The 129,790-nt window shown below is 44.2% G+C and overlaps 1 protein-coding gene and 2 long non-coding RNA genes across 3 annotated transcripts; 1 reads left to right on the forward strand and 2 right to left on the reverse strand.

The window, feature by feature from the left end:
* Positions 1–50,995: 50,995 nt before the first annotated feature.
* On the reverse strand, positions 50,996–57,671 carry LOC125767793 (uncharacterized). Its single transcript, XR_007418828.1, has 3 exons — positions 57,339–57,671; positions 53,118–54,812; positions 50,996–53,029 (listed from the first exon to the last, which is right to left on the reverse strand). It is a non-coding gene; the product is annotated as an uncharacterized LOC125767793 (long non-coding RNA).
* A 1,583-nt stretch (positions 57,672–59,254) lies between these two features.
* LOC125769459 (uncharacterized) lies at positions 59,255–118,058 on the forward strand. Its single transcript, XM_049438194.1, has 9 exons — positions 59,255–59,526; positions 59,582–59,655; positions 59,747–59,879; positions 116,070–116,138; positions 116,214–116,321; positions 116,393–116,485; positions 116,552–116,644; positions 116,746–116,907; positions 117,970–118,058. The coding sequence occupies exons 3-9, from the start codon at positions 59,855–59,857 to the stop codon at positions 118,056–118,058; spliced, it is 639 nt and encodes a 212-aa protein (XP_049294151.1). The 5' UTR covers positions 59,255–59,526; positions 59,582–59,655; positions 59,747–59,854.
* Positions 101,158–101,561, reverse strand: LOC125767794 (uncharacterized). The gene is made up of 3 exons (XR_007418829.1): positions 101,545–101,561; positions 101,380–101,477; positions 101,158–101,309 (listed from the first exon to the last, which is right to left on the reverse strand). It is a non-coding gene; the product is annotated as an uncharacterized LOC125767794 (long non-coding RNA).
* Positions 118,059–129,790: the final 11,732 nt, after the last annotated feature.

A 129,790-nucleotide genomic window follows, 5' to 3' on the forward strand; every position in this document is an offset into this window, starting at 1 on the left:
ACATCATGGTTTTTTAGTCGGTAAAAATCCGGGTGGGGTCGCCCACCCAAAAAAAAAAAGCCAGTAATCCCAGTAAAAGCCACACGCTTCCGTGCGAGCTCCTGCGAAGAGTGAATATTTTGTGTGAAAAATAAAGTTTTGCCGTATAAAAACACTCGAAATCGTTAAATAAGTGATTGCTTAGCATCAAATATTGTCTAGTAATAAAGGACATTCATTCTGTGGTCGGACGGACTTCGAGCGTCAATATTGGAGGTCGAGCGACGGTGGGTCGCTCCCTTCAGCTGAAATGGAAGGGGTCAAGACGCTGCGAGGGCGAACCATTTCAGTAGATGAGCGACCAGTTGCAGCAAACCTGCCCAAAGTTTTGACGTCCATTCCAGAGAAGAAGGAGCTGAAGGTAGTGGCGACAAAGATGCCGGGCCCAGCACACCTAACAAGCGCCGCATCAGCTGAGAAGCGTCGCATTTCCTCAGTTGCGAAGGAGGATAATGAGGCACTCACCTCACTAATAAAAAGGCTGGAGGAGCAGATCGCACTTCTTCGGGAACAGCTTGCAGACCAAGTCGAGCATTTCCGCAAAGAGCTCGAGCGTCAGAGGGAGGAGGCGCGCTATCGTGAAGCGCTTGCACGAGAAGATGCTGCGTTACAACGTGAGCAGCTGAAGAAAGAACGGGAGATGATTTCTCTGCTCCTCATGGAGAAGTTTTCAGGTGTAGCTCCCGAGCAGCAGCAGCTCCAGGGAACAACGTCAGCGGTGACCAATTCAGCTCCGGGGCAGGAAGGAGGCACGTGGGCTGAAGTGGTGTGGCGAAAACCAGCATCGTAGCAACGGCAGAATCAACAGCAGTCGAGCCAGCAGGGCCTGTCCCAAATTCGGGCTGAAGAACCATGGACCATAGTTCTGTTGTCAGTGTATGTAGCCATACCGCACTGATATGGGTATGGATCCGAAGCCTCTCGAAGGATAATATAGGCACTCCATACCCTACTCCGACTCAATACGTCCTCGTCGTACAGAATGGTAACATATCTCTCCAAATATCTGAGCTTGGGTATACGGGGAAACCCAACCCCTTGGGAAGATGGGGTATATGGCTAAATTGAGCGGAGGGGGACAGCCAGCGTCTGTTCTCCATGTTAGGGGCGGCTGGATGTCCCTTCTGTCCTGGCACCCTACGGGACTTTAAACAGCTAGGATGCGTAGGCCCTCCGACGAGACAGGGGGTTGGGGGAGAGGCCTTGCAAGCCACCCCCAATACCAACGCAACGAAAGACAACCAAGAAATTTCGAATCGGACTAACAGATACAGACCCACGCACCGAAACAAGGACAACGATTGGAAACTCGGGACATGGAACTGCAGATCCCTCACAGCACCCGGAAGTACCCGCATTCTTTCGGACGAGGTGAGGGCCCGCGGCTTCGGCATAGTAGCACTTCAGGAGGTGCGCTGGAAAGGAGTTATGGAGCGCCCCTACCGCAGTGATTGCATGATCTACGAGAGCGGTGGTGAAAAGCATGAACTCGGTACAGCGTTCCTGGTCATAGGTGCGATGCGAAAGAGGATAATCGGTTGGTGGCCGATCAACGAACGGATTTCCAAGTTGAGGGTTCGTGGAAGGTTCTTCAACCTGAGCATTATTAACGTGCATAGTCCGCACCTTGGAAGCACCGATGACGATAAGGAGTTATTTTATACGCAGCTGGAGAGGGAGTACGACCGGTGCCCACAACACGACGTCAAGATCGTCATCGGAGACTTTAACGCTCAGGTCGGACGGGAGGAGGCATACAAACCCATGATAGGTAGTTTCAGCGCCCACCAGCTGACAAACGACAATGGGCTTCGCCTAATAAACTTCGCCTCCTCCAAGCACATGACCATTCGCAGCACCTTCTTCCAGCACGCACCACGCTTCAGCTACACCTGGAGATCACCACAGCAGACATATTCCCAGATTGACCACGTTCTCATCGATGGAAGGCACTTCTCGGATATTATCGACGTACGTACGTACAGGGGAGCAAACGTCGACTCAGACCATTTCCTGGTTATGGTTAAGTTACGCCAGAAACTGTGCGCAGCCAATAAGCTGCGCTATCAGCCCACCCCAAGGCTCGACATAGATCGGTTGCGGCAAGCTGATGTGGCGAGGGACTTCGCGACCACGCTAGGGGAAGCGTTGCCGGAGGACACCACCTTCGAGGCGATGTCCCTCAATGACCATTGGCGTACAATGGAACAAGCCATCAGCAGCACGGCCGATCGAACTATTGCCCGCGTAACACGTAACCGGAGGAAGGAATGGTTTGATGATGAGTGCAGGCGAGCACTATCCGAGAAGAACGCAGCGCGTACTCGCATGCTCCAGCGCGAGACCAGGCAGAACGTGGAAGACTACAGACGACTGAGAAGGCAGCAGACCCGACTCTTCCAGGACAAGAAGCGCAGCTTCGAAGAGTCGGATGAGCAACTGATGCAGCAGCTATCCCAGTCGGGGGAAACTCGTAAGTTCTACAGGATGCTGAATGCGGCACGAGACGGTTTTACTCCCATAACCGCTATGTGCCGCAACGAGGAGGGAGATATCCTGTCGGACGAGCGAGAGGTGATCGACAGGTGGAAGTACTACCTGAACGGAGCAGATGCAGGAGAGACCTCTGCAGGAAGTAGAGGAGAGCAGTATTGCGACAGCCAGCAGGATGACGAAGTGCCCCCGCCATCCTTGGACGAAGTCATCAGTGCCATCAAACAGCTGAAACGTAACAAGTCAGCTGGCAGCGATGAGCTGGTGGCAGAGTTGTTCAAGATGGGCCCGGAGAGGCTTGCCGCGCTTATGCATCGGCTGATCGTAAGGATTTGGGACCAGGAAGAACTACCGGACGAGTGGAAGCTGGGTGTCATACACCCAGTGTACAAAAAGGGCGACAGACTGGACTGTGCTAACTTCCGAGCCATCACAGTCCTGAATGCTGCCTACAAGATCCTGTCCCGAATACTCTTCTGCAGACTTGCGCCCCTTGCCACAGATTTCGTCGGAAGCTACCAAGCTGGATTTGTTGGAGGCAAATCGACCACCGACCAAATCTTTACTCTACGGCAGATCCTCCAGAAGTGCCGAGAGCATCAGATCCCCACGCACCACCTGTTCATTGACTTTAAGGCGGCCTACGATACCATAGATCGGACCGAACTATGGAACACCATGCAGCAGTACGGATTCCCTGGGAAGCTGGTACGGCTGTTGAAGGCCACGATGGATGGGGTGCAGTGCAAGGTGAGAGTATCGAACATGCTGTCGGAATCGTTCGAATCTCACCGGGGTCTGAGGCAAGGGGACGGACTCTCCTGTTTGCTGTTTAACATCGCTCTGGAAGGTGTCATGCGAAGCGCGGGCTTCGACATCCGGGGCACGATTTTCACCCGTTCTCTCCAATTTCTCGACTTCGCGGATGACATCGACATCATCGGACGGACATCTGCGGCGGTGTGCGACGCGTACACCCGACTGAAACGCGAGGCCGACAGAATTGGATTGAGGATCAATGCGACGAAGACAAAGTACCTGCTTGCCGGGGGCTCTGACCGTGATAGAGCCCGACTCGGGAGCAGAGTATCAGTTGACGGCGACGATCTCGAGGTGGTAGAGGAGTTCTGCTACCTTGGTACGATCGTAACTTCGGACAACAACATGAGCAGCGAAATCCGAAGGCGCATTGTTCAGGGAAATCGTGCCTACTACGGGCTCCACAAACTCCTGCGATCCAGAAGGCTCCAGCAACACACGAAATGCACGATATATCGCACACTGATACGTCCGGTAGTCCTCTACGGGTACGAGTCCTGGACTCTGCTAACGGAGGATGCCAATGCACTCGCTATTTTCGAACGGCGGGTGCTAAGGACTATCTTTGGCGGTGTGTGCGAGCAGGGCGTGTGGAGAAGGAGAATGAACCACGAGCTAGCTGAGCTGTTTGGCGGTGCAGATATCCTGACGGTGGTCAAAGCCGGAAGGATAAGATGGCTGGGGCACGTGATGAGGATGCCGGACTCATGCCCCACCAGGAAGGTGCTCGTCAACGATCCGTTCGGCACGAGGCGGAGAGGAGCACAGCGAGCTCGTTGGCTGGATCAGGTGGAGTCAAACCTGTCGGAGATCGGATGCAGCCGTGGGTGGAGGACTGCAGCACTGGACCGAGTTTCCTGGAAACGGATTGGCGACCAGGCCATGTCTACGCGACGTGCTCGACCATTAGCAGGCCAGAAAAGAAAAGAAGAAGAAGAACCATGGACGGAGGTAGTTCGCCGCAAATCGATGGCAAAATCCTATCAGCCAAACGAGTGGCAACGAAAGGGTCATCTCCTGCAGCGGCAACAACAGCAGCAACGACAGGCAGAGCAGCCCAAGAAATCTCGGTGACGCAACCGCCCGGATGTAGTTGAGGTGGCCCCGGCTGAGGGGGTAACGTGGACGGAAATCTACGCGCAGCTCCGTCAGGCACCAGAGCTGGAGGACGTGAAGCAAGCCATCGGCATTGGTCGGCGCACGGCCAAGCAGCATCTTTGGATGGTAGTGGCACGCGACACTAATAGTGCCGAGATCGCCTCGCGCATTCAAGAGGTTATCGGCGAAGCTGGAGCAGCGCGTATGATCACGCAGATGGCCGAGGTAATCGTCACCAACGTACATCCATTGGCGAGCGAGAAGGAGGTACAGCAGGCAATCGAGAAGACCACTGGGGTTGCCAACTCTGTTGCATCTGTCCAACTCTGGGAGGTTGGAGATGGAACGAAGCGAGCTCGAGTCCGCCTGCCACTGAAGCAGGCAAAATCGGTGATCGGTCAGCGGGTCATCGTTAGGTACACCATGTGTGGTGTAAAGGAGGCTCCAGCACCGAATGTCGGGCGTCTGCGCTGCTATCGTTGTTTGGAACGTGGCCATCTCTCTCGCGATTGTCGGAACGCGGAGGATCGCTCCAACACTTGCATCCGTTGCGGCGTCAACGGTCATCAGGCGTCGGCGTGCGAGGCTGACGTTAAATGTGTTGTCTGCTCCGGTCCTCACCGGATTGGCAGCCGTGAATGTGGGCAGGCAACACATCGAAGATGGTGAGCATCCTGCAAATCAATATCGGAAGAGGGAGGTCCGCGCAGGATCTCATGCTGCAGGCTGCTAAGGAAGAGGGAGCAGCGGTTCTTATGGTCTCAGAATTGTTGCACCTCCCCTCGAACAATGGCAATTGGGTAGCAGATTCTTCAGCGAGCGTGGCGATTGTGGCAACGGGCTCCTACCCAATTCAACGGATTTGGAACACCAATGTGCCTGGAATAGTTGCTGCAGACATTAAAAAAGAGACCGAGAAAGACGCTCATGGAATTCGAGGACTTCTTGAGAGCAATCGAAGTTGAGGTTCGCTCCCACCCGCATGTTGTCCTTGCAGGGGACTTCAATGCATGGCATGTTGAGTGGGGGAGTTCGAGAACCAAAAGGAAGGGCGAGGAACTGCTCGACATGGTGGATCAGCTCGGACTAACGGTGCTGAACAGCGGCAATACTTCTACTATCGTCGGGAATGGAGCTGCTACTGAAAGCGTGATCGATGTGTCCTTTGCAAGTCCGTCGATAGTTCGAGAGGGCTCTTGGAAGGTACTGAGACGCTATTCCGCCAGCGATCACCGTTATGTGCGGTTTGAGATAGTACCACCCTTCGTGTCCTGTAGAGCCCAGCAGCATCATCAGCTAGGGGGACAGCAGCAACAACATCAGCAGCAGGACCAGCAGGCGCAGCAACATCAGCATGAACATCAGCAACAACATCATCGGCGACAGAAGCTGCGTTGGCGTAGAGTTGGAAGAAGATGGAAGACACACCAGTTCGATGCAGACATCATCAAAACAGCACTAGAGGCGACTCGGTTTGCAGAACGGGCGATTTCCCCTCATGGGCTGGAGCAAGCTCTAGCAAAAGCCTGTGACGTAACCATGCAGCGGGTCAGCTCCACGACACCGTTGCATCAAGTGCGTCCGCAGGCATACTGGTGGACCAGGGAGATCGAGCAAATACGTGTCCAGTGTAAGCGAGCACACGACCTGGTCCTCTCTCTCGTGGATCCAGATGAGAGGACAGCCGCAGCGGCTGTGCACATGAGATGGCGGAAGGCGCTTGCAGGGGCCATTCGAGACAGCAAGGAGCGCTGCTTCGCGGAATTGATTCAGGAGGTGGAAGAGAACATCTTCGGAACGGGTTAACAGGTGGTAATGATGCGGCTTAGGGGCTCCCGCACTCCACCAGAGACAGACCCGGCCACCTTGAAACGCATGGTAGATGACCTGTTCCCACAGCACGAGTCTATCGAGTGGGCAGAGCCCGAAGTGAGCGAAGGGGACCAAGTCCGCCCAGTGTCAGAGCAGGAGCTGGTCGATATTGTATCGAGACTCGCAAACAAGAAGGCACCAGGCTTGGATGGCGTTCCAAACACGGCAATGAAAGTAGCAGTTAAAGATCAACCGGATATGTTTAGGAGCGTATACCAAGGCTGTTTTGACACCGGGGTGTTTCCGACCATCTGGAAGAAGCAGCGGCTTGTACTTCTTCGTAAACCAGGCAAGCCACCCGGGGAATCTTCATCCATGCGCCCCTGGGGATGCTGCCCGCGCCGGGGAAGGTACGAGAGAGGCTAATTCTGGATCGCCTCAACGAACATCTAGAAGATCCTGAAAGGCCCCGACTTTCCCCTAAACAGTACGGCTTTCGCAAAGCGAGGTCCACGGTCCAAGCGGTCCAAAGGGTTGTCGAAGCAGGCCGGCTGGCAATGTCTTTTGGCAGGACGAACGGCCGAGATCGGCGGAGCTTGATGGTGGTCTCACTTGACGTGAGAAATGCCTTTAATACGGCTAGTTGGACTGAGATAGCTGCGGCACTGCGCGAGAAAGAGGTTCCTGCATCCCTACAACGACTGCGGCAGAGCTGGATGACGGACAGGTGGCTTGCTTATGACACCAGCGACGGGCCGGTCACGCGACGTTTGTCGGCTGGCGTTCGACAGGGGTCCATCTTGGGCCCCACGCTGTGGAACGTCATGTACGACAGCGTACTGGCCGTCGAGCTGCCTGAGGGGGTGGAGACCATCGCTTATGCTGATGACCTCGTGCTACTCGTTCCTGGCACCACCCCCGAGAGGCATCCCAATTGGCGGAGGAGGCGATTGCAGCTATACAACGATGGATGGAGTCGAGGTGTCTCGAGCTGGCTCTAGCGAAGACAGAGGTCACATTGATCTCTAGTCTGAAGCGAGGCTACGCGGACATCTCAGTCGAGGTCGGAGACGTCGTTATAACATCGAAGCCTGTGATCCGGTACCTGGGGGTCCAATTGCACGACCATCTCTCGTGGAAGCCTCATGTAGAGAGCGTGACCACCAAAGCTCTCCGTGTGGCTCGTGCAGTCACCCTGCTAATGAGGAACCACAGCGGGCCCCAGTGCGGAAAGCGGCGTCTTTTATCGGCAGTCGTGGATTCCATCCTCCGCTATGCCGCCCCGGTGTGGCATGAGGGCACTGAGAAGCGCGAGTGTAGGCGGATGCTGCAGAGGGTGCAGCGAATGACGGCGCAGCGGACGGCTTGCGCCTTTAGAACAGTCAGCTACAATGCAGCGGTCGTAATTGCTGGCATCATTCCTATATGCCTCCTCGTGAAGGAAGACGCCCGATGCTACTCGCGAATCCAGGAAGAGGACGGAGTTCTGTCGAAGAGACAAATACGGGTCGAGGAGCGAGCGCGCACTTTGACCGACTGGCAGGACGAGTGGACCAGCGACACCGAGCAGGAGAACGCAAGCAGCTGCCGGCGTGGCAGACGTGCCGGCGTGGCAGACGAGGAAGCACGGAGTCGTGGACTTCCACTTGACACAGGTGCTCTCCGGGCACGGCTTTTTCCGGGAGTATCTCTGTGTCATGGGGTTCACTTCGTCCCCCGACTGCCCGTGCTGCGTAGGAGCACCTGAGTCGGCTGAACACGTGTTCTTTGAGTGAGGGCAGCCCACATACTGTGTCCCCGGACAATATACTGTCCAGACTGCTGTCTGGACAGGATGAGTGGGATAGAATTGCCGAGGCAGCCAAAGCAATAACATCAGTGCTACAAGACGGATGGAACGCGGAGAGGGCCGGACAGGCATTTGTAGTCTGACTGACTGAGCACGAATGGACGGTTCGTGAAAGATACGATCGTCGTAATGCGGCCCGGCGAGCGCTCACCGCCCAAAGGCAGGAGGAACGCAGGCAGGGCCGTTCCCCATCGCCACCACCATCGCCTGAGACCGAGAGAAGAAGGGCTTCGGTCAGGGAACGCGTTCGCCTGTATAGGGAGAGGAGAAGTTCGGGTACGAACCCTAGGAGTTCGATGGGTAATGCAAACACCAGCGGGGCATTACCAGATCTAGGTAGAGTGGGACCGAGCACAAGAGGGGATCGGACCATGGAGGGGGTGCTTTCCTCAGATGAGGAAGCTGCAATCACGCAGATGAACACTTCAGGGCGTTAAATTTCACTCGGTCTGCTGCAAGAGACCTGATTAGGAAGAGTAGGAGCATTTGGGGAAATAAGTCTTTAACATATTAAAAGCCTCATCTCAGGGGAAAGCAAATCGAGCTTTTTAGAAAGGCGCCTATAAGGGGAAAAAAACAAAGAGAGGAAGTAAAACGTTGAACTTTAAAACGAATAACTAAATTGGAAGATAGGGCAGAAGGCCATTGAAACAGCTACCGAAACACCCATCGGGAAAATTAGTAGTTGGGGGAGAATGGATGGAATAAAACACAAAAATTGTAAATGTAAACAAATGTTTTGTGAATAAAAATCATCCTGATTTGTTAAAAAAAGCCAGTTATCCCAGTTACGTCATAGGTGTGTTCGGAGGAATTGCTCGGGTGGAAAATCTACATCGAATTCCACCTTCAGCCGGGTAATTTTCCGCAACCAGGGGCCGCACCAGCCGGAAACGCCTAACTAAGTGTTGCGCAACATAGCGTCATGTTGCGCCCTGAGCGAGGTGCCTGGAGACAGCGGTGATTGCAATAATCGATACGCAAGCAAAACACCTAGCGTGCGAATTGTCGACTTGCAATTCGGTGTTCATTGGCAACTTGATCGGTCTGCGGCTATCGTGAGAACGAGTCGATCGATGCGTCCATCGATCAGCTCGCAGGTCAACGTTTAGAGCAACCGCGTTCAAGGTTGCTTACACCATCGTTAGACGCAGCTCGTCGTGAGGATCGTGGAAATCACCACCCCGTCCACTTTCCACCCATCCCCGCCCACCAGAAGCCGGAAAACAGGTTGTGGGAACAATTTTCCCGCATTTTCCCGGGTTTGGAGCAGAGCTACGTCAGAGGTGTGTTGGGAGGAATTGCTCGGGTGGAAAATCTCCATCGAATTCCACCTTCAGGCGGGTAATTTTCCGCAACCAGGGGCCGCACCAGCCGGAAAAGCTTTTTTGAGAGTCAAGAATTTTCCGGCCAAATCTTCAAAGTGCGATATCTCGGTCAATCCTCGGCTAGAGGCACGTCCGAGGTATCGGTGGATAGGTCTCGGAGAGGACCATCGGATCGTCACCTCCCCGCCCCTCCCATACCCACCTCCTCAGGAAGGAAAAACCACCCCACACGTAGTTGGTCATTGGTGCTGGGTATCATTGGAAAGGTCTGGAGGAGGGGCGTTGAGTCGTCGCTATTCCGCCCACCTCCCACCCACCTCCTCGAACCACCCACCATCGGATAAAGGCAAGTAAGTCGATTTTTATTAGGGTCTGCTTGGCACCTGGGGAAGCCAAGCACCATGGACGGTGCAAGATCTTTGCGGTCTAGGACGTTGTCGACGGACGAGAGGGCGGCGCCGACGGCTCGTCCTCCGTTGCAAGCCGCGAGTGCTGCTTACGAGGTCGTCGATGCCGGTCGTTAAGGAGACGACCTCCACGGGTTCTGCAGCGCAGCGGGACGAAGAGATGCGCGAGCTTCGTCGCGCCAATGAGGAACTGCGGGCCATGCTGGTCAAGCTGCAGGAGGAGCTGTCCCTCTTCCGGGTGCAGATGGCGTCAGCGGAAGCGAATGCTCGTCGCGATGCGGAGGTGGCACTTTCGGCGGCTGTACGTCGGGAGGAGATAGCGGCGGCGGAAATCGCAGCGCTTCGAGAGGCGCTACGGCTCGATCGCGAGACGCACGAACGCGATCGTGAGGCTCATCGGCGCGAGCGTGACGCGCTAAACGAGCTGATTCTGCAGGTGGTGGGAGGCCAGCAGCAGCTGGGCGAGCAGATGCGCGCCCCAGTGGCTTATTCGCCGACCCCAATGCCACGGCGTCGGATGGAGTAGCAGCAGAGCGAGCTGCAGCGTGCGCAGCAGCAGCGGCAGCAGGACGTGGCGGCGGCAACGGTCGGGCCGTCTCATGTTCAGGAAGGCGGCTCTTGGGCCGAGGTGGTGCGCCGGAAGCCGGCCCGCCAGCCAGCGGCACAGCAGCAGCAGCAACAGTCGCAGCGGGAGGGCCAACACTATCGGCCTCCTGAGATGCGATCGCAGCGTGGTCAGCAGCAGCAGGCAGCACGAGCACAGCAACAACACCAGCAGCATCGGCAGCCACAGCGACAGGCGGTCGCTTGCCAGTCAACGCAGCAGCCGCAACGCCAGCAGGAACAGCGGCCACAACAACGACCAGGAGGTCAACAGCGGCGTCAACGGCTGGACGCGATTGAGGTGACCGCTGGAGAGGGGCAAACCTGGACGGAAATGTACCAGTTAGTCCGGGAAGCACCAGAACTCCAGGAGTATGCGAATGTCCTGGGAGTGGGCCGACGCACTTCGCGCAATCGGCTGGTTATGGACATCCCAGCGAGCGCCAACACACCGGAGGTGTATCAGCGTGTGAAAGACGTCTGCGCAAAGGCAGCCATACCGGCAGTTGCCCGCTTGGTCACGCAGAAGACGGAAGTCCGCATCAATGAGCTGGACCCTTTAGCGAAGCCGTTGGACGTGGCGACGGCTCTAGGCGAGCTGACAGAGGAGCTAGTGGAGGAAGCAGACGTTCGACTCTGGGAGGCGTGGAACTGGACGAAGTCGGCATGTGTCCGGCTGTCCACGAAAGCAGCGGAGAAGGCAACGGGGAAGTTTGTGAAGGTGAAGTACACCTCGTGCGAAATTCGTTGTGGCTTTCGTGCCGTCGGCTGCACCGGGCGATGTTATCGTTGCCTGGAGTTCGGGCACGTGCGAGCAGCATGTCGGAGCCAGGTCGATCGTTCGACAGCATGCATCCGCTGCGGGAAGCCGGACCATCTGGCGAAGGACTGCGATGAGGAGATCAGCTGTGCGGTTTGCAAGGGGCCGCACCAGATCGGGCACCCAACGTGCCCCAACAAATAAAGGTCCTCCAGATCAACCTCGGGCAGAGCCGGTCTGCACGGGACATCATGCTGCAGACGGCTAGGGAGCTTAACGTGCAGGTGGTGATTGCTTGCGAACTCTACAGGCCGCCGAGGGACAACCCGAGATGGGCTGTAGATGAAGTTCAGAGTGTAGCGGTGATAGCCACAGGAGCTTACCCTATTCAGCGCCTAGGGGGAAGCGCAGTTCCTGGACTGGTAGTGGCCACCATTGCTGGCATTACATTCGCCAGCTGCTACATATCGCCCAGCTGCGGAAGGGCGGAGTTCACGACCTATATGGAGGCGGTGGAGATGTCGTTGGTTGAGCGCGACACATCAGTTCTGGCCGGCGACTTTAACGCGTGGAGTCAAGAGTGGGGCAGCGAGCGCACCTCATGGAGAGGCCATGAACTCAAGAGCGCAGTCGACCACCTGGGACTTCAGATCCTCAACTGTGGTGATGAGCCCACCTTCCGGGGAAATGGAGTCGCGCGACCAAGCGTTGTGGACGTCACCTTCGCCAGTCCGCTCGTCGTACGTCCGGACTCGTGGGGGGTGAGAGCCGTCGATTCTCCGGCAGCAACCACAACTACGTCGAGTTCGCAGTGAGTGTTCCGGTTCGCAGCAGTAGCAGACAGCAGCAACATCAGCAGTCGCGACGCAGCAAGCCACCCATTAGCGCAGGGACAGCGATGCACGCCGGAGTCAGGTGGAAGACAGCCCAATTCGACCGGGGATGCTTCAACACCGCACTTTCCCTCGGCGAATTCGAGCTGGTGGACACTCCCGAAGGCCTGATCGAAGGACTGTCCAGGGCGTGCAATGGTGTAATGGGGAGAGTGCGTGGGGCCACATTCCAGCAAAAGTCCCGAATGTACTGGTGGACACCGGAAATAGAGCGACTCCGGGAAGAGTGCGAGGCAGCAGATGAACAGCTTCGGGTGTCTCCGCAGGCGGATCGTGTTTGTGCTGCAGCACATCTTCTCGATATGCGCAGGTTGCTGGAACGCGAGATCAAGAGCAGCAAGGAGCGCAGCATGCAGGAGTTGATCGACGGTGTGGACAACGATGTGTTTGGTCTTGGGTACAAGATAGTAATGGCTAGGCTGCGGGGTCGCGCGCCACCAGAAACCGACCGAACCGTCCGCGAACCCATCGTCGAAGCGCTGTTTCCGACGCATCCTCCGTTCGAGTGGCCGACAATTGAGCTTGGGGATGATGCAGGGAGACCTGTCTCGCGCGAAGAAGTCTTGGCCATTGCGAACCGAATGGCACCATCGAAGGCACCGGGACTTGACGGGATTCCTAACGCGGCGGCGAAGGCCGCGATCAAAGAGCATCCGGACGTGTTTGTTCGGGTGTTCAACGATTTGTTGCAGCGTGGAGAGTTCCCGAAGTCGTGGAAGGTCGCGAGATTGGTGCTGATCGCGAAGCCAGGGAAGCAGCCGGGCGATCCTTCGGCATATCGGCCATTACTGATGCTGGGAGCGGTACCCAAGGGGTTCGAGAGGCTTATCCTCGAAAGGCTGAACGAACACTTGGAGGAAAGCGACGCACCACGACTGTCTTCGGACCAATGCGGATTTCACAGGGGCAGATCGACAATACAGGCGATACAGCGCGTGATCGAGCGGGGCCAGTACGCGAGGACGTTTCATCGCACCAACGGGCGCGATCCTCGATGTCTGATGGTGGCAGCGTTAGACGTTAGGAACGCGTTCAACTCGGCCAGTTGGAAGGCGATAGCGGCTGCCCTGCAAGAGTTGCGAGTCCCTCCGGCCCTTCAGAGAATCCTGCGCAGCTACTTCTCTGATAGGGAGCTGGTGTACGAGACCAGCGAGGGACCTGTGCGACGGGAGGTCACGGCGGGCGTGCCACAGGGGTCGATCCTTGGACCGACCCTGTGGAACGCCATGTATGACGGCGTTCTGCGGTTGGCGTTGCCGGACGGAGCGGAGGCAGTTGGTTTTGCCGACGACCTCGTCGTTTTGGCCAGCGGAACAACACCACAGGCCGCGGCACAACTGGCGGAAGAGGCCATCGCTATGATCAGCTCGTGGATGGCAGAACACCACCTGGAGCTCGCTCCTGCCAAGACCGAGCTGGTCATGATGTCAACCATGAGAAGGGCCAATACGCAGGTACCGGTAACCATCGAGGGGTTGCAGAGGATGCCGACGCGTACCAGAAAGTACCTTGGGGTCATGCTGGAGGACCACCTTTCGTGGAAGCCACACGTCGATTACGCTACGTCGAAAGCGCTCCGTGTGGCACAGGGCATCACTCAGTTGATGCACAACCACAGTGGCCCCAAGGATGCTAAGCGGCGTCTTCTCGCGTCTGTAGTAGACTCCACGCTACGTTACGGAGCCCCGATTTGGCACGAGGCCGTGGAGTTGCGCGAATGATGGAGGAAGCTGAACAGAGTGCAGGGATTGTACGCGAGACCAGTTGCGCGCACGTTCATTTCGGTCCGGAATGAGGTGGCCATGGTGTTGGCAGGCACAATCCCGATTTGCCTGCAAGTAAAGGAGGATGCCAGATGCTACCAGCGTCATCGGGCCACGAGCACGAGTCTCCGTCAGCTGCATCAAGAGGAGCGAAGCAACACTATGACGCAGTGGCAATCAGAGTGGAATGCGCTGGAACCCACCAGCCGATACACCAGATGGGCGCATCGAGTCATCCCGGACATCGCTACGCGGAAGGGCCGACGGCTTGGGGAGGTGACATTTCATCTCGCCCAACTACTATCGGGCCACGGTTTCTTCCACGACTACCTCAACACGCAGCACCTATCACCATCTGCGGACTGCGTGAGATGTCCGAGAGTGCCGGAGACAGCCGAGCACGCTTTCTTCGACTGTCCGAGGTTTGCGGACGACCGGAGGGAGCTGCTATCTGAGAGCGACGTCGCAGCTGTGACTCCTGACAACCTAGTGGAGTTCATGCTCAGCAGCCGGGAGAGATGGAGCGACATCTGTGAGATGACGTGGCACTTCAACAGGAGTGGTACGTTGAACGGGCCACCAGGGCCAGCGACGAGATGGTCGCAGCATCGCAACGCCTTGATTCCGCTCATGAACGAGTCGTGGCCGAGCGCAACGAGAGGCGAAACGAGGCGCGCAGACGCCTCACCATCGAGAGAAGGGCGGCGCGTGGCGAACCACCTCCACCAACACATCCTGATGTGCGGCTTCTGCTGATGAAGCGGAACGACCAGCGCCGCTTCAAGGCGAGAGGAAGGTTGGAGAACGCCGAGCAGCCGGACTGCCGCGACTATTTGTGGGCACTGTTCGGGGTTGCGGCGTTCGAGGATGGCGAGGAGACGGGCGGTCCCTCTACTGCTGGGACAGCTGCGGATGCGGATGGTGCCGAATAGTGAGTGCGATTTATCTTTTGTGGGGTCGCTGGCGCTAAGCCCAAAAAATAAATTCGAGCGACGCGAACTAGCTGTGCAGGTTTAGATAGGGAGCAATGTTACCGGCTAAGTGCCACAAAAAATAATATCAGAGCAACAAGGGAGCGAAGATAGGGGGTGTCTCAGCAATCGCTCGCGGGCCTCCTGAGACACCTGGCAGGTTGCATTGAAATTGTTATTGTAAGAGTCTTTGCTACAATAAAGCAACCATTGCTAAAAATAAGCCACTTATCCCAGTGCGGAAAATATTTTACTCCGAACAGCTTTGACGTGCGCGTGTGTGCTTGCCGGCTTAAGAACCACTTCGATCGAATATGGCAAACGCACAAGATAATTTAGAGTGCGATTTGGGCCGGTTGAATATTGAGGACTTTTTTAAAGTCTGTCTTTTACCCGGAGCGCCGGAAGACGTGATATCATTGATATTGATACCGTTGCGGATCAATCTGATACCGAATGTATGAGGAGCATTTTGCAGACGCTGGTAGAAAAATTGGATTCCTTTTCCACACTGAAACAGTTTGTTTGGTTGATCCGAACGACGATTTCAGTGCAACTAACATCGGTGGGATCCAGTCGATTTATTCCGTCTCTGAGGAAGTTGTATACGGCTATAAGAATCAAGGATGCAACCACCTTTAAAAGTACGCCGATTGTGATTGAGACCGTGGCGCAAAGCTTCAGAGACGTCATTATTATGACCAAAAGCAATCCGATCAGTATTGTCTACCGGCTTCAGGTGGTACCCATTCACCTACTTTACTACTCCGCGGTGGCGATTGTTTTCGTTAGCATCGAGAGTCTACTGTATCCCGATAAACCAATCGCGAAGTACGAATTGCAAGGCATGGGTCACTTATTGATTCATTTGTTTGCATTTGATCTGTTGCAAAAGCAACAAAAGAGCGAAATCATCCATCAGCTATTGCTATATCTGCACATGTATCAGATTTTGGTTATCCAACGACAGGTGAATAAAACCATTAACGCACTGGGAGAGGAGCATGGATGTCACGCTGAACATATGCACATGAAGCATGAGCACCTTACCTTGTTCCGGAAGTGGTTAAATACTGTTAATGCAATTGAGTGCGACCAGACTGTGAAAGATTTCTTGAATGACCATCTGATTCCTATGGCCGAAAACGCCGAATTGTGCAGTCTTGCAATGTAGTTTCCGACCAGGGGTAGCAAGAAAAAGCGGAAGTCGTGAAGCAATTTATACAATCAAAAACATTTATTGAATTTAATTGAAGTGAGTTGCATAATTGCTCGGGAGTAGCATAACATTTTTCAGTATGATTATTGTCCTTAATGTTTGAATGATATTTTTGAGATTATGTTTGAAAGCAAGGGAAGGGCGTGAAAATAAAGAAAAAGGAAGAAAGAGACAGAGAGCGATGTAGTAAGATAGGTAGAGAGCGAGAGCGGGTGAGGGTAATGAGGGAGGGGAATAGAGAGATATAGATGGTGAGCACGAGAGAGAGAGGGAGGAAGTGAGAGATAGAGAGAGATAGAGAGAGAGAGAGAGAGAGAGAGAGAGAGAGAGAGAGAGAGAGAGAGAGAGAGAGAGAGAGAGAGAGAGAGAGAGAGAGAGGACGAGAAGGATTTCATTATAAAACCCAATGACGAATTTCATTATAAAAGCGGTTTATCGAAAATCGCACTACTAATATGATATGATTGTTCACAACAATCAATATTAAAAAGAATCGTAAATACACACATACACACACAATTGAGAGGAAGTGGTACGCATTTAAATGAACGAAAAGATCCGTTTCCGTACTAGGGAACCATCGCATTAGATGTGGTGGATGGGTAAAACAAAAAAAAACACCTAAAATGATATGTATTTCGGCTTACCGAATGGTGGAAGGCGACGACATCCTTTTCCAGCTCACGTACCGAGGAAGGAATGTTTTTGTGAAAACTGGTCCGGGGGTGGTCCGGCCAAGGAACTTCTGACACCGATGCCGGTACGGTATGTGAGCCAAATACGAAATTAACACACCGCCGACCGGAAAATTTTGGTGAGCGAAACACGCAAAAGTGTTATTGGATTTCTCCTCCCTCACCAGCAACGATTGAGCGTAGGGAAGCAACGCGACAGCGGGTCGCTAGATGGCGTGAGCGGAACCGGTCCATTGAAATACCCCGTGAACTCTTCAGGGAGAGGCTGCAAGCAGAAGAGCAACAAGCGACCGTTGCCGACAGCAATAATGATTGGACATCGGCCGAATTGGCAGCAGCCAGCGAGGCTGAGCTTTCTGGGCGTTAATCTTGCCACCCTTTAGTAGGACGTGGTTAAAATATGGGGCATAGGTTTTCTAACGCGATGTTTCGATCGTAATAATTAAAAAGTGTATATAGTGCCGATACGGGCAGCATCTGAGTTCACAGTAGAGTAAGAAGCCTAAATGAAAGGCTTTAGGCCTCCAAGATGAAGATCCCTCGCGGGCGTAGAACTTGGTTGGCCATAGGCGAGGAAATTGTTATTGTTAGGCCTCTGTAACTTGACGTAATAAATTCTGAATTTCACAAAAAAAGCCAGTTATCCCAGTAACCATTTTTAGACACAGATTCATCTGGAAATCGCTTCTCTGACAAGTAGTTAATCCCCACTATGAATCGTAAAACTATCAACCGCCCACGCACGATCCGTGCGAAAGAACCTGTTGCATCCGCAGACGACATTCCGATACCTACAACATCACGGAAATCTGTCGGTCTTGCCAGATCGCTCGGGAAGCCGATCGCCCGCGAGGATATTCCTACTCAAGCAGTAGCGTTCCAACCGAAGGCCGTCTCTGTAGCTGCTAGCTCAGAGAAGAACGACCCTCTTATGAAATCTTCTATCTTGATAGAAGGGGTAACGTCCGGTGCTCTAACCAAGAGACTCGGAAAGTTTTCGAACGATTACAGTGGCTTTGTCCAACTGGTACGATCTTCGTACGAAGCATCTGTATCCAAAGACGCGAAGTTCGGAAAGAACATATCCGAAGCCCAGTACTACTACTACTGTGTAGTTTTACTATGGCGACGTCTTGTAGCTGTGAGCTGTTCGCACAGTAGTGAACACCGCGAATTACGCGACTTCCTCTACATGCGTATCACCGACTTAGCGGTACCCGACGACATCAATGACTATTTACTAGGCATTGGTGATGTCACCGACTAATAGTGTACCGTGGACGCTCAAGCTAGGTGTAGCATTGGACACTACACAAATAAATGGTCTCACTGGTCATTACGGCAAAGTTAGCGCCGAAAATCACATCTACTATGAGACCATACCCTCGCCGTTTGTTGCGCAGGCGTGGATTGTCAACGAGTACGCGTACTCTGTGGCACCAAGAACAGCTCCCTCACCTACGGCTTGGGACCTTCCCGCTGAATTGCGCCCTTCAGCTGGTGAAGAAGGAGTCCTCGGACTTCCAAATCGTAATCTCCTTGGTCCTTCCAAGAAGATGACGGAAGGACAACAGAAATTATGTTGTAACAATGACGTCTACGCAACGGTTCACAACCGCGTAGTTACATATGTTGTCCCTGGCGTGGAAAACAACTGTGGTTTTCCCCTTGCTGTCGGATTGGTCCAGGCCATATCCTCTGCTCTGTTCTTTGGACGAGCAGGTCCAGTAGGACTAGAGTCTACTAGCCAGTTATCCCAGTTAACCATTTTGTTTGCCAACTCGGTTTAATTGGTTTAAGACTAGTAAGTCGTAAAGTTCCAATCAACATGTCCAATCGCAATAAGCCTAGACCACGCCAGGTGCGCCAGGAGAAACCTATCTCCGCAGTTGCACAGGAAGCCGCGGATCCACCAGCCTTACCATCAACTAGTGCTAGAAGGATGCCCGTTGGCTTAGCCAGATCAGCTGGCAAAATGATTGATCGCAACGATCAACCCGCGCTTAACAGCGCATTTGCACCTAAAGGTCCATTTAGTGATCGAGTGAAAGTGAACGAAGTGAATTTTGTTTTTTGAACATATTTCACAAAATAATTGTCCAAATATTATGTGTTATACACCAAAAGATAGGAAATTAAATTCCCCAAATGTTGGCATTTTTAAAGTGACTCAAATATTGAATTTAATATGTTTCCTTGTTATTCCCCGCTCACCATTAAATTTCACCGTGAAATCACCGTGGAAATCTCCATGGAGCGAATAGCGGTCAAATGATTGATGCGGTTCACAATTACCGGTTTGCTGCGGCGAATAATTTGAATAGAACCGTTTCACTTTCAGAATAGTCAGGGAATTCTGATATGGATTTCACCGTGAAAAATATTATTCAAAAATTCTCACAGGCGAGTATTTAAATAAATTGATGGGGGTTGTTATTTTTAAAATGAATAATTAATTCAACAATAATTGATAAATATTCTTTTGTTTTTATTTTACTGTCCCATAATGAAAATATTATATGAATTTTTTCATTCAATTTGTTTAACGTACTTTATTCGTTGCGCGGCTAATGTTGCAACACAGTTTTAAAAAGTCTGTATTTTCCATCAATTGTATCACCAACGATTTAAATAAACTTTTGCTATGTTTACGTTGTTTGTGTTAACTGAATGATTTCGCTTGATTTGAAATGTCAATTTCCATCTGCCAGAAATTCACAGAGCGATGTCACGTTTACTTTCACTCGATCACTAAATGGACCTTTAAGTGCTAAATTTGGCTCCTTATTTGGTCATATGCTTTCGCGCGCCCTGATTCGTTTTAATCCCTGCCGCCCAAGCACTGTCCGTTGACCCTTTACCCCTATCTTCGGTTCGCGATGTTTTCCGATTATCGATTAAGCAAGATCGATCATCGGTTGATCGATCTTTCGCTTCTGTCATCTTTGACATGTTGATGTCGTGTCAACAATGTCCTTGAAGCCTTGATTCCACGGCATCTCAGGAGATCGTGCGTACATTCGAATGATGTCTAGACTTAGGTCTAATCTATTCGCATTGGGCGCACATCTTCAGCGTAAAGAACAGGTCAACTCCAAAGTATGTGGCTGCGGTCTCGGATACCTATGGTCTTGTGTGGAGTACGAGGCTGCCCGACCCGCTATATTGGACGCAGTCCGGGGCATTGGAAAGTTGCCGAACATTCCGATTCGGGACCTGCTGGGGGACGGTGACGAGGCTTACCTAAGAGCCATCTTTGGTTTTTGTCGTGCGAACGGACTATTAGTGTGATCCCCTTTCCTCCCCTCCCTCAACTCCTACTGTTGGATTGTCTTATATGTATGTGTTGTACCTCGCTTGTATAAATGATGATGTATGAATGGATGAATGAAAGTAAGTATGAATGAGTACGATGTGTGAAGGGTTGGATACTACATGGAAGAAGTTGCACCGACCGATGCCATGGTCAAACAAATCAACGAAAAGGAAGAAGGAGGCTACGAACGAAAAACCCAGAACGATTAAGACCCCCGGAACGATCTGGATCTTGCACATGGACTACGGTACCATTAGCAACGAAACACCCGGACCGCGATAAGACCTTCGCTACGAACACGACCATGAATTGGATGACGGAATAAGACGCAACAATGCAACAACACAACCGAGCACCCGGGATAAGGTGCCCTTTCACGGCTCGGAGGAAGAAAAGCCTCCCATTTAAGGTGAAAGGTGTTAATTTTTATTTGTAAGTTAGGATTAATCAATACGGCCAGGCCGTTCTATCTGAACTAAAAAAAACATGCTTATTGCGTAGTATATGTATAGATTTTAGAGGCATTAGAGGTACATGGTATATAACCAATCCATCAAGACTCAACGCAATAGGCGTTACAACAATGCTACAAGAAGGGCGTACAGAATTAGGGATGAATTTAAAAATATGTTCATGAGAAATTTTGAAAACATCGAATAAAACAAGGTAACAATTAATTCAGTTTTTTTTCTAACAATTATCACTAAAACACTACTACACCATCTTCTGTAAAAATAAATCATTCTTATACTCATCTATTCTTCTGATTCTAATACTCGTCTCGTAATACTTATTCTAGTAAAAAATATTCTAATTCTATCTCGACTAAAACCATGCAAGGTGATTTCCATGGTTCATCATATGGATTCAGGTGATGCGTAGTGTTGGGTCAAGAGTGAAAGAGGTACCTCAATCGCTCCGCTCATCTTATTGTGCGCGCTCCCGCATAGCCCACGGGAAAAAGAGATAGCTCCGTACGAAGCGCTACACACAGGAGCGATTGTGCGATGCACGAAATTTTGCACCACAAGAAACACCACAATTGAATTTATTTCGTTTTGCACGAAATAATATTCCAATCCAATACTCAATTAGGAATATGTTGCGCTTTTAAAACATTTCCATAAATGCGTTAAAATGGGTTTTTTATCCAATTGTGTTGTTCCTTGTGGTGCGAAACTTCGCTCCTGGTAGCGCATAGCACAATCGCTCCTGTGTGCAGCGCTTCGTGTGGAGTTACCTCAAGCGCACCGCACACTTTAGAGAGCGAGAGCGGTGCGCTCCGCTCTTGCAAAAGAGCTACTTGACCCAACACTAGCGATGCGGCGCTCAACGTTTTATGGTCAAATCTCTTTACTGTCAATTAGAACTACATTTTTCTCAATATTTTGTACCACAATATAAGTATTATAACTCATGTGATCACAGACAAACTCGACCTGAAGCAGCAATAAATAACGGCCACCCAGATTTAAATTGATCCCATGCTAACCGTATTAGCGAGTAACCGAGGAGTTTAAGGTTGCTATCTTTTTGCTTCTGGGTTTTGCTTCTTTTAAAAAAAATAAATTATTAAAAGTAACTTACTATTGGCCTCCAGCGCTCCCGTCACTTGCTTCCATACCCTAGCGACAAAAATGACCACAAATTCATCCGAACTAAATATAAAAATACGCAGACCCTCTAAAAATGACTGCGCTGTCCCAAAAATTCACAATAAGAGCACAAACCTTCATTCAAGAACACGAAAATGTTCATCGTCTGCTCGGCCGGTCATTTGCTCCTACTCTTGCCTCCTCTTGCTTGGCTGTTCGTACCAACAAGCGTCCGTCGTGAATTTTGCACCCTGCATTGCTTCTTATCTCAAGCTGCGGGGCCACGACAGTTGAGACTTTCCCTCAAACTTCCTCAGTCACTCAAATCCCTCAAAAAGCGTCTCAAAACCAGTGTTCCCGTGGCCGTTTGAGGTTTTCCTCAAATTTAGTCACACAAACAATCACTCATGCTGCCTCTCTTTTCGTCAGCGACAACAAACAGTGTTTGACAAATGCTATGTAATTCATGTAATTGTAATCTTTGTTCGAAGGTGTTTTTTGATCAATTCAATGGAAAATATGGTCAATAAAATGTTATTTTAAGAAAAAGAAAGTATTTAAACATTTTATCAATCAAAAGAAAGAGATACAAGGATACTCTTTCGCTTAAAAAGTTTATTTTTTAAATTAAAACGTATACATAAATTGTGTTACGCACTGTGCAACAAATGAACAATTTGCCGTCGAAAAACCAAAAAAAAAAATTAAACACACAAATATGGTGTTAAATTATAATGAATGTTAATTTTAGTTCTTCAGTAGGTATTTGCATTAACAATGGCACACGAAAAGTGTACTTTCATTGGAAAAAAACCGCAAACAAAAAAATGTTTTGTTTACATTCTGAACAGCTGAGGCATCGGAACTGTCAAAACGATTCCTCAAAAAAAGTCTCAAAAAGTTTTTGAGGTTTTTGTAGATCGGCCAGGTTTTCCTCAAAACGCAAATCCCTCAAAATCACTCATGAGTTCCTGAGGTTTTGAGTTCTGAGGGAATCCTCAACTGTCGTGGCCCCGCAGCTTCACACTCCTCTGACCCTTATGCATTGCACACAAACAATGACCCTTTAAATTCTCTTGATTGTACTTGCCTCTTTGTCAAAACTGTTCTGAACTGAACGTGAAAGAGCATCGTCATAGTTGCGGTGGTTCTATTGATATGATTATTTTTTGCATGTTTCAAAACCTATTGCCGTTCGATCATTGCAAAGTATGTCGTCTTCACCACGGATTGCATTTCCTTTCCAACGCGTGGACGTTATGGTGGTTTTTAGCTGCGGATACTCCACAGCGGACCCTCCCTCCTTCGGCAGATCTGGAACGGAATTTTCTTCTTCAGGGTGGATTTTTTTCTTGTGCCGGTCCAACCCGGTTGAGTACACGAATTTACGCTTGCAGTAATCGCAACTAAATTTTTTTCGCTTCAACGCTTTTGCATTCTTACTTTTCTGACCGGGCTGTTGCAGAACATTTTCCCATTGTTGAGTATTTTGCGCGAGAGTTTGTGTCAAGACATCAATTCCAATTTTTTTCTTCTTTTCAACCATCGTGCACTGCCGGTTTGCTAGCAAAATCATATATGAAGAATGGTTTGAAAAAAAAATCGGTCGGAAATATGAATCCTTAGAATTAATGATTAAAGAATTAAATGATTTCTTACCTTTGTTTTTTTGTGGCGTTACAATTTACAAGTGCGCTTTTCTGTGACTAAGCATGCTGGGCTTTGCAGACACGACTGACACTTGTAACTCGTACGCTACGAATGATTTTGGATTGGCCAAGTTTAGTGTCAGCAAAGCAGGGGGGAAAACACTTTGGTCACTACGATTGTCAGGTTGCCATAGACACGTGTCGAGTCTGTTCTCGCGCCTCGCTTTACCTGGTTTGATTGTTGTTTAGAATGAGCGAGAAACCATGAAAGTTGATTTGGCTAGTTGGTATTTGGTACATGTTTCGATATGAAGCATCAATCGTTTACAATTTAAAGTTGAAAATTTGTAAACATCTGTTCAACACAAGACAAACAGGCACCGGCATATGAAAAGGAAGACTCGGTTGGGAACCACTGTACGCCTACTACGATTGTTTGGTTTCTCTTGATTCTGACCGTGCAAATAGACGTAGAGAGACATTTCTCGCAGCGACATTTCTCGTCAATAGCCTTAATTATCATACACAAATTGTAAACACAAGTTATCAAAAACGGAAGATTTGTATTATGACAATCAAGTTTGTGATCTGTTGGAAAAATCAAATTTAAGGAAACGAAAGTTTACAAACAAGCAGGCTAGATTTGCATCCTGATGCACAAACGGAAAGCCGAAACTCTCAAACAACTTTTCGTCAGCTTTTTCTCACGGAAAGGTGCCAATTTCGGAGCGCGTGGCATATTTTTGTTGCATTTTAGTACGTAAACTATTGGAATAAGCAAGTTTTTTTTGTAAAACCATTAATTTATGAATATTTTTTCATGTTTTCGCTCATAATATTGCATATGTTTAGGAACAACAAGGAGCCTAGCATATCCATTTGACCTCTGAAGTATCTTCCACAATTTCAAAACACTTGGCAAACGCAACGGAGATAGAAAAAAAACACGGCATTGATCATGTTAATTTTTTTTTGCACAAATATTTCGCATACTTAACACGCGCTTGGATGGTAAGTGGCAAAGGGTCAAAATTTCTTCGAAGGAGTCGTATTTTTTGTGCCAGATCTTCCGTTGTATCACTCACGTAGCAGGAGAAAATCATTTTAATGTTTTAATCAATTACTTAATACACAATCTTTTCTCAAGCTAACACTAATGGGAGTTGAAAACGGTTTTTTGTTTAGATTTTGAGTAGTTTCACACATCCATGGTTGCTTTGATACAGCTTTAACGAAAGAAAAAATTTGACGAATCTGGTCTTGTCACAAGAATGGTTTCATAATACAAATCTATTTTCCGTTTGTCTTGGCTCAGTTGACTTGAGACATTTCCGTTTGTGTATGAAAATCGATGTGAATATTCGATGAAATGCGATGAAAAGTCCATGTATAAAAAACATAGAATTAGACATAGAAACACATAGAATTATATCATCACAGTAGCCAAAGAAATGTCTCGCCCAACGATTTTCCTTTGTTTGCAAAATTGAGCTACTTTTGAGAAATGTCGCGGCGAGAAATGTCTCTCAACGTCTATTTGCACGGTTACATGAAAAATGTAATATTTCCTGACTGGTTTACAGTCATTTATGGTTGTGGTTTGTGGTGCAATGTTTACGATATTTTGTCTGCATAACATGAACGATATTTTGCATCGAATTCTATGATTTATTTCGAATTATAGATCCAGGACTTTTGATATATTGACCAAAGCAACTTTTTAAACCGTGGAAATAGATTGGACATGATTGTTTTCATGTAATGAAGAAATTTGTTACGCTGCTATATTTTCACCAACAATATCAAAGTTTTGAATTGTTATTGAAATTCAATAAAAACAATCATCAGCAGCACCTCTACAAAACAAAATAGATGACACATGATTTTAAAAGATTGATCGAAGATCACGAATTCATTGAAGGTGAAGGAGCTCTGAATGCGCAAGACAAAATATGCTGTGGTTAAGTCGTTTTATCACAGAGAATGACAAAATGGGCCAGTTAACCAGAACCTAAATAAATTGTTAGACGTGCATCGAAAGTATAACATTATTGGAAATGAAAATATTAAGCTAAGTTTACAGAAACAATTAAAACAAAATTTAGAGCCATCTTGCCTCTAATGTTAACACTGTATTTTTGGAAAAACCATTATGCATCATATGGTTTGACAAATGTTTGTCCATTTGATATTGATTGATTGAAAAAAGATAATTTTATATGTTTTCGAATGGCGAGGGCGCATGTCTAGAATTGCATTCGATTAATACAAAAAGACGGGAATGTTCCGCTTTGCTCATGAAAAATACGTCTTCCCTCTTGTTTGCACCAAAAAGCTAAGAGTACTAAAAAGTGTACAGTCGTGTTCACTCCTAGATCATGGTTGTGGAAATGTTTCCTACCACCACTATTTCATACAACGTTCTTCGCGCGTGTACGTACACCCAATTTCCGTAGTCGTGATCGTAGTGGCAGGACATTTAGTATAGGGAAACGTGTCTTGAGTTCAAATCACATCTTTGCACATAAGTTTTCATTCTCCAATTCCATCCATGGGCGAGCAAGAAAAAGAGATTCTCTCTCACAACAGTTCTCGAGGTTAAATTTAGGCAAAAATAATTCCCCCTCCGCTCCGCTTTGCAACAGATGCATGCAAAGTCTGCCGCGCACAGGACATAAAGGATAAGTAAGAGAGAGTTATAAATAGAATATATGGCTGAGCCAATCACAACACGCGATTAGGAGGGGAAGCTTGCTTAGAGCTACCCAGATAACAAAATTTATGCTTTCGGTTCACGGCAGGTTACGATTCATTTTAGTACGGCTCTTGTTCACTTTTGCAAAATGTCGAGGGACCACGACACGTCGACCCTCGCCTCGACCCTGGCACGACCTTTTTCAAAATGAATATTTCGGATGAATTTGTGGTCATTTTTGTCGCTAGGGTACTTTCTCAACAAATGGTTGGTTGGTGTAGTTTGGATCCGTAGGACACCACAGCTATTGTTGAAAACTGATTTAAAAAAATCAGAAGAAGCAGAAGAAAAATACGCAACGAATTCCTGCTGCAACTGGTTCGGCAGTAGTGATTTTTATTTTTGACGTTATTTTTTCCTTGCCCAACATCCCTTCCCCTCCCCACACCACCCCACTACTGAACAATACTTGTCAGTTGTTTTTGACAACCAAGATGCACGATTGAATGATGTGCCTACGACATGTTTTACGAGGTTTATAGAAAAAAACAAATGGATTTGTATAACGATAGATGTATGATCATGTTTTACAGGATTTGACAGAGCACATTCATACAGCTCCATTCGTTTGTATTTGAGTTCGTCGTATACGACAAATCCCAGAACAGCGCCTAAATGGTTCGAAGAAACGGAACCGGCCAAAAAAGGCGATCTAGTATTAATTGTAGATGAAAAAATAAAGAACAAGTGGTTGCGAGGGGCGAGGCGGGTTGGGGCGCCCCGGTGGTGCATGTGAAAAACGGCGCACGTCCACACGGCAGGGACCGGGTTCAAATCCCATCCGGACCGTCTCCCCGTAGCATGGACTGACTATCCTGCTACGTGGTAAAATAAGTCTTGATACGGCCAGGCCGTTCTAACCGAGCAAAAAAAAACAAAAGTGGTTGCGAGGGAAGGTGGTGGATTTTGGCCAAGGATTTAGTGTTCGTATCACCCAGCACACACTCAAAACACCTGTTGGAACAATAAACGTAAGAATACTTGTTGCGTCCGGCAACGAGCCCTTTCTTTCCTTAGCCGTAGACCCCGTACAAAAAGAATCAGTTTTTATAATACAAATTACAAATCTATATTAAAAAATTATTGTTGCTACTTGCACTGTTTCTGGTGAAAAAAAAAGAGAACTCGCGCCCTTTCTTAAGCTGCGGGGCCACGACAGTTGAGGATTCCCTCAGAACTCAAAACCTCAGGAACTCATCAGTGATTTTGAGGGATTTGCGTTTTGAGGAAAACCTGGCCGATCAACAAAAACCTCAAAAACTTTTTGAGACTTTTTTTGAGGAATCGTTTTGACAGTTCCGATGCCTCAGCCGTTCAGAATGTAAACAAGACATATTTTTGTTTACGTTTTTTTTTTCAATGAAAGTACACTTTTCTTGTGCCATTGTTAATGCAAATACCTAGTGAAGAATTAAAATTAACATTAATTATAATTTAACACCGTTGTTGACAATATGTCAAGCGCTCATGTCCAGCGACGGACCAGGGTGCGGCTGAGCGGTTTGACAGCGCGGAAGAAGCAGTAGAAAAAGAAGAGCGAACGGGAACGGAGCTAAGGAAAAAGCACTAAAAAATTTATCATCATTCACACTTCGACATAGACACGGAAATTGAATAAAAGAAAGTGTAGAACATCCTGATTAAGTTTTTTGCATTTAAACCCTTTAGAATCAGTAAAATCATAAATCAGTTAACGCGTAAATTGTTAACATTATAAATTTTTTATTGTGAATCGTTCGCTATCGAGTGAAAAGTTCTGCTTACGTGCGCAAGTGAGAAGTACGATCTCAGGATTAGCGGGAAAGTGAACAACCCGACCGAGCGATGAGCCGTTGGGAAGAACAATAGCCTTCTAAGAATGTGATGAAAAGTTTCGACCGAGCGATGAGCCGTCGAATGGGAAAGCGTTCTTACCGTGGAAATAGACGTAGAGAGACATTTCGCGCGCGACATTTCTCAAAAGTAGCTCAATTCTGCAAACAAAGCAAATCGCTCGGCGAGACATTTCTGTGGCTACTTCGATGGAATATTTCTATGTGTTTCTATGGAAATGACGTTTCGATGCTGTTTTTTATATATGGACTTTTCATCGCATTTCATCGAATATTGACGAGAAATGTCGCGCGAGAAATGTCGCTCTAGGTCTATTTGCACGGTTAGAGAAGAAAGGATATTGTCTGGTCCGAGTGCTGAACCGTCCAGAGTGTTCGAAGCGTTCCTGAAGAATCGAAAAAGCGTATGTTCCTGAAAATATACACGTGTAACCGTGCGTGAACGCAAAAAGACATATTGTGCTTCACGATCAAAGAAGTTTGAGAATTGTTTCTGGTCCGAGTGATGAACCGTCCAGAACATTCGGAGCGTTCACAAGCATCCTGAACGTGCGCGATCGTGTTTAAACGTGTTTCCTTGCAAACCTTTGTACTTCATTTGAGGACCGTTCTGAGAACGTAGTGAGAGTGAGACCGAGCGATGAGCCGTCGAATTGTCGAGCGTTCTGAGAATTTTAGTAACATTGTTTGATCCGAGTGCTGAACCATCCAGAGAGTTTCGAGCGTTCCTGAAGGAAAAGGCGCGTTTTGTGAGACACACACTAACACCAGTTTGAGTTGAAAACGCCATCTTGTGTTTTAAGAAAGAACAATAATCAAACGTGCGACGCGTGGTTTGGTTTTACGTGCGTTCGAGAATAGAGTGAGTTTTCGTTCGAACTGGAAACAAGGTTACTCCAAAAATGTCTAAACGAGTGACCCGGAGCACGACGAGTGCTAACATCGCTCCGAAAGACAAAGCTGTTCCTCCTTCAAAAGAAAGGGAACCAGAAGAAGTGAAATCCGTGATGACGAACGCGTCATCGAACAAAATGGCGTTGGCCATGAAAAAACTCCAGGAAGAACAAGAAATTCTGGAAGAAGTTATGCAACGGAAAGCGGAGTTGAAAATGCAAGCCCTCCAACGCAAGTACGAACTTCTTGAAGCAATGACCGATCCTGATCCTGATTTGGCTTCCAGTGAGCATTTCAGCCGACTCGACGATAGAGTGCACCATTGGGTTAACGAAACAGGATTAACCCTCTTGAACGCCGGCGAGAAACAAAATGAGCCATCTTGCGAAAAGAAGATGGCGTCACCCATAGCTGCACATGATCAGCATCAAACTATTAATGTTGACCACAAAAAGGAATTTGAGATTACTCGTTCCCAGGCGGCTGCGCGTAAGGTTGTTTCTGTAGACCTGCCAAAATTCGACGGAAGTTCCGAATCTTGGCCGCTCTTCATAGCTACAGTGAGAAACACGACAAGAATGTGTGGTTATTCCGATGAGGAAAATATGGTTCGCTTGCAAAAGGCTCTCAAAGGCAAGGCTTATGACGCAGTCAAGCCTATGATGATGAACCCAGAGAATTTCGAAGAAGCCTTAAGCACGCTTAAAATGTTGTTCGGCCAACCGGAGCGTGTTATTCATCAGTTGTTGGAAAAAATATCAGCACTTCCAAAAATCCGTGAACATCGATTCGACCAAATCATCGACTTTGCGGTTGCTGTAAAAAACTACAAAGCTACTGTGGAAGCATGCGGTCTGGAAGAGTACATGTACAACGTCACCCTGCTGCACCAGCTTGTGTTGAAGCTGCCACCTAACCTCCAATCCAACTGGGCCGAATACAAGGGTAGTTCGGCTACATCGAATCTATCGGTGTTCAGCACGTGGCTGTATGCGAGGGCAAGCGCCTTGAGTACAATCGTCATGCCTGGACCAAGTATTCAACCGCCAAGTGAAAACGCCCGCCAGAGGAACAGTCATCTCCATACTCATCACAGCAATAATAGTAGCGTGGGTATACAAGCTGCCAGATCAAAGTTTTCTTGTTTTCTTTGTAGCAACCAATGCGAGTCTCTAGCGAAATGTGAGAAATTCCGACAACTGCCCGTTCGTGAACGCTGGTCGACGGTTCGGAACGCAAGGGTGTGTAGGATCTGCCTGGGAAAACACAAAAGACCTTGCGTAGCAGCACGATGTGGAAGGAATGGTTGTAGCTATAATCATCACATCCTTCTTCACGACGATGATTTTCGAGCTGGATTACGTTTGCGAGAAGGGCAACCAACATCACCGACAGTCGTCAACAACGAAATGGGCTGTAATAACCATCAAGCACTAACGACATCCACGATCATGCGATATGTTCCAGTCGTGCTATCTGGTCCTAGGGGCGAGTTACAGACCTTCGCGTTTCTAGATGAGGGATCGGATGTAACACTCATTGTCAAGGCAGTAGCCGACCAACTGGGTTTAATTGGTACTCATTTACCTTTATATTTACGTTGGACTGGAGATACTAAGAGGGAAGAGTTGGACTCTCGCGTTGTTGATTTGGTCATAAGAGGGATTCCTAACAGGAAGAGTTTCTCTCTTAGCGGAGTTCGTACAGTGACACACCTTGAACTACCACAACAGAGTGTAGACATGTCGGAGCTATCTCATAATTATGGACACTTGCGAGGTTTGCCTCTAATGTCTTACCGCAACGCTAAACCACCAATTCTTCTGGGTATATGCCATGCTCATTTGGGCCTACCATTGAAGACAAGAGAAGGAAAGCCATACCATCCGGTTGCTACTAAAACTCGATTGGGTTGGTGTGTAGGAGGCTGTTTGGGAAATGAAAAGAACCAGACCGTATACTCTGCCAACGTACATTTATGCCAAGACCATTGCGACGAAGAGGTTCATAACGCGATGAAGAGATATTTCGCTATTGACAGTCATGGAATATCACAACCAGGAAAAGAGATCATGTCTAAAGAGAATGAGAGAGCTTTATCTATGTTGGAGAAACAAACCATTTTCAACGGTGAGCGATATGAGACTGGACTTTTGTGGCGCTTCGAGGTGAATATCCTCCCTAATAACAAAGAAATGGCCTGGCAACGTCATCGAAGTATGCAAAGTAAAATGAACAAAGATCCGCTCTTGAAAGATATGTTACAGAAAAAAATCATATCATACATCGAAAAGGATTATGTTCGCAAGCTTTCGGCCAAAGAAGAAAATGATGTTAAGTGGCTTTTACCAGTATTTCCTGTGCAGAACGTGAATAAGCCAGGAAAGATTAGAATAGTATGGGATGCTGCTGCAAAGTTTAAGGGTCAGTCTCTTAATTCCGTTCTTCTTAAAGGACCCGATCTCATGTGCTCTCTCTGGGGAATTTTGTTAAGATTCAGATTACATCCGATTGGACTTACAGGAGACATATGCGAAATGTTTCACCAAATTCGCATACGGGAAGAAGACCAGCTACATCAATGTTTCCTATGGCCTGGGACAGATGGAGAAACAGTCACCTACGCCATGAAAGTGATGACCTTTGGCGCTTGCTGTTCACCTAGTACGGCGCAATATGTAAAAAATGTCAACGCAGCCAGATTCAAGGACCAATATCCCAGTGCTTATAACGCGATAACACAGTCTCACTATGTGGATGATCTCTTGGTAAGCGTTAAAACATCTGAAGAGGCCATTAAACTTGCCACCGAAGTGAGGGAAATCCATGGCGATGGTGGATTTCGGATTCGAAACTGGTTGAGCAATTCCAAACAAGTGCTGAAAGCGCTCGAAGCCGAGGATACTGAGAAGAAAGATATGAGCCCTTCGGATGATGATTCTCCACAAAAGGTATTGGGAATGTACTGGAATACAACGACGGATTATTTCACGTACAAAATAAATTATAACAATTTCCCACAACAGATGATGAAGGGGGATAGACGACCCACAAAACGAGAATTGCTTCGCGTACTAATGTCGATATACGACCCCATAGGCCTGATATCTCATTTTTTGATGTATTTGAAAGCCCTGCTACAGGATATTTGGAAATCAGGAGTAGCCTGGGACGATGCCATCGGGGATACAGAATTTGAGAATTGGTTACTATGGCTGAAGGTTCTTCCGCAAATAGAGAACGTGCAAATTCCTCGATGATATAGCTTGGACTTTCCTCTTCACCAAGCAGACGACATACAACTGCATACGTTTGTGGACGCTGGAGCTACTGGAATGGCTGCCATTGTTTTTCTGAGGATAAAAATGGACGAAGTTGTCAACTGCGCCATCGTTGCATCGAAGACAAAAGTCGCGCCCTTGAAGCTTGTTTCAGTACCACGTTTAGAACTGCAAGCGGCGCTGATGGGAACCCGCCTTGCGAAAGCAACTCTAGAAGAACTGAAGATCGAGGTCGCTAAGAAAGTTTATTGGACTGATTCAAGGGACGTCCTATGTTGGCTTAAGTCAGACCATAGAAGATACAGCCAATTTGTTGGTTTCCGAGTCACAGAGATTCAAGAATCAACAGAACTCAACGAGTGGCGATATGTGCCCAGCAAGATGAACGTTGCGGATGACGCGACTAAGAGGAAGAAAGTGCCAGATCTCTCTGACTGTAGTAGGTGGTTCAATGGCCCGCCATTTTTGTATGAAGCGGAAAAAGAGTGGCCACAATATAACGTCACTAAAGAGCCCACAGAAGAAGAAAAGCTGCATGTACATACTCATCATTCAGTGAAAACTCCAATATTCAGCCTACATGAATTTTCCAGCTGGTCCCGGCTTCTCCGCATTGTGGCTTGGGTCAAAAGATACATAGATAATGTGCGAAGGAAGGCTAAAAAAGAAGGTATCAGACAAGGGCCACTCTCGAGCGATGAACTCCAGGCAGCCGAATGGTATATCCTACGTAGCGCTCAACAAGAGTGTTTTCCTGCGGAGTACAGTATCCTGTTATCGGGAAAGTCGCTTCCGAAGAGCAGCAAGCTCTATACACTGATCCCGGAACTAGACGATCACGGAGTGATGCGAATGCGGACACGCATTGCTGCATGTCAATATGCAACTGAAGACGCTAAGCGACCCATCATAATGTCGCGCCATCATCGTGCCACAGAATTAATAGTAGCCACTTACCATTCCAAATATCACCATCATAACCATGAAACAGTAATCAACGAGGTGCGACAGAGATATCAAATATTTGGATTGAGAGCTTGCTACAACGCAGTTCGTCGAAAGTGTCAACGGTGTAAGCTGGATAAAGCAATTCCTCATCCACCACCAATGGCAGATCTTCCCCCATGCCGACTCGAAGCCTTTTCACGCCCTTTCACCCACACGGGGATAGACTTCTTTGGTCCTATAGAAGTCACATTTGGAAGACGGTGTGAGAAGCGTTGGGTTATGCTAGCGACATGTTTAACAGTACGTGCTATCCACTTAGAGGTCGTCCACTCCCTATCTACAACGTCCTGCATACTTGCAATACGCAATTTCATTGCTCGACGTGGACAACCTCGAACCTTCTATAGCGACCGTGGAACCAACTTTGTTGGAGCGAAGAGAGAGTTGGAAAGCATCAAAGCAAAAATCGACAGCGACATTATAATGCGAGAGTTTACAACTAACGACACGGAGTGGGTGTTAAATCCCCCGCTTAGTCCACACATGGGTGGAAGCTGGGAGAGACAAGTAAGAACTGTGAAGAAAAATTTACTGGCTGTTACGTCTCTGAAAAAACTCTCCGATGAGACTTTGCTCAACTTTCTTATTGAAGTTGAGCAAACCGTAAATGCTCATCCTCTTACTCATGTCCCAGTGGACGACGACTCAGCCCCAGCTTTGACGCCGAACCACTTCCTCCTGGGATCCTCTAATGGTATCAAGCCTCTTTCTAGATTGAACGAAACCGGGTCGGCGTTGAAACAAAATTGGCAAACAACACAGATCTTGGCCAATCTGTTTTGGAAGAGGTGGGTCAGCGATTACCTACCGGAAATCACTCGGCGATCGAAATGGTTCCAGGAGGTAAAACCAATAGAAGTTGGAGATATTGTGCTCATCGTGGACGACAAACTACCCCGCAACTGTTGGCCGAAAGGAAGGGTTGTAGACACCACACCAGGTCGCGACGGACGTGGTTCCTGTACTGGGGGGGAGTGTTGACAATATGTCAAGCGCTCATGTCCAGCGACGGACCAGGGTGCGGCTGAGCGGTTTGACAGCGCGGAAGAAGCAGTAGAAAAAGAAGAGCGAACGGGAACGGAGCTAAGGAAAAAGCACTAAAAAATTTATCATCATTCACACTTCGACATAGACACGGAAATTGAATAAAAGAAAGTGTAGAACATCCTGATTAAGTTTTTTGCATTTAAACCCTTTAGAATCAGTAAAATCATAAATCAGTTAACGCGTAAATTGTTAACAACCGTATTTGTGTGTTTATTTATTTTTTGTTTTTTGCGACGGTAAATTGTTCATTTGTTGCACAGTGTGTGACACAATTTATGTATACGTTTTAATTTAAAAACTAAACTTTTTATGTGAAAGACTATCCTTGAATCTCGTTCGTTTGATTGATAAAATGTTTAAATACTTTCGTTTCCTTAAAACAACTTTTTATTGACCATATTTTCCATTGAATTGGAATATTGGAGTAAAAAAAAACTCCTTCGAACAAAGATTACAATTACATGAAATATGTAGCTGTTGGAGTTACTTGGGTAGAAATGAACTTAATCTTGAAATAATGAACATTAATAATGAATTTTATAGAACTAGTTGTAATGAATTACTAAAACAGTTGAATACACGCTAGCAAGCAGAACACACGCATTCTTCTAAAGCAATTACGATATCACAACCGGTAGATTCTCTACATTTTGGTCCTTCGAACCGGATTTGTGTTTCGTAATTCAATTAATTTGTGCAAATAATTAGGGCACTACGTGACCTTAGTTAAGTCCTTTGTGCAAGTTAACGTATATTGTGCTAAGCTTACGGCTTACAAAAAGCGCAATCGTCGTCGCCCCGCTATCAAGGGCACGCACATAGAGTATCCTACTCTATCGTACAATAGAAGTTCCATCTAATGGTCGTGTTCGTGCAATCGAATAACTAGTGTGCCGTTCGAATCGTGTTAGTGTACGCTGGTGGTGTGAATTGTGTTGCTACAACACAGGCTCCTACGGACAATCTCCGCATCGTTCGCGTCATCTACCGCCATCGCATAAGTGGACGTTTACCGCATCATCAGGTTTCGGTCGACAACCTCATCACCGGACGCGCCAATTCGGATAGCATCCTCTCATCGTCATTACGCATATTGGCAGAAAGGTGCTTACCACTACAATCGTGCCAAGTAAACCGCGTCGTTTTGTGCTTAGTACGCTACACTCGGAGTTGCGTACAAGTTTTGCATACAACATAGCTTTCAGTGCTCTCCTACTGCGAAATAATTCACTATGGACAAAAAAATCAAAAGTGTACTTTTAAAGAAACGACAATCTGAGGCGTATATTGCACGGTTAGAGCAATTTATGTTAAATTATGATGAAAGCAATGCCGATGAGCTTTCTACGTGTTTGGAACAGTTGGAGTCACATCATCAAAACTTCCTAAATGCCATTGGTAAATTAGAAGAGTTAGACGACAAGGACGATACTGTTACTGCGTGTATCAACGATAGGTGTGACATGGATGAACTCTATAGAAAGTTACGTGGTTTCTTTCTTAAGCACAAGCCAATGGAAAATCATACAGTGAACAATTCATTACTGCTTTCGAGTACAGCAGCGTTAAACAGCTCGAGCTCAGTGAATATTCGTCTCCCTAAAATAGAGCTACCAACGTTCGACGGTGATGATACGAAGTGGCTGACGTTTAGAGATCGATTCGTTGCTATGATCGATTCATCAGCCGAAATCCCGACGATAATGAAGTTGCAGTATTTGCTCGCCTCCCTGAAAGGTGATGCTGCTCTACCGTTTGAGCATACATCGCTGACTGCCGACAACTATGCAGTAACGTGGACCATGTTACTGAAGCGGTACGACAACAAACGTATGTTGTGTCGCGAGTATTATCGGAGACTCCATTTCCTTCCATCGGTGGAGGGAAACAACGTGGATGAGCTGACTTCACTCGTGGATGAATTCACCAGACACGTTAACGGACTGAGGAAACTGGAACAACCCGTGGATGATTGGGACGTGCCGCTGACAAATATCCTCTTTCTGAAGCTGGACTCCGAATCACTATTGGCTTGGGAACGACACTCTTCTACGTCGCTTCAAGATAAGTATTCGGATTTAATCAGCTTTTTACAGGAAAGAATTCGGATCCTGCGATCAACACTCAACCTGGCTAAGAACAAGGAGTTAGGCTCGATCACGGTGGCCGGGAAAAATCATAAGTCGAGTGCCGCGGTCAAGGGACCCGCATCATCGCCATCCTATCATCGTTCGGCGTCCCATGCTGCAACCGCACTCCGTGAGAAGCCAATGCATCAAACATCCTGTTTATTGGGTTGCTCGGACCGACACCCACTGCGCATGTGTCCGGTATTTGACCGGAAGTTGGTCAAGGATCGGCGAGACATCGTTTTGAAGCGGCGATTGTGTTTCAACTGCCTATCAGCGGACCATCAGGCTCATGCGTGCAATTCCAAATATTCGTGCCGGTTTTGCAACGAGCGTCACCATACTCTACTGCATGTAGCATCGTCCGTTTCTGCTCCATCATCGCCTACGTCATCAAATTCTCCGGCAAAAATCACCATGTCGGCGCAGTCAGCTGAGAGTCAGGAACAAGACACGGTCTTGTTAGAGACCGCAATCATAAATATTGTAGACGACCATGGCCAGCAAATCAAAGCACGAGCGCTGTTAGATTCCGGATCAACCTCAAACTTCATCACGGAATCGTTGGCTAAGCGTCTGCAAACGCCGCAGAAAAAGGTCAACATCGTCATAAGCGGTATCGGACAAGCAGTACAGGAAGTCAAAAATTCTATCGTGGCTACTATAGAATCTAAAAGACAAGAATTCAGTACTAAAATGGAATTCTTTATTTTAAGGGCACCTACATCAGATATTCCTTCGGCTCCAATTGATGTTTCTTCATGGCAGGTTCCTGACGTCACACTGGCTGATCCAAATTACCACACTCCAGGCCAAATCGATGTGGTAATTGGTGGGGAAGCCTTCTGGGAACTGCATACAGGCCGCAAACGAGCGCTTGGACCAGGCAAACCGTGGCTTATGGAAACACCGTTTGGCTGGGTGGTAGCCGGAAATGCAACGTATATGAATCCACATGCTAAAACGTTTGGTTCGTCAAGTGCAGCTATCACAACAGATGCAGTCGAATCAATGTTACAACGTTTTTGGGAGCAAGAAACTGTTGCCGAAGGACCCGCCCTCTCAGTACAAGAAAATTACTTTGAAGAATACTACGCATCCACAGTGGATCGAGATCAATCAGGCAGATACGTGGTCAGACTACCCCGAAATACAACTAATGGTGCAATCCTGGGTACTTCACGCGAAATTGCGGATCGTCGCTTATTGAGTGTAGAACGACGGTTAAGAACCAATGCTACGATGGCAAAGGCTTACAATGAGTTCATGGACGAGTATGAGAAACTAGGCCATATGAAGAAGCTTACCGAACCGGTAGATGATACTATTCCTCAGTGCTACATACCGCATCATGCTGTAGTCAAGGAGTCGAGTACCACTACCAAGGTTAGGCTAATGTCTGATGCGTCATGCAAAACATCATCAGGACACTCTCTGAACGATACACTGCTAGTTGGTCCGATTTTGCAATTAATAAGTGCGAAATCCAAGGTCGTATCTATGACAAATACACATTCGATAGCAAGACTGGAACTCTGTGCCGCAAAACTAGCCACACAACTCTACAAGAAGATAATCAAGGCAACGAGATTCAACATCAAGGTGTATTTCTGGACTGATTCTACCACGGTATTGTGTTGGTTGAAATCCCTGCCGAGTCGCTGGAAACCGTTCGTGGCGAACCGAGTTGCACAGATTCAACGAGATACAGATGGCATGTGTTGGAGGCACGTTCCTGGAAAGGACAACCCTGCAGACGACATCTCGCGTGGTGTAACAGCAGCTGATCTGCTCAATCGACAACGATGGTGGCGTGGGCCACCTTGGTTAATACAAGTTGAAAGCGAATGGCCATCGCAAGTTCCTCAAAAGGATGAAGGTGAATTAGTAGACGAAGAGCGAAAGGTTTCACCAGCATTCACCTGTACATCCACCACACGAGACTTCTCCAACAGACTGTTTGCCAAATATTCAAGCTATCACAAACTTCGCCGAGTGGTAGCATACTTCTTCAAATATGTTCACTGTTTGAAAACCAAAGCATATTCATCACAGCATACACAAAGATACGTCGCCAAAGATAAGTCAGAAGCAGCTATTCCTGATATCACCGTAACCTCCATCACAACTGAAGAACTTCGTCTAGCGGAAATCGCACTATGTAAACTGACGCAGCAGGATATGCTCAGCGGAGACATCAAGGATTTAAGGGCTGTACGACAAGTATCTCCGACGTCAAAGCTGAAGTGGTTGAAACCGTATTTGGACGAGACAGGGGTGCTTCGGATTGGTGGCCGGCTTGGAAACATGACAGCGTCAACGTACTCCAAACATCCAATTGTCCTGACTGCTTCTCATCCCTTGGCAGTTCTCTTAGCAACAGCATATCATCTACGATTATTGCATGCTGGACCTCAACTCTTGTTAGCAACGCTCCGACAAAAGTTTTGGATAATTGGAGGAAGAAACCTAGTAAAATCAATCTACCATCGCTGTCTGCAATGCTTCAAGACCAAACCGACACTGATTCAACAAAGTGTTGCTGATCTGCCAGAGTCAAGAGTAACACCAACCAGAGCGTTTTCGGTTTGTGGCGTAGATTATTGCGGGCCATTATTCATTAAGTCAAGCGTTCGGAATCGTAGTCCAAGCAAGGCATACATTGCTATTTTTGTATGTTTTTCAACCCGATCCTTACACATCGAATTGGTAAGCGACTTAACAACCACGGCCTTTTTATCCGCACTTCGTCGCTTCGTGGCACGCAGAGGAATGGTAAAGGAGTTGATTTCCGACAACGCCACAACGTTTAAAGGTGCAGCAAATGAGCTGCATCGTGTCTACAAAGTGCTGAAGCAGAATGAGGAAGAACGTAAGGCTATCTTTTATTGGTGTGCAGAAAACGGAATGGTATGGCGTTTTATACCACCTCGGGCTCCTCACTTCGGAGGACTCTGGGAAGCTGCTGTCAAGTCAGCGAAGCATCATCTACTGCGAATCATCGGAACAACCAGCATTATTACCTGAGCCACTACAATCAGAGATCAGTTAATTTAAAAGAATTTCATTCTTTTGGTGGCCGGAATGTTGGAGTTACTTGGGTAGAAATGAACTTAATCTTGAAATAATGAACTTTAATATTGAATTTTATAGAACTAGTTGTAATGAATTACTAAAACAGTTGAATACACGCTAGCAAGCAGAACACAAGCATTCTTCTAAAGCAATTACGATATCACAACCGGTAAATTTTCTACAAATTTGTCAAATACTGTTTGTTGTCGCTGACGAAAAGAGAGGCAGCATGAGTGATTGTTTGTGTGACAGAATTTGAGGAAAACCTCAAACGGCCACGGGAACATTGGTTTTGAGACGCTTTTTGAGGGAATTGAGTGATTGAGGAAGTTTGAGGGAAAGTCTCAACTGTCGTGGCCCCGCAGCTTTACGCACTTTTATGCTCTTTTTTCATTCAACCGATCACGGTCGTTACTCTTTGCCGAAGTTCGCTCGTTCATTTCCCATTTGGCAGAAAGATGGAGCTCATAACACTATCGATTAACTTATCTATAAGCTTACGACTAGGCGAATTACCATGCTGGAAAGGTAACTCAAATTCGATTGGTTTTAGCATGCCGCCTCTGTTACTCCTACACGAAAAAAATGCTCTTGCTCTCTCTTCTAGTCCTTTGCCTTTGAAACGAGCCGTCTTCTATAAGACCCTATAACCAGTAAGGAAGAGAAAAACATCTAGCCGGCGTCGTTGGTGCATCGAAGCTACGTTGGAAAATCACAGCGCAAAGATGGAAAGCAGCTATGTTTAGTGGTATAATTAGTTAAAAAGTTATAATATTAAGCAAAGTGGAGTGAAAAAGGCATACAAATGTATTTAATGAGAAAAATAAACATAGTAAAATTTGTTTATCATTGTCACACAAGTATCGTGTCCATCACTATCACTATTCTGAAAGAAATCATAGAAAAGAGATGGCAATGCAAGTGAGCGAGAGCGCCTGTCAATCACTCAAAAGAGGCTGAAACGTTGACTGCCTTTCAGCCTTGTTTCAGCCTCGCGGGTAACTCAGTTTTGTATGGAATATTGCTCGCAGGGCAGTCGATACTTTTTGCCGAAGCGACCCGATCGCGCGTCGATGAATCTGATGCGACCCGATCGTGGGCCGACTAATCCGAAGCGAGCCAATCGCGTGCGCGGATGATCCTGAGTAGAGATGTGCACACTGAGTAAGAGTGAGTGTGTGAGTTTAATCCTGCAAAGGAGTTTATGGTTTCAACTCAGCATAAGAAGTTTTTATGACTCTTTTACTCACTCCTTGACGTTTTACTCACTCACTCTCTCTGCCGACTAATGACTCACTCCTTGCCGTTTTACTCATTCACTCTCTCTCTGCCGGCTAATGATTCATTCTTTTGCGTTTCTACTCACACAATACGAGTGAGTCGATATTCTTTTTGGATTTAAATCACTCTACTGCAGTGATTAAAATGCAATTTCGCATGAAGCTACTTTGTTTGAATATCATTATTCGAAATTTTGTATTACACGGCTGGCTGTAAATTGTTTGGCGTAAAGCATATTTAAAAGTAAACAAAACTTATGTTCCAATTTATGAAATATAATTTATTTTTGGTTTTCTTGGTATCTTACACTATCATAATACAGTTCCACAGACATTTTTTTCTTTTTCTATCGCGGGTATACTCGGCCTTACTAAAACAATTCTACATTTTGAATTAATTTGAAATTAAGTCATAATTTAATTTTAATCATAATTAGTCGGCAAAGAGAGAGTGAGTGAGTAAAAACGCCAAGGATTAATCAACACATTAGCTTAGAATAATATTTTTATGACTCTCAAACGAGTGAATAAATGTTTCAAATCCTTATAACCACTCTTTCACTCTGTTTTAACTCTTTGAAAAGAGTGAGTATTCTCATCTCTAATCCTGAGCGACCCGATCGTGTGCCATTTTTTCTCGCATTGTTTCTTTCGACAGTCACGTACTCAAAAATTTATACTTAAAATATTTTTTTTACTGAACAATATTTTTTCACAATATTGACAAGTGTTGTTAATTCCAATTTTAATTATTTTTAACTACTATAAATTAGTAAATTAATCACATTTATCACTTTTAAAGAAAAAAAACCTTAAAACACATATGTGATGAAATCATGGCTGTAGATGATCAACCTTCCTGCACTGTTCACTGTTGCATATGCCGCTGACGATGCTTTTATAATAGACCCTTGATTGGTCTTCTGAAATCATTGAAATCGAAACACAAGAACATAATGAGCAGCGAATATATGTATATGTGCTGCATATTTTCCATCGATTAATTCATCGATTGGATTAATCGGCAAAAAGTATCGACTAATTCGCCTAGTCGTAAGCTTATCGATAAGTTAATCGATAGTTTTATAAGCTCCGTGAGTGTCTTTCTGGCAGATGGGGATTCTGCATGTATGAATGTAGTGGTGTAATGGTCTTGCGAAATTTTATTAATTAATTAATTAGTATTGGAACAGACGAGGCGCGATCGCGAGTCATGACGTCATAGGCGACGTTCACATGATGGCTCATGAGACGTCCAAAAAAGCTGAAGTCATACAAAATTTTTAAAAAAATATTCCTGCCCTGGACGCGTCCACAAATCACGAGGAGAAAGAGGATTCGGGAATTATACCTGGGATCTTCGCGAAGTGAAAAAGGATTTGGAAATTATACCTGCGATCCGCATTAGAATACCACGTACGCTGCATTCGGGGTAGCAATCGGTTAAGCGTTAATTGTTTTGCTTAATCGTGCAGTAAGCATAGAGGGTTTGTTTCGGTTTTCTACGAAGTTACTTGTGGACGTGGCCAGGGCGTGGGCGTCACGTGTGAGTTCGGCCATAGCGCACGACAATCATCGGTCGCTTCGGATTCATCAGCGCACGCGATTGGCTCGCTTCGGATTAATCGGCCCACGATTGGGTCGCATCGGATTCATCGACGCGCGGTCGGGTCGTTTCGGCAAAAAATATCGACTAACTCGCTTAGTCAGCCAGCAAGGAAGTTGTCGAGAAAATACGGATGATCGAAGAAGAATGTGCTGAAAATCTTACAGGTGCACAGACGGCATGGCGGTTTATTCCACCGGGATCGCCGCACATGGGCAGTTCATGGGAACGGATGGTCAGGACTGCGAAGGAAACTCTTGCAGTGCTGCAGGAAGGAACAAGATTGACGGACGAAATAGTACTGACATCGATCCTCGAGGCAGAAGACCTGGTGAACTCGCGTCCACTAACGTATGTTGCGGACGAATCGTCAGACGCGTTGTGCCCAAATAACTTCTTGAGAGGAGTATCACCGAATAAACCGCATTTAGTTCCCCCTCCCCCACATCCAGCAGAAGCACTACGTGACAACTATCGACGATTTTAGCTATACGCGGAACATTTGTGGCAGAGAATATTTGTGTGGTTAGAGAATATGTACCATCTTTAAATAGTAGAGCGGATTTGGTTTGAAGAATCAAACCCGTTGAAGAAGGGAGAAATCGTCTTCGCAGTTGAAAGAAAAAATAGGAAATTATGGACAAGAGGGATAGTAGAGGAAATAATTTTATCCAAGGATGGAAGGTACGCCAAGCCATGATAAGAACAGCTATTGGGATATTCAAAAGGGCAACATGTAATTTAGCGGTCGTAGAAATGAAGTAACACTAGGTGGTAAAACCACACCAGGATGACGGGTGGGGGTGTTGGGAACAACCGCACTTCGACCCGACATGATAAACAAAATACTTAGACAGGATAATGCGTGCGCTGATCAAGACAACGAAAGGAACACTAGCTTTCTATACATACGAATAAAATTGATTAATTAAAAAAATTGTAAACCGGCCACGAGTCTACTCAACAATTATCGTCGGTGATTTCAATATCAAATGGTTGAATGTTGAAAAGTCCGCCAAACTGAAAAGTATGATGGATTCAGTAAATAATATAGTCTGACAACTGACGATAAACTGTGTACTTTGATCACGCTCTTCAAAAATCTCCGTATTGTCCGTGTTATTCTGTCTATTTAGAAAGTCTTTCTGTTTGATTGTGACCATAAGCAGTTTTCCCGTGTTCCTGTTGTCTATTTCCCGGAGATACACCGTGTTTACTATAGCATTTTCGTTTATTGTTTTCGAGTCCTTCGATCTCCTGAATAGCATCTAAAATGGAGGATTTGTGTTATGCTTGTTCTGAACTTTTGGGATCCTCGGAAGGTGCTATTGTTTGTTCCTTCTGCGAGGGCTCTTACCACCTGGAGTGCACTAGATTACCCGAAACAGTAATCCATGAAGTGAAACGCGCGCCTTCTCTACATTGGAGCTGAATTGGGTGTACGAGCGCAATTATCAATCCACGTAGTAAAGCGATCAAGGGAGCAGGCATGCAGGTTGGTTTTCAGGCTGCCCTTACTGCTGCAGTTGAGGCTATGAAGGCCACATTGCTTACACCAGTAGTTAACAAGATCTGCAACGAATTTGTCGGACTTGCAACGGCTCATCTAGCTACCAGCCAGCATCCCAACGAGTCACAACATGATACACTACCGAATGGCAAAAGGCGCAGATTGTTTCGTGAAGTCGCATCAACAGACGCCATGTTTGTTGACAACGCTCCTGTACCTGTCGTTATCATCAACACTACAAACTCCCGTCGTAAGGACTACCCTGCACTATCATCAATATAATGGGAACCGGCAATACCTCGGCAATGCTACCCATAGTGTCAAAACTACCAAGAGCAGATTATACAGGGTGTTCGAGATAAATTTGACACCTGGCCTTTGGGTTAATATCTCAGGGTTGAGTTGACGTATCGAAATGATTGATATGTCATTCGATTGCTAAAAGTTGTGCGAACAAGTGTAAAAAATGTCTAGCTCCGTAAATATGTGGAACCCGCCCGAAACTAATACTAATGCCGAAATTCGGAAGGCGGCGATGTGTTCGCTGAACACCGTAAAAACAATAAGCGTACAGCTCGAGGAGTGTGGTGAAGACGTGGATAGTGTTATTGTTCGCAAACAGCATAGCAGGCGGTCGGATTGTGTGCGGACCGACGCGTTCCTGGCCGGATTGCAGCAGCGGGCGACGGCCGATCCCGGCGTCGGCATCCGAGCCCTGGCGCGAGACGTTGGCGTGGCCCCGAACACCGTCAAGGTGGCGTTAAATGAGGACCTGCGGTACGCGTCGTACAAGCGACGTAGGGGACAGTTCATAACAGCAAAAACGCGCGAAAAGCGGCTTGCCAACGCTAAGCGCTTGCTGAGCTGACTGAAGCACCCGGCGCAGCCAGGCACGTTGTGGTTCTTCTCTGACGACGATTTCTAGAAGTTTATGCGTGTCGCGCACACGAAAGTGTCTTTCGGAGCAGCAGCTTAAGACAGGCACAGTACACGCCGACTTAAGCACAATAATAAAACGCACCAACTGGATCTTGGATCTATGCAACAGTGAGCCCGGATCTTAGTTACGCGCAAGTGACACAATGGGGTAACAGTGGGCGTGAAAAAACATCCAGCAAAGATCACCATATATAGCAACTCGGACAGAAAATACAGCAGATCAGCATCACACCGGCAGCCGAGCCGGTACCGGTTGTGTCGGGAGCAGAAACTAAGCAGCAGCAGTCGAAGCAGCCGGAATCGGTGAACGTTAAGTATGATGATAGCCACTACCCACCGGCAATCTTGGAAGCAGCGTTGGAATTAGCGGCAAATAAGCACATCATTACTTTATTCGATTGAATTTATACTCTAAAATTGCTGACCGTCGTCGATCAGCATATTCTTCTTAGCCTATGTTTTTTTCTTCAAATTATTAAACCAGCGTGCATCGCTGGCGCGTTGCACAACGTAGCTAGTCAGCATTTATTATATACCAAGCAACGCTTTGTTTTAGGCCTAAATTGTCGTCAGCGACAATGCGTGTTGCGTTATGTGAATGCGTTCTTATCAAAAAACCTCACCGTGAACCGCCATTGGGTAACCGCACATTGACTGCACTAAAAAGAGCGAAACGTGCGGCTTATCGCAATTTCAGGGCTGTTACAGAAGTCTCTATTTTAAAACCGCGAAATCCGCGCCAACCCATTTGAAATTCGAGCCAGATTTTCAAATCCGCGCCAATACGAAAGTAACTCATAGAATTATTGAATCAAGGTATTGATAATGAAAAAAAACGTACTCAGTATTATAGAATAAAATGTATAGTTTTATTTTTACCCGATGTTGGAACATTTGAAACAAAATGTAGTTAATTAACCCTCTATGATGATTAATTGAATAACCGCTTTGCCTATGATGCAACAAATTGTTAAGTCTACACCTTGTATTTCCCAGGGAGACAATGCCCCAACGACCTGTCACAAGCAGGAGAAAAGAAGGATAAAAACAAGAAGTTTGGAAAAAAAAAATGCATAAAAGTCGCAGACAACGCCTGCGGAGACAAAGAAATATCTTTTTTTTTGCCACCTGCGAGCCACGTCTGTTAATCGGTGTTCGGCAAAAAAAAAGTCTTATTAGTTAGCAAATTTCCGAAAAACGAAATTTTCTAACACTGCCAATTTCTAGAATCCACAAAGTTAATAAATAAAATATTTGGTAAAAGTTCATCTTACGTACTATGCAAAACTAATAGTTATTCCATATTCTGTGCCTGGCACTACCAATATGCTGGAATTTCATGAAGTCTGATTCAATAGCTTAGTTCAATGTTAAAAACAATGTTTAACAAAAAAAATACTCAGTGAAAAGATTGCTACACACTATAATCATAGAATTAAAAATTCGTAAATTCGTTTCATCCTGCTGCTTCTCCGTACGAATGAAATTCTTCAATCCACCAAACTACCAACAAATCCGCACGCTTTCTCGTTTTATTTGTTTGATATCATATGTGGATATCATATGAAAAGTTGGCCAGAGCGAGAAGTATGACACACTCAACCATATTGGAAAATTTCAGTGCGAAACTTTTTTGTAAGTGGCAGAGATGAAAATAGGTGTTCAAAATATTTAATCATTTTTTGCATCGTATGTCCTACAAACAAAATGAGTATGCTTTCCCATTACGTCCACTACATTCAGAATTGATAAAATGGGCAATTTTTCGATTTTGATTATGAGGAGATTTGCTCCGAAGTAAAAATAATGACGATTTTAGACGTTATTTTGTTATTCATTTGGCTAGTTTGGGTATGGTACACATGTATTGCGTTTCAACTCATGTGTATCAAACGTTTCGTTTCAACTCGTTTTTGTTTCAACTCATTTTCCTTTCAACTCATTTTTGTTTCAACTCATTTTTGTTTCAACTCATTTTTGTTTCAACTCATTTTTGTTTCAACTCATTTTTGTTTCGACTCATTTTCGTTTCAACTCACGTATTCACTCTTTTAGCAACTCGACTCACCACGGCTACATGCTTACACTCATGAGTTAGTTAAATGACCGAACCTTAACTCGCACGTTTATGCCGGATTTTTTATGACTCCGAAATGAGTCGTTAAACGAGCTGACTCCTAATAACGACTCCTTCACTCTGAGTTGACGCACTGAAAAGAGTCGTTATTCTCATCTCTAGTCCTGACCTGCGTTCTTCTGTATGTTTATATGTTCCCTCCCGTTCCCGTGGAAACCCGGCACACTCTCTATTGTCATAACGATCCACTTCTCTCCTGTTTTAGGTGGTTTAACCACTTTTCTGATCATTTTGATTTTAACTCTTCCCAATTTTAATGTATCCTCTCTCTACTATCAGACACTTTAACCTCTTTTCTTTGTTCCCGCATTGATTTACAATAGTCCTGCTTCATATATTTTGTAAATGGTGTTAGTATTAGTTTTAGTTATATTACAAACATGTTAAACCTTTACGGCGGATATTTGTGGTAATAACATGAATTATGAATTTTGAATTATTCCTGATAATTTTGCAAACTTGTCCAGCTCGACTTATAAAATTTGCCACGAGGGCGCAGTCATCTGAGCCAGTGGGCTAGAGTTCAGCTTCCGCAGTTCTCTGCCATGCAGCCATCGTAGGCTTTGCCATTTGGTTTTTACTATCATAATTATTGTTTATGTTTCCTGTCATTCCAGATACCTGTCTACTGGCTTGTCCTACAGAGCTTTGGCTCAAAGTTTCAAGATATCAAATCAAACTGTTGGTTTTATCATGTACAACACTTGTGAAGTTCTTTGGGCTACGCTGCAACCAATTCATATGACTTTTCCAACATCCGACCACCTTTTGAAAGCATCTGAAGAATTCGAACGGCAGTATGGCTTCCCTAACGTAATTGGACCTATAGACTCCAAACACAATTCGAGCAAAATGCCCAAAACTATCGGGGTCTCAATATTATAAATACAAAAAATATTTCTCAATACATCTTCAGGCAATTGTCGACGCTAAAGGGAGATACATTGCCGTAGATATTGGGGATCATGGTAGACGAAGCGATAACAGCGTATTTATGAATAGCAACACATGCCAGAACATAGAGAACCATATTTTAAAATTTCCGCCAACCAGACCAATCGAAGGATGCTCTATGCACTAAAGGAGTATTTAATGAGGCATTATCCTGCCAACAATGGCGAGGCAGAAGAAGTATATAATCAACACCATAACAGAATTCGAAAAATTGTCGAATGTACTTTCGGCATAACAGTTTGCAAGTGGAGGTATTTGTAAACTTAATTACAACAGGAACCGAAGAACTTGAATATAATAGTGAAAACAATATGCTTATTGCATAATACAGGGCATTCGGGATAATTTTGACAGTTACATTTTTGTTTGTAACTCGTGATCGCGTTGGCCTAGGAAAACAAGCAATATGTCATTCGACAGCTAAAAGTGTAGCATCCCGTGATAAAAAAATGCCAAAAAAGAGTAAATTGTGGAAGCAGATCACATGCATCATGATGATCCGCGCCGGACGCGACAACCGCGACATCATGCAGTGCGTGCAGTGTTCGCTGAACACGGTGAAGGCGATCCGGAGTGAGCTGGGAGAAAACAGCGTCGACGACGAAGCGGTGGCAGCACGAAAACCACATTCTCACCGGCGGGATTGCGTGCGGACCGACGCTTTCCTGGCTGACCTCCAGGCGCGCGTGATGGAAAATCCGGGGATCGGAATTCGGCCGTTGGCCCATCTTACGTGCCAACGGCCGAATTCCGATCCCCGGATTTTCCATCACGCACCATCCACGATGAAAATGGCCCTGAATGACGACCTCCGGTACTTCTCTTACAAGCGCCGAAGAGGTCAGTTGTTGACAGAGAACAGCCACGAGCGTCGGTTGGGGAACGCCAAGAAGCTGCTCAACTTCCTAAAGCATCCCGTGGAGCCTGGCTGTCTCCGCGCCGAATGTGTGGCCTCCCAGCTTCCCGGATCTTAATCCAATGGATTATTTCGTGTGGGGCGCGGTGGAACGGGACACCAACAGAACCTCCAGCAACACCAAGGCGGAGCTGATGTTCGCGGCCCTACCCCGCGAAACTGTCGCCAGGGCTTGTTCCCGGTTCCGGAGACGGGTGGAGGCCGTAATAGAAGCCGAGGGCGGATATTTTGAATAAAACGAATAAAATACATGGTAAGCTACTATTTCTAAAACAAAAAAAATTTCCCCGATGGTTAATTTTGCCATAAAAAACTTTTTTCTTTCTCCGTAGGTGACTGTCAAAATTATCCCGAACACCCTGTATATGCAGACTTTTGAGATAATACAGGTAGATGTGATATGACTTATGCAAGACAGTCCACAGGTATGGTTTATGACAGTCACGACTTGGAGATCAATGCCACATACTTCCATACTGATTCCGAAGTAGCACTTCGGATCCTCATGGATGGATTCTCGGATCCTCACAGGGGAATCGACTCACAAGGGAAATGGCTGAACGGACCTGCATTTTTATATCTACCCCCTGTGTTATCTTGCCTGCCACTCGTAGATACAACTAGATTCTCCCGAAGGAAGGCACTCGTGCGAACAGTAGCAATCCTCTATCGGTTCGTCTCTAACTGTAAGCGTAAGGCGAAAGTGTTACCGATTCAAACGCTCAAGGCCACTAAATCCCAAAAGAGCAGCATCAAATGTAACAGGTTAGCCGAACATACACCCATAACAGCAGAAGAATACCAAAAAGCAGAAAGATTTTTGTGGTGAACCGCTTAAATGGTCATCACATAATTTTTCGAAGCTTTACATTTGAATGCGTTCTGTATTACAAATGGATACAGTTTTGCAGACGCGATGAAAATTGCACACCAAACAAAAGTACTTCGATTTGTTCGTAGCATTTCCGTCGAGAAGATTATTGACTACGAAACACACCGCTAAAGAACATTCCAAACTATATACGTAGATTACACTTAAGAGATGATCCATTTCTATTAACATAAATTATGTTTACTAATACAATTTTATATTGTCAGCTGTTGTTGACTGTTGTTGACTGTAGTAGTTGACTGTTTAATTGAGTCATTTGAACAGACAAAAAATGACGAACTAGAGTCCACCAACCACGCCTTAGAACATAATAACCAAAATTTATCTACTTGTTACTCAATTTACGAAACATTAACGAATACCATTGCAGATGGAAAGAATAAGAAAATTGCAGCATTAACAGATCATAACCAAAATTTTAGAAATAGTCAAGAAGATCATAACGCCGAAAATCGGCATAACGCCGAAAATCGGCCGAAACAAAAATATTATAGCTGAAAAAAGAAAACGAAAAAAAACAAAAATCCGCGAAGAATCGACGAGAATAATCCCAGCCGTAAAGAAAATTATAAAAGTACGTTATCAGAAAACCGATTAGATCTAATTTTAAAAACATTAACTCAGAAATATTTAAGCACTAGAACATATAAGTATCTTTCTACTGGTTTGAACTATCCTCTTCGGTCCAGTAGCTCTTTGCAACGATATGCAACAAAAATTAATTTAAAACAGGAACAGAAGATGTAATAAATCCCATTGGTGCTCTTGTAAATACAATCGATCCTAGAGATCGCGAATGCGCTTAAAGTTTCGATGAAATGAAGATTTGCAAAATGGTAGAATATGATATGGCTTTTGATGAAATTGAATAGATACAATTAATTATGGCAAGAGGGTTTTTTTTTCAAAATTGAAACTACCCGCCTTTTAGGTTCATAAAAAATGACAAAAGAGATTATAGTCTTATAGAAAAGACTATAGGACTAGTTATTTAAACACACAATTAATGTCATAACTATTGTGAGCTTCATCGCTTCTAGGATACTGGAAAGAATTGAGAGGTCATAATCCCAAAGCAATTTATTTTAAACATCCAAAAACTGCTCAAACTATTGCACCTTTGACCATGCCACTGTCAGTTTCTCGGAGTTTATGCGTACTGTGCTATGCGAATGTGTACCAACAAAAAAGGTCATCGTGGACAGCCATGGGGTGACCGTGCTGCACAGCGTCACAGCTATAATATAAATCCACGCTCTCCACCGCCGAAACAACAGATTCTGTCGCCGTCGTTATCAGATGTGTGAACTATACACCCAGTCTTGCTCACAATAGCACAGCTCCTGACGCAGTATACACTGCACTTATCAACACACCCGTCGACGCGCTTCGAGCCATACCTTCAGCAACAAGCGCCACGTCGGTTGCCCATACTATCGGCCTTCTACACCGCGGGACCAGTTGGCGTTCCAGCGACGATTCTCACAAAGTGTGACATTGTATTAGCAAAGATTTTTAAATAATCGCTACGCTATGGCATCGTTCCGGCCTGTTGGAAGGTGTCATGATTAATCCCTATCTTGACATGGTTGAGTTCATAGCTGAGCAATCGGTCATATTCAGTTAAGCTGAGACCACATCTATCAAGAAGCCTCCGCTTTCCTCAGGGCAGCAATTCAGGGGCACTGCTGTTCATATTATTCATCAATGACTTATCGACGGTTCCTAAAAATCCGGCTTCCTAAAAATAATCATCTTCTGTATCACCCCGATGACGCAAAAATTTTTCGACAAATTTACAGATAAATTTTCGAAACTTGATTATCTTCATTTTACAACTGACCACAGCTACTGTCATCCGACCTCGTTGTTGCGCCATTTATCACTGGGCGGATTATGTGTGTCCTATGAAATTTTTAATAAAATAGGTGTTAAGTAGTTAACTAAGTATGCGTAAACTAACTCTAAGCTTGAATTTTATAGTAAACTCATACATCTATTCAAACATGTAAAGCATGTTACAAGCACGGAAGGCGGGGGCGGCCCGGTGGTGTGTGTGATAAACGGCGACGGTCCACTCGGCAGGACCGGGTTCCATTGTCATTGTAATTGAATTCTAGTAAGTAGTCAGGTAGGTTTTACAACGCACAAGTGATATTTTTAAAGTTGGGCCAGAAACACCATTTTTATTTGCAAACCGGCGCGCAAGCCAAAATTAGTTCGACATCACTGGTCTAAACCATAACCATCTACTAATACCACTAGAAGCTGCCTTATTTCGTCTAAAGAGTCAAGAAACGCAGCTACAGGGGAATCCGAATATGTTTGGCTTTGTGAGACATTTGAGCAGTATGAAGAAAATGGCTGCATAAGGAAACTTTCTCGCCAAGAAGCAGCTAAACGTAGTCCCGGAACCTTCTATTTGCCACATTTCGTGGTAGTAAATAAGAATAAGCCGGTCCCAAAATCTCGGTTGGTGTTAGAGGCAGCTGCGCGGGTTAGGGACGTCTCCTTAAACTCGCTGCTTCTTACCGCACCCGATGAGATGCCATCGTTATTCGGATTGTTGTTAAGATTTCGCGAAGGAAACATCTATATTAGTGGATTATGGGGAAATGTAGACACTAGCAGAAAGCCGGACACGTACGTTATGCAGGGCATGTCGTTTGAACATGCTCGACATCATGCGCACAGATAGTGAAAAACCGAAAGGCTGGCGAAAACAAGGAAATTTGTCTCGAACAAATCCAGCCTCATGAGGATATGAGGATCAGCGTAGGGTCTAATAAAAAATTGCCTACCAAGCGGGAAGTATTAAGTATCGTTCCCCAGGTTGCGAGCGCCCAGGTGCAATTCGCTGAAATAGCGGAATTGTAACGCGCAAAGACTTTCCGTCGCGTCTACTTAACAATCGTATCGACTAGCTGCTATCCGCAATTGACATTTACGCCCCGGCAATATCTTTCCGTGCTACAACACTACTTGACGTAGGGAGCGTCGTACTAGTTTTGGCGCCTCTGATCCGTTGCTCGTTATGTCAGCCAATGGAGGGGTCCAATGGATCTCTTCTGCAGAGAATCAAGCCGATGCTCAAAAGAAAGATTACCATTAACGCCAGCATTTGGTAAAATAGGTCAAATTTACTGCTGGATCGAGAAAATGGCTGCCCTTCGCAGCAGCCCATTTCAGACACAGATGAGGAAAAGCGTGTCACATCGACTGCAGTGAATTATCATCAGGAATCAGTAGACTCTGAAGAACTTCGCGAACTCCATTAAAGACCGTAAAACATTCACGAGAACCATTTCACGCGAAGACACAGAGCAGGCCAAATACGCTTTTCTATGCAGGGCGCAATGGGAAGGTTTACCTGACGGAATGGAAAGGAAGGAGAAATTTGGTCAAAAAGCAGCATTAAACCGTTGTTGCCCTATTTGCACGATCAGTCTTGAGATGACGCAGCCGCTTAGAGAACGCGGTGAGGCTTTCAAAGAGTGCCGATATTCCTACCTCAGAAACCACGCATCGTTAAGCTTCTTTGCGGAACTATCACGTTAGAGAACGCGGTGAGGCTTTCAAAGAGTGCCGATACTCCTACCTCAGAAACCACACATCGTTAAGCTTCTTTGCGGAATTATCACGAGAAATACCTCCATCAAGCCGACAAAGTGGTCATCGCCGTTTGGAGGTAAATCTATTGGGTAAATCGTGTACATCAGAAATGTGCTAAAGAGCGTGAAAGATTGCTGCAACAGGTCTACTCCTAAGGCAGCCCAGCCATCGGAGAAGCTGCTAGAGAAACTGATTGAAGACATCGATGAGAGGATGGAAAAAGAAGTCGCACTTAACTATCAAATAGAACGAAAATTCAACCCTCCCCAGCTTCCCATTTCGCGGGATCATGGGAATGCATGATACAGACAATAAAGAAGGCGCTACGCCACATGGCCACCGAATGGGAAACACGACACCCCTTACCGGCGACGTTACAAATCAAGACAATGATTAACTCGCGCCCGCTTACCCACATACCGCTAATCAACGAGGAAGACGAGATCCTAATACCGCTCCACTTCCTTTTTGTGAGAGATGTTGATGCTCTGCCGCCGGTAAGCTTGGATGTCTCTCCTATGTCTCCTGTGCAGGCAACAATACAAATCAGCGCTGCACAACGCCAAGTTCTTTTGGAATCGTTGGAAGAAGGATTAGTTGCCAACCCTTATCAAGCGGAACAACTGAACTAGCAAGGTAGTGCGCGTGAATATAGGCAATTTCGTGGTAATCAGGAACGATAACGCTCCCGCAGCCAATGTATAAAAGAAAAGGTGCTAGAGGCACATCCGGCTCAGACGGGCAGGTACGCGTCGTCACCGTCAAAAAAGAGAATGGAATCCTGAAGCGTCCGGCGATAAAGGTAACAGCAGTAGATGCGACGCCCAAGGAACGCCCCCGTTACGTCGACTAAGAGACCAGTAGAAGACACTTGGATGCCGAGCGAGCTTGAAGCCAAGAAGAAATCTATCGCGCCTTGTAATTGGGTGAGTAGTTTACTAACAACCAAGCCGCTGAAGTAGTCCCCAGAACCGTTCTTCTTTCTATTTTGGCGTAATTTATGGCGGTGAATAACAACTACACAAAAAGCAATAAGCTAAATACAGTCACACATAATGCTCTAAGGCAATGCTCGGAATGCACGAAAATCACAACAACTAACTCACTCCCCGCAATTACTGCCAAGATCCCGTTAAAGATTGGATGGAAATATATAGCAGGAAACGAAGTAATGCGTATACCTTTAGCTCAGTGAGGAAATCATTAGAGAACAAAAGATATACTAAAACAAATTTCCATAGCAACCATAAATGAACATAAAAAAATTATAAAAATAATTTCAACAAAAATTAAAAAAAATGCGAAACAACAAAATTACAAACAAGACTGCAGTAAAACAAATCACGTGAGAAACACTAGAAAACAAAATTAATAACAGACCATACATATACGCGGATGGATGTGTGACAAGTGAAAAATATCAATATTTATAAAAGACTTAAACAGAAATAGGAATATTTATAAAAGACTGAAACAAAAGATGGTACTACTATTTTGAAACTACGAATTTTGCCTATATAATCACAATAGCGAGCTCATAGCGATAGTATAAGCAATAGAACACATTTAGGAATATGTTACATAAGCCAATAATACTTACAGACAGCTTCGCAATAGATTCGCCAGTTGGACAATACTAAGAAACGTAAAAAAGATAAAAAATAAAAGAAATAATTTTAAAAAACATATACGACATACGAAGCAAGATAAAGGCAGAAATTGGATGGATCCCGCCCACGTACGAATTAGAGGCAATGAATCGGAGTCTCGCCAAACAGTAATAAGGTAGCGAATCAATGTACACCAAAGATTGAAAACCCAATGTTAAAATAAACCAAAGAATAGTACGAAAAAGAATCTGAAACGAAAGGAAGAAACATAAACTTTCGAACCCGAACCATGGGAAAAGGATGTAGAGATTACAGGAAAAAAAAACCAACAGAATATTAACAGGACATGATTTTTGGTTGAACTAAATAAAAATTGAAGAAACACGAACCTTTGAGAAATGTAATGCGCCAAACAAGAGACGACACATGACTAGTGTTGGGTAAAGTAGCACAATTTGGTGTGCTGTGCGCACACGAAAGCACACTTAGGCGTGCTGTGCGCACACGTTAGCACTCAACGGTGTGCTGTGCGTGGAACGATCCACGATCCAGTGTTACTGATCGGAGAAAATCAAGTTTTGATAGTGCTGACCGGGGGGGTGGACTGATTTCAAAAGTGCTGACCGGGGGGGTAGACATTTTGGGAAGCCCTTACTAATCAATCTCGAAGCTGAATTGCGATGAGCGGGGGGGGGGGGGGTGGTTTGGGGCCTTGTGACAACCGTGTGCTAGCAGTGTACTTCCGCTGTGCTAGCTCTGTGTACTGTGGTGTACTGTGTACTAGCAGTGTGCTAGCACAATAATAGGTGTGCTGTGCTGTGCGCACACCAAGCTGTGCTGTGCGCACTGTGTGCACAGCAGCACATTACCCAACACTACACATGACATTCGAATGCAACAAATATGAGGAAAACAGAACTGAGGTATCACTGGAAAGACTACACCAAAAATGGAAGGATAAATCGCAAAAAGAACTAAGAAACTTGTAAGAAAGACCGAAATTGAGTTTTAAAAGTAAGGAACACTGAAGTATGGGCAGAAAAGTAAGGAAGTAAGTATGGCACAGTGAAGTGTAGACAGACAGAAAATGACCGAAAAGGAAACATAAAAAATACCATAATAGTATGGTTCTAATGAAAGGCTGTTCCCGAGCTAGAGTGAGTAAGCTTCTGATTGTGGGCTATGCCTACTGTAAAACTTGGATTCCTTTCCATTCAAGTGATGCAAAAAAGATGTGCCCGTCAATTCATACGCTCTTTCCGAGCGTAAGCTCCGAAGAATGAAAGATAGCTGCACGAGGAAGAGGATGCAGGACGTTAAACCGATCGCGAAGCGACGGCACTTGAATCCAGCTTCCAGTTCCTTCCTGCTTCCTGAGTTTGTGTACACAAAAACCTGTAGATATGAGGACCGGCAATTGTGGCCAAATGCCCCCACGCTGTCCAAATGTCTTGAAACAGCTTGTCTTGTCTCTGCTTCGTCGTATTCTGTCGAAAGCTGTTCCAACAGGTTATCACGTTGGTACAACTTACCTGTGATTTTATTTAGCGAAAGTGTCGGCACAGGAATATCCTTTTAGAAATAGAACTGGAACAACTTGGCAAATACTATTAAACAAACGAATACACAGTCCAGGAACTGGCGCAATCCACAATTCACGAACTATTCCCGTATGAAAATGTACAGCGACCGAGTGAAAACAGCCAGACAGGTTTTTAGCCTACTACGACCTTTTTGAACATTCATTCGACACACGCCAAACTCTATCGCGATACAGCGAGTCACGCACACACTCTCATTTTAGGGTGATTCGAGCAAAATTTTCACCCCCTTTTCAAGAAATTCATCCATCGATGAACACTTTGTCAATAGGGTGTAAAATATTGTTGTTGCATCTAGAAAAAAGCATATCATTTGAATAGCAAAAAAAAATGTCTCAACCAAATCCATCAAAACAATATCAAAGTACTTTCCATAAACCGATTGATTCGACATTACAGCTACACACCAACATGTGAATGGATAATGGCATACAAACGCCAAATCGCATGTAACGAACTTTTGGCCACTTGTCAAATCATTCTATATTATGAGTCCTCATTCCGACGCTAACTTGGTCATGCCGGTCATTTCTTACCTACTAAATTTATTTTACCACCTAGCCGGATGATTGATGTGAGATGATCCAAGAGGCCCAAAGTATCTCAAATTCTGAGAACAACCTAGCCAGATAGTGAGTCCTTGCTACGGGTGGATGGTCCGGAGACGATTTGATACCCGGATCTGCTCTGTGGAACCGGCACACCATCGGGGCGCCCCCAACGCTGGTTTAGAGGAGTTTTACACATATCAGAGGAGATGAAATATGGCGGGAAATGGAAGCAGAAGCAAAGCAAAGCAGAGAAAACAAAAATAAAGAAACTGTTCGAAGTATGAAAAGAGACCGTGCTTCTTCCCTGTAAATCACAACAGAAGTAATGCCTAGTGATACAAAACATACGAAATATGAAGCACGCTAATGTTTAAGATACTATTAGAAAGAGAAAACTCACCTCGGAACATAATAAATGCACGCGCAAAATATCGTACTATGTGCATCACCAACGCAGCTTAAACTTTAGAGAACAAACAAAAGCTACATACAAGGTGGCATGTAAACCAGAATACTCGTCCATTTTGTGCATAAAAACTACGTGTAACACCGTTTAATTAGCAAATAGGCAGCAGTAGCATTCTATCAGCACTTCTATTTTATCATAACACAAAACTACACAGCACAAGGAAAGTGTTAAGAACGAACAGTACACGCGTGAAAGCATTCAGCAAAGCAATAGACGCCATTGCGCCTATTACGAGTAGCAGCTGTCAAACAACACATCGAGCATGCCCTAGGACACGCTAACGATAAGTATCGATAAGTCAGATATTGTAACTAAAACTATGGTATAGAGATAGTCCCCAAAATACACTACTATACCGAACTCTAAAAATGCAGAACAATTGGCATTTGTATAGAATAATTAATAATTATAGAATCAACCTCCTTCTTTGTTCCTAATGATTTCCGCTTATTACACGAACGAACAGTACACGCGTGAAAGCATTCAGCAAAGCAATAGACGCCATTGCGCCTATTACGAGTAGCAGCTGTCAAACAACACATCGAGCATGCCCTAGGACAAGCTAACGATAAGTATCGATAAGTCAGATATTGTAACTAAAACTATGGTATAGAGATAGTCCCCAAAATACACTACTATACCGAACTCTAAAAATGCAGAACAATTTGCATTTGTATAGAATAATTAATAATTATAGAATCAACCTCCTTCTTTGTTCCTAATGATTTCCGCTTATTAGGTGATTTTTAAACGAAAACATTAACCAAAATTATTAAACAATTAATTTGTTTGAATGAGAAAATATTGTTAAGGAATTTTAACTTTAAAGTTTTGCTGAGAATGTTGCCTATGATTGCAACAATGGAGAAACAACTACAAAGCACAGCGATTTCTTTTACTGATCAGGTGGAGTCAAACCTTTCGGAGATCCAAACCAAGACCGAGTTTCCTGGAAACGGATTGGCGTCCTGACCATGTCTTCACGACGTGCTCGACCATGAGCAGACCAAGAAGAAGAAGAATGGTTGAATCATTTCTAAGAGGGTGTTACTTGTTCCGACGCAATGCTCAAAATGTATTCGTTTTGCTCAAAATGTATTCGTTTTGCTCAAAATGTATGGGAGTATGGGAAATTGCACTATAGAGAAGCATACATAGGTTAACGCACTCCGACGCAACGTCGGAACAGAAAAATCGTTTTTCATTTTGTGTCGAAGCAGAACAATATTTGGCTAAAGTCTGAAACACGACCCCCCCCACTCACGGGCACTCATTTGAGTGACTTTTATTCGTGCAGGGTGGTTCGAAATCAGTTGCGTGTTTTTTAATTATGTTTCGAGACACATACACCTGAGGGCATGGCCGTCGAAGAAGAAAATGTAGCAATTGGTGCCATCTATCGACCACAGGTCAAAGATTGGCGATCCGTTGGAGCTTTCGCGAATAGCTCCGGCCACAGACATGGTAGCGATTAGTGGTGCATGGACGAAATGTAGCCACAAGTGCCATCTAGCCATGGCCAGAAGAAAGTGTGGCGATATCTTGGATACCGGCGGAGCTATGGGGCAAAGTTGGGCCAAAAATGAGGAAAATTTTACGGTTTCACAAACAGCGTATGGAACTTGGTTCCTCGATGAATAAATCATTTTTCACTATGCGAAAACCTCCTTACAATTTAATAGTAATTGTAAAAAAAATCAAATTCAGGCCACATTGCATAGTCTCCGAACCACCCTGTACGAAAAATTGACACGCAGATGAGCGACCGTGAGTGGGGGGGGGTCGTGTTTCAGACTTTAGCCCAATATTTTTATTTTCACCTCTATTTATAAACTTGAGCACCCCTGCACCTCAACCACTGTAAACGTCAACTTAATGAAACCGATCGTTTATCGGTTTATAGTGCCTCGCGTAGTGCTTGTACAAACACAACTAGCCATATCAACATACCTTCTCGTTCTGTCTTATGAACAATTAAACCTGCCAAAGCGAGAATGCATGTTTGGTTTGGCTGGTTGGGCAAATTCCCTCCTCGGCATCCGCATGACAGAATGTCATAAAAACATAAAAAAAAAAGTTTACGAAAGATAGCATGTGCTTTCGTGGTCTGCGGCTATAGGTAAGATGCAAATTTTATTTTTCGGACACGTAATAACTCCCTTTGCCGTTTTTAGCTTTAGCACATGCGTCAACTGATCTTCTCCTGAATGGGTTTCTAGTATCCACGCGATTGGCCATCGGGTTGTTGGTAAGGCCTTATCTAAAACAATAACTAATCTACCGGTAAATCGGTCGTTGGTTCGGTGGCGTCTCATGTTGTATTTCTGCATTTCCTGCAGGTACCTAATGCTTCCAGAATCGTTGCACTATCAGCTGGCACCTTTGCTGCTTGTCGAGAGTGTACGCCTTCAATCCAGTTTAGTCGAGAACAGGAGCTGCGTGTATGGATGTTCCGAACAAAAATGGGCTTGGGTGAGTGCTGCCAAATCATTCGGGTCGTCGGACATGGGGAACAAGGGACGCAAGTTCATTGCCGCTTCTATTTGTTGATGGTACAGTATCCTTCGTACCACAGCATTGAGCTGTCTAGATGGCGGCAGGGATGTTGTTTGGCCGTCTTCACAGCTGTTTCCCACAATCTGCCAAAGCGTAGAGCCTTTGGATGGACAAAGTACCAAGTAATATCCCTATTAGAACAATCGATTGCTATGATGTTTTGCTGTTGTTCGTTCATTCGGTATTCGGCATTTGGGACCGAAATTCCACAACTTGCTCTACAGGAAGTCTGTCGCTGGCATGCCACGTGATAACAAACCTGCAGGATTGGATGCGCCGTATACATGTTTCCGCTGTCGCGCGTGTAGTGTTGCACTTCGGATACTCGATTTACAACGAAAGTTGTCCAGGTACTAGTTGCTGCGCGGATCCACTTTATGGTGACGCCAGAATTGGACCACAAGAATTATTCTGCTTCCTGTAAGCCTATCGCCTTCTTGAGTTGGTTGTGGAGATGAGCACCTAACACTACTGCACAAAGTTCGAGCCGAGGAGGTGTGACACGCTTAAGTGGTGCTACCCGTGATTTGGAAGACAGTAACGTAATGCAAAGCTGTCGTTCATCATTTTCGCAACGCACATAAATGCAGGATCCGTAAGCTGGTGGTTTCGGATGCATCGCAAAATGTATGTAGCTGCATGCTTTCCATTTCTTGAAGATCGACTCAGGAACAGGATTCCTGGAGCAAGCCTTCGCTAAGCATAATTCCTTCATCATTATCTTAGCTCGTACGACAATCGGTGGAATCAAACCAAGCGAATCGAACATGATTGGAAGGTTCTCAAAAAAAAGGAACAGAACGGAACTTGGCTCTTTTGGAAAATTAACGAAACGGAGCTAGCAGGTTTGCTGGACTACTATCATGAAAAAAAATTGTCGACAGAAAGGGGAAGGAATGTGGAGGGGAATAGGGGAGTCGATCGAGACAAACATTTTGCAGGAAGTTTCGTGATGGTGACAATGATGGCAGAAGGAACAATTATTCATTAATGTTTAGCGCGTAAAGATTACCCAGACATTGCTGGTGCTCTCGTGATCCAATGGTCCTGCGGTGAATACGGCGACGATTAACAACAACCCCAAATGAACGAAATCGGTCTGTTTCGTAAGAAATTGGAGAATTGGAGAATTGGTCCTTTTAGATCAAGCTCGGGAGTAAATGATTCATTTCTGAATTTTTGATGAACTTCCACCAAAAGTGTTCGGATCGTCTCTCTGGTTTTAGTCGCGGGTGGTTTTAGATCATGTACACTTTATTATGCGTGTAGTCGCTCCGAGGATCTCCTACGTTGTGACGAGTTCTCACCGATTTGTCCGCTAGCAGAGCTACGCACCTATGCTACCCAATTAACAAATTCACTTTTATGATTATAATCCCAACATAGCGGCCATCTAAATTTATAAAATTTACTAGATTATTCGCTTCTAACCTAACTAATATTCCTTTCAAAAGGTAACAAGCACACCTTAGAAAACTGGCCATTTGAAAACGCTAGATCGGGGTTTCAACAACACTCAATGAAGCTCAGCGTGGCAGTTGGACCTCCATGTAGCGACATCAGGTGACACGCTTCGGCAATCACTCTCGTAAAAATTCCCTTCGATGGCAATATCCAAGGATGCTTGATGTTGTAACCAGCAGCTGCAAGCTCTAAGCGGCCACCAACACGCAGTAATCTATCGCTAGCCGAATATGACCGTAGCTTGTGAATCTTAGATCTTGATGGAACCGATTTGTGTCTAGAAAGCTCCCTAATTTCCTCGTTGAAGTGTTCTTGGAGGACCACTCCTATCAATCTTCTCCTTGCCTCATCTAGTTTACTCAAACTGATCGGCCTGATACGTCTTGATGTGTCTTTCTTTCCTTTGATGAACCTTAGACAAAGGGCTGTCACTCTTGTCGTGACTTCCACCCATCTCTTTCTCTGTCCTGACCATTTTCAGCAAGACAAATTCAAATTTTAGAATCTTTCCTTTTTTTCCTTTTTTTTTATTTTATTTACGACACGATCCGTCCACTTACACGTCCGTCCAAAAACTGACTGTCCTTTCGCTAAACTCACTCATCGTCGCTCGATCCTCTCTCCTGAAGGATCTTTTTTCGTTTTCTCACTCAGGATTTCCAGATCCTCTCTTGTGCAGCTTCTCTCACGTGTTGACAGCTAATCCTCTCGCCCATGATGAATTTTCAATTTTTTTCTCTTTCTTACTCTCCAGATTTCTAAATTTCTCTATCATATTTTATTCTATTCTCTACATTCACCCCTGCCCCTACTCTACTGAAAAATTTGATATAGGAACATATCCTTTAGCTTTTCCGGTTTCCTGACCACCCTTTTTGGTCTGTTTTCCGTAATACCGTCCCGCCTATCTTCGGAATGTTCTTCTGATTCTTGTTCGGAATCCTTTGGTGCTTCGGACCCAGAAGTTTCTGTCAGCTTTGTACTTGTATCCGAAGGAACTTGCTCTCGTTCTAACGCTTTCTTACAATCAACCACATTACGTGTATATTGTACTCCTCGCTCGTTCCGAACAACTACTTTCGCTCCTTGTCGACTTAATATAGTGTACTGATCCGTGGAAAAGTTTCCATCTGTTTTATGTTTTTTTGGAAATGAAAGGAAAACCTTATCTCCTACGGCTATATCGGATTCTTTTGCTCCTCGACGCGAGTCTGCGTATGTTTTGCTTACTAATTTACTAAATGTATCCTGCTCGCGCACGTCTGACCTGTCCATCTCGTTTGCCAACTTAGTTTCCCACAGACTAGGAAAGAATCCACGATAACGCCATCCTACTAAAAGTTCAAAAGGAGTTATGTTAAGTCTGGAGTGTGGCTTCATTGTGTTATGCATATGTACGTAAGCTTTTAGAGGCTCCCTCCAATTTCTTTTTTCTTGCTTGGCACCGGCTAGCGCTTTTATAATGCCCTGGTTTTGTCTTTCGACGGCTCCATTGGACTGTGGATTCAGTGGGATCGATTTGTTAATTTTTACGCCTTTTTCCTCCCAGTACGTGATAAATTCAGCACTTTGGAAGGGTGGACCGTTATCACTCTGTATTGTTAGTGGTAATCCCCATGTATAGAATATTCTATTTAGCGCCAAGGTAGTACTCTTTGCGTCTAGACAATTCATCTCGGTCACAACTAAATACCGTGAGTATGTATCCACTACTATCAAAAACTCTCCTGTTCCACAACCTGGTAACGATAAAAAATCTATCTGGAGTACCTGCCATGGTCCTTCAGGAAGTTTACGATTAATCAGAGGCACCGGTGGGTTTTTTTTAGAAATTGTTAAACAGGTTGTACATTTTTTAACGAAGCTCTCCACTTCCTTGCTCATGTTAGGCCACCAAAAATACTCCCTCATAATGCGTTTCATAGCAGAAATCCCAATATGACCTTCATGAGCCTTCTCCAAGATTTTCATTCGTAATTCAGCAGGTGGGATAATTTTATCCTCCTTGAATACCATTGATCCTAACAATCGAATCGATGTAGACTCTGCCTCATATCTTCTAAGATTTTCTGGCCAAAATCCGGACTTAATGGCAATTCTTACGGTAGTAAGTTCCTCGTCATTTTCTGATGCTTGTTCGATATCTCTCCATGACACGCTCAAGAGTCCCTCATCCAGAGTATAAAGAAGGTGCTTATCATTATCCTCATCGAAAGGATCGTCTTCCTGAGTCTGGGCCAACAACCGCGATAGAGCGTCTGCTACGTTCAAATGACCCGGAATGCGCTTCACAGAGAAGTCATAGGACTGCAATCTTAATGCCCAAGCTTCAGCTCTTGTAATTGCCCGCTTGCTTTGTCGATAACCCTCACCATATATAAATTCGTTAGCTTCGGAATCCGTACGGATGACGAACAACTTACTTGTCAAATAAAAAGCAAATCGTTCTACTCCCCATACGATCGCCAGTGCCTCCCTCTGGGTTTGAGGGTATTTTTGCTCCGTTCGGGATAGCGCTTTTGAAGCGCAAGCAATTATACGTGGCTTTCCGTCCGTACTAAACTGAACCAAAACGGCTCCTAGGCCCACAGGAGATGCGTCTACATAAAGCTCGGTCTCGTCCTTGTAGTTGAAATAGCCTAATCTAGCAATTGGTCGTAAAGCCTCGTATTTAAGAAAGTTAAACTCCTTTTCCTCCAAATCTGACCAGTAAAAGGATTCAGATTTAGCTAGCTCGCGTAAGTGTTTTGTTTTGTCAGCCCGCATGTAAATAAATCTTTCTGAGAAATTAATGAAACCTAAAAAACTTTTCACTTCTTGTACGGACTCCGGACGACGAAAGTTATGAATTGCTTTCAATTTATCCTCTTCAACACAAAGACCCTTGTCTGACATAAGGAAGCCTACGAACTTAACTTTTTTCTTGCCAAAAATGCATTTGTTTGTATTAATACGCACGTTATGCGTTTTTAGCTGGTAAAGAACCGCTTTCAAATTTTTATCATGTGCTTCTTTCGTAGTACCGTGCACCAATATATCGTCTAAATAACATATCTGACCTTGGCATCCTGACAATATCTTTGTTTGTAATATTTCCTGGAATATGTCTGGAGCATTGCACAGTCCGAATGGGAGTCTTTTAAAACGATATGTAGCATTCCCTGCAAAAAAAATAGTCAAGTGCCGCGATTGTTCCGCAATTTCCACGTGGAAAAATGCGCTGGTTAGGTCGATAGTGGAAAACCATTTGGCACCATGAAGATCAGCGAGAATTTCCTCTAAAATTGGCATCCTAAATGGAGTACGTATGATGCACTTGTTAGGGCCTCTCAAATCTACTACCAGCCGGATATCGTCTTTGCCTTTTGGGACGACTAGCAAGGAAGAGCAAAAAGACCTATCCATTGAATCCGTGACAATCTCTATGATGCCTGTAGCTAGAAGGTCTTGAAGTCGCCGTTGAGTTTCCTCTCGGAACGGCAGAGGAATATTCGTAAAGATCCTACGAGATGGTGGTTTAGTAGTGTCATATGATAAGATTACTGGAGGGACATTAAATTTAGGAAATTCGTCTGTCGCTGTCACAGCGAGAATTTCACCAGGAAATCTAATAGGATAATTTACATTGTCGACATCGCAATTGACGTTCACGGCAAGCCCTAACTGTAAAACGCTGTATCGGAGAGCTGTATCTCTTCCAAGGAGTGGTTTAGCACCTTTTATAACGTAAAATTTTTCGTAAAAAAGCGGTCTGTAATCGGAAATGAATAACTCTGCCACAAAGGTTCCTGTCACTTTGATCTCGCCCGGACTGGCGTATGCACGAAGCGGTTTATCTGTACCACTTGAAATACAGTAGAGTTGCTTCCTTGAAGTTTCGTCGTTCCGCAATTTATCGAATGTATCCTGATCCACCGTATTCACTTCCGCGCCGGAATCTATCAAAAATATCACGGATGTAGTGCCTGCAATACGGCCGAGGATACATCCTTCCTTGACTTCCAAATCGTGTAACCTATTAACGGCCAAAGGAGTCTGTTCGTCAACCTAAAATTAATAATCAAAGATATTAATTACCAATCACGAGTTCGAAGTATTCCGAGTAATCAATAGTGACATAGCTTCTACTTCCATTTACAACTTAGAATTAATTATTTAGTTTCCTTGTATATTTCAGAATATTGGCGAATTCAAAATACCATGAAATACAATGTAATGGCCAGATCAAGTTGAACAATCACTTACGACGTTCATTTCGTCCTTTTCATCCTCTTCCTTTGTAACCGTTGCGATTTTCTTTGACGTTGCCGCTTTGACGTTGTCATCGTCTCGGCCGATCCGTCGTTTTTGTGTACCAGGAGTCGGTATTTGTTGGCAAGCTCGTTCGATATGTCCCGTTTTCTTGCAGTTTCGGCAGACCTTACTTACTGCATAACACTTTGACGGTGCATGAAATCGGCTGGTACACCTCCAACAAGGATTAGAGCTATTTTCGACTCTCATGCCGCTTTGCCCATAATTGCTGCCTGGACCTCCAAAGTTTCTCCAGTTTGAACGACCTTGATAACCGAAACTTCGTCCTCGCATTCCTGCAGAAAAACCAGGCCCGATTCTTTCGCGTGTAACCGCAGCTACTGTAACTTCCGTTGCTGGTTGATGCGTCTTTTTGAAGATTTCTTCATTGGTTTTATCCACCTCGTACCCCCGAATCTTTGCCACCAACGCCGCAAGAGTACCTCCTTTGCGCAGAATTTTGCGGCCAGCCTCGCGGACTTTGATGTTGAGGGCGTGTAATTGTATGACTTCTGTCACACTTTCTGTGAGTTTATTCTCGTCGAAATCGCACAGTTTAGCTGTTGCTATCACTCTCTTCAGATATTTTAAGTCTGATTCTTCCGTATCTAAGTAAGTGATCTGAATTTTTGCCGTTGTATTAGACGGTATTCTCGGGACCCAAAGAAACCTTTCAAACGTTGCATTGCGTTTGAGTACGGAGCGATTGATACATCTGGAGATGATTGTTTTGGTGTTTCTTCGAGAACTTCTAAGAGTTTTGGTCCTGCCTTCACTTTAAAGACATTGTTTTTGGTGAATTCGTCTGTAATCCCGGCAAGGTCCATGGATGCCTCTAACAATTCCTTCCAATCTTCGAAAGATTTTCGATCGATTTCCTCCATTTTATCATTTGGTTTACAAACTGGGATGTTAATTGAAACCGCTGATAACGAATTCATGGATGTAGCTAGGATAGAATTATCTCGACCCTGTATATCGATTGCTGTCGAATGCATCGGTGCTGGATCAAAAATTTCTTCAAACGGCTTGATCGCACGACTTTGCTTCCCATTACTCCTCATTTTCTTCAGCCTAGCGGCCAGCAAGGTATTACGTTTCCTTTCTGCCTCAAGAGCCTTCCATAATTTGATCACTTTCTTAGGCTTCCTGAAAAAAAACATTAATTAACATACGGAATAATAAATCATTTGTTCAAGACTTTAATCGATCAAGCGTATAGTCATCCCAGAGGAGTGTCTATATCTGTACTTTTTCTTACATGTAGCCCTCCCAGAGGCGTCCATGTATTAGATTTACTAATATTTAGCCCTCCCAGAGGCGTTTCTTTTTCTTTTATGTAGCCCTCCCAGAGGCGTGCATATATCTGTATTTTTCTTACATGTAGCCCTCCCAGAGGCGTCCATGTATTAGATTTACTAATATTTAGCCCTCCCAGAGGTGTTTCTTTTTCTTTTATGTAGCCCTCCCAGAGGCGTGCATATATCTGTATTTTTCTTACATGTAGCCCTCCCAGAGGCGTCCATGTATTAGATTTACTAATATTTAGCCCTCCCAGAGGCGTTTCTTTTCTTTTATGTAGCCCTCCCAGAGGCGTGCATACATATATCTGTATTTTTCTTACATGTAGCCCTCCCAGAGGCGTCCATGTATTAGATTTACTAATATTTAGCCCTCCCAGAGGCGTTTCTTTTCTTTTATGTAGCCCTCCCAGAGGCGTGCATATATACGTATTTTTCTTACATGTAGCCCTCCCAGAGGCGTCCATGTATTAGATTTACTAATATTTAGCCCTCCCAGAGGCGTTTCTTTTCTTTTATGTAGCCCTCCCAGAGGCGTGCATATATACGTATTTTTCTTACATGTAGCCCTCCCAGAGGCGTCCATGTATTAGATTTACTAATATTTAGCCCTCCCAGAGGCGTCAATATAATGGATTTCCCATGTAGCCCACCCAGAGGCGTCCATGTATTACATTTAGTACGAAATGTAGTCCTCCCAGAGGCGTTCATAAACTGTACAGCTTTTCTAATTTACTCACTTCACCATTCAATATTCTTCTCTACATATATTTTTGCATGTCGTTTTTTTGTTTACTATTATTTTCGTTTAATTTGTGTCTTCAGATAGATATTCACGCTTTTTACTAGGTTTTTCAATTTTTTAAGGCTCCCGAGCCACACAAAATACTTAATAAATGCTTCAGAATAATTCTTAAAAGAATCGCGCCTTATTGGTTCACGAACGAACGCGTTGGATCCAAGATTGGCAGACAAAGCATTTCATTGTTCTTAAAATCGCACTCGGCGGCCATACTAGTTCGCTGAGTAAAGCATCCGATTCGGCCTATAAAGAAACTGTGTAAGTGCGCCGGATATCTGGTGACAATCCGAGCCACTTTGCGGTCACAAATCACGTGAAATGAAACCCACTGTGTAAATAATTCTAGCATTCAAAATCACTACGAAACAAATTTCACTTTCCTTCGTCATTCAAACATTTCTGGTATGCGTGCATCCGCGCTCGCGTATGCGATCTTCCAATTAATTCACTTGCAAATTAGCACCTTTCTCAGACCGAACAATCATCAAGGCACTTTATACTTACAATTTGGGAGCATGGTTTGCGCCATTGTCGTGACTTCCACCCATCTCTTTATCTGTCCTGACCATTTTCAGCAAGACAAATTCAAATTTTAGAATCTTTCCTTTTTTTCCTTTTTTTTTTATTTTATTTACGACACGATCCGTCCACTTACACGTCCGTCCAAAAACTGACTGTCCTTTCGCTAAACTCACTCATCGTCGCTCGATCCTCTCTCCTGAAGGATCTTTTTTCGTTTTCTCACTCAGGATTTCCAGATCCTCTCTTGTGCAGCTTCTCTCACGTGTTGACAGCTAATCCTCTCGCCCATGATGAATTTTCATTTTTTTTCTCTTTCTTACTCTCCAGATTTCTAAATTTCTCTATCATATTTTATTCTATTCTCTACATTCACCCCTGCCCCTACTCTACTGAAAAATTTGATATAGGAACATATCCTTTAGCTTTTCCGGTTTCCTGACCACCCTTTTTGGTCTGTTTTCCGTAATACCGTCCCGCCTATCTTCGGAATGTTCTTCTGATTCTTGTTCGGAATCCTTTGGTGCTTCGGACCCAGAAGTTTCTGTCAGCTTTGTACTTGTATCCGAAGGAACTTGCTCTCGTTCTAACGCTTTCTTACAATCAACCACATTACGTGTATATTGTACTCCTCGCTCGTTCCGAACAACTACTTTCGCTCCTTGTCGACTTAATATAGTGTACTGATCCGTGGAAAAGTTTCCATCTGTTTTATGTTTTTTTGGAAATGAAAGGAAAACCTTATCTCCTACGGCTATATCGGATTCTTTTGCTCCTCGACGCGAGTCTGCGTATGTTTTGCTTACTAATTTACTAAATGTATCCTGCTCGCGCACGTCTGACCTGTCCATCTCGTTTGCCAACTTAGTTTCCCACAGACTAGGAAAGAATCCACGATAACGCCATCCTACTAAAAGTTCAAAAGGAGTTATGTTAAGTCTGGAGTGTGGCTTCATTGTGTTATGCATATGTACGTAAGCTTTTAGAGACTCCCTCCAATTTCTTTTTTCTTGCTTGGCACCGGCTAGCGCTTTTATAATGCCCTGGTTTTGTCTTTCGACGGCTCCATTGGACTGTGGATTCAGTGGGATCGATTTGTTAATTTTTACGCCTTTTTCCTCCCAGTACGTGATAAATTCAGCACTTTGGAAGGGTGGACCGTTATCACTCTGTATTGTTAGTGGTAATCCCCATGTATAGAATATTCTATTTAGCGCCAAGGTAGTACTCTTTGCGTCTAGACAATTCATCTCGGTCACAACTAAATACCGTGAGTATGTATCCACTACTATCAAAAACTCTCCTGTTCCACAACCTGGTAACGATAAAAAATCTATCTGGAGTACCTGCCATGGTCCTTCAGGAAGTTTACGATTGATCAGAGGCACCGGTGGGTTTTTTTTAGAAATTGCTAAACAGGTTGTACATTTTTTAACGAAGCTCTCCACTTCCTTGCTCATGTTAGGCCACCAAAAATACTCCCTCATAATGCGTTTCATAGCAGAAATCCCAATATGACCTTCATGAGCCTTCTCCAAGATTTTCATTCGTAATTCAGCAGGTGGGATAATTTTATCCTCCTTGAATACCATTGATCCTAACAATCGAATCGATGTAGACTCTGCCTCATATCTTCTAAGATTTTCTGGCCAAAATCCGGACTTAATGGCAATTCTTACGGTAGTAAGTTCCTCGTCATTTTCTGATGCTTGTTCGATATCTCTCCATGACACGCTCAAGAGTCCCTCATCCAGAGTATAAAGAAGGTGCTTATCATTATCCTCATCGAAAGGATCGTCTTCCTGAGTCTGGGCCAACAACCGCGATAGAGCGTCTGCTACGTTCAAATGACCCGGAATGCGCTTCACAGAGAAGTCATAGGACTGCAATCTTAATGCCCAAGCTTCAGCTCTTGTAATTGCCCGCTTGCTTTGTCGATAACCCTCACCATATATAAATTCGTTAGCTTCGGAATCCGTACGGATGACGAACAACTTACTTGTCAAATAAAAAGCAAATCGTTCTACTCCCCATACGATCGCCAGTGCCTCCCTCTGGGTTTGAGGGTATTTTTGCTCCGTTCGGGATAGCGCTTTTGAAGCGCAAGCAATTATACGTGGCTTTCCGTCCGTACTAAACTGAACCAAAACGGCTCCTAGGCCCACAGGAGATGCGTCTACATAAAGCTCGGTCTCGTCCTTGTAGTTGAAATAGCCTAATCTAGCAATTGGTCGTAAAGCCTCGTATTTAAGAAAGTTAAACTCCTTTTCCTCCAAATCTGACCAGTAAAAGGATTCAGATTTAGCTAGCTCGCGTAAGTGTTTTGTTTTGTCAGCCCGCATGTAAATAAATCTTTCTGAGAAATTAATGAAACCTAAAAAACTTTTCACTTCTTGTACGGACTCCGGACGACGAAAGTTATGAATTGCTTTCAATTTATCCTCTTCAACACAAAGACCCTTGTCTGACATAAGGAAGCCTACGAACTTAACTTTTTTCTTGCCAAAAATGCATTTGTTTGTATTAATACGCACGTTATGCGTTTTTAGCTGGTAAAGAACCGCTTTCAAATTTTTATCATGTGCTTCTTTCGTAGTACCGTGCACCAATATATCGTCTAAATAACATATCTGACCTTGGCATCCTGACAATATCTTTGTTTGTAATATTTCCTGGAATATGTCTGGAGCATTGCACAGTCCGAATGGGAGTCTTTTAAAACGATATGTAGCATTCCCTGCAAAAAAAATAGTCAAGTGCCGCGATTGTTCCGCAATTTCCACGTGGAAAAATGCGCTGGTTAGGTCGATAGTGGAAAACCATTTGGCACCATGAAGATCAGCGAGAATTTCCTCTAAAATTGGCATCCTAAATGGAGTACGTATGATGCACTTGTTAGGGCCTCTCAAATCTACTACCAGCCGGATATCGTCTTTGCCTTTTGGGACGACTAGCAAGGAAGAGCAAAAAGACCTATCCATTGAATCCGTGACAATCTCTATGATGCCTGTAGCTAGAAGGTCTTGAAGTCGCCGTTGAGTTTCCTCTCGGAACGGCAGAGGAATATTCGTAAAGATCCTACGAGATGGTGGTTTAGTAGTGTCATATGATAAGATTACTGGAGGGACATTAAATTTAGGAAATTCGTCTGTCGCTGTCACAGCGAGAATTTCACCAGGAAATCTAATAGGATAATTTACATTGTCGACATCGCAATTGACGTTCACGGCAAGCCCTAACTGTAAAACGCTGTATCGGAGAGCTGTATCTCTTCCAAGGAGTGGTTTAGCACCTTTTATAACGTAAAATTTTTCGTAAAAAAGCGGTCTGTAATCGGAAATGAATAACTCTGCCACAAAGGTTCCTGTCACTTTGATCTCGCCCGGACTGGCGTATGCACGAAGCGGTTTATCTGTACCACTTGAAATACAGTAGAGTTGCTTCCTTGAAGTTTCGTCGTTCCGCAATTTATCGAATGTATCCTGATCCACCGTATTCACTTCCGCGCCGGAATCTATCAAAAATATCACGGATGTAGTGCCTGCAATACGGCCGAGGATACATCCTTCCTTGACTTCCAAATCGTGTAACCTATTAACGGCCAAAGGAGTCTGTTCGTCAACCTAAAATTAATAATCAAAGATATTAATTACCAATCACGAGTTCGAAGTATTCCGAGTAATCAATAGTGACATAGCTTCTACTTCCATTTACAACTTAGAATTAATTATTTAGTTTCCTTGTATATTTCAGAATATTGGCGAATTCAAAATACCATGAAATACAATGTAATGGCCAGATCAAGTTGAACAATCACTTACGACGTTCATTTCGTCCTTTTCATCCTCTTCCTTTGTAACCGTTGCGATTTTCTTTGACGTTGCCGCTTTGACGTTGTCATCGTCTCGGCCGATCCGTCGTTTTTGTGTACCAGGAGTCGGTATTTGTTGGCAAGCTCGTTCGATATGTCCCGTTTTCTTGCAGTTTCGGCAGACCTTACTTACTGCATAACACTTTGACGGTGCATGAAATCGGCTGGTACACCTCCAACAAGGATTAGAGCTATTTTCGACTCTCATGCCGCTTTGCCCATAATTGCTGCCTGGACCTCCAAAGTTTCTCCAGTTTGAACGACCTTGATAACCGAAACTTCGTCCTCGCATTCCTGCAGAAAAACCAGGCCCGATTCTTTCGCGTGTAACCGCAGCTACTGTAACTTCCGTTGCTGGTTGATGCGTCTTTTTGAAGATTTCTTCATTGGTTTTATCCACCTCGTACCCCCGAATCTTTGCCACCAACGCCGCAAGAGTACCTCCTTTGCGCAGAATTTTGCGGCCAGCCTCGCGGACTTTGATGTTGAGTGCGTGTAATTGTATGACTTCTGTCACACTTTCTGTGAGTTTATTCTCGTCGAAATCGCACAGTTTAGCTGTTGCTATCACTCTCTTCAGATATTTTAAGTCTGATTCTTCCGTATCTAAGTAAGTGATCTGAATTTTTGCCGTTGTATTAGACGGTATTCTCGGGACCCAAAGAAACCTTTCAAACGTTGCATTGCGTTTGAGTACGGAGCGATTGATACATCTGGAGATGATTGTTTTGGTGTTTCTTCGAGAACTTCTAAGAGTTTTGGTCCTGCCTTCACTTTAAAGACATTGTTTTTGGTGAATTCGTCTGTAATCCCGGCAAGGTCCATGGATGCCTCTAACAATTCCTTCCAATCTTCGAAAGATTTTCGATCGATTTCCTCCATTTTATCATTTGGTTTACAAACTGGGATGTTAATTGAAACCGCTGATAACGAATTCATGGATGTAGCTAGGATAGAATTATCTCGACCCTGTATATCGATTGCTGTCGAATGCATCGGTGCTGGATCAAAAATTTCTTCAAACGGCTTGATCGCACGACTTTGCTTCCCATTACTCCTCATTTTCTTCAGCCTAGCGGCCAGCAAGGTATTACGTTTCCTTTCTGCCTCAAGAGCCTTCCATAATTTGATCACTTTCTTAGGCTTCCTGAAAAAAAACATTAATTAACATACGGAATAATAAATCATTTGTTCAAGACTTTAATCGATCAAGCGTATAGTCATCCCAGAGGAGTGTCTATATCTGTACTTTTTCTTACATGTAGCCCTCCCAGAGGCGTCCATGTATTAGATTTACTAATATTTAGCCCTCCCAGAGGCGTTTCTTTTTCTTTTATGTAGCCCTCCCAGAGGCGTGCATATATCTGTATTTTTCTTACATGTAGCCCTCCCAGAGGCGTCCATGTATTAGATTTACTAATATTTAGCCCTCCCAGAGGTGTTTCTTTTTCTTTTATGTAGCCCTCCCAGAGGCGTGCATATATCTGTATTTTTCTTACATGTAGCCCTCCCAGAGGCGTCCATGTATTAGATTTACTAATATTTAGCCCTCCCAGAGGCGTTTCTTTTCTTTTATGTAGCCCTCCCAGAGGCGTGCATATATCTGTATTTTTCTTACATGTAGCCCTCCCAGAGGCGTCCATGTATTAGATTTACTAATATTTAGCCCTCCCAGAGGCGTTTCTTTTCTTTTATGTAGCCCTCCCAGAGGCGTGCATATATACGTATTTTTCTTACATGTAGCCCTCCCAGAGGCGTCCATGTATTAGATTTACTAATATTTAGCCCTCCCAGAGGCGTTTCTTTTCTTTTATGTAGCCCTCCCAGAGGCGTGCATATATACGTATTTTTCTTACATGTAGCCCTCCCAGAGGCGTCCATGTATTAGATTTACTAATATTTAGCCCTCCCAGAGGCGTCAATATAATGGATTTCCCATGTAGCCCACCCAGAGGCGTCCATGTATTACATTTAGTACGAAATGTAGTCCTCCCAGAGGCGTTCATAAACTGTACAGCTTTTCTAATTTACTCACTTCACCATTCAATATTCTTCTCTACATATATTTTTGCATGTCGTTTTTTTGTTTACTATTATTTTCGTTTAAATTGTGTCTTCAGATAGATATTCACGCTTTTTACTAGGTTTTTCAATTTTTTAAGGCTCCCGAGCCACACAAAATACTTAATAAATGCTTCAGAATAATTCTTAAAAGAATCGCGCCTTATTGGTTCACGAACGAACGCGTTGGATCCAAGATTGGCAGACAAAGCATTTCATTGTTCTTAAAATCGCACTCGGCGGCCATACTAGTTCGCTGAGTAAAGCATGCGATTCGGCCTATAAAGAAACTGTGTAAGTGCGCCGGATATCTGGTGACAATCCGAGCCACTTTGCGGTCACAAATCACGTGAAATGAAACCCACTGTGTAAATAATTCTAGCATTCAAAATCACTACGAAACAAATTTCACTTTCCTTCGTCATTCAAACATTTCTGGTATGCGTGCATCCGCGCTCGCGTATGCGATCTTCCAATTAATTCACTTGCAAATTAGCACCTTTCTCAGACCGAACAATCATCAAGGCACTTTATACTTACAATTTGGGAGCATGGTTTGCGCCATTGTCGTGACTTCCACCCATCTCTTTATCTGTCCTGACCATTTTCAGCAAGACAAATTCAAATTTTAGAATCTTTCCTTTTTTTCCTTTTTTTTTTATTTTATTTACGACACGATCCGTCCACTTACACGTCCGTCCAAAAACTGACTGTCCTTTCGCTAAACTCACTCATCGTCGCTCGATCCTCTCTCCTGAAGGATCTTTTTTCGTTTTCTCACTCAGGATTTCCAGATCCTCTCTTGTGCAGCTTCTCTCACGTGTTGACAGCTAATCCTCTCGCCCATGATGAATTTTCATTTTTTTTCTCTTTCTTACTCTCCAGATTTCTAAATTTCTCTATCATATTTTATTCTATTCTCTACATTCACCCCTGCCCCTACTCTACTGAAAAATTTGATATAGGAACATATCCTTTAGCTTTTCCGGTTTCCTGACCACCCTTTTTGGTCTGTTTTCCGTAATACCGTCGCGCCTATCTTCGGAATGTTCTTCTGATTCTTGTTCGGAATCCTTTGGTGCTTCGGACCCAGAAGTTTCTGTCAGCTTTGTACTTGTATCCGAAGGAACTTGCTCTCGTTCTAACGCTTTCTTACAATCAACCACATTACGTGTATATTGTACTCCTCGCTCGTTCCGAACAACTACTTTCGCTCCTTGTCGACTTAATATAGTGTATCAAGTGACACACTTGATGGCCCTGCTCCCTCAATCTACTATCAACCTCGCTCCAGTGCAACAAATACCAACTCGAGCTTCCTAGATGTTCTTCGTCTTCATGAACTCTACCAACTTAGTGGTATCGCTAACTTCAGAGAACACCAATTGGACCTGGTACTGGGCAACTTTAACGCTGCTTTATGCTGTGATGTTTCGTTAGCCCCGCTGCCTATGCTACCACCTGATATCCATCACCCCCCACTTGAGATGTTATTTGCTCTTCCGGATGTTCCTGCTCATGCTCCTGTACCCGTTCCTGTGCCTGCATCAATAGTTAAATATAACTTTCGTTTAACTGACTACGATGAGGTGGGTTCGATCCTTTCCCGTGTCGACTGGTCTTTTTTGTTTTCATGTACATCAGTCGACGAGGCTGCAATATTCCTTACTAACAATGTTATCCTTGCTCTCCACTCCTGCTCCCCACCCCTAACTAATCCTATGAAACCTCCGTGGTCTGACCGCTTGCTGCGCTCTCTAAAAAAAGACCGAAACCATTATTTTCGCATTTACCAACGTTGCCGCTCCCCATTCAATTTACGCACATTTAAGTATGCTGCGTCTGCGTTTCGTACCTATAATCGTGCTCGCCGTCGTTCCTACCTATGCAGATTGCAATTGCGTTTTTCTTCCAACCCTCGTTCCTTTTGGCGCTATGTCAAATCCCGCAACTCTTCTAGTAGTCTTCCTACCCGAATGCATCTTGACTCACGTCATGCATCCTCACCTTCTGATATTTGTAAACTTTTTTCCGAACATTTTTCTAGTATGTTTGTCAGCTCTTCTCCTGATCCCATACTCCTTGAGCAATGCCTCTCCTACACCCCCGAAAATGCGGTTTGTGTTGATAATATCTCCATTGATACTGAACTGGTTATGGATGTTTTAGCTAAACTCAAACCCTCATTTACTCCTGGTCCTGATGGTATCCCTCCCTCTGTCCTTATTAACTGTAGGAGCATCCTTGCCCCTTACTTGTCGTGGCTCTTCCAAATGTCTTTGTCTCTCGGTGTTTTCCCCGCCTCATGGAAAGAAAGCTGGCTTTTTCCTGTACATAAAAAAGGCAACCGCGCCCTTATTTCTAATTACCGTGGTATTGTCCATTTATGTGCCATTGCAAAAGCTTTTGAAATGGCAGTTTTTCCCTCTATATCATCTGCCTGCCGGCACTGGATTAGTCCAAATCAGCACGGGTTTATGTCTGGTCGCTCCACCAATTCCAACCTGATGGAATTCGTTTCATTTATCCACCAATGTTTCGACAGACACCTACAAGTTGATGCTGTCTACTTCGACTTCAAGGCTGCTTTTGATCGTCTCTCACACCATCTATTGCTTGCTAAACTAAAAAAGCTTGGATTTTCCTCTAGTCTCATTATTTGGTTAAAGTCATTTCTATCATCTCGTTCCTGTCGTGTCATTGTAGATTCCTGTTTGTCTGATAGTATTTTTTGCCCTTCTGGGGTTCCGCAAGGGAGTGTACTTAGCCCTTTCTTATTTCTCTTGTTTATCAATGATGTCTGTGATATTCTCCCTAGCGATGGACATCTTCTATATGCTGATGACATCAAAATTTTCCTTCCTATCTCTGTAGTATCTGATTGTCTTTCCTTACAGTTATTTCTTAATTCCTTTTGTTCCTGGTGTTTATCTAACCAGTTAAGCCTTTGTCCTAATAAATGTTCTATTATATCTTTTTCTCGTTCACGTGCACCTCTTTTGTTTGTTTATACCATCTTGAATGTACAGCTTGAACGGGTTGATTCTGTGAGGGACCTCGGGATCCTTCTTGATCCTAATCTTTCTTTTGCCTCTCATATTGACCACGTCATCAACAATGCTAGCCGAGCGCTCGGGTTGTTGATTCGCACTTCCTGTGAGTTTAATGACCTGCGCTGTCTGAGAGTCCTTTACTTTTCCTTCGTTCGCTCCATTTTAGAGTCCAGTGTCGTTATTTGGACACCTTCGAGCCACGCTAACATCAACAGACTGGAACGTATTCAAAAACTTTTCACGAGAGTTGCAATTCGCCGCATTTTCGGGCGCTCCTTCTCCCCCATCCCTTCTTACCCCACTCGTTGCCAACTGTTGGGCTTGGACTCTTTGGCTTCACGCCGTTCCAGGTTTCAAGCCTGCTTTGTGTCCAGCCTTCTACTGGGTGAGATCGACTCACCCAGTCTCCTTTCCCTTGTTGGTTTTTATGTTCCTTCTCGACCTCTTCGTTCTCGTCCTCCCCTCGCCATCCCCGCACGTCGCACTCTGCACGGTCAGAACGATCCTTGGCTTAATTGTTTAAGGAGCTTCAACTTGGTTTCTAACAATTTTGACTTCAATTTATCGCTTTCTTCTTTTCGCTCTTCTCTCCTTCGATCTGCCTCCTTCTTACCACCCACTTCTTTATAATGATCCTTTCCCTTTTCCTTTCCCTTTTCTCACACTACCTGTTTTTCCTTTTCTATTCACGGGATCGGTCCCATTTCACAGTTGTTAGTTAAGCTTACTTTAGTCTTAGTTTTTTTTTTTTCTTCACTGTTTAGTTTTAAGTTAAATATTGTCAAACCCCTGCGGCCTACAATAAATTACGAAATGAAATGAAATGAAATGAAATGTACTGATCCGTGGAAAAGTTTCCATCTGTTTTATGTTTTTTTGGAAATGAAAGGAAAACCTTATCTCCTACGGCTATATCGGATTCTTTTGCTCCTCGACGCGAGTCTGCGTATGTTTTGCTTACTAATTTACTAAATGTATCCTGCTCGCGCACGTCTGACCTGTCCATCTCGTTTGCCAACTTAGTTTCCCACAGACTAGGAAAGAATCCACGATAACGCCATCCTACTAAAAGTTCAAAAGGAGTTATGTTAAGTCTGGAGTGTGGCTTCATTGTGTTATGCATATGTACGTAAGCTTTTAGAGACTCCCTCCAATTTCTTTTTTCTTGCTTGGCACCGGCTAGCGCTTTTATAATGCCCTGGTTTTGTCTTTCGACGGCTCCATTGGACTGTGGATTCAGTGGGATCGATTTGTTAATTTTTACGCCTTTTTCCTCCCAGTACGTGATAAATTCAGCACTTTGGAAGGGTGGACCGTTATCACTCTGTATTGTTAGTGGTAATCCCCATGTATAGAATATTCTATTTAGCGCCAAGGTAGTACTCTTTGCGTCTAGACAATTCATCTCGGTCACAACTAAATACCGTGAGTATGTATCCACTACTATCAAAAACTCTCCTGTTCCACAACCTGGTAACGATAAAAAATCTATCTGGAGTACCTGCCATGGTCCTTCAGGAAGTTTACGATTGATCAGAGGCACCGGTGGGTTTTTTTTAGAAATTGCTAAACAGGTTGTACATTTTTTAACGAAGCTCTCCACTTCCTTGCTCATGTTAGGCCACCAAAAATACTCCCTCATAATGCGTTTCATAGCAAAAATCCCAATATGACCTTCATGAGCCTTCTCCAAGATTTTCATTCGTAATTCAGCAGGTGGGATAATTTTATCCTCCTTGAATACCATTGATCCTAACAATCGAATCGATGTAGACTCTGCCTCATATCTTCTAAGATTTTCTGGCCAAAATCCGGACTTAATGGCAATTCTTACGGTAGTAAGTTCCTCGTCATTTTCTGATGCTTGTTCGATATCTCTCCATGACACGCTCAAGAGTCCCTCATCCAGAGTATAAAGAAGGTGCTTATCATTATCCTCATCGAAAGGATCGTCTTCCTGAGTCTGGGCCAACAACCGCGATAGAGCGTCTGCTACGTTCAAATGACCCGGAATGCGCTTCACAGAGAAGTCATAGGACTGCAATCTTAATGCCCAAGCTTCAGCTCTTGTAATTGCCCGCTTGCTTTGTCGATAACCCTCACCATATATAAATTCGTTAGCTTCGGAATCCGTACGGATGACGAACAACTTACTTGTCAAATAAAAAGCAAATCGTTCTACTCCCCATACGATCGCCAGTGCCTCCCTCTGGGTTTGAGGGTATTTTTGCTCCGTTCGGGATAGCGCTTTTGAAGCGCAAGCAATTATACGTGGCTTTCCGTCCGTACTAAACTGAACCAAAACGGCTCCTAGGCCCACAGGAGATGCGTCTACATAAAGCTCGGTCTCGTCCTTGTAGTTGAAATAGCCTAATCTAGCAATTGGTCGTAAAGCCTCGTATTTAAGAAAGTTAAACTCCTTTTCCTCCAAATCTGACCAGTAAAAGGATTCAGATTTAGCTAGCTCGCGTAAGTGTTTTGTTTTGTCAGCCCGCATGTAAATAAATCTTTCTGAGAAATTAATGAAACCTAAAAAACTTTTCACTTCTTGTACGGACTCCGGACGACGAAAGTTATGAATTGCTTTCAATTTATCCTCTTCAACACAAAGACCCTTGTCTGACATAAGGAAGCCTACGAACTTAACTTTTTTCTTGCCAAAAATGCATTTGTTTGTATTAATACGCACGTTATGCGTTTTTAGCTGGTAAAGAACCGCTTTCAAATTTTTATCATGTGCTTCTTTCGTAGTACCGTGCACCAATATATCGTCTAAATAACATATCTGACCTTGGCATCCTGACAATATCTTTGTTTGTAATATTTCCTGGAATATGTCTGGAGCATTGCACAGTCCGAATGGGAGTCTTTTAAAACGATATGTAGCATTCCCTGCAAAAAAAATAGTCAAGTGCCGCGATTGTTCCGCAATTTCCACGTGGAAAAATGCGCTGGTTAGGTCGATAGTGGAAAACCATTTGGCACCATGAAGATCAGCGAGAATTTCCTCTAAAATTGGCATCCTAAATGGAGTACGTATGATGCACTTGTTAGGGCCTCTCAAATCTACTACCAGCCGGATATCGTCTTTGCCTTTTGGGACGACTAGCAAGGAAGAGCAAAAAGACCTATCCATTGAATCCGTGACAATCTCTATGATGCCTGTAGCTAGAAGGTCTTGAAGTCGCCGTTGAGTTTCCTCTCGGAACGGCAGAGGAATATTCGTAAAGATCCTACGAGATGGTGGTTTAGTAGTGTCATATGATAAGATTACTGGAGGGACATTAAATTTAGGAAATTCGTCTGTCGCTGTCACAGCGAGAATTTCACCAGGAAATCTAATAGGATAATTTACATTGTCGACATCGCAATTGACGTTCACGGCAAGCCCTAACTGTAAAACGCTGTATCGGAGAGCTGTATCTCTTCCAAGGAGTGGTTTAGCACCTTTTATAACGTAAAATTTTTCGTAAAAAAGCGGTCTGTAATCGGAAATGAATAACTCTGCCACAAAGGTTCCTGTCACTTTGATCTCGCCCGGACTGGCGTATGCACGAAGCGGTTTATCTGTACCACTTGAAATACAGTAGAGTTGCTTCCTTGAAGTTTCGTCGTTCCGCAATTTATCGAATGTATCCTGATCCACCGTATTCACTTCCGCGCCGGAATCTATCAAAAATATCACGGATGTAGTGCCTGCAATACGGCCGAAGATACATCCTTCCTTGACTTCCAAATCGTGTAACCTATTAACGGCCAAAGGAGTCTGTTCGTCAACCTAAAATTAATAATCAAAGATATTAATTACCAATCACGAGTTCGAAGTATTCCGAGTAATCAATAGTGACATAGCTTCTACTTCCATTTACAACTTAGAATTAATTATTTAGTTTCCTTGTATATTTCAGAATATTGGCGAATTCAAAATACCATGAAATACAATGTAATGGCCAGATCAAGTTGAACAATCACTTACGACGTTCATTTCGTCCTTTTCATCCTCTTCCTTTGTAACCGTTGCGATTTTCTTTGACGTTGCCGCTTTGACGTTGTCATCGTCTCGGCCGATCCGTCGTTTTTGTGTACCAGGAGTCGGTATTTGTTGGCAAGCTCGTTCGATATGTCCCGTTTTCTTGCAGTTTCGGCAGACCTTACTTACTGCATAACACTTTGACGGTGCATGAAATCGGCTGGTACACCTCCAACAAGGATTAGAGCTATTTTCGACTCTCATGCCGCTTTGCCCATAATTGCTGCCTGGACCTCCAAAGTTTCTCCAGTTTGAACGACCTTGATAACCGAAACTTCGTCCTCGCATTCCTGCAGAAAAACCAGGCCCGATTCTTTCGCGTGTAACCGCAGCTACTGTAACTTCCGTTGCTGGTTGATGCGTCTTTTTGAAGATTTCTTCATTGGTTTTATCCACCTCGTACCCCCGAATCTTTGCCACCAACGCCGCAAGAGTACCTCCTTTGCGCAGAATTTTGCGGCCAGCCTCGCGGACTTTGATGTTGAGTGCGTGTAATTGTATGACTTCTGTCACACTTTCTGTGAGTTTATTCTCGTCGAAATCGCACAGTTTAGCTGTTGCTATCACTCTCTTCAGATATTTTAAGTCTGATTCCTCCGTATCTAAGTAAGTGATCTGAATTTTTGCCGTTGTATTAGACGGTATTCTCGGGACCCAAAGAAACCTTTCAAACGTTGCATTGCGTTTGAGTACGGAGCGATTGATACATCTGGAGATGATTGTTTTGGTGTTTCTTCGAGAACTTCTAAGAGTTTTGGTCCTGCCTTCACTTTAAAGACATTGTTTTTGGTGAATTCGTCTGTAATCCCGGCAAGGTCCATGGATGCCTCTAACAATTCCTTCCAATCTTCGAAAGATTTTCGATCGATTTCCTCCATTTTATCATTTGGTTTACAAACTGGGATGTTAATTGAAACCGCTGATAACGAATTCATGGATGTAGCTAGGATAGAATTATCTCGACCCTGTATATCGATTGCTGTCGAATGCATCGGTGCTGGATCAAAAATTTCTTCAAACGGCTTGATCGCACGACTTTGCTTCCCATTACTCCTCATTTTCTTCAGCCTAGCGGCCAGCAAGGTATTACGTTTCCTTTCTGCCTCAAGAGCCTTCCATAATTTGATCACTTTCTTAGGCTTCCTGAAAAAAAACATTAATTAACATACGGAATAATAAATCATTTGTTCAAGACTTTAATCGATCAAGCGTATAGTCATCCCAGAGGAGTGTCTATATCTGTACTTTTTCTTACATGTAGCCCTCCCAGAGGCGTCCATGTATTAGATTTACTAATATTTAGCCCTCCCAGAGGCGTTTCTTTTTCTTTTATGTAGCCCTCCCAGAGGCGTGCATATATCTGTATTTTTCTTACATGTAGCCCTCCCAGAGGCGTCCATGTATTAGATTTACTAATATTTAGCCCTCCCAGAGGTGTTTCTTTTTCTTTTATGTAGCCCTCCCAGAGGCGTGCATATGTATATCTGTATTTTTCTTACATGTAGCCCTCCCAGAGGCGTCCATGTATTAGATTTACTAATATTTAGCCCTCCCAGAGGCGTTTCTTTTCTTTTATGTAGCCCTCCCAGAGGCGTGCATATATACGTATTTTTCTTACATGTAGCCCTCCCAGAGGCGTCCATGTATTAGATTTACTAATATTTAGCCCTCCCAGAGGCGTTTCTTTTCTTTTATGTAGCCCTCCCAGAGGCGTGCATATATACGTATTTTTCTTACATGTAGCCCTCCCAGAGGCGTCCATGTATTAGATTTACTAATATTTAGCCCTCCCAGAGGCGTCAATATAATGGATTTCCCATGTAGCCCACCCAGAGGCGTCCATGTATTACATTTAGTACGAAATGTAGTCCTCCCAGAGGCGTTCATAAACTGTACAGCTTTTCTAATTTACTCACTTCACCATTCAATATTCTTCTCTACATATATTTTTGCATGTCGTTTTTTTTTTACTATTATTTTCGTTTAATTTGTGTCTTCAGATAGATATTCACGCTTTTTACTAGGTTTTTCAATTTTTTAAGGCTCCCGAGCCACACAAAATACTTAATAAATGCTTCAGAATAATTCTTAAAAGAATCGCGCCTTATTGGTTCACGAACGAACGCGTTGGATCCAAGATTGGCAGACAAAGCATTTCATTGTTCTTAAAATCGCACTCGGCGGCCATACTAGTTCGCTGAGTAAAGCATGCGATTCGGCCTATAAAGAAACTGTGTAAGTGCGCCGGATATCTGGTGACAATCCGAGCCACTTTGCGGTCACAAATCACGTGAAATGAAACCCACTGTGTAAATAATTCTAGCATTCAAAATCACTACGAAACAAATTTCACTTTCCTTCGTCATTCAAACATTTCTGGTATGCGTGCATCCGCGCTCGCGTATGCGATCTTCCAATTAATTCACTTGCAAATTAGCACCTTTCTCAGACCGAACAATCATCAAGGCACTTTATACTTACAATTTGGGAGCATGGTTTGCGCCATTGTCGTGACTTCCACCCATCTCTTTATCTGTCCTGACCATTTTCAGCAAGACAAATTCAAATTTTAGAATCTTTCCTTTTTTTCCTTTTTTTTTATTTTATTTACGACACGATCCGTTCACTTACACGTCCGTCCAAAAACTGACTGTCCTTTCGCTAAACTCACTCATCGTCGCTCGATCCTCTCTCCTGAAGGATCTTTTTTCGTTTTCTCACTCAGGATTTCCAGATCCTCTCTTGTGCAGCTTCTCTCACGTGTTGACAGCTAATCCTCTCGCCCATGATGAATTTTCATTTTTTTTCTCTTTCTTACTCTCCAGATTTCTAAATTTCTCTATCATATTTTATTCTATTCTCTACATTCACCCCTGCCCCTACTCTACTGAAAAATTTGATATAGGAACATATCCTTTAGCTTTTCCGGTTTCCTGACCACCCTTTTTGGTCTGTTTTCCGTAATACCGTCCCGCCTATCTTCGGAATGTTCTTCTGATTCTTGTTCGGAATCCTTTGGTGCTTCGGACCCAGAAGTTTCTGTCAGCTTTGTACTTGTATCCGAAGGAACTTGCTCTCGTTCTAACGCTTTCTTACAATCAACCACATTACGTGTATATTGTACTCCTCGCTCGTTCCGAACAACTACTTTCGCTCCTTGTCGACTTAATATAGTGTACTGATCCGTGGAAAAGTTTCCATCTGTTTTATGTTTTTTTGGAAATGAAAGGAAAACCTTATCTCCTACGGCTATATCGGATTCTTTTGCTCCTCGACGCGAGTCTGCGTATGTTTTGCTTACTAATTTACTAAATGTATCCTGCTCGCGCACGTCTGACCTGTCCATCTCGTTTGCCAACTTAGTTTCCCACAGACTAGGAAAGAATCCACGATAACGCCATCCTACTAAAAGTTCAAAAGGAGTTATGTTAAGTCTGGAGTGTGGCTTCATTGTGTTATGCATATGTACGTAAGCTTTTAGAGACTCCCTCCAATTTCTTTTTTCTTGCTTGGCACCGGCTAGCGCTTTTATAATGCCCTGGTTTTGTCTTTCGACGGCTCCATTGGACTGTGGATTCAGTGGGATCGATTTGTTAATTTTTACGCCTTTTTCCTCCCAGTACGTGATAAATTCAGCACTTTGGAAGGGTGGACCGTTATCACTCTGTATTGTTAGTGGTAATCCCCATGTATAGAATATTCTATTTAGCGCCAAGGTAGTACTCTTTGCGTCTAGACAATTCATCTCGGTCACAACTAAATACCGTGAGTATGTATCCACTACTATCAAAAACTCTCCTGTTCCACAACCTGGTAACGATAAAAAATCTATCTGGAGTACCTGCCATGGTCCTTCAGGAAGTTTACGATTGATCAGAGGCACCGGTGGGTTTTTTTTAGAAATTGCTAAACAGGTTGTACATTTTTTAACGAAGCTCTCCACTTCCTTGCTCATGTTAGGCCACCAAAAATACTCCCTCATAATGCGTTTCATAGCAAAAATCCCAATATGACCTTCATGAGCCTTCTCCAAGATTTTCATTCGTAATTCAGCAGGTGGGATAATTTTATCCTCCTTGAATACCATTGATCCTAACAATCGAATCGATGTAGACTCTGCCTCATATCTTCTAAGATTTTCTGGCCAAAATCCGGACTTAATGGCAATTCTTACGGTAGTAAGTTCCTCGTCATTTTCTGATGCTTGTTCGATATCTCTCCATGACACGCTCAAGAGTCCCTCATCCAGAGTATAAAGAAGGTGCTTATCATTATCCTCATCGAAAGGATCGTCTTCCTGAGTCTGGGCCAACAACCGCGATAGAGCGTCTGCTACGTTCAAATGACCCGGAATGCGCTTCACAGAGAAGTCATAGGACTGTAATCTTAATGCCCAAGCTTCAGCTCTTGTAATTGCCCGCTTGCTTTGTCGATAACCCTCACCATATATAAATTCGTTAGCTTCGGAATCCGTACGGATGACGAACAACTTACTTGTCAAATAAAAAGCAAATCGTTCTACTCCCCATACGATCGCCAGTGCCTCCCTCTGGGTTTGAGGGTATTTTTGCTCCGTTCGGGATAGCGCTTTTGAAGCGCAAGCAATTATACGTGGCTTTCCGTCCGTACTAAACTGAACCAAAACGGCTCCTAGGCCCACAGGAGATGCGTCTACATAAAGCTCGGTCTCGTCCTTGTAGTTGAAATAGCCTAATCTAGCAATTGGTCGTAAAGCCTCGTATTTAAGAAAGTTAAACTCCTTTTCCTCCAAATCTGACCAGTAAAAGGATTCAGATTTAGCTAGCTCGCGTAAGTGTTTTGTTTTGTCAGCCCGCATGTAAATAAATCTTTCTGAGAAATTAATGAAACCTAAAAAACTTTTCACTTCTTGTACGGACTCCGGACGACGAAAGTTATGAATTGCTTTCAATTTATCCTCTTCAACACAAAGACCCTTGTCTGACATAAGGAAGCCTACGAACTTAACTTTTTTCTTGCCAAAAATGCATTTGTTTGTATTAATACGCACGTTATGCGTTTTTAGCTGGTAAAGAACCGCTTTCAAATTTTTATCATGTGCTTCTTTCGTAGTACCGTGCACCAATATATCGTCTAAATAACATATCTGACCTTGGCATCCTGACAATATCTTTGTTTGTAATATTTCCTGGAATATGTCTGGAGCATTGCACAGTCCGAATGGGAGTCTTTTAAAACGATATGTAGCATTCCCTGCAAAAAAAATAGTCAAGTGCCGCGATTGTTCCGCAATTTCCACGTGGAAAAATGCGCTGGTTAGGTCGATAGTGGAAAACCATTTGGCACCATGAAGATCAGCGAGAATTTCCTCTAAAATTGGCATCCTAAATGGAGTACGTATGATGCACTTGTTAGGGCCTCTCAAATCTACTACCAGCCGGATATCGTCTTTGCCTTTTGGGACGACTAGCAAGGAAGAGCAAAAAGACCTATCCATTGAATCCGTGACAATCTCTATGATGCCTGTAGCTAGAAGGTCTTGAAGTCGCCGTTGAGTTTCCTCTCGGAACGGCAGAGGAATATTCGTAAAGATCCTACGAGATGGTGGTTTAGTAGTGTCATATGATAAGATTACTGGAGGGACATTAAATTTAGGAAATTCGTCTGTCGCTGTCACAGCGAGAATTTCACCAGGAAATCTAATAGGATAATTTACATTGTCGACATCGCAATTGACGTTCACGGCAAGCCCTAACTGTAAAACGCTGTATCGGAGAGCTGTATCTCTTCCAAGGAGTGGTTTAGCACCTTTTATAACGTAAAATTTTTCGTAAAAAAGCGGTCTGTAATCGGAAATGAATAACTCTGCCACAAAGGTTCCTGTCACTTTGATCTCGCCCGGACTGGCGTATGCACGAAGCGGTTTATCTGTACCACTTGAAATACAGTAGAGTTGCTTCCTTGAAGTTTCGTCGTTCCGCAATTTATCGAATGTATCCTGATCCACCGTATTCACTTCCGCGCCGGAATCTATCAAAAATATCACGGATGTAGTGCCTGCAATACGGCCGAGGATACATCCTTCCTTGACTTCCAAATCGTGTAACCTATTAACGGCCAAAGGAGTCTGTTCGTCAACCTAAAATTAATAATCAAAGATATTAATTACCAATCACGAGTTCGAAGTATTCCGAGTAATCAATAGTGACATAGCTTCTACTTCCATTTACAACTTAGAATTAATTATTTAGTTTCCTTGTATATTTCAGAATATTGGCGAATTCAAAATACCATGAAATACAATGTAATGGCCAGATCAAGTTGAACAATCACTTACGACGTTCATTTCGTCCTTTTCATCCTCTTCCTTTGTAACCGTTGCGATTTTCTTTGACGTTGCCGCTTTGACGTTGTCATCGTCTCGGCCGATCCGTCGTTTTTGTGTACCAGGAGACGGTATTTGTTGGCAAGCTCGTTCGATATGTCCCGTTTTCTTGCAGTTTCGGCAGACCTTACTTACTGCATAACACTTTGACGGTGCATGAAATCGGCTGGTACACCTCCAACAAGGATTAGAGCTATTTTCGACTCTCATGCCGCTTTGCCCATAATTGCTGCCTGGACCTCCAAAGTTTCTCCAGTTTGAACGACCTTGATAACCGAAACTTCGTCCTCGCATTCCTGCAGAAAAACCAGGCCCGATTCTTTCGCGTGTAACCGCAGCTACTGTAACTTCCGTTGCTGGTTGATGCGTCTTTTTGAAGATTTCTTCATTGGTTTTATCCACCTCGTACCCCCGAATCTTTGCCACCAACGCCGCAAGAGTACCTCCTTTGCGCAGAATTTTGCGGCCAGCCTCGCGGACTTTGATGTTGAGTGCGTGTAATTGTATGACTTCTGTCACACTTTCTGTGAGTTTATTCTCGTCGAAATCGCACAGTTTAGCTGTTGCTATCACTCTCTTCAGATATTTTAAGTCTGATTCCTCCGTATCTAAGTAAGTGATCTGAATTTTTGCCGTTGTATTAGACGGTATTCTCGGGACCCAAAGAAACCTTTCAAACGTTGCATTGCGTTTGAGTACGGAGCGATTGATACATCTGGAGATGATTGTTTTGGTGTTTCTTCGAGAACTTCTAAGAGTTTTGGTCCTGCCTTCACTTTAAAGACATTGTTTTTGGTGAATTCGTCTGTAATCCCGGCAAGGTCCATGGATGCCTCTAACAATTCCTTCCAATCTTCGAAAGATTTTCGATCGATTTCCTCCATTTTATCATTTGGTTTACAAACTGGGATGTTAATTGAAACCGCTGATAACGAATTCATGGATGTAGCTAGGATAGAATTATCTCGACCCTGTATATCGATTGCTGTCGAATGCATCGGTGCTGGATCAAAAATTTCTTCAAACGGCTTGATCGCACGACTTTGCTTCCCATTACTCCTCATTTTCTTCAGCCTAGCGGCCAGCAAGGTATTACGTTTCCTTTCTGCCTCAAGAGCCTTCCATAATTTGATCACTTTCTTAGGCTTCCTGAAAAAAAACATTAATTAACATACGGAATAATAAATCATTTGTTCAAGACTTTAATCGATCAAGCGTATAGTCATCCCAGAGGAGTGTCTATATCTGTACTTTTTCTTACATGTAGCCCTCCCAGAGGCGTCCATGTATTAGATTTACTAATATTTAGCCCTCCCAGAGGCGTTTCTTTTCTTTTATGTAGCCCTCCCAGAGGCGTGCATATATCTGTATTTTTCTTACATGTAGCCCTCCCAGAGGCGTCCATGTATTAGATTTACTAATATTTAGCCCTCCCAGAGGCGTTTCTTTTCTTTTATGTAGCCCTCCCAGAGGCGTGCATATATACGTATTTTTCTTACATGTAGCCCTCCCAGAGGCGTCCATGTATTAGATTTACTAATATTTAGCCCTCCCAGAGGTGTTTCTTTTTCTTTTATGTAGCCCTCCCAGAGGCGTGCATATGTATATCTGTATTTTTCTTACATGTAGCCCTCCCAGAGGCGTCCATGTATTAGATTTACTAATATTTAGCCCTCCCAGAGGCGTTTCTTTTCTTTTATGTAGCCCTCCCAGAGGCGTGCATATATCTGTATTTTTCTTACATGTAGCCCTCCCAGAGGCGTCCATGTATTAGATTTACTAATATTTAGCCCTCCCAGAGGCGTTTCTTTTCTTTTATGTAGCCCTCCCAGAGGCGTGCATATATACGTATTTTTCTTACATGTAGCCCTCCCAGAGGCGTCCATGTATTAGATTTACTAATATTTAGCCCTCCCAGAGGCGTTTCTTTTCTTTTATGTAGCCCTCCCAGAGGCGTGCATATATACGTATTTTTCTTACATGTAGCCCTCCCAGAGGCGTCCATGTATTAGATTTACTAATATTTAGCCCTCCCAGAGGCGTCAATATAATGGATTTCCCATGTAGCCCACCCAGAGGCGTCCATGTATTACATTTAGTACGAAATGTAGTCCTCCCAGAGGCGTTCATAAACTGTACAGCTTTTCTAATTTACTCACTTCACCATTCAATATTCTTCTCTACATATATTTTTGCATGTCGTTTTTTTTTTACTATTATTTTCGTTTAATTTGTGTCTTCAGATAGATATTCACGCTTTTTACTAGGTTTTTCAATTTTTTAAGGCTCCCGAGCCACACAAAATACTTAATAAATGCTTCAGAATAATTCTTAAAAGAATCGCGCCTTATTGGTTCACGAACGAACGCGTTGGATCCAAGATTGGCAGACAAAGCATTTCATTGTTCTTAAAATCGCACTCGGCGGCCATACTAGTTCGCTGAGTAAAGCATGCGATTCGGCCTATAAAGAAACTGTGTAAGTGCGCCGGATATCTGGTGACAATCCGAGCCACTTTGCGGTCACAAATCACGTGAAATGAAACCCACTGTGTAAATAATTCTAGCATTCAAAATCACTACGAAACAAATTTCACTTTCCTTCGTCATTCAAACATTTCTGGTATGCGTGCATCCGCGCTCGCGTATGCGATCTTCCAATTAATTCACTTGCAAATTAGCACCTTTCTCAGACCGAACAATCATCAAGGCACTTTATACTTACAATTTGGGAGCATGGTTTGTGCCATTGTCGTGACTTCCACCCATCTCTTTATCTGTCCTGACCATTTTCAGCAAGACAAATTCAAATTTTAGAATCTTTCCTTTTTTTCCTTTTTTTTTATTTTATTTACGACACGATCCGTCCACTTACACGTCCGTCCAAAAACTGACTGTCCTTTCGCTAAACTCACTCATCGTCGCTCGATCCTCTCTCCTGAAGGATCTTTTTTCGTTTTCTCACTCAGGATTTCCAGATCCTCTCTTGTGCAGCTTCTCTCACGTGTTGACAGCTAATCCTCTCGCCCATGATGAATTTTCAATTTTTTTCTCTTTCTTACTCTCCAGATTTCTAAATTTCTCTATCATATTTTATTCTATTCTCTACATTCACCCCTGCCCCTACTCTACTGAAAAATTTGATATAGGAACATATCCTTTAGCTTTTCCGGTTTCCTGACCACCCTTTTTGGTCTGTTTTCCGTAATACCGTCCCGCCTATCTTCGGAATGTTCTTCTGATTCTTGTTCGGAATCCTTTGGTGCTTCGGACCCAGAAGTTTCTGTCAGCTTTGTACTTGTATCCGAAGGAACTTGCTCTCGTTCTAACGCTTTCTTACAATCAACCACATTACGTGTATATTGTACTCCTCGCTCGTTCCGAACAACTACTTTCGCTCCTTGTCGACTTAATATAGTGTACTGATCCGTGGAAAAGTTTCCATCTGTTTTATGTTTTTTTGGAAATGAAAGGAAAACCTTATCTCCTACGGCTATATCGGATTCTTTTGCTCCTCGACGCGAGTCTGCGTATGTTTTGCTTACTAATTTACTAAATGTATCCTGCTCGCGCACGTCTGACCTGTCCATCTCGTTTGCCAACTTAGTTTCCCACAGACTAGGAAAGAATCCACGATAACGCCATCCTACTAAAAGTTCAAAAGGAGTTATGTTAAGTCTGGAGTGTGGCTTCATTGTGTTATGCATATGTACGTAAGCTTTTAGAGACTCCCTCCAATTTCTTTTTTCTTGCTTGGCACCGGCTAGCGCTTTTATAATGCCCTGGTTTTGTCTTTCGACGGCTCCATTGGACTGTGGATTCAGTGGGATCGATTTGTTAATTTTTACGCCTTTTTCCTCCCAGTACGTGATAAATTCAGCACTTTGGAAGGGTGGACCGTTATCACTCTGTATTGTTAGTGGTAATCCCCATGTATAGAATATTCTATTTAGCGCCAAGGTAGTACTCTTTGCGTCTAGACAATTCTTCTCGGTCACAACTAAATACCGTGAGTATGTATCCACTACTATCAAAAACTCTCCTGTTCCACAACCTGGTAACGATAAAAAATCTATCTGGAGTACCTGCCATGGTCCTTCAGGAAGTTTACGATTGATCAGAGGCACCGGTGGGTTTTTTTTAGAAATTGCTAAACAGGTTGTACATTTTTTAACGAAGCTCTCCACTTCCTTGCTCATGTTAGGCCACCAAAAATACTCCCTCATAATGCGTTTCATAGCAGAAATCCCAATATGACCTTCATGAGCCTTCTCCAAGATTTTCATTCGTAATTCAGCAGGTGGGATAATTTTATCCTCCTTGAATACCATTGATCCTAACAATCGAATCGATGTAGACTCTGCCTCATATCTTCTAAGATTTTCTGGCCAAAATCCGGACTTAATGGCAATTCTTACGGTAGTAAGTTCCTCGTCATTTTCTGATGCTTGTTCGATATCTCTCCATGACACGCTCAAGAGTCCCTCATCCAGAGTATAAAGAAGGTGCTTATCATTATCCTCATCGAAAGGATCGTCTTCCTGAGTCTGGGCCAACAACCGCGATAGAGCGTCTGCTACGTTCAAATGATCCGGAATGCGCTTCACAGAGAAGTCATAGGACTGCAATCTTAATGCCCAAGCTTCAGCTCTTGTAATTGCCCGCTTGCTTTGTCGATAACCCTCACCATATATAAATTCGTTAGCTTCGGAATCCGTACGGATGACGAACAACTTACTTGTCAAATAAAAAGCAAATCGTTCTACTCCCCATACGATCGCCAGTGCCTCCCTCTGGGTTTGAGGGTATTTTTGCTCCGTTCGGGATAGCGCTTTTGAAGCGCAAGCAATTATACGTGGCTTTCCGTCCGTACTAAACTGAACCAAAACGGCTCCTAGGCCCACAGGAGATGCGTCTACATAAAGCTCGGTCTCGTCCTTGTAGTTGAAATAGCCTAATCTAGCAATTGGTCGTAAAGCCTCGTATTTAAGAAAGTTAAACTCCTTTTCCTCCAAATCTGACCAGTAAAAGGATTCAGATTTAGCTAGCTCGCGTAAGTGTTTTGTTTTGTCAGCCCGCATGTAAATAAATCTTTCTGAGAAATTAATGAAACCTAAAAAACTTTTCACTTCTTGTACGGACTCCGGACGACGAAAGTTATGAATTGCTTTCAATTTATCCTCTTCAACACAAAGACCCTTGTCTGACATAAGGAAGCCTACGAACTTAACTTTTTTCTTGCCAAAAATGCATTTGTTTGTATTAATACGCACGTTATGCGTTTTTAGCTGGTAAAGAACCGCTTTCAAATTTTTATCATGTGCTTCTTTCGTAGTACCGTGCACCAATGTATCGTCTAAATAACATATCTGACCTTGGCATCCTGACAATATCTTTGTTTGTAATATTTCCTGGAATATGTCTGGAGCATTGCACAGTCCGAATGGGAGTCTTTTAAAACGATATGTAGCATTCCCTGCAAAAAACATAGTCAAGTGCCGCGATTGTTCCGCAATTTCCACGTGGAAAAATGCGCTGGTTAGGTCGATAGTGGAAAACCATTTGGCACCATGAAGATCAGCGAGAATTTCCTCTAAAATTGGCATCCTAAATGGAGTACGTATGATGCACTTGTTAGGGCCTCTCAAATCTACTACCAGCCGGATATCGTCTTTGCCTTTTGGGACGACTAGCAAGGAAGAGCAAAAAGACCTATCCATTGAATCCGTGACAATCTCTATGATGCCTGTAGCTAGAAGGTCTTGAAGTCGCCGTTGAGTTTCCTCTCGGAACGGCAGAGGAATATTCGTAAAGATCCTACGAGATGGTGGTTTAGTAGTGTCATATGATAAGATTACTGGAGGGACATTAAATTTAGGAAATTCGTCTGTCGCTGTCACAGCGAGAATTTCACCAGGAAATCTAATAGGATAATTTACATTGTCGACATCGCAATTGACGTTCACGGCAAGCCCTAACTGTAAAACGCTGTATCGGCGAGCTGTATCTCTTCCAAGGAGTGGTTTAGCACCTTTTATAACGTAAAATTTTTCGTAAAAAAGCGGTCTGTAATCGGAAATGAATAACTCTGCCACAAAGGTTCCTGTCACTTTGATCTCGCCCGGACTGGCGTATGCACGAAGCGGTTTATCTGTACCACTTGAAATACAGTAGAGTTGCTTCCTTGAAGTTTCGTCGTTCCGCAATTTATCGAATGTATCCTGATCCACCGTATTCACTTCCGCGCCGGAATCTATCAAAAATATCACGGATGTAGTGCCTGCAATACGGCCGAGGATACATCCTTCCTTGACTTCCAAATCGCGTAACCTATTAACGGCCAAAGGAGTCTGTTCGTCAACCTAAAATTAATAATCAAAGATATTAATTACCAATCACGAGTTCGAAGTATTCCGAGTAATCAATAGTGACATAGCTTCTACTTCCATTTACAACTTAGAATTAATTATTTAGTTTCCTTGTATATTTCAGAATATTGGCGAATTCAAAATACCATGAAATACAATGTAATGGCCAGATCAAGTTGAACAATCACTTACGACGTTCATTTCGTCCTTTTCATCCTCTTCCTTTGTAACCGTTGCGATTTTCTTTGACGTTGCCGCTTTGACGTTGTCATCGTCTCGGCCGATCCGTCGTTTTTGTGTACCAGGAGTCGGTATTTGTTGGCAAGCTCGTTCGATATGTCCCGTTTTCTTGCAGTTTCGGCAGACCTTACTTACTGCATAACACTTTGACGGTGCATGAAATCGGCTGGTACACCTCCAACAAGGATTAGAGCTATTTTCGACTCTCATGCCGCTTTGCCCATAATTGCTGCCTGGACCTCCAAAGTTTCTCCAGTTTGAACGACCTTGATAACCGAAACTTCGTCCTCGCATTCCTGCAGAAAAACCAGGCCCGATTCTTTCGCGTGTAACCGCAGCTACTGTAACTTCCGTTGCTGGTTGATGCGTCTTTTTGAAGATTTCTTCATTGGTTTTATCCACCTCGTACCCCCGAATCTTTGCCACCAACGCCGCAAGAGTACCTCCTTTGCGCAGAATTTTGCGGCCAGCCTCGCGGACTTTGATGTTGAGTGCGTGTAATTGTATGACTTCTGTCACACTTTCTGTGAGTTTATTCTCGTCGAAATCGCACAGTTTAGCTGTTGCTATCACTCTCTTCAGATATTTTAAGTCTGATTCCTCCGTATCTAAGTAAGTGATCTGAATTTTTGCCGTTGTATTAGACAGTATTCTCGGGACCCAAAGAAACCTTTCAAACGTTGCATTGCGTTTGAGTACGGAGCGATTGATACATCTGGAGATGATTGTTTTGGTGTTTCTTCGAGAACTTCTAAGAGTTTTGGTCCTGCCTTCACTTTAAAGACATTGTTTTTGGTGAATTCGTCTGTAATCCCGGCAAGGTCCATGGATGCCTCTAACAATTCCTTCCAATCTTCGAAAGATTTTCGATCGATTTCCTCCATTTTATCATTTGGTTTACAAACTGGGATGTTAATTGAAACCGCTGATAACGAATTCATGGATGTAGCTAGGATAGAATTATCTCGACCCTGTATATCGATTGCTGTCGAATGCATCGGTGCTGGATCAAAAATTTCTTCAAACGGCTTGATCGCACGACTTTGCTTCCCATTACTCCTCATTTTCTTCAGCCTAGCGGCCAGCAAGGTATTACGTTTCCTTTCTGCCTCAAGAGCCTTCCATAATTTGATCACTTTCTTAGGCTTCCTGAAAAAAAACATTAATTAACATACGGAATAATAAATCATTTGTTCAAGACTTTAATCGATCAAGCGTATAGTCATCCCAGAGGAGTGTCTATATCTGTACTTTTTCTTACATGTAGCCCTCCCAGAGGCGTCCATGTATTAGATTTACTAATATTTAGCCCTCCCAGAGGCGTTTCTTTTTCTTTTATGTAGCCCTCCCAGAGGCGTGCATATATCTGTATTTTTCTTACATGTAGCCCTCCCAGAGGCGTCCATGTATTAGATTTACTAATATTTAGCCCTCCCAGAGGTGTTTCTTTTTCTTTTATGTAGCCCTCCCAGAGGCGTGCATATATCTGTATTTTTCTTACATGTAGCCCTCCCAGAGGCGTCCATGTATTAGATTTACTAATATTTAGCCCTCCCAGAGGCGTTTCTTTTCTTTTATGTAGCCCTCCCAGAGGCGTGCATATATCTGTATTTTTCTTACATGTAGCCCTCCCAGAGGCGTCCATGTATTAGATTTACTAATATTTAGCCCTCCCAGAGGCGTTTCTTTTCTTTTATGTAGCCCTCCCAGAGGCGTGCATATATACGTATTTTTCTTACATGTAGCCCTCCCAGAGGCGTCCATGTATTAGATTTACTAATATTTAGCCCTCCCAGAGGCGTTTCTTTTCTTTTATGTAGCCCTCCCAGAGGCGTGCATATATACGTATTTTTCTTACATGTAGCCCTCCCAGAGGCGTCCATGTATTAGATTTACTAATATTTAGCCCTCCCAGAGGCGTCAATATAATGGATTTCCCATGTAGCCCACCCAGAGGCGTCCATGTATTACATTTAGTACGAAATGTAGTCCTCCCAGAGGCGTTCATAAACTGTACAGCTTTTCTAATTTACTCACTTCACCATTCAATATTCTTCTCTACATATATTTTTGCATGTCGTTTTTTTTTTACTATTATTTTCGTTTAATTTGTGTCTTCAGATAGATATTCACGCTTTTTACTAGGTTTTTCAATTTTTTAAGGCTCCCGAGCCACACAAAATACTTAATAAATGCTTCAGAATAATTCTTAAAAGAATCGCGCCTTATTGGTTCACGAACGAACGCGTTGGATCCAAGATTGGCAGACAAAGCATTTCATTGTTCTTTAAATCGCACTCGGCGGCCATACTAGTTCGCTGAGTAAAGCATGCGATTCGGCCTATAAAGAAACTGTGTAAGTGCGCCGGATATCTGGTGACAATCCGAGCCACTTTGCGGTCACAAATCACGTGAAATGAAACCCACTGTGTAAATAATTCTAGCATTCAAAATCACTACGAAACAAATTTCACTTTCCTTCGTCATTCAAACATTTCTGGTATGCGTGCATCCGCGCTCGCGTATGCGATCTTCCAATTAATTCACTTGCAAATTAGCACCTTTCTCAGACCGAACAATCATCAAGGCACTTTATACTTACAATTTGGGAGCATGGTTTGCGCCATTGTCGTGACTTCCACCCATCTCTTTATCTGTCCTGACCATTTTCAGCAAGACAAATTCAAATTTTAGAATCTTTCCTTTTTTTCCTTTTTTTTTTATTTTATTTACGACACGATCCGTCCACTTACACGTCCGTCCAAAAACTGACTGTCCTTTCGCTAAACTCACTCATCGTCGCTCGATCCTCTCTCCTGAAGGATCTTTTTTCGTTTTCTCACTCAGGATTTCCAGATCCTCTCTTGTGCAGCTTCTCTCACGTGTTGACAGCTAATCCTCTCGCCCATGATGAATTTTCAATTTTTTTCTCCATATCCATATAATTTTCTTCATATCCCCAATTAGCTTCAACACCAGACGACTATAACCATTCCGGACCTTGGAACCATTCTGCTTTGCCTAAAAGGTTCGCGGGCAATGAAACCCTTGACACAATATCTGCTGGATTCTCCGTACCCTTTACATGCAGCCATCTATGGTTGACACTTTCTTCTTGCACCAAGGCCACATGATTAGAGACGTAAGTTGTCCATGTGTAAGAGGGTGCTTTCAGTCAATGAAGCACTACCATTGATTCCGTCCAGAAAAAGGCTGGTGCTTCGGCAAGTCTCAATGCACTGCTAACTCTTTTCCAAAGCTTTACTCCTATAACCGCATCGTATAGCTCTAGTCTCGCCAAACTAACTCGCTTTAAAGGGGAAGATCTTGACTGGGCAGCTAATAAAATTGTGTTTTATCATTCCATTCCCTTCAATTGATCGGCCATACAAACAAGCACCGTATGCCGCTTCTGAAGCGTCAGAAAATCAATGGAATTCAAACGATGCCGCTTCCACAGTAATGACGTGTCGTGGAACTACTAATTTTGATAATAACCAGAGCTGTGTCTGGAATTCGGTTCATCTTTTAGCTAGCTCAATGGTTAAGGGATCATCCTAACCTTGCGTCGCAATCCATAACTGTTGCATTCTAATCTTAGCCCACGAAACAACCGGAGCTATCAAACCAAGAGGATCAAACCAAGCGACCATAGAGTATGCTAAACGTTTTGTGAGGGGGACTGATGTAGAATCAATGTTCACAGTGATGCATAAATTGCCCGATGCAGGAAGCCAAGATACGCCCAACGTCTTAACATGTTCTTCCAAACCAAATGATACTTCATCTTTAGCTAGCTATAGTAGTAAACGTGTAACCAGAAAAGATGATGGTTTGAGTCCAAACTTAACTCTCTGCAGCTCGTAGGTGTCGACGGGTTTCTTTTCAGATGACCGCCAAAGAATGCGTTGAAGGGAGGTTTGATCTGCATGTACTTTAACTTGGAGGTACATTTTCTCTATATCCGCTACTAACGCTACACGCTTCATTTGGAAACGAAGCAACAGATCCAACAGCTGATCTTGCACGACTGGACCTACAAGTAAAATGTCGTTTAAAGAGAAACCTGATGAAGTTTTTGCTGAACCATCAAATAGTGGCCTGAATTTTGTGCTCGAGCTTCATGACTTTAAGACAGGATGATGCGGCAGGTAGCTTACAGGATATTCGATGTTACTCATTTCGAATGTTACCTTCTTGAGATATCCTCGTTGAACATACTCATCGATAACAGCTGTGTAACCTCTTTGCAATTCAGGGTCGCGTTTGAATCGTCGCTCCAGTTGAAGGAACAGTTTTAATTCTGCATCTTTCGAATCTCCAGCCAAGTCCTTGAATTCAGCCTTACAGGAAAGCTTAACTATATATCTTCCTTCTTCATCTCGTCGAATCACGTTCTTCTTGCGATTGTGTTGTGTTGTTGTACATTATGGACATCTTCGACTGTCCATAACCGTTCGATCTGCCTAGCCAAATCATACTCATCGCTAACTGTGCAAATACTGGTTTCTAGCATATTGTTGCTTCGTTCATCGCTCGGCATCTTTCCCATGGTAATCAAACCAAACACAATTTTAACGAATGCTGGAAGCTCGTTCGAGGCTTTCCGAATGAAAGGTTGATTTCCTTCAGTGGTCAGGAAATCTAGGAAAAATTCAGAACCCAATAACAAATCCACATCTTCGGATTGCACGAAGTTTGGGTCAGGTAAATCGAAATCTCGCCGTAATTTGGCTTTCATTGCAGCTACATCTAGATTCGGTTGATACCGCGTAATTCTCGGCAATAGTACAAAATCTATCTGCTGTTCGTAATTCGTAATGATGTAGAAGCGCATCGTCTTCCAACGCCAAATAACCGCATGCCATTTGACAGCTGCGACAAACCAAGTTGCTTACAAAGGGTTTCTGTCATAACGTTGACTTGTGCTCCGTTGTCAAGAAGTGCCTTCGCTAAGCTTCATCTCCCACTAGCACCTTTAACCTTGATGATCGCTGTCGATAACAACACGTGTTTAGATCTTCGGAGATTCTAGCAGCTGTCAAATTAGAGATTTCTTCTGGCTTGACTACGCGTTGATCTTGTACCATTTGCGTTTGCTCATACCTTTGATTTAACTCCAAGTTAGCATGCGGAAGAGTGTGATGCTTGCCGGAACAATGCGTACAACGAAATCTGGATTTCGTGCAACGAAATTAGATTGCTCATTCGTTGTTAGTTGCTTAAAGTCCTCACATTTCCATAACTGATGCTGCTCGTTGCATTTCTCACACGTTGGTGAAAAGCTAGAAGCTGCCACATTTGCTACAAAACGCCGTTGTACCTGTCTACCTGGAGTGCGCCTAGCTGCGTTAGCAGTTTAGTGTGTCTTTTAAAACTATCCACTAAAGCATGTATTGAGTCAGTGCTTTTCGCTTTTAACTTGGGCCAATTTATCAATGCATTTACATGCTGTTTCATCAAAACGTTCTTGTTATTGTACCGTTTGTTCAACGTTTCCCATGCGACCTCGTAACTCGCATCACACGTTGGAAAGGTGTCAATGACCTTCAATGCCTCACCTTTCAAAGAGGATCGCATGTAGCACATTTTCTTTGTTCCACTTAAACTTTTATTATCGAGCACTAACACATGAATTGAGGAATGTGAGCCAATCCTCAAACCTGCCAGAAAATTCCGGTATGGTGAATTTTGGAAGCCTCATGTGTTGAGCCCCATTATCAGCCACCATTGGCGAAGCTTTCTTCTCGTCATTGCAGTGTTCACCTGATCCTTTGGCTGCTCACTTATATTTTCTTCAAACCGTTTATACGTATCGTTGATATTCGGCCGTATCGGGGAAATCGATCGTTCCGCAAAGGTCGTCGCGCGGTGTAACTCATTTTGTAGCACAGCTATCTGAGAGTATTTGAACAAACAGTTATGCACTGAGTTGAAAGGCAGTTTCGTTGTGAATTGATATACCTTTTTATGTCATTTGCGTACTGAAAACAAAAAACCTGTTTATTGTTCTCAAGCTACATAAAATATGAAATTTAGTTTCGTGGGTTTAAGTAAAACATGTAAAAATTCGCAATTAAAACATATTTTTGCTAAATTTTGAATCTCCATAAAGCTTGCAACACCATTCATGTTCTATAACAGCAGTAGAAATATTTAAACACAACCATAAGCAAAATGCACCCCGAATCCGCTGCTCAAAAAGTCGCGGATTTCTTTCCATGCAAATGGGAACGGTCGTCGCCGTGTATAACACTTGTTTTCAAACATATTGCGTTTGCTTCAATCTAGTAGGCGCTTTAGTTTGAATGAGTGTAATTGAGTGGTTCCGTGAGTTGAAATGAGTGTAAATGAGTGCACCGCGGCGACCTTTGCGGAACGATCGATTTCCCCGATACGGCCGATTTTGTCTAGCTGACATTTTATTACGGACTTGTCCGCCTTCATTTTGGTTTTCAGAAAGACCACATGGTTCTCCAATCCCAATCGGACGTTTCGAATGAATTTCGGCATAAGTTGCGACCTATTTTTCGTATATCGAAATGTTTGCTGAAATCTTTTCCGAAAATCAGTCGGTTTCGCCCAAACAGCAGGAGGACTGCACGATTTTTGCAGGATTTTTTTAGCGATTTGACATGTGAAAAATCGTGCTGCTAATGGCGAGCAAAAAGCTCAAATTTAAATTAAAAAGCACAAAAAGCACATATTTAGAAAAAGAGCCCAGCGGTCAAATTCTTCGTTAAGCGGGCTTCTTAGTGGCTTCTTAAGGACATTAAGAAGCCGCTTAACGAAGAACTTTTTTGCGTATGTGTTAGTGTGTAATGCCGCGTAGGTATGGGTGCGTTATTGGCTATGCATAGTGGAAAGTTGTCATCAATTAAAAAGGACATAAAATGAAATGTTTTTTTTATTATTATAATTTTATTCACAAATTTCTCGCTTACACTTCACTTGCTGGAAAATGCGGGCAAATGTGTTGGTCTGTAAACAAAAAATAGTTGAAATTAGCAGTTATTTCAATAAGTTTTCTGTAATATTTCGAAGTACGTACTTACGTGGTGTAAAATGTTGTCCTCTCTGCATGGTACTTCGTACACTGTGTTAGCGTGGTTTTCTGTGGTCCGTGCCAATAAATTGTTTCGGATGTACCTGCAATTGTAAAAGCGTAATGTAAATTGCATGTAATTGATATAATTCGTTGCATTAAACGCCTTACCAGACTCTCAGCAGCTGTAACAGGCTTTGACTTTACCTGTTTTGTCACCTATCTTATCATCGGACTTTCTTCCCGTTCCATCACTTGGTGGAAATTAGTGAAGCGCGGATATATCTTACTGACTTTACGAACGTTGGACACATTGAGACGTTACTCAATGGTCTGGAAATAAACGGACACAGATTGGTTACGTTCTATGCCAAGTCCAGATTAAGTCTGTCTTACTTTGGCCCGGTACTCATTTATCATTTAAAAAGTATGCTTAAGATTGACGCCTTTGTCGTTCTTGGGCGGAGCCTCGCGGGTTGACCTACTTTCTTGCGCTTAAACGCTTTTGTCATAGCGTGGACATGTTTTGCCTCGTAAACAATTTTGGGCTTCGCTGCGCGGGTTAGTTTTGATTTTTGATTTGGTGTTATTAAATAATCATCCGGGTTCTACCTGTTGACGTTTCCAATGGTTGTGGCCAATGCTTACGCAGCACATGTATGTAGCCTACTTGCATTGGACTCATTTACTTTATGTGGGTCATTATAAATTTGGGTTGCATACTTGTGTTGTCTATTTCTTAAATACCGATCCCAAATTCTGATTTCTGTAATAGCTGTTACTTTAATACTAGCTGTATAGCAGATTAGATATTATCTGCTACACAGCCATGAAACAGTTTCAGCACCACTTTGTTCCGGAGGCACGCTGGTCAAGTATCCTCCTTATTTCCAAGTGTTTTTTCACTCCATATCCCTAACTAAACTATCCAGTCACTTGAAAAACGCGTGCTCTTTTGATTCGAAGCCATTTTTACCCTTTTATAACCATTTTATCTCCCTGTTCTATGCAATAAACTAACCAAACCTTGTGAAAAGAGCGAGACAAGAACATGCTTGACGAACGAAAAAAACAGAGATAGCTTGTGTTGACACGCAAAAGTATAGGCCAACGAGGGTTAGAAGGGAATGAAACGAGGTGAAACGTATGAAAGCTTGACCGCTGGGAGAAAGGAGAAAAAATTTGATTTATTCGTTATATCCTTCGTTCTTGCTTGCTCTTTGCTTATGCTAGGACCGGCCGCGGTTGGTTCGATAGCTCTGGTTATGTTATGTACTTGTTTGGTGGTATTGAATTATTGTATTTGCTTTGGGGCTTTGGGTGGTGTTTCGCTTTTCTCTTTTTGTCTAGCTGCACATCGCATTGCATCTAGTTTTGCATCGCGTTCGTTCCGCTTGTCGCGGTGCTGTTGAATCCGGACTTATTAGCTATCTATCAGTGTGGGTCGGTTTTAGCTAATGTTTTTTTTTCTTAGGGCGGCTACCTTTGGTGTATCAGCGCACCTTTGCCACACGTTGGTGATGAGTGTTGGGTGTACCGGTAGTAGTGAATTTCTAAGGAAAGTATAGTTTGTTTACTGTAGAACAGGTTGTCATCACTCCGGATAGACCATCAAGCCGTGCCAGGTGTGTATTTTTTTTGTGAATATAGTAAAGTTGATTTGGGATTTGAACCTCAAATGAGGAGTAGTTCTTATGTAGTGAATATTTACCGTGCTGTGAGAAGTGTCCGCAATCGGATAGTGCTATGGATTTAGCGCCAAAATACGTAGCTTAAGGCTAGGTTTTGTTTTACGTTTCGTGTGTTGATCGCGACGCCGGGCTGTGACGTCATTGGCTGTTGTGTTGTGGGTGGTGATGATGTTTAAATAGTGTGGGAGCGATAATAAAACATGTCAATCGTTCTAAGAGTAAAGCGAAACTCACTACATTTATTCATATTTAATGCCACCTCGGTTGCTCTAACCAATGACTACTTGATTCATAAAACAATGCTAAAAGCAATCCACCACAGAGTCCCGCTCAGTTACGCCAAGAACCGAACACGGTGACCGGATGGCGTAACTTTTGTTGTTTCGTCATCTTCATTTGAATCATTTTCGCAGATATATGCTGGCTTGACACGATCGATTGAGATTCTTTTTTTTTTGCCGTTCATATTTATGTCCATATATTTTTCGTGCCTTTCGATTATTTGAAAAGGTCCTTCGTAGGGGTGTGTTAGAGGTCGTTTGACTGAATCAATTCGCACAAAAACGCTTTTGCAACTCTTCAAATCCTTCGGAACAAATACCGACCGTTTGGAATGATGCGAATTTCTGATTGGTCCGATTTGTTGCATGGTATGGCATAGCTGCTTGGCAAATTCTGAACGACACATTTCCGTCTTTGAAGGTTCCAGAAAATCGCCAGGAATTCGCAGTGGCTGCCCGTATGTCATCTCGGCGACGGAACAATCGATATCTTCTCTGATAGCAGTTCGCAAACCGAGGAGAACCATCGGCAGTTTATCGCACCATCGTTTCGAATCGACACAGGTTAGCGACGTTCGATGAAAACGTTCTATAAGTCCGTTAGCTTCGGGATGATACGCTGTAGTACGAATACGAAGGGCCCCAAGAAGTCGCGACAATTCCATGAACAATTCGGATTCAAATTGTCGTCCTTGATCCGTCGTTATTGTTTCTGGAACACCAAACCGCGATATCCAACATTCACAAAATCCTTTGGCGACGGTTTCTGCTAGTATGTCTGGTAAGGGAACTGCCTCCGGCCATCGACTAAACCGGTCGATCATCGTTAATAAATACCGTTTTCCATTTGACGTCGGAAGTGGTCCAACCAAATCGATGTGAACGTGGCGGAAACGGCTTTTGGGAAGATCGAATTCGTTGAGTGCCGCAGATGTGTGACGATTGATTTTAGATCGTTGACAATCGATGCAGGATCTGACGAAGCGAGCGACATCCCGATTCATTGAAGGCCAAACATACCTTCGTGCAACCATTTTTCTCGTTGTTCGAACACCAGGATGAGAAAGGCGATGAATGCTGTTTAGAACTTGTAGCCTCAACTTCTCTGGTACATACGGTCTAACATGTCCGGTATCCGAAACATCACAATACAGCAATTCGTCAGTTGAAACAGATTCTCTTAACTGTAGATTCATTGATGAAGTTCGATCAGACAGTAGCTTCTGTAATTCTGTATCGTCTCGCTGCGCTTTTGATAACAATTCAAAATCTACTGTACAAGGAGCTGCGATAATATTGACTCGAGATAATGCGTCTGCAGCAGAATTGTCTCTGCCACTAATGTGCCGGATATCTTTCGTGAAACTCGAAATGTACTGTAAATACCGTTCTTCGTGAGGAAGGTGATTCGAATTAGAATTCAGAGCATACGTGAGCGGACGGTGGTCTGTATAAATAGTGAATTCTCTTCCTTCCACGAGGTATCGAAAATATTTCACCGCTAATTTCATAGCTGTTAACTCCCGACCGAAAACAGAATACTTTTTCTGTGAAGGAGAAAATTTCTGCGAGAAGAATCCAAGCGGTTGCCACGCGTCACAAACGTATTGTAACGTAGCGCCTGCTGCTGTATCCGAAGCATCAATCATCAGGCCCATTCGTTTTGACGAGTCGGGATAGGACAATAAAGCTGAATTTGCCAAACTTTCCTTGTATTTCACGAAGGCTTCATCTGCTTCGGTTGTCCATTCAAGTTTGCGTGTGTCATTTTTTCAATTTCCAATGATAAGTCCTTGCAATGGCTGTTGCAGTGAGACCGCATTTCGTATGAAGCGTTTGTAGCCGTTGAGCAGCGCCAAAAATCGTCGAAGATCCTTCACAGTAGTGGAACGACTGTAATCAACAACGGCTTGAACACGATTCGCTTGAGGTTTGATACCAGATGCATTGATATGGTACCCCAAAAAATCAACTTCTGTTTGTACAAACTTGCATTTGTCTAGGTTCAGTACTAAACCGTTTGATTTGAGACGCTCGAAGACAGTTCGCACATGCGTTAGGTGCTCTTCCTCATTAGACGATGCAATACATATATCATCGACAAATACCACCACAAAATCCAAATCACCGAAGATATGGTGCATGAAGCGCTGGAATGTCTGGCTCGCGTTACATAAACCAAATTGCATCTTGGTAAATTCGAAGAGCCCAAACGGAGTGATTACAGCAGTCTTGGGAACGTCACTTTCCTCGACCGGAACAAAGTGATATGCTCGTACCATATCTAAAGTGGTAAAACAATTTTTACCCAAGAAATTGTTTAGCAAATCGTGGATATGGGGCACAGGATAACGATCTGGCACAGTAATCCGATTTAAACTTCTGTAATCTCCGACGAAGCGCCACTGACCATTCTTTTTTGGTACACAGTGAAGTGGACTTGCCCAACTACTCTTGGAGGGGCGACAAATCCCGAGTTCTATCATAGTCTCGAATTCTTTTTTAGCCGCTTGTAGTTTATCTGGAGGCATTCTACGTGGTTTACAAGCTACTGGAGGTCCAGTAGTTTGAATGTAATGCGTTACATTATGCTTTACCTCGGTGCGCATTGTCGGCGGGGCGGTGATTTCTCGAAATTCTCCTAGTATGTCTCGAAAAGGATGATCCTTTGCAATAGTTGTGACACCGTAGACTGCAGATTCCGTTATTTCACAAACGGTGTGCAATTTCGTACCACCGTCGATAAGTCTTCTATTTCCAGGATCTACGAGAAGACCAAAATGCGCGAGGAAATCAGCTCCAATGATTGCAGAAGTAACGTCGGCTTGCGAAAAATTCCAAGAAAACTTTCGGCGTAGTCCAAGATCCGCGGTCAAAAATTTGCTCCCATACGTTCGTATTCTCGTTCCGTTTGCTGCGTGGAGTAAAAACGGTGATGGTTCTCGAGTTTTCTCGATCCTAGATGCTGGTATTATCGATACATCCGATCCCGTGTCGATTAAGAATCGAATAGCAGAAGATTTGTCGAATACTTGCAGACGGCGATTGATTTTTGATCCGCTCACCTCGCCAATTTCAGATGAGCGAAAATCTAGTTTTTGACTGACTGTACCGGCAAGGGCTTCGACACCGATCAGCTCGATTTCCGTACTTACGATGATACCAGCAGATGTTTTCATTGGTTCGATTTCGAGACGAGGAACGCAATCGTCCGCTCTCAGATTGTCGTGCTTTCACTTGACGTAGTTCATACTTTCAGTTCTACTTTCAACTTCTTCTGCTAGTGTCACCGACAGGGTCACTCCGTTAGAAGCGCACGCCGCGTGTGAGACATAAGAGCTGCATCAGCAGTCTGGGTGCAGTGATTGATCGAGTTTCGCGCCCAAGCCGGTGCCGCGGTTTTCGCGGCGTCAACAATTTGGGTGCTACGATCAATCGCAGCCCAAAATGCTGGTGCATCGTTGATCGCACGCACCACGAACCTTGCCACGGCTTTGCATCGTCGGCAATTTGAGTGCCGTGCAACGATAAAATAAGCCAGCAACAGGTGGTACGCGTATGGTAAACATTATTGTTAAGTAAGCAAAAATTTAGTATTTAAGAACGTTAATTTTAACCAATAAAGGCAGTATGTCTAAAAGTACCCCGGTGTGGAGGCTTCAGATATTAGTGCTTGAGTCGGCGTGAACTGCGCCTGTCTCGAGAAGGTTTATCCGAAAACTCGCATAAACTACATGGTGGCTCCAGAGAGGAAAACTTCCTCACGCCTGAAACTCTCCCGCGGTGGTACCTTAAGAAAGACAAACTCCCTCGGGACGCATCGATTCGCGCGCGTCAAACCGTGGTAACGGCCGTCATAGGCAACATAACGCCGACGAGCCACGAAAGGTCCAGCTCTTGTGCGATTAGTGCAACACCGGTTAAAAGTGAACAGTGAAGTTCGTCAAGTGATATTGACGCTTAAAGGTCACATAGGTTCGTGACACGCAAGAAACTGTTCACTGAGAGGTGCCAGGAGCAAGAAGTGCCGAATAAAGTAAGTTGGGGGATCAACCCAACGACATCATAGTGAGAAGTATCAGCGACGAGCGGACAGCTCACAACGCCAGCTGAAGCGAGGAGAACCAGATAGCGACGAGCGGACGGCTCACAACGCCATCTGAGGTGAGAAGAATAGGTCAGCGGTGAGCGGACGGCTCAACCTGCAGCGACCTCATAGTGAGAAGTGTGAGTCAGCGGTGAGCGGACGGCTCAACCCACGACGACCTCAAAAGTGCAAGACAGCGGTGAGCGGACGGCTCAATCAGTGACGATCTTGTGAAAAGTGCCTGAGCGGACGGCTCGACCCGCAACGTTCCAGAAGTGCGCAGTGTTAACGACGGTGAGCGGACGGCTCACGGTGAGGTGCTTTGAAGCGGAGGACGCCAATCTTGAGCGGACGGCTCAACCCGCAGCGTTCCAGAAGTGAGCAGTGTTAACGACGGTGAGCGGACGGCTCACGGTGAGGTGCTTTGAAGCGGGGGACGCCAATCCTGAGCGGACGGCTCAACCCGCAGCGTTCCAGAAGTGCGCAGTGTTTACGACGGTGAGCGGACGGCTCGCGGTGAGGTGCCTTGAAGCGGAGGACGCCAGCCAATTGAGCGGACGGCTCAATCTACTCCCTGTAACGACGCACCGTTTGGACCTCACAGAACAAGCTATCCAGAGTAAGTAAAATGGATTACAAATATAAGAAAAACCCAAACGGGCACTGTAAGCTGTGTGTCAAAGAAGATGAACAGGGAAAAATGGCAGAATGCAAGGAGTGTGACAGATGGTTCCACTCAGCTTGTCTTAATTTAAAAACGGTTCCTAGCAAGTTCACATGTCCAAAATGTGAACAAATGAAGTTAGAAAAGGAACAAGCTAGGCAAACTATAATGCAAACTGAACGCCTATTATCAGAGAAGATAGCAGCAGAAGAAAAAGAGAAGAAAGAAAAGGCAAAATACGAAAAGGAAATTGAACGGCTAGAAGAAATCATTAGGGCAGAGGAAATCTTAAATCAATCAGGGACAAGCCAACACGACTTTCACGAGCTGACTAAGAATGTCGATAAATTGGTAGATGCTTGGAGCCTCGGCCCAAGCTGTCGCAAGAATGCGTTACTGGAACTCCCAGAGTTCTACGGACGCAGTAAGACCTGGCCAAGATTCAAACTGCTTTTTAAGGAAACCTCGAAGACGGGAAAATTGACAAATTTGCACAATCTAAGCCGACTTCAAAAACATTTAAAGGGAGACGCCCTACGAGCAGTCAGCGGTCTATTGCTTAATCCAGAAAACGTTGACGCGATTCTCGACCGATTGGATAAACTCTATGGCAGTCCAGCTAGCGTATATTCGGCGCTATTGAAGGACCTAATGGCAATTAAAGGAGCGACCTTAGACAATCCAGTAACCATAATAGACTTTTCAAATGCATTAAGCAACATGGTTGAAAACATGGCAATGCTAGGCCATGGGGAATATTTAATGGACCAAAGGCTCCTCCAAGATTTGGTAGCGAAGTTATCACCGGAACTGAGGAATGAATGGCTGAAAGAAGCATTGAAATCCGAATCGAAGGAGGCAAAAACGCTTACTCAATTTTCCAAATGGTTGAAACCAACCGAAGAACTAGCGATCGCCCTCCTTGCTTCGGAAGGAAATCAAAGATCGAAACCGGTGAAACTGAACTACCATCAAGCAAGGTCACGCGGGGAAAACAAAAAGGCATGTGCCGTTTGCGGTAGTCATCATAAAACTGTCGAGTGTCGCAAACTTCTAAGTATGCCTAGTCAGGAAAGATGGAAGGTGTTTAAGGACAAGAAAATATGTAGCAATTGCTGCGCATCAAATCATTCAGCGTACGATTGCCGCTCTGCCCCACAGTGCACAATTGCCGGCTGTGGTAAAAGGCATAACACCGTCCTACATCGGCATGACTCTTTCGGACAAACACGTTTAAACTGTCACCAAAACGCAGCGGAATATCTATTCCAAATTATCCCGGTAACAGCGTACAACGGAGATAAATCTGTGAACACCTATGCGTTCATAGATCCTGGTTCTTCTTCCAGCTTAATGACCGAAGAGTTAAGATCTAAGCTAGGAGTACAAGGACCTCGGAAGCCACTAACACTTGCATGGACGAACGGAACCTTCCAAGTAGAAGATCAAAGTACCTCGGTCGGAATTCAAATCCGTGGACCAAACAAGAGGCTACTGGACATAAAAAACGTTCGTACAGTAAAGGAGTTAGATCTACCTAGACAAAGTATCGATTCAAAAGAAATGAAGAAAAGATTCGCTTATCTTAAAGGGATCAGCATGAGCAGTTATTCTAACGCTCGTCCCACAATTTTATTAGGTCTACCTCACGCCTATTACACCCAAGCCTTAGGGCACCGAGCGGGGGGACCTGACGAACCCGTAGCACACAAAACCCGACTAGGATGGGTTCTATTTGGCAAAGACACAGCCGTTAGTGAAACGGATAATTATCATATCTTCACAATGGTAGAAAAAGTAAAGGAGGAAGAAAAAACTTTAAACGACCTAATGAAAGGTTTCTTTTCGACGGAAGAGTTCGGAGTGCGGGGAAACAATGAAATAATAACCTCAAAGGCTGACGCGAGGGCACTCGACACCATGAAAAAGACCTGCAAACGAATTGACCAGGGATACGAAATAGGACTACTTTGGAAATATGACAAGCCTACGCTTCCTAATAGCTACGCTCAAGCCCTTAGCCGTTTGAAAAGCCAAGAGAGAAAAATGAAAAATGATCCGAAGCTAAAAGAATGGTATTTCAATGAAATCTCCTCATACGTCGACAAAGGGTATGCACGAAAGGCCGACCCCAAAGAACTGCTCCAAACGACAGGCAACATAAACTATATCCCTCATTTTTCGGTGGTTAATTTAAACAAACAGAACCCGAAACCAAGACTTGTGTTCGATGCAGCGGCGAAGAATGAAGGTATATCACTGAATTCGCAACTCTACTCCGGACCTGATAACACAACCCCTATATTCGGGGTGCTATCGCGCTTTAGAGAACATAAAATTGCATGCTCAGGTGACATAAAGGAGATGTTTCACCAGGTTAAGATCAGAAAAGAAGATCAATGCGCGCAGAGATTTCTTTTTCGAAAGTCTCCCTTGGAAGTCCCTCAGGTATATGTCATGCAAGTCATGACCTTCGGCGCCACATGTTCGCCAGCTTGCGCTCAATACGTAAAAAATAGTAACGCGCTACAATTCTCTGCATCGAACCCACGAGCAGTGAAAGCCATCACGGAAAACCACTACGTCGACGACTATCTCGACAGTTTTCCAGACGTAGAATCGGCGGCGCAAACAATTGAAGAGGTTTGTGAAATCCACAACAAAGCCAATTTTTTTATACGGAATTTCATATCGAATTCTAAGGAGTTGGTAGCAAAAATTCCAAAGGACAGGGCTTCGGAACAAAAAACGTACGACCTTCATGATAAGACCCAAGATTTTGAAAAGGTCTTAGGGATGTACTGGGACACGAGGAACGATGTATTTCGTTACAAACTTAAAAACCTTTACGAACAACCATTAAGTAAACGAGAAATGTTAGCGTATATCATGAGGATTTACGACCCCCTTGGGTTATTAGCAAATATTATAATTCAAGGGAAAATCTTAATGCAGGACTTATGGAAAGCCGGCATTAATTGGGACGATTCAATCCCCGAACATCTACTTGTAGGGTGGAACGGATGGCTCGAAAGAATAAAGAAAGTCGAAGAAATTGTAATACCAAGATGCCTTTCGCAGGCATCATCGATTAAGATAAGGGAGATGCATGTTTTTGTCGATGCATCCGAAAAAGCTTTCAGTGCGGTAGCATATATGAGAACGATCCACGATCAAGGAGTGGATGTTAACATAATCGCTGCCAAAACGAGGGTTGCCCCGACTAAACCTTTGTCAATTCCGAGGCTTGAGTTACAAGCCGCCGTGCTCGGGGTCCGACTAGCCGAAATGATAAAGAAGGAAGTCAGAGTAAAGATAGACAATGAATATTTTTGGACAGACTCCAAAACAGTTCTGGCTTGGATAAACTCAGAAGCGAGAAATTACAAACAATTTGTCGCGCTACGAATTGGGGAAATTTTAAACGATACCAGAGCATCGCAATGGCAGTGGGTAGCTTCCAAAAGCAACCCCGCCGATGAAGCCACAAAGGTGATCCTAGAAAACTCAAAATGGTTAAAGGGGCCAGAATTTTTACAGGACATGGTAATAAACATGACACAACCGAAACTATTCGTAACGTTCGAAGAAGTGCGCCCAGTCCATACCATAAAGACGATAACGAAGATCGACTGGAACGTTATCGCAGTTGAGTGGTGTTCAAATTGGCACAGGCTAAAAAGATCGTTAGCGATCGGCTTAAAATATATCGATTGGCTAAAGGCCAAAAATAACGGCACCGAATTTTCCAGCACCATCACCAAGGCGGACTTAGACAAGGCCGAACGATACCTTCTAAGGAAGGTACAATGGGAAAGCTTCTCGGAAGAGATGACGCATTTATCACTCAAGATCCCGACGGCTAATAACAGCAACATTCGAGGTCTATGCCCAATGCTAGACGAAGAAAATCTGCTGAGATCACGGGGTCGCTTGGAACACGCAAAATACATGACATTTGAAGCAAAATGTCCCATCATTCTTCCCAAGGGACATCATGTCACGAACCTTATAATTGCCCATTATCACGAAAGGTACTTCCACCAAAAGGCAGAATCAGTCATGGCGGCTATCCGCCAGAAATTTTGGATACCTGACATAAGAACTGCATTGAAAGGCATCATCAACAAATGTCAATATTGTAAAAATCAAAGGGCCAAACCGATACCTCCTATAATGGCGCCGCTGCCAGAATGTAGAATGGCCGCTTTCCAAATGCCTTTCAGCCACACCGGCGTGGACTACTTTGGTCCTCTGAATATAACTATTGGAAGACGAGTGGAAAAGAGGTGGGGTGCGTTATTTACGTGCCTGACGACAAGAGCAGTATATTTGGAAGTTGCTCACGATCTAAGCGCAAACACATTCATAATGTGTTTACGCAACGTTCAACATCGAAGAGGTAAAATTGAACACTTATATAGTGACAATGGCACGAACTTCATCGGAGCAAATAACCAAATAAAGTCATTAGTGGAACGATGCGCTTCCGAAGGGTTCACGTGGCATTTCAATCCACCAGGAGCTCCTCACTTTGGAGGATCGTGGGAACGCCTGGTCAAGGAAGTAAAAAGCCTTCTCCCCACAGATAAGAACTTCCAGGAGGCCACTCTTAGGGCCGTATTAACCGAAATAGAATTTATTATGAATAATAGACCCCTCACCCACATTCCGCTTGAACAAGAAGATGACGAACCGTTGACACCGTTCCATTTTCTAATAGGTCATTCCGGTGAAGCAGTACCCAGTACTGCTGGTAAAGAGCTGTCACATACGACCCGAACCAACTGGAAGGCTGCGCAAGCGATAGCGGAGCAGTATTGGAAACGTTGGATTAAGGAATACCTACCAACAATCTCGAAACGAGAAAAGTGGCTAAAACTATCCAAGCCGGTGCAAGTAGACGACATCGTCACATTCCCCGACGAAAATAGGATAGGAAAGTGGATTAAAGGGCGAGTCACAGAAACCTTTGCTGGTCAAGACGGGATCGTAAGATCGGTCAGACTCAAGGTAGGGCAAAACGAGTATCGTAAGGCGGTGGTGAATCTAGCAGTTTTGGACGTAAAACCAAGCGACCAAAACCAAGACAACTCCCCACCAACTTGGGGAAGGAAACGAAGCTTAGACCTAAAGCTAATTAAAGAGAAGGCAAGCGCACTAAATCAAAGTATATCAAAAAAACGTCCCAGAGTGACAATCAATCCCGTGACATGGCAATTGTCATAAAATTCGTACTTGTGGTGTGCTGTGCCGTATCCGCTCTTAAAATAGAGCCCGTTTTGGAGGCCGGGTTGTTCTTCGATCACGCGGGCACGTTACTTTTAGAAAGGGGCAAGTGGGATACACTATATTTTACTCGTATACGTCCTGAGAACGATACGAAATTAATATCTACAATCGAACTAGAGCTGAAGAACGCCGTGTTGGCAACCAATGAAACAGATATAAGGGTTTTAAACCTAAAGACGTCGCTAGATAATGAATGTAGATACGCAAGGAAACTAATCCAAGACAACATCAAGTTCAGAGAAAAAAGAAGTCGAGGAATATTCGGAATCTTAAAGGACTTTTTATTTGGAGGCAGTGATATCGACGAGCAGCTCGCTCTGTTTCGAACTTCAGAAGATCAGAGGCTGGCAGTTATTACAAATAAACTAGAAAGAGATAACGATAACCACAGCAAGGTTGAAAGTCACTTGAGCACAAGAATACATCGATTACAAGACGGAATAACCGCATTAAACAAAGCCGTAAATGAAAATAAAAAACTCCAAATGTCCAAATATATCGAAGAAACACTAATTCTAGCAAATGTAGTAATTCAGGGAATTATAACCAAGTATAAGGCACTAACCGACAACCCATTAACAAACGAAGATCAGAATGCCATGACTAAGGAGATAAAGACACAACTTCCGAACAACGAAGTTCTGAAAAACCCCTTTGTAAAGAACAAGGCTCTCATAAACGGAGAGATTATTCTTCACGTAGAATATACAATACTTAGCAATGAGCATTTCGAAATACTAAACGTCATTCCGATTCCATGCATGCAGAACTACTCAATACTGAACATCAAAAATGAACGGATAGCTATAAGCGACAACGGTAACTACTTATACCCAGAAAGCTTTACGATCATAAATGACACGCACGCCTTATCGCACGATACGACGATTCGTAGGAACTTAGATTGTATTGTAGCGGCGATATTGCATAAGGAATCTAATATTACGTGCATGGTATCAAAATTAAATGTCCCGTTTACAAAATTTGTTACCCTGCACTCGCCGAACAAAATTTTGTACTATACGACACAACCAAACAAAATTTATTTAAACTGCAATCGAACAATAACCAACCCTGCTCACAATATAGGGGTAATCACGCTATCTGAAACATGTAGCGTAGAAACAGATGAAATAACCATCCAACCAGTGATAGCAAGGCAAAATATACTCCACAAAACATATTTTAAATCACTTAAACAAATGTCGTCGGTTTCGCCAATAAACGAAAAGAAGAGCGAAGATCCAATAATAGCGATAACAATAGGAATAGCCATAGGCATGATATCCGTTGCGATGATAATAGCATTCGCTATTGTAAAGTGGCATCCCCGAAATCAAAAGAAACCATTCCCCCTACCGTCAAATGATATAGAATTGTAACCCCTCTGAAAGGAATTACGGGGGTGGGGATGTCACCGACAGGGTCACTCCGTTAGAAGCGCACGCCGCGTGTGAGACATAAGAGCTGCATCAGCAGTCTGGGTGCAGTGATTGATCGAGTTTCGCGCCCAAGCCGGTGCCGCGGTTTTCGCGGCGTCAACAATTTGGGTGCTACGATCAATCGCAGCCCAAAATGCTGGTGCATCGTTGATCGCACGCACCACGAACCTTGCCACGGCTTTGCATCGTCGGCAATTTGAGTGCCGTGCAACGATAAAATAAGCCAGCAACAGGTGGTACGCGTATGGTAAACATTATTGTTAAGTAAGCAAAAATTTAGTATTTAAGAACGTTAATTTTAACCAATAAAGGCAGTATGTCTAAAAGTACCCCGGTGTGGAGGCTTCAGATATTAGTGCTTGAGTCGGCGTGAACTGCGCCTGTCTCGAGAAGGTTTATCCGAAAACTCGCATAAACTACAGCTAGGTTATCCGTCGAGTCCTTTTTTACGGAAGTAAAAATGGCCGATGTTTGAGGAACCATTTCCATAATTTTATCTCCCATTTCCGCCAGTTTCGAAAGACTGCCATCGTGGACGCTAAGTATTGCACGTATATGACTTGGGAGTTTTTGCTAAAATAGCATTTTCAATAATGAATCATTCACATTCTATCCCGCAGCTAGTTCATGCATCTTGGTCAAAAGATGCGTAGGACGTAGTTCTCCAAAATCATAAGATCCAAGTAGCTTATCCATTTTTGCTTGTTCCGTAAGCTCGAATCGAGAGATGAGGCGTTGCTTAATGGCGTCGTACTTTCCAGTCGCAGGAGGCTTTTTCACATAATCAGCTATATGGCAAAGCACAGATTGGTCGAGTTTAGCGACAATGTGATAAAATTTTGTTTCATCCTTATTCACATTGGACAGCATAAACTGGGCTTCAGCTTGAAAAAAACAAAATTATGGATCCGTCTTCCAGAATTCCGGTAGTTTTACTGCAACTGCTGCAGTAGCAACGGAAACTTCTGCTTCAGAAACGTTTTCGGTAGACATATTCGTTCAAAAATTTTCAAATTGCGGAAACTAAGAACAATCCGGAGATCACGTCGGGGTCACCAATGTGGGAGCGATAATAAAAGATGTCAATCGTTCTAAGAGTAAAGCGAAACTCACTACATTTATTCATATTTAATGCCACCTCTAACCAATGACTACTTGATTCATAAAATAATGCTAAAAGCAATCCACCACAATAGCATCTTTTAATAGTGTTTTTTTTTCATTATGTTTCTGTTTCAGAACGAATATGTCAAACAAAAATGTCAAACAAAGAAGCTGCCCACCAGGCCATCGCAAAGCTGAAGCGAAGTAAGTAAAGTGTACTGCAGCGTTTTATTTTATATTTTATTTACATTTTTTTATTCTAAACCGTTTTTTTTGCAGTGCCGTGTTTGACCATCCAAAACAATAAAACTAAGGCTACGACGGTACCTGCTGCATCGTCCAGCGGCAGCAATAATAATATCACACAGCCCGTTGCATTAGCTGCTGGTAAGTATAGATCACTTGTTGCATCTATAAAGTTTACATGTCCTTCCTTATATGTGGTTTGTATTTTTCAGCAAGCGTCTATGCTGCCGGCTCGAATGCAACGGAGCAATATGTTATGTTGCCGCTGGACGTAGATATTATCGAAGAGGATGCATCGGAGAACGGTAAGCAAAAAGCAAAGCTTGTCACCAAGAACTTTTTTTTAATAGTTTGTTTATACATTTATTTAGCTTACGAAAACCCCACAACATCGCCACCGACACCGACGCCGATGGTCCGACGACGCCGATGGCCCGACCAACACCAACGATCGGAATGTCGAGGTTGGTCCACTCGATACCAACGATTGGAACGTTGGTCCGCTCGACACCGACGGCCGGAACGTTGGTCCGCTCAACACCGACGGCCGGAACGTCGACGTCAGTCCGCCCGACACCAACGGTCCAACCAACACCGACGGCCGGAAAGTCGACATCGGTCCGCGCGACACCTACGGAAATCTCCGAATTGTCCGACCAGCTGCGCAAAACCCAATCGGAGCTGCAGAAAGTAACGGAAGCGTCGAAGGAGATGCAAGCCCAGCTAAGTATGTTAGTTAGCAGCTCTGCTCGGCAAAGGCAAGCATTAGAAGAATGCTTGGCAGCAAACCGGCCGCGGCGAGAGCTTCTCCCTCGGTCGGACTTTGAGTTAGTACCGCTGAAGGATCAAGAAGAGCTAGCGACTCTAGAATTGGCATTAGGGACAGATCCAGAGTATAAAGGAAAAGTAGAGGAATATTTGTTGCGGCAAATATATCGCGCGGATGTTGATAATCACTTGCATCAGGCAATCGATTTGATTTTCGCCAAACCTTTTTTTGCCCAAATCAATTGAACTGGTGTTAGTAGGACCGAGGTACGCAAAGTACCGTTGAACAAAAATAAGAACGTTTTAGAGTTATTTAGAACCGTAGGAGGCAACGAATCGCTTTTCCCGACAGCGAAATATGTGGCAGATTTTTTAAAGCGAAAGATAAAGCACGCCAAAGAACGCGTGCATATACCGGCAACAAGGGTGACTTCCAGTCATAAGAAAGCTAGATTTACCTAGCTCGCCCTTGTTGCTGGTATTTCGCTTAAAAAATTTGCCACATATTTTGCTGCACACGAAAGACGTTCCGTGCTTTCTACTGTTTTAGATAGCTCGAAGACAGTTTCGCATTTGTTCAATTTTCGTTCCAGAGTGCTGCTGACACCAGCCATTTGATTTGTGGTGAAAGAAGGTTTGTTGCCAAATGTTTGCCGATCGGGCGATTCTTTCCATCTGCGCGGATATTGCAGTAGCTTTTCCTTATGCCCCGGATCTGTGCCTATTGCTTTATAATTCTTCTTCATCCTTCAGCGGTACTAATTCAAACGTCACGCATTCTTGTAATTGCCTTTGCCGAACATGTGTTGCATTGGCTTGCCATCTTCTGCTTCTCGCTTTGCTTTCTGCAGCTAAAATTCGGTTTGTTTAGCAGTGGCTGGTCTTGCAAACAGGATAATGGATCGGTTCGGAAGGGATTTAGTACGGACAGTACCGGTCGTATCATGCGAAAGACTGACGCTGCTGCCACCTACATACAACACATCCCACTACGTAATCTATGATTATGTTTACGTCATAGTGGATCCCTCTTCCACTAGTTTATCGTCAGCTAAAACGAATGTGCCATTTTTGTTCGATCTCACACGACATAACGACAGTCATGTATAAAGTGAAGCCGATAGGAACATTTTCTTTCACGATCATGTATAAAGTGAAGCCGATAGAACCATTATTCTTGTACATCACGAAAAAAGCTGTGATATGTTAAAATATAAGTAATGAAATAGAAGTTAGTTACGGACTACATCAACAAACAGACAAAATTGTTATTTGTTGTTGATGTTGATTTTTTTTTATTTTCAGTTTTATTTTACTCCGCAAAAGTGTGCAGCAAAGGCACCAGTGTCAAATCGTTGCCACGCTTAGTTACAACCATTTTGCAGAGCACTTCGTCCGTGCGAAAATTGACGGCAGCATTGGCCGACAGGTCATGGATGGATCCCTTGAAAATAAGCATATCGCTTGAATCCAAGGGATCATCAAAAGCGGATGTTGGGCGTTCCTGCTTTTGATCGATGATGATGATTTGGCCAGCATCCGCATCCATGACCATCGCCGTTGATTGCATTTTGACAATGCTGCCGTCTCTCGTCAACAACCAGCAATTTTTACGGTTGTTCATTAACGTCAGCTTTTCCCTTACGAATACTTTAATCATCCTACCTCGTACGCTGTACGACGGATAGGTTATTCGCAGGGCGGCCTCTTGAATACCGAACTGCTCCACCTCCGATATTCTACCGATCGCCTGCTCCAAACTTTTCCACCCGCTGCGCATCATGCGCTTCAGATGCTGGAGCTCGTTTTCAAACCTGTACGTCGAAATGGAGGCCAGGGAACCAAAACGAACCACTTCTTCGTGCACATGCAGCAAATTGTGGACGTTGCTGGTCATGACCTTTTCTCCGTACAAGGGTTCAGCCAAGCTGACTAACTTCTCCAGCATCTGCGCAGCGAGTGGCCACTTTGCCTGGTGGACCTTTGCAGACAGCAAGGTGATCGCGCAGAACAGCAACATAAAATGTTCGTAGCGGCTGGGTGAAATATACCCCTCTAACACTACAAAGGAGCTGTAGTGAAAGAAAAAGGCTAATTCCGAACCCTTCCAATACCCCAAATATTTTAAGTGCCGTATCTTGCGATGCACCTCACAAGGCTGTGCTGTCTGCTGCAAAGCCAATGAAAAACTGTGGCGCTTTCTTTCGTTCCACTTCGTCTCGCCTAGCGTCCCGTCTCGCCAGCCCATCATCAACCGACGGACGTTGCCCAGGTCCAGCAGGTGCAGCCGATCGGCCACGGGAACATCTTCGATCATGTCGAACCCGGCGCAATCCAGCAGTGGCGTAGCGGTTTTGCGATGTCCGGGCTAAACATCATCCCTGAAGCCTCGGTCGGTCCGTTTGGGCGCGTTTGAGTACGGGAACACCATAGTTCGTGCCGTTGTGCTATGGTGTCCTTGCACCGTACATTTCAGGCAACTACCGTAACTGGTGTGCCCTATAACGCCTAGTAAAATGAAAAGGAAAAAAATTACTAGTCTGTACATGTAAACGATTTTTAAAATTTATAAAAAAAACTCTTTTCTATTACCTTTTACGAACGACCTCGCAGGAGTGTCTGCGACAATGACGCGAAGCTTGCAGGTAATGAGTTTCCCCTTGATCTGCAATCCGTTTCTAATAAGCTCGTTGAGCTCAGTCACTTCTGGACGCAAATACTGTTCGACACTATCGGGCTTTTCCAAGCCGCAATAAATTGCCGCTGTCAGCACCGGCGCTCCTGGCAACTCATCGACGGAGAAAAGCACCGGCCAAAACTGGCACGAGCCGCTTCTGTGCAGCGGTAAACCGTCGACAGATAGCGTCAACGTGAATTGGCCAACCGCTGGTGGATCCTGGTTTCTGTAACACAAAAGAAAGATAAAACAATTGTCGCTGTTTCTATGCACAAATGCTATTAATTGCACTCACCGAAAATAAGTGGACAACGTTTTTTTAAATCCGTTGTACCAGTTCTGTCCACCGGCGAGTTGTGCAATCTCCGTCGATGGATTTTGCCTCGTTTGCAGCAGCGTTTTAGCGGTAACGGGCACTCTAACACCTGCCTTCCGGAACAACTTCAAGACCATGTCGATGGATCGATGCGTGGCGTTATTCGACAAGGCCCAGTATCTAATGCCATCGACAAGCGGCAGGTTTTCAACTGTCCGGACACCGGCGTCGGCGTCGCTATCGTAGGAAAAGCTATCACTGTCGCCGATGTAATCGGACAACGGTTCGCTTGCCTCCGATAGCGATGCTTCCGGATCCAACGGCGGCATTTCGGGCGGGGAGTCCACACTTGCCGGCGAGTCAGTAACCGCTTCGAAGGGAATTAAAAAAGAACAGAACCATGATTCACACAATTCGCACAGAAAACACAACACACTCGAACTTGCCACTTTGGCTAGGGCCCGCTTCCCGATCATCTTCTTCGGGCGCACTTTGCCTTTGGAATTTGGCCGATCGTCGGTAAAATCCACCGGATTTACGTTCGCGGTTTAAATCAGACATAATTGCGATGGTTGGAATAACGTTTTATGGCACTGAAATAAAACTCGGGAACTTTTTCACTGTATACACTTTGTAGCAGTCCGTAGCGCAAAAAATAGAAAGCGTGTGGTGAATTTGAGACCGGTAACGATTTGATCGAGCCCTTTCATTCGGATTAATTCGGTAAGGTTTGAATCTCAATGCGAGAAATCAAACCGAGTGATATACGCACTACTAGATCGTTGGAGGCTGTAATGGTAATTACAAAGAGTGCGTGTTCTCATCACGACAAACTAATTAGTTTGCCAATGAAAAAAACTGCAACGGTAAAAATGAGTAAATGTAGGCTTATGTAGGGAATTTATGAAACATGCCATTTTCCATCATCGTATCCTGTGGGTGGGATAGCATAACATTACATATTGCGATTCGAATCTCGCTGCATTGATTTTGCATACGATTATTAAACGCTCTGCAGCGATAACGATTCGCATGTGCTGTGTGCGGTTGGTGTGGAACACGTGAAGCAATCGCGCGATTGCATACCCTCGCTCGATACAGACGCTGAAGTAGAACTTAATGTGTAGAGAACACTGTGTGAGGGAGCAAACAAGACTTGCGCGAGCAAGACACCATGCGTGGAATGGGTACGAACAAGAGGGAATGACGCAAGAGAAGCGAACAGCATGAGAAAAATCATCCGACCGCAGTCTAACTCGACTCGAGCTTTCTGAGCGACTTTCGCTCGGTGTAAGTGCGAGCAGGCACGGGATACTGTTTAGAGGGAGACATTCCGGCATTTGCTCGTGTCAAGTCGAAATTTTCTGCTTGGGAATGCTACTATACTATTGTATACAAGAGAGATGGTTTTCTGCTCTGGTACATTCAAACACTTGCCAAAAAATACATTAGCTGGCCATTTATCTTGACTTTCCCGCAACCAACCAGGACCGATCCACCACATACCATGGTTCATAAACTCTTCAGGCATACATCCTCGTGACACTAAATCTGCTGGATACTGTGTACCTGGCACGTGACGCCATTTGCATTTCTCTGTAGCTCGTTGCACTTTGGAAACCCGATTTGCTACGAATGTCTTCCACCGATTCGGTGCTCCACTCAACCAATGACCAAATGTCATGTAATCCGTTCACACAAAACACTGAATAGGACTTCTCAATGCCTTTATGATGCCTTGGTACAAACAACTTCCTAACACAGCAGCGCAGAGTTCTACTCTAGCAATAGTTGTCTTCTGAGACAGCGGCGCAACTTTGGATTTGGATGTAAACAACCTCGAAGTAACATATGATCCATTTTTGTCACAACGTAGATATGCACATGCTCCGTATCCCCGTTCTGAAGCGTCAAAGAAAATGTGAAGCTGTGTATCGTCTCGGTCAGCAGAATAGACTAGCCGTTTAAATGCTGCATTGTTCAAACATTCTAGTTGATTAACAAATCTTGCATGTCTTCTGGAAGAGCCACGTCCAGACACTACCTTCTGGGATTCTTAGTGTCAAAATCTGTTGCATAAATATCTTCGCCTTCATCTTCACTGGGTCTAAGAAGCCTAATGGGTCATAAATCATTACAATGTCGGATAACACAAAGCATTTTGTACTAGGATTGGTGGAGTTCATTGATCGTACCTTAAAATTCAACTGATCCAACATTGCATCCCAATACAATCCAAGGGTACTGATCGGACTTAAACTTATCGCTCTTGCCAATTCAGGTATTTCGCTCACTACAGCAGGTTTATTTGATGCCCATTTCCTAAGGCTAAATCCCCCTTTCTTCAGCAGGTTGTCCAACTGGTCCCTTGTCTCCCTTGCTGCTTCTTCAGTATCAGCTCCCGAAATCAAATCATCAACATAAAAGTCACGCTTGCATAATGCTGCTAAGGCGTATTCTCCACCGTGATCTTCAAATGTTTGATCCAATGTTCGTATCGCCAAATACGGTGCAGATGACGTACCGTACGTTACAGTGTTCAATTCAAACACTTTAATCTCATCACTCGTGTTGCTTCTCCATAATATTCTTTGCCATTTGCGATCATCTTCGTGTACTTGAATTTGACGATACATCTTTTCTATATCTCCTACAAGTGCCACTGCATATGCACTGCATATGAATTGTAGGTCCGATGTTAAGAATATCATTCAGCGATGCACCTGACGATGTCTTACAAGACGCATCAAACACGACTCGACATTTTGTGGTCGTGCTTCCCAACTTCAGAACGAGATGACGAGGAAGATAATAGGCAAGTTCTTCATTCGCTACATCAATCTTGCGCATGTGACCCAAATCTTCATATTATTTCAAGAAGCTCTTGTATTGTGATAGTGTGCTCTTCCATTTCCACATCACGTCTTATCCTCTTCCCAAGCGCTATAAATCGTCGCTTCGTTGTATCCAAAGAATTTCCAAGCGCACAGCAGGCAGCTTCTTAAATGGAAGTCGAACAACATACTTTCCATCCGAATCACGAATTGTCGTGTTTCTGTACAACTCTTCACACTCCTGCTCTTCTTTGCTTAAAAGCGATTCTACTGTTACTTCTGCAATCTTGAAGAGTGACTCGATTAGCGACTTAATATCCTCGCTCTCATCAGCTTGTACCATGGTGCATACTGTCCTCCCAGGCTCAGAGTAGCATGCTCCGCTAACAATCCAACCTAACTTCGTGTTTCTCAAAGATAGACCCATACTTGGCTGCATGACGTATGACCCTTCTAGAAAAAGGTATAGACACACCTCTGCTCCTATCAGCAAATCAATCCATTCCTCTTCATTGAACTTGGGATCAGCTAGCTGAACATACGATGGAAACTTCCACTTAGATATATCCACCGTTGTCGATTCCGGAATCGACTCCGGAACCGACTCCGGAATCGATTCCGGAAAGTGGTTCCGGACCTACTTTCCGAAATCGATTCCGAAAATTTTCGGAGCTAGTCGGAATCGATTCCGACCAAAAATTCATTTTTCCCATCACTAGTACCGTCAATAACGCGGTTTGCATAACGCAAGGCGTAACATCCTCCACCGGTTTTCGTTGTATGATTTTGAAATATCTCATCCAAACAGCAACTATTCTTCTCAGTTTTGAATACGACGAATGCTTATTAAATATGGGATGCAACCACAAATCACTTTCAGCAATCACAAATGTAGCTGATGCTTTCGTTCGTTTTCACATTCAGTAAGATCTGTCAATGAATGATCAACTTGCGGGCAGTACTCTTCGGATTGCGCTAGCCACTCTGGCCCATGCCATCGTAGTTGGTCGTGTACAATTTGTTCCGGTTTCATACCTCTTGAGACTAGATCAGCTGGATTACAGCTACCCGGAACGTGACTCCACTGTTGGTACTTTGTAGTTTGCAGTATCTTTGAAACACGATTTGCAACGAATGTTTTCCACGTGTTGGGCGATGCGTTTAGCCAATGCAGAACCGTTGTCGAATTAGATTAAAAATGAATGATTTTTGCATGCGATGTAATAGATGCAGCCACCGCTTTTAACAATCTACTAGCCAAATGAGCAGCACATAGTTCGAGTCGAGCGATAGTATGTTTGATTGATAAATAGGCCACCTTTGATTTCGATGTCAGTAGATTAACTACAATCTTACCATCTGCTCCGCGGGATCTCACATAGCAACATGCTCCGTAACCCTTCTCAGATGCGTCACACAAGATATTCATTTGTATGTTTGTATTTGTATCCAAAATCCTGATTTGAGTGGCCACCCTCAGAAGTGGTTACATGTAACATAGAATGGTTCTCCCATGCTAGCAAAGACGCATCATCCAACTTTAGAAATAGTAGAGCACATTCAACTTTTCTAGTCCCTTCACATGACGAATAAAATCGTCTACGAGTTGCATCAAACTATCCACACATTCCGAACGGATTGATGGCATCATGTGAAGTGCTCTGGTGTATTCTCTTATGAGAGACCTCTTGTTATCATAACGTTTAAGTAACGCATTCCAAGTTAAGATGTAGTTGTCTGCTGTGATGCTGGTGTATTCAAAGCGCGCTGCTGCTTCTCCCCTTAGAGAAGCTACAAGATATCGCAACTTCATAACTGCAGGTATCTCCGACGAGACATGTGTCATCACGGTAAACCTATCGCGAAATGTAAACCACTTTGTTCGATCTCCGTCAAACACAGGTAATTCAATCTTCGGTAATCGTAAATACAAATTGTTCGATTGTCCTGCGTTGCATATTGTAGTGTTTAGAGGGGACGCATTCATAATCGCAGTGTCACTTCCCATTTGGCTTAGTTGGAATTCCTTAATGCTGAAATACCTTGACATGAAATCTGCTTCTTCTTCTATTCCCGTCTGAATATTAAACAACGTGTCAAGATCCTTTATTTTTTCCATAGTCTTTAGAAACTCTTCTCTTGTTTCTTCTACCCACTCTTTTATCTCTGCGATTTCCTGCTGCTCTTCGGATGCATTGTATTTGTCTTTGAACACTTTGAGAGCAGACAGCCTACCGAAAAGCTCTTGCTTTTTTCGTTGGCAAACACTTAGCTACTTCTCACTCATGATGCAATTATTGTGATATAAAATGTTCACACTAAAGTTTTTATCTCACTAGTAACCCTGTCTTTAGTCTTTCACGTCGATTGCATAATTGCCGCCAAATTGGCGTCACTTTGTACTTCACAAATACGAATTTATGCGTTGCGTTGTTGACTTGCACTTTGTGTTATTGCGCTTCTCTCACGCTTCACAAGGTGTTAGTGTGATTAGTATTCTGTGTTGTATTTTTCACTTTCGAGCTTAGATTTACTTTTCTGTTAATATGTTAACGAATTCTACGCACTTCCAGACGCGCACAACACAGCTTCAAGACGGAACACTCATTTAGCGTCAGATGGAATTGTATTGTATTGAATACGCAATTTGTGTTAGTGTACGCGGACACTATACGCGTTGCACTTCGGTTGATGTCCTGACACGTTGCACGTTGCTACGATCGAAATTATTCTCACACCCACAATCACATTTGCTCACGCATTTGTGCAAATTCTGTATGCGCTGAGATTGTCCTAGGTAGAATGCACTTGACTTCAGAATACCCGAAATCTCGCCTTTTCTAATTTACACTCCGGCTTTTCGGTATCCGGGTTTGTAGTGTCCGGCTTTTCAGTATCCGGCTTCTAGTTTAAGACTGTTTATTCGACTGTCAATTTGATTACATGGTTTTACAAAATTCATTATAGTTCATCATAGCAAGTTCACACAGTATTCGCACTAACACTTGCATGCAATCTTGGTTAAGGCACTAATGTTCGGATCGTCTTTCTGGTGTTAGTCGCTAACACCAGTTAGTGTATATTCTGTACACTACATCTACAGTTAGTTAGTGTAGATTCTGTACTCTTTATTGTGCGTGTAGTCGCTTCGAGGATCTCCTACGTTGTGACGAGCTCTCACCGATTTGTACTGCAATGAACCTCTCGATGATCGTATCTCCTGACTTATAATCCTGATATTTGTGAGAGCTGTACGAATACTATCTCACCCAATGGGATTCACCGCACAATCAGCACGGTCTCGGTGGTTTCGATGCTGGTGAATTTTGGTCTGCACTACTTCCCTCAGGCCTCCGCTGTTTGTTATTGTTGTCGCCTCGCTGATCTTTCTGCGCCTATCGTTACGTGTTCTCGCTGTGTAGAGCAAGAATATTGTCCTCTCTCCCGGAAGCAAAAATCTCACTGGTTTCTTTTAGGGCCATTTAGCCATTGACCTTCGGCGGAAAGCTGTTCCAGTGTCCGATCCGCTCGATCCTCGATGCAATGCTTTTACCGTCTGAAGACACCTTTATCGCCTATTACTAAGTAATTCCACGTTTCCGGAAAGAACCTTCAGCTTGCTTAACGTCTTGTCGAATGTGAGCTTGCGGTGGTGGCAGAGCAGCATGTAGTTGGCATACTGCTCATGTTTCAGTGTGAGTAACTTGGCGTCACTTTGTACTTCACAAATACGAATTTATGCGTTGCGTTGTTGACTTGCACTTTGTGTTATTGCGCTTCTCTCACGCTTCACAAGGTGTTAGTGCGATTAGTATTCTGTGTTGTATTTTTCACTTTCGAGTTTAGATTTACTTTTCTGTTAATATGTGTTCCGTTCCCATCCGGAACGGAAGGGTAAAACACAACACCCATCACTATTGACAGGAGCGGGGAACTGAATGTGAAATGTAACAAATAAATAGAGTCTAGTGTCAACCTCCAAAGAGAATAGATTGGTCCTTCGAAGAAGAAAGAAAACCAGAAGCGTTCGACCCACAGCCAGGCTCGAACATTTTGGTCCGATCGAACCGGATAACTAGTAGAATCGCGGCCTGAGACCACCGTCCGTGTGTGTTTGTCAGTGTGCCGTATCCGTTCGAGTAATCGCCAGCGTTACTCGAAGACAAAAGAAGTTTCAACAACCACCGCCCGCGTGCGTTGTGTGACCGCCCGTGTCACTAGAGACGTTTCCAACAACCACCCCCGTGTGAGATGTGTGACCGCCCGCGTCACAAGAAAAAGTAGTTCCGGACAACCATCGCCCGCGTGCGTTGTTCAAAAGTGCGTGTGTGACCGCCCGTGTCACAAGAATAGTGTTTTCCAACAACCGCCATCTACGTGCGTTGTGTGACCGCCCGCGTCATTGAAAAGTGTAGTTTTCGAAAACCATTCAAGCCGAAAACCCTTCGAAAACCAAAACCATTCGTGTGTGTGGTTTAAGAGTGCGTTGTGTGAGCGCACGCTTAATTTGAGGAACATTTCCCGCGAAATCGTGCAAGCGTCTGTGCGCGTTGTGTCCGCAGTCTTGTATGTGCTCGTGTGTGTCGCTACTGTTACGGCGACGTGTGTGCTGAGACAGCTTTTGTTCTTAGAAATCATACAGAAGAAACTCTTGCAATCTGTGTGCTCATGTGCTGTGATTGTTCCTGGGATAGCCGCTAGCTACGTCAGTTTGCATGTGTTGGTGCGCTGTTCGCAGAGGTTACGCTACGAGTTGCTTGTGTTTGTGCGCTTTGCTCAGTTTTGTTCACGGAAATTTGGCGCAAAGGACTCGCTTCGCTAACCGCGTTCGGTGTGCATCATACGTCGCAGGTTTCAACGTGTTGGTGTACTGTGCTGCTTTTACTAATCGCTCGTGTGTGTGGTTGTGTATGGGACCAGAGACGCGATCGCAAAAACGCGCGGAAGTGGACAAAATGGCGACCAAGCAACAGGAATTGGAAAAGGCGATTCGTTTACGATCACATGTAAAGAGTAAACTTCTGCGCTTGCAAAACACGCTGTTGCAAGCTAAGGACATTACGCATCCACAATTGCAAGTATTTGAGCAAAACGCTACCTCGATCTATGACGATTATTGCAAATTCCATACGAGCATAATCGGTCTGATTACTGACGATGCGATGGAAGAACATGAGAAAGAATATACTGATTTCGAAGAACTGAACAATACTGCCTTGACCAAGATTTGTGAGCTGAAACTGTCGATGGAAACGAAGGAGGAAAAGATAACCTCACCACCCCAGGTGATCTTCCAGCAAAAGCCGCTAAAAATCCCGATTCCAACCTTCGATGGTACTTATACAGCATGGCCTAAGTTCAAAGCCATATTCCAGGACTTGATGGCCAATTCTGGAGACAGCGAGGCCGTAAAGTTGTACCATCTTGATAAAGCGCTCACCGGAGAAGCTGCTGGAATATTAGATGCGAAAGTGATGAATGAAGGCAACTATGAACACGCATGGCAAATACTAACCGAGAGATACGAAAACAAGCGAATCATCATCGACACCCATATTCGTGGTTTATTCTCCCTGAAGAAAATGACATCAGAAACTCATAATGAATTGCGCACCTTGGTTCAGGAAGCTTCACGCCATGTGGAGAGTTTGAAATATCTAGAACAAGAACTGCTAGGAATTTCAGACCTGATGATAGTTCATCTGTTAGTGGCAGCACTTGACAAATCCACCCGGAAGGCATGGGAGGGTACGCAGAACAAAAGAGAACTGCCAAACTATCATCAAACGATTGAGTTTTTGAAATCTCGGTGTCGAATTTTGGAAAATTGTGAAACAGCCTTTCCAGTTACAACCAATAGTAAGCCTAAGCCGCAGCAGACCAGCCAGGTTAAGAATATACCACAGAAAAGCCATGCCGCTTCCTCTATTATTCCGCAGTCATGTGAATTTTGTGGTGGCTCTCATCGAAACCACCAGTGCACTGAGTTGAATACCCTTACTTCCACTCAAAAAATGGAACGGATTCGCGCTGCAGGAGTATGTTTCAATTGCGTACAGAAAGGACATCGTGTTCGAGAATGTCCATCTACAATGAATTGCCGTAAGTGTCAACGACGGCACCACACAATAATTCACGAAGAAGGCGCTCTCCAGCGAACTACCAGCTCCAATTTGACTCAACCTGCTGAATCCGCAGACAGGTTGCCATTTGTTCCTGCAACGTCAACCCTGAAGACAAATCGTGTTACCAATCCTGTATCCAGCACCTGCTCATCGAATTTGGTCCAGTCATGTAAGACAGTTCTACTTCAAACAGCATTGGTACAAGTGTTAGACTACAAGAACCAGCCTCATCTTTGTCGAGTCCTTCTAGACAGTGGCTCACAAGTGAATTTTGTGTCAGAAGAACTCAGCAACCGCCTTAGAGTAACAACTGCACCAGCGAATGTACCGATCTCAGGGATCAACGCCTTACGAACCCTTGCTCGCGAGAAGGTACAGTTGAGGATTCAGTCGAGAGTGTCCGCTTTCGAAGTCGATTTGGAGTTCCTGATAACCCCGAGAGTCACCGGTATTATTCCGTCATCCACGATTAACGTCAGTCATTGGTAGATTCCAAACGGTATCATATTAGCAGATCCCAACTTTAACCAGCCGGATAAAATGGACAACATACCACAGCTGCGGGACACTCACTTCGGTTGGATCGTGTCGGGAGTTATCACTGAACAACTGTCCAATCTTTCGTTACAGCAAACCAATCATGCTTCCATCGAAGCCGTGGAAGAAATGATGCAGCAGTTCTGGAAAATTGAGGAGGTTCCCGACGTACCGAAGCTGGCCAAGGAGGAAATGGCTTGTGAAGAGCATTTCTTATCAACCTACAACCGTGATGAAACCGGACGTTTCGTGGTCCGATTGCCGTTTAAGGATACCCTTCAAAAATTGAATTCTTGCCGTGCACTAGCACAAAAGCGATTCCTTATGCTTGAAAGACGTCTTGCCCGTCATAC

This window comes from Anopheles funestus, chromosome 3RL (assembly GCF_943734845.2).
Source record: "Anopheles funestus chromosome 3RL, idAnoFuneDA-416_04, whole genome shotgun sequence".
Lineage (NCBI taxonomy): Eukaryota > Metazoa > Arthropoda > Insecta > Diptera > Culicidae > Anopheles > Anopheles funestus.

Excerpts from the sequence above, each read along its gene's own strand:
- LOC125769459 (XM_049438194.1), top strand. The coding sequence starts at position 59,855 with ATGTTCCGAACAAAAATGGGCTTGG. Across the intron at positions 59,880-116,069 it reads CCGAACAAAAATGGGCTTGG|AACGAATATGTCAAACAAAA; the intron begins GTGAGTGCTGCC and ends TTTCTGTTTCAG. Across the intron at positions 116,908-117,969 it reads GGAGATGCAAGCCCAGCTAA|TGGATCCCTCTTCCACTAGT; the intron begins GTATGTTAGTTA and ends TTTACGTCATAG.